This window comes from Erpetoichthys calabaricus, chromosome 11 (genome assembly GCF_900747795.2).
Source record: "Erpetoichthys calabaricus chromosome 11, fErpCal1.3, whole genome shotgun sequence".
Taxonomy (NCBI): domain Eukaryota; kingdom Metazoa; phylum Chordata; class Cladistia; order Polypteriformes; family Polypteridae; genus Erpetoichthys; species Erpetoichthys calabaricus.
This window is the reverse complement of record NC_041404.2, coordinates 136,133,491-136,277,669: the sequence shown is the minus strand read 5'-3', so window position 1 is coordinate 136,277,669 and position 144,179 is coordinate 136,133,491. Positions and strand designations below refer to the sequence as shown.

Genomic DNA, 144,179 nt, shown 5'->3' with positions numbered 1-144,179 from the left:
GACACGAGGCAAAAGGCATTAATAGGAGCTGGCAGAGGGCAACTCGACAAAACTGAAGATTAATCTCAGTACATTAACAGTCATTGGCTAAAGAGGGAGGATTTAAAAGAGAGATTAAAAAATATCAAAACACATTCACCTGGCACAGGTCAACTAGTTTAACAGAGTCATGAACGGCACTGACTGTATGTGTGTGTGCTCATTAGGAGCTGGCACAAGGTGACAGATGGCATTATTGAGCATCTAAATATACTAACAAGTTTGATTAGGAGCTGGCTGAAGGTTGATGATTTAAAATAGTTTAAAAGAATACATCGTATATACTCACGTATAAGTCTTGAAACCCAAAATCAGACACCAACTTATACGCCCATTCAAAAATACGACACTTCATTTTTATTTTCACATCTTCTCGCCTCCTCCAATCTCGCACCAGAATCTCAGACACATTGAATTTTGTTGCAGCAGCGCAGTTACCAATTTAAATTTAGTTTAAAACCAGCTTCATGTTTTCTTCTGATCGACAGATAAGGGATGCTCTTACGATAAAGGTGTATGAGGGTGTGAGACACAAATAACACAAAACAGTGCAAACGTCACTTGGGAATAGTGCGGGTATCACCGTGTGGTCACATAGGCACAATACATAGAGAACAAAAGGCCGTGTGCTCCGTGGTGACTCTCTCAGGTGGGCGGCGTTAGCATATCAGACTCTCTTGGACCAATAGCGCGAGCTTTCCACATTCGACTTATACAACTGACATTATAAAATACCAGAAATTATACGGTCACATCAAGGCCCGACTTCTCTGCGGGAGAACGTAAACACGAGTAGATACGGCATATCAAAATATATTCCCCTCCACTGTGCTCATCAGGAGCTTCCACAAGTCATCTAGGGAGTGAATTTAACATATGAAGAAATTGTATCAAAATGTATTGACTGGGGTGGCACGGTGGCGCAGTGGGTAGCGCTACTGCCTCGCAGTAAGGAGACCCATCTGGGTTCGCTTCCAAGGTCCTCCCTGCGTGGAGTTTGCATGTTCTCCCCGTGTCTGCGTGGGATTCCTCCCACAGTCCAAAGACATGCAGGTGAGGTGGACTGGCGATCCTAAATTGTCCCTAGTGTGTGCTTGGTGTGTGCTTGGTGTGTGTTGGTGTGCGCACGTGCGTGCCCTGCGGTGGGCTGGTGCCCTGCCTGGAGTTTATTTCCTGCCTTGCACCCTGTGTTGGCTGGGATTGGCCCCAGCAGACCCCCGTGACCCTGTAGTTAGGATATAGTGGCTTGGAGAATGGATGGATATATTGACTGTATGTGTGCTCATTGGCACAAGACAATGGGGAAATTGAATTTAAGAGATGAAAATCCATCTAAATATATTGAACTTAATGGAGCTCGTTAGGAGCTGGCTAAAGGTGGATTAATTAAAAGAGGTTTTAAAGTGGCCAATGGAAGCTGGCACAAGGCAATTAAAAGAATTTTAAAAACTTAATTTCAATACATCAACCTTGATGTTGCTTATGAGGAGCTGGCACAAGGCAATCAGGGGCTAAGATAATGCAGTTGTGTCTTTTAACTAAATGTGTTGATCATTACAAGTTGGCACAATGCAAGTAGAACATGGATTATACATTTAAAATCAGTTTTTAACTCTAGTGGTGCTCGTTAGGAGTTGGCACATGTCAACTAGGAAGTGAATTTAACAGAGTTTAAAAAAAAAAATGATACAACTGCATTAACTGTATCAATGCAAATTTTAACAAATGAAAATCCATCTAAATATATTGACCCAGATGGTGCTCATTAGGAGCCGACTAAAGGAGGATCCTTTTAAAGAGATTTAAAAGATTAAAAAATATAACTCAAAATGTGCTCACCTTCACAGTGGTCACTTGTAGCTGGCATAAGACAAATAAAAATGAATTTTAAAAACCTGATCTAAATTTATCAGCCTAAATGTGCCTCATGAGGAGCTGGCACAAGGCAATTAGAAGATAGATTATGCATTTAAAATTAGTCTTTAACTCGCCTCAACCCTAAAGGTGCTCGTTAGGAGGTGGCACAAGTCAACTCAGGTAAAAACTTACCTAAACATATCGACTGTATCTATGCTCATTAGGAACTGGCACAAGACAATACAGAGCATCTCATTTAACAGATGGAAATCCATCTAAATATACTGACGCTGACAGAGCTGATTAGGAGCAGGCCAATGGAGGATCATTTAAAAAAATATCAAAATGTATTCAGGTCCAAAGTGCCCAGTGGGAGCTGGCACATGAGAATTAGAAGATTGATTTTAAAAAACCTGATTTCAAGGCATCAACCCCAGTGATGCTTATGAGGAGCTGGCACTGCCACAAATCTGGGTTGTGGCTTACCTGGATTCTTCTCATTCAATTTTTAAAATTTTTTTCTTCATACATGTATTAGGTATTATTTATTTCACGGTTATAAAACAATGTCTCCTCGACGCCATTTAGTATTTTGTTTTGGGCTGATTGAAGCCATTTTGTCGCCCTTGTACACGGCTGTATGGTCGCTATGCCTGTTGCTGGTCATGTGACAGTGCGAGTCATCTTGTCCCATCTATAAAAGATGGCAGCGCACAGCTTCATATATAAAGTGTTGGATTTTTCTCACAACAAACTTTAATTCACAGGGTTAGTGAGAGACTTTCGTTGTTGTATAACTGTGAGGACTTTAATGTTTATTTGGCCTTATTGTTGGCTCCAGTGATTGGGTCAGCTGCCTTATTTTGGTTTATTTGATGTGGACTTCTCCCTTGACATCTGTCCATCTGTAGGTATCTTCTGCCTATTCCAATGAGGTCTATACAGGCACAGTGCAATTAAGGAGTGTCACAAATATAAAAACGTCTCCAAATGTATCAACCCTATTAATGCTCATTAGGAGCTGGCACAAAGCACTAGGGCACTGAACTAAAAGAGATCAGCAAATTTATCAAAAGTTGCTCATTAGGAACTGGCACAAGACAATTATGGGAAATATAACTTAAAAGAGATAAGAACCCATCTAAATATACTGAGCCTGATGATGCTCATTAGGAGCTGGCTAAAGAGAATCATTTAAAAGAGATTAAAAAAAAACATACTCAGTAGTCACTAGGGGCTGCACTCTCCAAAGTTCCTCAAGACACATTTCAATAAGGCAATGCAGGGTCCAATTTAACCCTGATAAGTGCAGCGGGTAGTGCTGCCACCTCACAGGGACAAGATGAACTTCAACATTGCTCACTAGGAGCAGGAACAACAATCGCTCACTCATCAAAACTCAAGATTAGCCTTCAGTCCAAACCACTCATCATCAGCTTGGGTGAGACAGTTCAGGCACTGATTTCATAGACACCACCATTTTATCTCTATCTATACACCGAGAAGTGCAGTCAGAGTGAAAGGCAAACCTGCTAATGGTAAAACGAAGCAACTTGTTCATTAAGAAATATGTTGGGTTGCTCATTAGGAGCAGGGACATGTTAGCTAATGAGAACTATTGATTGGTAGCCATCATTGCTGATGCACTTTTAAGCTCACTAGGAGCAAGGAATGTGTTGGTTAATGAGTGCCATCACCTAATGGTTATTACTGTACCCATTCCAAAGATGCTCAGATGTGACATCAGCGATATCAGTGATTGATCCAAATATACCCAAAGGCTGCTCATTAGGAGCAGGGGTGACATGATTACAGATCTCATGAAATTCATTGTGCCAAGTTGTTCTTTATGGTCACTTTGGGACTACAGTCAAGTTTAAATATAAAACATTATCTCTGCTTCTAATGAGCTGCTAACTAAGAGTGGGCACAGGGGGAGCAGCAAACCAGTTAACAGGCTTACCTTCGTGCTAATGTCTCATACTTCTCAGAGGCATTCATTTATAAATTTACAGAATTGTTTTGTCAAGAAATTCAGTGGCCAGTAGACCTTAGAGTTGCTCATTAGGAGCAGGAACAGTGAGATTACAGAATTTGTCACCTAACTTGTCTCTTCTCCTTATGGGTTGCTCATTAAGAGCAGGCACACAGTGAATGTCAGTCTTGTTAAACAAGTTATCACCTTGCTGTTTGCGTTACTTACATCCTGCAACCACTCAATAGTAGGAAAAAGGAACTCGTTTATTAAAGAATTTATTGGACAGAAGACCTGAGAGATGCTCATTAGGAGCAGGATAGAGTGTAGGCCGTGTTGGTCAGCCTTTACTTACACACATCTTCACTGCATTCACTCAAAGCTGCTCATTAGGAGCAGGAACAGAGCTGCACATGAAGAGCAAGTACAGAACACATTGTGATATTTATTTCTGCTCCTTATGAGCTGCTCATGAAGAACAGGTGCAGAGTCAATATTAACCTGGTTAGCCCAGTTATTGCCTTAGTAAAATAAAGGGTTAGATTCATTAAAGAAGTTATTGGACAGTAGACCCAAGAGATGCTCATTAGGAGCAGGAACAGTGTATAGAAAGCAGTGGATAAAGAATGTCATTGCTTGATGGCCGTTGCCATATCCACTCCAAAGTTGCTTATGATGAGGTCTGACATTATAACACAGAGTCTCGAGTCCAATGACTCAGTGCTTCATCCAAATGTGTAAACCCTAAAGCTGCTCATTAGGAGCAGAGAAGATGGGATTACAGAGACCATTGCGATTTTGATTCTGCCTCTTATGAGCTGCTCTTTAAGAGCAGGCACAGAGTGAATGTCAGTCCTGTTATTATCTTGCTGTTCACATTACATAAATCTAATGACAACTCTGTTGTAGAATAAAGGAAATCATTCATTATGGAATTCACTGGATGGTAGACAGCAGAGTTGATCATTAGGACATGGTGACAACGGTATTGGTTAGTAACAGTCGTCACTTTGATGGCAACCATCACTGTATCCTCTCAAAATTGCACATTAGGAGTTCTGACAAGATGAGCGAGTCAGAGCTTTATCCAAATGGAGCAGGGACAAGGCAACTCTCGGACATTGTTGAGCATGCAATTTACTTGTGGCTCAAGGGAAGGTGGGCTTTATGACTCTGGCCTATGGATAAACAGGGTGACTTTACTCCTTTACTTGTATGAACTCCCAAAAGCTGCTCATGAGGAGCTGGGACAAGGTAACCAGGGGCCTGAATAAGCAGAGTCACGGGTACCGAGTGTTTCCATTACTTGCTGCCCTGTAAGTCTCCTCTGGTTGATTAAGCCCACCAAGAAACTACTCATTAGGAGCCGACTAAGGCTGTCTGATAGAATTACTGTCCTGGTTACTGGGATCTGACAGCAATGTGGAGATGTGAACATTCATAGAAATTAACGTCTGGAACACAAACAGCTAGCAGCAGTCAGGGTGGTGAGAAGCTGCTTGTTTAAAACTGACCCCCCCCCCAGGCTGACCGCTGGCCATTTACTGTGCGTCCAGCGGTTTCCCAGCCCCCACAGCGCTGCTACAAAGGGCCGCCTTGTTTAAGTCACACAAAGCAGAGGCCTCTTCTTTGAGCCTCACACCAAAACGTAAACCCACCCGCTGGCCGACTGACCAGGCGACGGTGGCAGCAGAGCCACCAGCTCTCAGGTGGTGTGTCATCACATTCCAGCCTCCGGGAGTTCTTTGTGGCTCCTGTAAAAGCGGCTTACGCTGTCACGCGTGTGTCATCTGCTGTCTCCTTCTAAGCCTCGATTAGCCTCGATCTCGTTAGGTCAAACTGCAATGCCGATGTCACCAGCCACTGCTGCTTACTTAACCCAAGAGATACTGTATAGCGCCCCACAGGACTCCCTGACGTCAAGGGGGGCCTCACCTGCGAGTACAATGTAGCGGTCACCCACCTAAATTTCCTGTGATGGGGAGGTAAGAAGTTAATGGAGACCACTGGGGAGCACACGAGGGGCGCTTTACCTACAGACCCCCCGCCTAACTAAGCTGTGGGCAATTCATTTCATGACAGAATTAAAGTGCAACTAAAGGGTGGTCTGTCCATCTACCTGGGCACCCAACGTTGGTTTGTGAGAGACTCTCACGAGAAATCTTCTTATTATAAAGCGCCTTTGACAAGGAATGGCACCGTAAAGCGCGGCACATTTATAGTCAGCTACAGAGGCTGACAAATTCCCCCTGGGGACAAATAAATTTCCATAACCGTTAAATCTTAGGTTACAAGTAAACACCACTCGCAACTTAAGGAATTTCAAGTTTGCCCTTTAAAGTAAGTTTAAAAACTCGATATTATAAAGCGCCTTTTACAGAGAACGTCATCCCAAAGCAAGTTTAGTACTCAGAGTACACCTGTGGAGCGCCATTTTAAAATGTGAAACCAGACAGGTGGCGTACTTTGCCCACGGTTCACACGGGCACTTTATATAGCACCGTTTACAATGAAGATCCGGAGAACCCAGAAAAGAGAGGGGCAAATAGAGGAGTACAGGGAGAGGAGAACAGGGGAGTGTATGAGGGGGCAAAACAGAGGAGTACAGGGAGAGTGTACTCTCTCCCTGTACTCCTCTATTTCCCCTCATACGCTCTCCCTGTACTCCTCTATTTCCCCCCTCATACACTCTCCCTGTACTCCTCTATTTTCACCATCATACGCTCTCCCTGTACTCCTCTATTTCCCCCTCATACGCTCTCCCTGTACTCCTCTATTTTCACCCTCATACGCTCTCCCTGTACTCCTCTATTTCCCCCCTCATACGCTCTCCCTGTACTCCTCTATTTCCCCCTCATACGCTCTCCCTGTACTCCTCTATTTTCACCCTCATACGCTCTCCCTGTACTCCTCTATTTACCCCCTCATACACTCTCCCTGTACTCCTCTATTTTCACCCTCATACGCTCTCCCTGTACTCCTCTATTTCCCCCCTCATACGCTCTCCCTGTACTCCTCTATTTCCCCCCTCATACGCTCTCCCTGTACTCCTCTATTTCCCCCCTCATACGCTCTCCCTGTACTCCTCTATTTCCCCCCTCATACGCTCTCCCTGTACTCCTCTATTTTCACCCTCATACGCTCTCCCTGTACTCCTCTATTTTCACCCTCATACACTCTCCCTGTACTCCTCTATTTTCACCCTCATACGCTCTCCCTGTACTCCTCTATTTTCACCCTCATACGCTCTCCCTGTACTCCTCTATTTCCCCCCTCATACGCTCTCCCTGTACTCCTCTATTTCCCCCCTCATATGCTCTCCCTGTACTCCTCTATTTTCACCATCATACACTCTCCCTGTACTCCTCTATTTTCACCCTCATACGCTCTCCCTGTACTCCTCTATTTCCCCCCTCATATGCTCTCCCTGTACTCCTCTATTTCCCCCTCATACGCTCTCCCTGTACTCCTCTATTTTCACCCTCATACGCTCTCCCTGTACTCCTCTATTTCCCCCCTCATACGCTCTCCCTGTACTCCTCTATTTCCCCCTCATACGCTCTCCCTGTACTCCTCTATTTCCCCCCTCATACGCTCTCCCTGTACTCCTCTATTTTCACCCTCATACGCTCTCCCTGTACTCCTCTATTTACCCCCTCATACACTCTCCCTGTACTCCTCTATTTTCACCCTCATACGCTCTCCCTGTACTCCTCTATTTCCCCCCTCATACGCTCTCCCTGTACTCCTCTATTTCCCCCCTCATATGCTCTCCCTGTACTCCTCTATTTTCACCCTCATACGCTCTCCCTGTACTCCTCTATTTACCCCCTCATACACTCTCCCTGTACTCCTCTATTTACCCCCTCATACGCTCTCCCTGTCATACACTCTCCCTGTACTCCTCTATTTACCCCCTCATACACTCTCCCTGTACTCCTCTATTTACCCCCTCATACACTCTCCCTGTACTCCTCTATTTACCCCCCTCATACACTCTCCCTGTACTCCTCTATTTCCCCCCTCATACGCTCTCCCTGTACTCCTCTATTTCCCCCTCATACGCTCTCCCTGTACTCCTCTATTTCACCCCTCATACACTCTCCCTGTACTCCTCTATTTCACCCCTCATACACTCTCCCTGTACTCCTCTATTTACCCCCTCATACGCTCTCCCTGTACTCCTCTCTTTTCCCTAGAAGGCCCAGTCACACCTACTGTATTTTGCCAGTTTCTCCTCCATCCCAAATCCCATGGTCAGAGTTTTCTCCTGATGGCGCACCCCTCCTGACTAGACAGTGAACTACTGAGGACATTCTCCTTGTCACAATGTCCGTGCCCTTTCAGGTCTCTACGTTTCATGTATGCACGTTGGGCCGCACCCCAGCAAGTGACTGCTGAAAAACAAAAGGCTGTCTGTTAAAGTCAGACACGGGAGCAAGAAAAGCTGGAAGACGCATGCAGTTGTAAACATCGGCGCGACAGGATGGGTGGGGGCGCCACTGCCCAGTGTGACCACGGGGGTCAGGGCGGTGCCCTCAAGGAGGGCCCACTGGAGGACAATGTGGGAAATCAACAAGAATTTTCAGGAAGGGGGGGGGGGGGTGGCGATGTCCCTAAGAGGCAGCAGACTGTGAACCAGATCTGTGGTTCAAATCCCACAGCTGACTGACACAGACTGCCTGACAGTGATAGTCGTGCTTGTAATTCAAGGCGCTATATAGAAACACTTTCATCCAGCCCTGCCCAAGCTGTGCCGTTTCTGGCTAAGATGGCCCCACAGACGCACCTTGTGCTTTTCTGACCGAAGTCACGTCGCTGCTATCAGGGCTCCCTTGTCACTTATCTCCGTAACACAGATGGCGTCGACCCACACACAGAGGGGGCCATCCTGCCAATAGACAGTGGGAGGGGTGCGCCACGTGACCAAGGGCATCAAGGAGGAGGGAGAGAGAAGCGTGCCATGTCACATCCACTGGTGTGCAGAGCGGTGCCTGCAACCCAATTCACCGACCTGTCCATATCACACCAACAAAGACACGAAGTAAAATGAATACATGGAGGGGTTTACAGCTCTACGTGGTGGGGGGGGACAAACACCAGCAATCTGAGAGGTGGTCTGCAGTGGACAACAGACATGGAGCTCATCAGGAAAGGTGCTATATAAGACAAACACGCTTACAGTATATGTGTGTGAAACTGAAGGCTCTGCAGGGTGGAATGGACGAGACCCCCCATTACTACTTAATGTGCCCCCCACAACACACCTGGAGAAAGGCACAACGGCTCATGAATACATTTAGAGAATTAAAGGATGGGTGACAAGACGACTCCCCACCGTCACCCTCTATGCCATGAGGGACGCCGGTCTGAATGGATTCGTTTCTTTTGTCAGCCCCGAGGGCCCAAAGCCCACCATTAGTTTTGTTTGCCAGATGACCCTTAACGGTTTTTTGTTCCCACCTTATGAAGGATTTTCTCATATCTCAATTATGCGGCTTTTAATTTTAGATGCTTTTTTAAGAAAAGACTTGAATTGCCTTCTGCTTGACCCGATTATGTTGTATTGTGTTGGGGCTCACGGTGAAAGGCGCTATATAAAAATGACCCTCACTGTGCTTCTCTTTTCTGTCCAGTGCCGACAGTTGGCTCTCATTGATGCCTTCATTACCCTGCGGTCTTCCTTTATCAAATCGGATTTTTATTCGTAACGATAATACAAATCAATACACCAAAACTCAGATTTGTAGAAATAAATAAATAATAATAATAATAAATCTTATTTATTGGGCACTTTACATTAGCAGTAAACCTCATAAATGCGGATTACTGTATCTGAGCTGCGCTTTCTGTTCTGCCTCATTATCTGCATTTCTTTTTCACGTTAGCCGTCCATCAGTTTCTTGAACCCGATCACTTCAGTTCAGGGCCATCAGGAGCTGCTGCCCATCCTGGCAGCACCAGGTGAAGGGCAGGAACCAAAGCTGGGCAGGATGCCAGTCCTCTGCAGGGCACATTCACTCACATCTGTCTTTGTGATGTAGGAGGACAGCCCAGACAGGACTAAACTCACCCGTGTGCCAGCCTGAATATGCAGTATGTGTACGTGTGAATTCACGATCTCAACAGTGCGAGTGTTCGTTCGCTTTTACGTTGACATAGTTTGCTTTGTGCCTTTCGAAGGAGTGAAAGGCGCTATATGACACACACCGACTCTCCTTAATTTCTCTGGATCTTCTTAGATTATCAGGAATGTAATTTAAGCCCTCAATGGCTTTGAATCATATCCAGTAACCTTGGGGGGGGGATCCCTGTGGGACATCCTGAGACTTCGTGGGACCCCCTCAAGGTTGCTGGATATCCCGGCCAGCCTGTCCTCTGGTACTGGGAGTGCTGGTACACAGAGTGGACGGGGCAGACCCTCTGCGTTTCTCCCGGCTGATTCTGGGGTCCGTCAGCAGCGTGTTCTGCTCCTACTCTGTTTGACGCTTGCATGGACTGGGTGGTGGGCAGGATCAGGGGGTCCAGCAGCTGGGGGGCATCTGTTGGTGAAGAGAGATTCACTGATCTTGACTTTACTGACAATGCTGTGATCTTCAATGGAGGCTCTGATCGGGGGTCTCGAGAGACTGAGTGAGGGGTCCTGATAAAAACCAAAGAGCCAGGCCTTTAGTGACCTCTTGGGCACAGCCATCAGCAGTGTGTCTGTCCGAGTTTCGACCTCTGCAGTGACATCCATGCGACTCTGGTGACTCTTCCTATGGAGTCAGTAGATGGATTGGGGGGTCATGATGTCACTTTAAAGGGGTGTGTGGCACAAAAGGACGAAGGTCCAAGTCTTTAGAGTCCTGGTGCTTCCTGTTTGTGAGACATGGACGCTATCCAGTGACCTGAGACCAAGACTGGACTCCTTCATGTGTGTCACTTCAGAGGGTCCTTGGGTACCACTGGTGTAACTTTGTGTTGCTCATGGGGTCCCAAATGAGGCACATGACCTGCACTGTGCGGGAGTGTCAGTTATGGCATTATGGTTATGTGGCGCGATTACCCGAGGATGATCCAGGTCATTGTTGAGGACACGAGCGGCTGGACCAGGGCAAAGGGACGCCCACGTAACACCTGGCTGCAGCAGATAGAGGGTCATTTCCGGAGGGTGAGACTGGACCACATGTCTGCTTTGGGGGTTTGCCAAACAGGATCCCAAACTGTTTCATTGTGTGGTGGGTGCGGGTGCTGACCTCAGTGGCTTTAAGGTGGTCTGACAGGCTCTTCAGTAAACACTGGCAGCGGGCTTGTTTAAATGCTGACCGGTGGGTAGTGCTCCCTTAGTTCTGTGGGCACTGACCAGCATCATTGCTAGATTGGGTGCCAGTCTATCACAGTTAACATCAGGCACATGGCAAGGAGCAGCCCTGGACAGGGCACCAGCCTCTTTCAGGCAAAACTGGGCACAAAGGAGAGAGCAGCTTGGGGCGAGGATGCCAGTCTGTCACACGGCTCGCTCATGCGCAGATTTAGAATGGCATCATGTAGGTGCAGCACATTAAGCTCTCGGTGTTTGTAAATTTATTTATTTGACTTTCATTAGAATGCACATATTAAAGAGCGGGAGGCTGTGATTGGCTGTGGAGTTGACCTCTGACGGGCAGCCGGAGGACCTTCCACCCCTCCAATCGAACCCCCCCCCCCACTCAAATATGCATTCCATCCTTCTGTGGGGCCCCCCCCCCATGCCACCCTCTAAAAGCCGTGCAAATCCATTGTCACCGATTCGCGCTCCAAGCATTCCAGAGCATCAGACCCCAGGGATGAGGCCAGAACATCTGGAAGTCACTCAGCTGGCACATGTCAAGTCGAGCCGAGCCGCGTCTGCCAATCATGAGAGGCGTCAGGAGGGAGGAAATGTCAAGCACCCTGCCAGATGTGCGACAGGAGGGCGAGTGGACGGACGGACCCACCAGCCCCTGCATGTCATGGTGGCACGCGGCCTGTCGGTGCAAATCACAAGTTTCCAGAAAAATGAATAAAGTGTTAAGAGTGACAGGAGTGAGGAAAAAAAAAAAAAAAACAACTGAAGTAATAATCAGCACAAAAAATAAAATAAACAAATAAATAAATAAATAAAATAAATAAACAAATAAATAAAATTAATAAACAAATAAATAATCCATTCATCAGACCACAAGTTTATATAGCGCCTACTCTCCAGTCTCCTCCACTCTCCTCATTCAGGTCTTTATGGACGAGCCTTTCGCAGTCCCCTTCGATTTCAAGCCCAGCCCAGGGTTGATCTTTGGATTCATACGGCGCCTTTCACCGTGGCCAGGAGTATTATGGAGTATTAAATCTGCTTCATTGATCACCTTTTTTTTTTTTTAGAGTTGTGGATTTTAGAGTCAATTTTCACAAAGTCAGATGTTAATTCATGTTGTGCCTTTCTCTTTCTGTGGCACCTTTACCAGTAGATGCTGGCAGTTGATCTACCACCAAACCGGCTTAGCATGCCCGTGACCGGAGCCCATCATGATGGCATGGGGGCCATTCCAAAATACGGCATACTGATATATCCAAAAAATAAATAAATAAATAAATAAACCGGAGTGCAGCGAGGAGAAGCAAAGCAAACCTCACACTGGCAGCTGGAATTCTCTGGCACTTCATACTGAGCAGAGTTATAGTGCGTCTTCTCCAAGGGCCACTTTATAATAATAATAATAATAATAACAACATGAATACAGCGGGGCCTTTCAGTGTCCCCATCTGCCGTCTTTACTTCACGATGAGTGCACTCCAGTAAGTAAGAGTCCTTATATAGCGCCTTTCATGGTGAGGGCTGAGGGGCTCTACTGCACTCTTACCCTTGTGCCCTTCAAGGGACACTTTGGATTTCCTACACAGCTTTACGAGAGGCCATCCTAAACTTAGATAGGAACTTCATTGCCCAGCGAGCCCATTTTATGACCCACCTTTCCTAGTGAGCTTTTTGTGACCAAAGCAGATAAAGTAGCCAGTGCCAGGCCACTTGCCAGGTGTGAACAGCCTGTCGTGTGGCATTGCCCTTTCATCTGTCCCAAGGTGTCTGTCAGTCACAACCGATGGTCCTCACTTGCAGTTTTCACATAAGGACCTTCACACCCCTTTGAAAAACTGATGCCATTGAGTATGCTTATTGATTAAGCCCTAATGGCACATGATGGGAAACTACATTGGCACTAAGCAACCAATCAGCTGGGTACAACTGGGATGGCCTCACCTCAGAAGCAAAGCAGGGCGCATATAGTCCCATATAGTGCCTCTCTCAGAAAGTGCGGTGTGTTTAATCCTATAGGACCCACACACTTCATCATATTGCAGTCGTGCCACCCGGGCACAGCGCCTTTCCATTCTATCTTTATGGCATGCAGTTTTATATGGCACCTTTTCATGATATGGTCAATTATTTTTTATATGACATCAATCCACCTGGGCAGGGCAAGAAGTCGCTCTCGTCCCTGAACACAACCTAAACCCTACCTGTCCCGTATGGCTAACATAACATAATGGACGACGGCACAGCTGCAGCCAACCTGACCCCTCCAGTGCCAGCAGGATGCTCGCTTGTCCTCTGGACAGAGCATACAGCGACTGGCACCTTTTAGACGCATCCAGAAGTCCGCTGCCGGCACCGGCGTATGGCAGGAGGAACACAAGCAGACAATGGCATGAAACAAGACATTGTGAGCGGCTGAAGAATGCCATGCTTGTCCGACTGCCCGCCATGCCCGAGTCTTTGTCTCCATTCATCACTCTGTTGACGCTGCAGTGAGATGATACAAGCTAGTGGAGCAGGGTGCTGCGGCAGAAGGTGTTGGTTCAGTGGGGCACCTTTAATCAGACTTAGGTGGGAAGGTGCCAAGAGCCGGCATTGAACTCAACAAACGAATCAACACTTTTACCAGCCAGCTGCACTCTGCCACCCGGATTATGACTCGGAGACATGTGGTCAGAGTTTGACCTCTGACGGACACTCAAGCAGCCAGTGCCAAGCCACTTACCAGGTGTGAACAGCCTGTCGTGTGGCATTGCCCTTTCAGCTGTCCTGAGGTGTCTGCCAGTCGCAACTGATGGTCCTCAGTTGCAGGTTTCACTTAAGGACCCCCCATGCCCCTTTGAAAATCTGATGCCACTGAGTATGCTTATTGATTAAGCCCTAATGGCACATGAGGGGAAACTACATTGGCACTAAGCAACCCATCAGCCGGGTACAAGTGGGATGACCTCACCATAGGCCAAGAATAACGTTAAGACCACCAGATAAGAAATCTCCAGCAGCCCAGTGTCCTTGTAGCGCCAGTCACATCAAACAAGGAAACCCACCTGGCCATCTGTCTGGCATCACAAGGGAGGCACGTGCTGCTCCTTTGGCACACCAAGACGAGCATGGGCAAATGAGACCCTTAAACAGAGAGCTCAGAAAATGACCCTCGTGCAGCAACTCCTCGCCCTTGAATCTTTGGTCTAGCTTTTCACCCAGTTTTCCACCTGTTGGCACCATGTATGTTGCCCAAATGACTGTATGCCAATCTCCCAAGGATGGCATCCTCCGGGGTTTCTGTGACCTCCAGACAGAACACACTGTTCAGAACTTTGGCCACTTGGCAGAGATTTATGGACCTGCCAACCCTTTCTGGCACTGAGAGTGCCAGGACCCTTGTGGGCAACTACGCAATGCCACCAACACGGAGGACAGAAACAAAACTGCTGGAGAAAAAGGAGCCGTGGATGGCAGTGTGAAGTGGGGAGGTGCTCGATCAGACTGCACACGCCATGTGCCGCTGGGCAGGCGGAGGGTGGGGGGGGGGCACCTGCTTGTAGTCAGCTGGGGCGCCGGCGGTCTAATTGGGTCCAGATTTTATAGACTTCCTCTTCTGCAATGACCTGCCTTGTAAACGAGGCCCCTTGTAACTGGAAACCCCCGCATGTCGAGGTGATCTGGCGCCCAACAGTAAATCTGGAATCACTCACACCGCAGCGCCGCCCCACCACGGAATGACAATGGGTGAGACGAGGTGTTGGGCGAGAAGGAACAAAGAGGGCAGCATCAGTTTGCCAACCCAAGAGAAAAAATATTGAAGAAAAAAAAAAATGAGTGCCCTCACATCTTCCGAGGACGAGACCCTCCATCCCATACAGTAGATCCCACCAACATTGCAGATTCTACCTCCACTTCTCCTGAGGTCCAGGCCTCCCACTGGACATCAAACCAACCAAAGCCACCCCAAGTTCCTTCTCTTTTGGGATCTCCCATGATCCTCCAGCACTTACCCTCCTGCCATTGTCCAACGTGCTCCTGGGCGACTGCTTATTCATCTCCCCACTGCTCAGCACTGATGGCTGCTTCCAGAAGGTGCCGTTCTCCTTGACGTCCTGCGGACTGGCTGGCACCAGGATACCCGTGTGTGCCATCTCCTCTGTGGCCGTGAGGTGCAGGCTGCGCAGGAATTCATCCGTCTCCTTGTCCACCACTAGGAGGCGCGTTTCAAGTTCCTGGGCTTTGATCTGTTGGACCACCTAGCAGCAGAATTAAATGGGAAATGAGCTTCAGTTACACGTTGGGGTGAAGGGTGGCATTGGAGGGGGGGGGGGGCATCCTGAAAATGGGATGGGTGCCTGTAATTGCTATTTGAAGGTAAGCATGCAGAGGAGCCCCAAAAACACACACACAGAGAGACACAGCTGGCAAGGTCGCTGCGTGAAGTTCCAAATTTCCTGGAAATTCAGATGAACAGACAGACACACCCACATACCGCTGCACCCAGCGGAGAGGTATAAGCATGGCATGTGGGCACACAGGAGTGGGCAGGGGAAATGAAAGGAAAACTTTACAATTGATTTATGGTGTTACCACTACCACACGCCATGCCAACACAGCTGGGCTGCTTGGAGGGGTCACAGACCCGGGGGTTAGCCGTAGTGGTCACATCTACAATCAGAGATGGATGGCAACTGTGCCCTAAAAGTGCCCGACATGCCCACTTTAACATGATAACGAAGGCCAAAGAGTGGCAGCAGATAGGGAAGGGCAGGACTCCTCTCAATGCACACAAAGGTTAAGCTGCATGGCACACCTTCACCACACAGCGCTGGCAGGTTTCAAACATCGGGTTTACAGTGGATGTGACCCAGTTGGGTTTCTGCTATTCATTGTTGTCGTTTCATGTCGGAGGTTGTGGAACACCCTGGCATCTCATCAGGGTCCCACAGATCCAGTAGCACTCGGTGGCAGCGACCTGGCACTTGGGGATCCAAAGACCCCCCCCGGGGCCATCTTGCAGTCCAGTCCAGGACAGGTCATGTCTACCATCAGAGATGTGTGCCAGTCAAGCAGCCCCATATGTCAGACATGCTCACGTTAACATTGGGGACAATGCAGATAGTGAATGAATTCATCAAGGGCACGGTGCGGGCAGGGGGTAAGCAGCATGGCACACCTCTCACAACAGTCTGGACACCCAGTGACGACCCCAAGTCCACGGAGTGCAAGTTACACGGGCGGTGACAACATCTGCTGTCTGTCCGACTCAAATCGAAATGTCCGCCGTGGTCCCCTCGGCCACACACAACCTGGACGTCCCTCAGTAATGTCACACGCTAAACAGCGACACACATTAAGTGTCCCACAAAACGACCCTCCCAACAGTCCATGCCCCCCAGAAGAGTGACACACAGATAAAGACCCCCCAGTTCACCCATTTTGCCACCATTGGATGGGTATTAAAAGATCAGGCAGATCGCAGGAAACGTCAGCTTTACTTTTCACGGAGTCCTAAAACTGTCCCGGCTGCCATCTGCTAACGACACGACCGGCGGGCGCACGCACTCCCTCCCTCCCAGCATTCGCGTCTTCTCTTCCACCTACAAGACGGCGTTTGGGGGCCACGCTCGCTCACCTGGTGATGTGTCTCTCGCTCCACGTTGCGCCCGTTCACCTGCACCAGACGATCTCCTGCTCGCAGTCCCGCCGCCTCGGCCGGTGAGCCGGGCTCTACCTTACGGATGTACTGGCCGCTCTTTCCTTTCTCGCCGTGAAGGTGGAAGCCGTAGCCGTTGTCTCCCTTCACCATGCAGCAGAGCCGCGGTATCAGGTCTTTGGACATGTCTGCCAGTTCCACGCGGCGGGGGGCCGTGGCCCCCAAACACCTTTTGAAAAGATAAAGTCTGGGAACGAGACGCGCGCTTCTGCGGCTCTGTGGAGAAAAGTCTTGAAGCAGTGCGCGCTCTCGCGACTCGGTAAAGTCTTGGAGAAGTGCGCGCTCCCGTGACTCTCAGTTTAAAAAAAAAAAAAAAAAACACTCCGCGAGATAAACGCGTCAGTGGGGCCGAACGCCGCGGGGCATCCCGTCCAGGCCGCCTGTCTGTCTGTCTTTCGTTTTCAGTTCTTCGCTGCCCGACTTTCTCTTTAATCCTTTCAAGACCGCGTAAAGCCAGCAGTGCGAGGATCGGCGCTCCGCTCGGTCAGGAGAAGTGCGACGGAGCGCCGCCCAGGCCGAGGGGCGGAGAAACCTCGAGGGGCGGGGCGGGGCGGGGCGAGTTATTGACACTTGTAGGCTGAAAGAGCGCGTGAGCGAGCAGGCGAAGGGACCAGTTATGCCTGGAGGAGGCCGAGGGACTGACTGGTGCGGCCAAATTCCTGAGCAGCTGAGTACACCGTTACTCAGGAATGTCTTACGATATCAGTATGGCGGCTGGCACGCCTTGACACCCTTCTCCTACTAAGAGTCTGACACCCAGAACTCGCACGAACGGGTACCTCCCGCCTAACATTAGTGGAAATTGAAATACATACCATCGAGAAAAACATCCATTCATCAATGAATTCTCCAAGCTCACTTTATCCTGAGCTGGAGCCTTTCCCAGTCAACACGGGGCGCAAAATGGGAACAATCCAAGGACAAGGCGCCAGGCACAGCCAAACAAAAAACTGAAACACGTAAACAGATAACGAGTCAAAGTATAAGACAATGCAAAACAAACAATAGTAGTTAATTAATACAATGGGAACAAAGAAGTAGCAAACTGAACGTTGCACTGTTTTCCTGTGGCTTCTGGTTGGAGTGAGAGAAGCGCTGAAGTGCATAATGGCGGCAGGCACAAAAGGTCCCCAGAGGTGCACTCGGAGTGAATTCATTCACTGAGGTGTGAGGCTGTGCCAAAGTGTGCTCAAAGACAGCGCCCCCTGGAGGGGATGGGGAGGATTGTTTAGTGCATCCAACTTTCCCCAACAGACCCCGGAGTGTCCAGAGTCGGTCCTGTGAAGGAGCTGACGTTACTGGTACAACCGACTGGTAAAACAACTCCAGCAGCTTGCTGCCCAAATCAGAAGATCTCGATCTCTTCAGGGAGCACAGTCTGCTCTGGTCCTTCTTATACAGCGCCAGTGCCTTTCCAGAGCAGTGCAGTTTGCTGCTCATGTGGACCCCCATGTAGCTGTGCACCAACTTCTCCTCCTCCTGGATGGCGACTGGTCTCTGCGGCTTCTTAATGTGCCAAATGTCCTCCACCAACTCTGTTGTATTGTTCATTATGAGCACCTCATCACTTCTGTGGGCACCATGCTGAGACACTAGCCTTCTACCCTGGCACAGGTTTGGGTGCCGACTGTATCTGCCTGCACTCCGACTCATTGAGGCTCAACATGACTTGTCAGTAGACTCCAGACCTCCTCCATCCATCCACCCATCTTATTAGACTGAGTAGGGTCACAGGGAAACCTTACAGCCTATCCCAACAAGCATGGGGCGCAAGGCAGAAGAAATCCCTGGACGGGGCCAACAGAAAGTGGTGCAGAAAGCCCAAAATTTACTTGCAAAGAGAAGAGCTGAAGCCCAGCAGTCTCGGCTTACCTATCAATGCCTGAGGGACGATGGCATTGAATGCTGAACCGAAGACAATGGACAGCACCCTGACGTAGGTGTGAGACATGGACAGGCGAGGGGTCTTTGGTGGGCCGGCTGCATCAGTAGGCCATCTGCAGGGGGTCCTGTGATGCTGGGTGTCGGATTGCAGTTTACTAGGCTGCTCAGGTGATTCTAAGCCCCATTAGCTAAAAGTGCCCCAGGATTCAGGAGGAGATGCTCTGGGATCATTTAACATCTCTACCAGTTGTGCCAGTACTTCCTTTGGGTGTGCCCATCACATTTGCTGGGTCAGGGAAGGCCAGTCCAGCAGATTATAAAACAGTCAAAGAGAAGGGCAAAGCCAAAGACCCTCACTGCTCTGTAATGCAAAAGTCAACTAATGGGGGCTAATAACCCAAGAGAATGAACAAATGGAAATGTAAGTGTCAGCTACTACTGTATGTGAAAAGCACTTTGAGAGAACACGTCACAAGCTATGGCACAATGGTCACTACCCACTGGCATCTCAAACATCCATCCATCCATCAATTATCCAACCTGCTGTATCCTAACTACGGGGTCACGGGGGTCTGCTGGAGCCAATCCCAGCCAACACAAGGTGCAAGGCAGGAAACAAACCCTGGGCAGGGTGCCAGCCCACCGCAGGGTGTACACACACACACACACACAAACACACACACCAGGGACAATTTAGGATCGCCAATCCACCTAACCTGCATGTCTTCGGACTGCGGGAGGAAACCCACGCAGACACGGGGAGAACATGCAAACTCCACACAGGCAGGACCCGGGAAGAGATACCTGGGTCTCCTAACTGTGCCACCGTGCCACCCCATCTCAAACAGAGTCCTACAAATCCTTCTAGATAATAAAAGTACCACTCGGCACTAGTGCCCGCTGGGTACCACACAAAGCTGCCAGGTTTTAAACATCTCAAAATCTGATACCACCGGGTTTCTGCTGTTCCATTGAAACACTTGCAAGTCGTCATCCCAGGACTGTCGTTCATCCAGTGCACTGCAGGTGCCCGCTTTGAGATGTCCTGCCAATGCCCTCCTTGTAAAGAAATGGACGAGCCGCTCGCCTTGGGTTATTTGCTCTTCTTGTACCCACGTCGAAGTTGTAACTCAGCCAGTGAGCATTTAAGTCGTCCTCTGGCCTCAGCTTGAAGCACAGAGCCCCTGCTTGAAGAAAATCCTGACCCGTCTTGTGTTATCTACGACAACGGGCACACGATGCTTTGACCACATAGGAGACCACATAGGGTTGGCAGATGTGTTGTTATTACTGAACATGAAAAGTCTGCTTTATACAATACAATACAATGCCATTTATTTTTGTATAGTAGCCCAAAATCACACATGAAGTGCCACAGTGGGCTTTAACAGGCCCTGCCTCTTGACAGCCCCCCAGCCTTGACGCTCTAAGAAGACGAGAAAAAACTCCCAAAAAAAACCTAGTAGGGGAAAAATGGAAGAAACCTCCGGAAAGGCAGTTCAAAGCGAGACCTCTCACCAGGTAGGGCACAGGGTGGTCCTGATCTAATTATGCAATTTTCATTACGCTATAACTTATTAAGTTTATTTATTACATAGAGAATTCACAAAAAAATCTTTTTGTTGCCAATAGATGGCAGCACCTGCCCTGCCTTCGTTTATTACAAGATATTTCAAACAATTCTTTGGTTTTGCATTGTTTTCCTGCATTGCATTAAAAGTTGCGTAATTAGATCTGGACCGCCCTATAGATGACATCCCATAATAAGATTTGGATTTGTTCAGAGTCCTGGAGACCTCGGCCATCAAGCTGCCTCCCCCTATTGGCCAATCCACAGCTGATGGGCCAGCCAATCCTCTACCCGACGATTCCTGCGATCCTCCATCAGAGATGGCTTTACCTTAGGCAGGTGGGCAGTGGCACCAAGTGGCACATTTGAGTACCGAGAAGAGAAACAGAACAGGTGAGGGTGGGTAACAAATTATGTAGAACTGTCATGTTACTTCTGTGTCAGTGCTAATGACAGTCTGCACAGTTGATCAGCAGCTCTAGTCAGGGTGTGCTACACTGCAGTTGTGAGTCGTCAGCCGGGATTTGACAGCCGACTGCTTGAAGGTGACCAGCTAACTCTCCTGGAATCCCACCGTTAGAGGAACAACAGACATCTGGCGCTATTGGATCGTCCGCTGGTTTACCATGAGAGCATTGAGAGGGCATCTCAAAGCGGGCATAAGGTGGGAGCCGACTTGGTGCCCCTTGTCTGTGACTCAGTGTTGTAGTTGGCTGTCACCTCGCCTGCTCTCATGTGAAAGACCCTGAGGCCTAAAGAGACAGAACTGGGCAGGCTGAGGACCCAGCTGTCTAAGGTGGGATTTGTCATGAGCCTACAAGAGACCACAAGGGGTCACCCAAGTACACTGAGTGTTGTACGCCACAAAGACAAGACGTCAATGCATAGTTTATTAAACCACAACACTACCTTCTTCTGTATAGCGCCTTACGCCGCCTGTCTCCTGCTCGTTCGTTCTTGTGTCTCCTCTCCTCACCTGTCCTGTTTATCGACAGACATGGGTGAGTGCCAGCGGTGCAAAGTGGAGCAGTCCAAATGTTTACCCACAACCCACCACTCGTGTCTGTGTTTACACATCACAGAATCCGGTGGTGCCACTCATCTCAGGGCACAGATACGTGAATGGCGCCTGTCGCCATGCTCAAGCTTGGGCGTGGGCCTTCTAGGACGCTCTCCACGGGCTTCTCGCTTTCTTTTTCAGGAAAGGAGTTTGAGTGTCAAGGGAGTAACCGGAAAAATTGTAAACGGGACCCTGGGGATAAACCTCCACCCCAGCACACGGTGGTCTGCACTCTCCTTTTTATTAGGCTTCATATCCACATTCTTTAGGCCCCCCCAGCTCTTTATTAATCTCCACCCCAGTGCACTCCTGCACTTCTAGTCTCTGCTTTTCGGCTCCCCCCACACATCTGATATTGTAGGACCCCCAAGATGACCAGCCTGTATATTTAACTGTTTTAAGTTCCAGCCCTACATGTGATTTTTGTAGCCCCCCCATCACTTTATGAAACTCTACAGGACCCCCGTACCCCTACTCTGTACTCTGATTTCCACCCCACCAGACTTTTTATGTCTGTCGATATTTGTAGCTCTATTAAGCCCCCCGCCCCCCCACATGTGATTCATTAGGGTTACACCCCCGTCTGTCCCCGCCTTGTGTTTTTTAGCTCCTCCCACACATCTGGCCGTTAAGGACCCCCCGCACCCTCACTCTTTCATTTTCTTGGGCTCAACACCCCCTTCCATGTGTATCTTTATTAGGCTCCTCCCACGACTGAAGTACCCTGCTATTCTGTTTGCCCCCCAACACTTTTATTCTTTTCTCAAGTGACTCATTAGGACCCCCCCCCCCGCCACCCCCCAACTCTACTCGTGGGCATCACCTGAATTACAAACAGAAATCGGAGCACACGAAGAACGTCGTCTTCTGCAGTTTTCTGATTTTTATGCCTACAGAGGCCGAGTCTGCCCAGTTTACAGAGCGCCCCCGGAGCTGGCACACGACCATCTCTGCTGTCATGACTGGATTTCCTTTGACGTTTCTTTGTCACGTTCCTTATTTTTGTTCCAGCCTGTCTGGATCTCCTTAGGATTTCTTAGAGAGTTGATTCCAAATTATACATTAGATGTTCATTTTTCATTCATCTTGAAGGAATTGAAATATTTCCTCATGCCGCGTTTTTGTTTTTCTGTGGGTGTTGCTAGAAGGTGTGGCACTGAAAGCCACATCACATGACATCATTGGCATGGCCATATTTAGGTTGGCATCATACAAACAGTTTGTCCAAAATTGCGGATACATTCAAACTCTCGAGCGCTCGTCCTTTGTTAATTGGAAAGTTCTGGTTATCGATGCTCTGCTTCGTGTCCTGACTGCGGTTCAGGTTTGGGTCACTTGATTTCTGACTTGCTGGGGACAAGTTTCATGCCCTGGTCCCTTACTTCACACCCACTGCCATTTCCTATCTCAGGCAGCACATTTGTAGTCATTTTGAGTGTACCTCGCTTCTGCCTGGGGGTGCGGACAAGAGATTTGGGGTGGAGCTGGATGCTTGAGAAGGGAGGTGCTGGATATTTGGGGTGTGGCTTGATATTTAGGGCTGGAATCACTTTGAGGCAAGGCTAGATGTTGGGGCGGAGCTGGATTCTGGTGATGTCCGATATCCGTCTCAGCCAGTCTCACAGCTGATGTCACATTCACATGCTGTTGTTCGTCTTATCGTGTGTGTTACTCGCATATCTTGAGCATCGTGACTGCAAAAAATCATCAAAGAGAAACGCCATTGCCTTCAATGTGAAACTTTACACAAGAGCTGATGGAGCAGAAAAAGTCACAAGACAGCTGACAGCAAGAAAAGCTTCCTGCAATCGACATCAAGTACAAAACATCTGTCAGCTGTAAGGGCATCTCACCCTCCCTGTGATCATCCCCTTATTGTGCTCATTGTCTTCTATGACAGACTGAGCCGGAATGTCGAGAAGGCGAAAAATGAAAATGCAGCTTGTAGGCTTGAGATCTGCGTCTGTGCTCATGGCGGTCCTGCCAGTTACACCAATCTGTGAAACTGGGCAATTAAAGGGAGGTGGGAACAGACCAGTGGGCAGTGACAGTCACAAAAGGCAGTGGGACCTGGAAACCAAAAGCCTTTTATAGAGTGTCACCTACACATGACATGAAGGTGGCACATGTGGTTAGGAGATATCTATCTATCTATCTATGTATTATATAGCGCCTTTCACATCTATCTATCTATCTATCTATCTATCTATCTATCTATCTATCTATCTATCTATGCATTATATAGCGCCTTTCACATCTATCTATCTATCTATCTATCATATAGTGCCTTTCATATCTATCTATCTGTGTATTATATAGCACCTTTCACATCTATCTATCTATCTATCTATCTATCTATCTATCTATCTATCTATCTATCTATCTATCTATCTATCATATAGTGCCTTTCATATCTATCTATCTATGTATTATATAGCGCCTTTCACATCTATCTCTCTATCTCTCTGTCTCTCATATGGGGTTTGAATATCATGAATTGTGAGTGTGTCGTCTATTCTCGTGTATTTTGCTTCTCATTTCTTTGCTGTGGTGCCGTTCTGCGTCTCTAATTTCTTTCCTAATTGAATTTTACTTTTTTTATCTCCTAATTAATGATTCTCTTCCTTTGCACTTTGACTTTGATTTTTCAGCTTTGGTTCATTTGGACTTTTCGTGTTGACCTTCCACTCTGCTGAGTCCGTTTACATCCATGGCGCTCGGATCGGTTTAAATGTGTGGCGCTTACTGCCATGAATACACAGACAGATAGCAGGACTCTGATCAGAAGCATCGGCTAAACGCTCACCTCTGTGCCCGACATGGCAGAACACAAAGACGAGCCTCACCTGTAAGATGTGTGGAGCTCAGCCAGGACCCAAGCGCCCCATGAGGTCTGCGGTGACATCGCTTTGCCAGTGGCACTTCTGCCACACACGTGCACAAGGCCTTCTGCCTGCTTATCATGATGGCATGAGCACAAGCTGGCAATGAGGAGAAATAATAAAGTGTTAGCCATCACTGGGGTTCTCCACCCAGAGTCAGCTCCAACAATGCTCTGCTCCTTCTGTCCATCCGTTACTCTGTTAATCTTTTCTTCTCATCCCACCATTTGCATTTACATTTACATCATTTAGCAGACGCTCTTATCCAGAGCGACTTACAACAGTGCTTAGTAGTCTACGACTGTTCTTCAGTCTTTAAGGGTAGGGCTAAGGCCCATCAATGTGTTTTTTTCCTACCCATCTTATTTCCGTTTAGCGACATCCTCCATTGTCAGGGTGGATTGCCCGGGGATGTCTACAGTATATATAATAAGTGCCTAGCACAGGCAGGTGGGTTTGTCTCGGGGGGTTTGGATCTGTGGGGGTCCATCTTCTATTTTCTAAACCTGCTTATTAAATTAAATTAGATCAACCAGAGCTGGGTTACAGAAAAGCCAGAGTCTATCCCAGCAATCACCAGGTGCCATGCAGAACCAATTTCTGGTCAGCCCATGACAGGACCAACGCACCCACGCACACCCATCAGGGCCAGTCTGGCATTGCCAATCCACTTAACCTCTGGACTGTGGGAGGAAACCAGAGAACTCAGAAGGAACCTACACAGCAAACTCACTATAGGGGGCACCCAGGGAGCCAATCCCGAGTTTCCTTGTTGTGAGGTGGCAGCACCACCAGTGTGCCAGTCTCTGCCTCTGTTCCATCTTGAAAACATCCATCCATCCATCCATTATCCAACCAGCTATATCCTAACTACAAGGTCACGGGGGTCTGCTGGAGCCAATCCCAGCCAACACAGGGCGCAAGGCAGGAACAAATCCCTGGGCAGGGCGCCAGCCCACTGCAGGGCACACACACACACACTATTGGGACAATTTAGGATTGCCAATGCACCTAACCTGCATGTCTTTGGACTGTGGGAGGAAACGGGGAGAACATGCAGACTCCACACAGGGACGACCCGGGAAGCAAACCCAGACGGGTCTCCTAACTGTGAGGCAGCAGTACTGCCCACTGTGCCACCATGCCGCCCATCTTGAAAACAATCAGAATGAAATTATAAACAGAGGGACTTCTATGGGCCGATAAGCACATCATCTGAGTTCGTTCATTTTCCACGGCAGGGCTATGAAGAGATGGCAGCGGCGACTGCGCTGCAGGCCGCACGAGGAGCGCCATTCACGTGTATAGAGTGCCATCTAGCGGCCGAGTGCTTCTTCGCACACTTCACTGGGAACGGCAGCGCGACGAGGTGGCAGATGAGAAGGTTAGCAGGTCCCACACTCAGGCGACCTCAAGTCACTGATTTCACATGGAAACTGTGGACAGCAGCCATAATTCAGTAGAAGGACGTTAGTCAAAGATTAACCGCACAAACTCATTTATCTGTTTATGACCAATCAGCTGCTTAGTCCTGTTAGGGGGTCGTTATTAAAACATGAAAAGAAGCACAGACTTGTATGGGACATCAAGAAGAGGAGCAGGGAAGACGACGGGGGAGCTAAGAGAAGCAAAGATGGACTTTAAAAGTGGGGGGCACAGGTGGGACCAGTGGAGTAACCTGGGGGCGGTCCGCCATGGGGGGGGGGGGGGGGCATTTTTATTATTGCCCCACAGGTTCAGCAAGGTTCGTGTGTAAGCAGCAGGGTTCGCAAAAATATCACCCATGAATGAAAAAAGTCAAATTCTCTGATTGTTACCCACAAATGCTTCAAAAATCCTTTTCAGACTGTCCTGTGGCGGCATCAGACACCGCAGATGAAATTTATGAGGAAAATAACAAAAACAAACGTAAACACGACACCGATGAGCATTTAACAACTCATTTCTCATTTCGTGTCGTCATCATCCGCGCCTGTCACGTGTCCATGACGTCACCGCCGCGCTCTTCGTGTCCACTTGGCGCTCATTGGCAGAGCAGACGCGTCTTCACCTGAGCACGAGGAGGAATTGGCGCCCCGATGTTTAGATTTACCTGAGGTTCGCTTCCCGGGTCCTCCCTGCGTGGAGTCTGCATGTTCTCCCCGTGTCTGCGTGGGTTTCCTCCGGGCGCTCCGGTTTCCTCCCACAGTCCACAGACATGCAGGTTAGGTGGATTGGTGATTCTAAATTGGCCCTAGTGTGTGCTTGCTGTGTGGGTGTGTTTGTGTGTGTCCTGCGGTGGGTTGGCACCCTGCCCGGGATTGGTTCCTGCCTTGTGCCCTGTGTTGGCTGGGATTGGCTCCAGCAGACCCCCGGATTCAGCGGGTTGGAAAATGGATGGATGGATGTTTAGATTTATTTAGAATTGCTTTATGTATTTTTAAGTCAGCACAAGAGGAAGTCAGTTAAAGAAGCGCGTAGCGAAGAACAACTGGGTCGGGGACACTGAGTTATGACGGGTTTGAGAAAGTCTGGTAAATTAAACATTCATTTTAAGGCGAAGTTTAGTTCACGACATTCTACTTTACTGACAAAATAAACTACGAGAATAAAGTGGAAATGTCGGCAATAAAGTCAACAGTCTACTTTATTCTAGGCATATAGTTTTTTTTCTTCAGCATGGCCCTAATACGCTTCCGTACACATGAGCTGAATTAGCCCACCGCAGGGCACACACACACACACACCAAGCACACACTATGGACAATTTGGACTGTGGGAGGAAACCTGAGCAGACAAGGGGAGAACATGCAAACTCCACGCAGGGAGGACCCGGGAAGCGAACCCAGTGCTGCCCACTGCGCCACCCTGCCGCCCAGCTCCTAATGTGAGAAAATTAAACAGACAAAAACATAGCACGGCTCTGGAGGGACTGAGTTTATTATATTAAAGCACTACAAACGATAAATGTTGTTTGGCAAAATACTCTGCTGTAGTTTATAAGTGAGCCCCATAGCTAAGACTTAGAATTTTAGAAGGGTGTAGAAGGGGTGTCGGAGAATAGAAAATGTTAGGTGATCGTTCACATTACACTCCTATGTGTTTGTAGATCCAGCTGGCATAAAAAAGTGGGATGTGGAACAGGACATTGGGCACAAGAAATGATGAAGCCATTAAAGTGGCGGCTGCACTGCCTCTCTGCTCAGCGGCCGCCGTCGTCTGTTGGTCCAAAGCAGCGACGCCGATGAAGTGCTGCACTCTGGCGCCCACTGCTGGTTACAATGCAGGGCTGCAGGCACTGGGCGGCGACGCTCGTTCAATGTGATCGCATAAAGCGAAGCCTGGCGCATGAAGTGAAGGGCCGAATGCTGCTGCTGCTGCTGCTGCTGCTCCTTCATGGAGTGGGAGTTCAAATCCCCCAACCGGACACCGTCTCCATTGTGCTGGCCCGTCTCCAAAGGCTCGCTCGTGGAGCCCTCGCACCGTCACCCCTGTGCAGAAAGAGCTCACTAACTGTGGTGTCCGTTACATGGGAGGGATGGGCGACGATGAGATCCACCCACAAATGGCCTAAAGACGGACTTCTACAAACACACACACCCTGGGTGCAGAAAACTTTAAGTATTAAAAATAATAATAAAATAAAAACCACTGTGCCAATCATGTAAAATAATGAAATGTCCTCCAGCCTGAGCTCATCCACCTTTTCATGTAAAACGTAACTTCATCAATAAGAAAAAATACAAGCTGGTCGTCCATTATTTATCAGGCACATCCTCCCTAAATGAACAAACTCAAAGTACAATGTATACTAAACAATAAAATAAAATAAAACGATGATGAATATAAATATAAATAATAATAATAATAATAATTCATTACATTTATATAAATATACACACTGAGAGTAGAGCATCAGCTCAGTGACACCTGTGGGCTGTTGATGAGCTCAGTGAGGTAGCAGAGGGGCTCATCAGCTCATCAGGTTCAGCTGCTGTGGTGAGGGGGGGGGGGGGCAACAATGAGAAGACCCCCAAAACAGGAATGAATGGGTTAACAGGTGGGGGGAGGCCACTGAGATCTCTCCTGTTTTGTCACTTATTTTGCATTTGGTTACAGTCAGCGTCACTACTGGTGGCATGAGGTCATACCTGGACCCTGCAGAGCTGGCACAGGTAGGATGGCACATCAATACCAAGTGGCATTGCCAGGTGGTTTGCTGTGTCTCCCAGCACAGTGTCAAGGGCATGGAGGAGATTCCAGGAGATGGGCAGGCAGTTACTCCAGGAGAGCTGGACGGGGGGGGGGGGGCATTGAAGGTCCTTAACCCATCAGCAGGACCCACCAGTATCTGCAAGGAGGAACAGGATGGGCACTGGCAGAGCCTACAAAATGACCTCCAGCAGGCAGGCCGGGCAGGACACTGGTGTGAAGGTCTTTGACCAAACAATCAGAAACAGACTTCATGAGGGTGGTCTGAGTGGGCACCGTGGAGCTCGATTGGCATTTGGCATAGAATACTAGAATTGGCACCCTGTGCTTTTCACCGGTCACCCTGAGCACACGTGACAGACATCAAAGGGTCCGGAGAAGCTGTGGAGAACGTTATGCTGCCTGTGACATCGTTCAGCTTGACCGGTTTGGTGGTGGGTCAGTGATGGTCAGTCTGGGGGGGGGGGGGCATATCCATGGAGGGACAGACGCACAGACCTCTACAGTTTTTTTCTAGAATTTGCCTGAACATTCCAGTTGATTTTGCGACTTCTCTCATCACAATAAGAATCAGAGTTCGCTTGCAGGAGCGACATATTGGCACTAATCTGAGACAGAGGCTGTGGGCCGAGGGGGGGGGCAGCGTGACGTCAGGGGTGGGCAGTCGGGCAGGACCCTCCTCGCTGTCCTGTTTCACTACTACATGAGCGGAGCCACGGGGGACGGCTAGTTTTAGATAAGGAAGACAGAAAAAGCATCAAGGTAAGGCAGCTGTGCTCACTCATCATGGCACCACCGAGGGATTGGCGCGTGCGTTTGAACCTGTCGTGTCTCTCGATTTGTTTTTCATTTCTGTCGGTTACTGGATGGATTAGCACTAAAACACAAGTAATATGATAGTTAGAATTTGTTACTCACCCTCACCTGTTCTGTTTCTCTTCTCTGTACTTAAATGTGGCACTTGATGCCACTGCCCACCGGCCTGGCACCACTGCCCACCTACCAAGTTGTTCTGCCTGCCTAAGGTAAAGTCATCTCTGATGGAGGATCGCAGGATTTTGTCGGATTGGCTGGTCCAGCTGTGGATTGGCCAATAGGGGGAGGTCTCCAGAACTCTGAACGAGTCCAAATCCTATTATGGGATGTCACCTCCTGGTGGCTGCTCTGCTCTGTCCTTGTCATATTGCATTGTATTGAGGAGTCCTTGTGTTTTTGTTCTGTGTATGGACACCCACTGCACGCCCAGCCTACCTGCTAAGGGGTCTCTCGTTGAACTGCCTTTCCGGAGGTTTCTTCCATTTTTTGGGGGTCTTTTCTTTGTCTTCTTAGAGAGTGAAGGCCTGGGGGGGCTGTCAGAAGGCGGGGCTTGTTAAAGCCCATTGTGGCCCTCCTTGTGTGATTTTGGGCTACACAAATATAAATTGTGTTGTATTGTACTGGATGTAAAGGAGAAGGCAAATTTTCCAGTTACACGTCACTAAGGTAAAAATGTCACCGGACTCTGCAGATGGGACGATAAGAGCGGTCGTCTGTTTCAGTCCACTTTGTTCTTGAGCTCTGCCATCAGCGCACCTCACGTTGTCTCAATTCACGCTTTGGGTATCCAAAAGCTGCCAGCTGCTCACCTGCCATTAGCGGACTGTGCGGACAGGTGGGCTTTACACACATCAGGAGGATCGGTCATTGATGGTCTGATGGCAGTGTGTGTGCCACGTGGGCACACAGCTAATGGATCGCTCATTGATGGTCTGATGGCAGTGTGTGTGCCACGTGGGCACACAGCTAATGGATCGCTCATTGATGGTCTGATTGCAGTGTGTGCCACGCGGGCACACAGCTAATGGATCGGTCATTGATGGTCTGATGGCAGTGTGTGTGCCACGTGGGCACACAGCTAATGGATCGGTCATTGATGGTCTGATTGCAGTGTGTGTGCCACACGGGCACACAGCTAATGGATCGTTCATTGATGGTCTGATTGCAGTGTGTGTGCCACGTGGGCACACAGCTAATGGATCGGTCATTGATGGTCTGATTGCAGTGTGTGTGCCACACGGGCACACAGCTAATGGATCGTTCATTGATGGTCTGATTGCAGTGTGTGTGCCACGCGGGCACACAGCTAATGGATCGGTCATTGATGGTCTGATGGCAGTGTGTGTGCCACGCGGGCACACAGCTAATGGATCGGTCATTGATGGTCTGATGGCAGTGTGTGTGTGCCACGCGGGCACACAGCTAATGGATCGGTCATTGATGGTCTGATGGCAGTGTGTGTGTGCCACGCGGGCACACAGCTAATGGATCGCTCATTGATGGTCTGATGGCAGTGTGTGTGCCACGGGCACACAGCTAATGGATCGCTCATTGATGGTCTGATTGCAGTGTGTGTGCCATGCGGGCACACAGCTAATGGATCGCTCATTGATGGTCTGATGGCAGTGTGTGTGCCATGCGGGCACACAGCTAATGGATCGCTCATTGATGGTCTGATGGCAATGTGTGTGCCATGCGGGCACACAGCTAATGGATCGGTCATTGATGGTCTGATTGCAGTGTGTGTGCCATGCGGGCACACAGCTAATGGATCGTTAATTGATGGTCTGATTGCAGTGTGTGTGCCATGCGGGCACACAGCTAATGGATCGTTAATTGATGGTCTGATTGCAGTGTGTGTGCCACGCGGGCACACAGCTAATCTGTGGGTTGTCGTTGATCAAATCCTCATTTCTCTCAATGACCTGCAGATCAGTTTCTAACGTTGATGTCGGGTGTCTTTTCTTTTCTGCTTGATATTCCGAGTCTCTCCATTAAAACGAAACTACCCTCCAAATGAGAGACGGCTCCTTTTCTTTGTAAGCGAGCAAACGTACAAATTCAGCAGGGGATCAGACCCTTACTATGCCCCCCACTGCACCAGACTGATGATAAATAACGCTATTGTGCCCAAACACAAGCCATTGTCTTCAAAGAGCTGCAGACCCCCAGAGATGAGCACCAAAGTCCCGGTGAGGTTCACTCAGAGACGTCCTCTCCGTCTCGGACACAGTGGACAAAGGCAGATGGGCCGTTGATCTTGAATGCGTTTATTTAGGAATTCATTCAGATTTCTAAATACAAACATCTCCAACTGTAACTAAAGTACAAGAAACATTTAAAAATGAAAGAAAAAAAAAAAAAACCCAAAGCCCCCCTGCTGAGCTAAAAGGCCGTGGGCTTCATTTGGACTTTGGAGTCCGAGCTTCTGAAGAGCGCGTGTGGCTCCCATTTGTAAAAGCTCGACGCACTTGAATGATTATCCCCCCCCCCCCCCCCCCCCCGCCCCATTGTATTCTTGTCCTTGCCAGTTAGTGGCAAACGCATCTGCCAAGCAGGAGCCAAGTGTGTGTGTGGCACGGCTCAAAATGGACAGAGACCACCACACAATGGAAACCAAAAAGTGATGGACAACTGGGTGAGCCGCCGACTGTAAAGGTTCTAAACGGATGGGCTTTGGTCGCACCCCCCGTCCCCCCCCCAGGGTGATACGGACCCTTCAGCGAGAGTCAGTCACAGCCACAGCTATTATTGCTAAAGTACGGGGACGTTTAGCTGACTTGTGTCACGGGCGACCGTCGCCAGTGTCACCAGTAGACACGACTTGCTGGGTTTCTAAAGCCCCCCCATGCAGGTTTACTAGCGCTCCTCCGTGCTGGACACCATGAACTACACCAGCGCTCGTCGGCACCCAATTTCAAAATAAAAAAAAATAAAAAAATGAAAGCCCCCCCCCCCCCAAAACCCCCCCCCCCCCGCTGCTGTGACGCAACACAGAAGTTCAGAATAATTGGCTTTTGTTTTTTTTATTATTAAAATAACGTGTCAGCTCCATGCAGTCCTAATACGCCGCTGCAGTCTCGTTCAGTCGAGCTCGATGGGACTGCTGTCATCCTGCCTGTCGTCAGCTTCCTCCTCGTCACCAGAACCCATCAGACTGTTCAGAAGGTTTCCTGCGATCAGAAAGACAGTTGAGAACCAAACAGACCAAAAACACAGCAGTGTGCCAACCACTGAGAGAAATATGGAGAGTGAAAGAGAAAAGCAATACTGCAAAGACTGAAGAGCTCCGTCGACCACATCGGGTTCTGATGCCATAAAAACGCCTGGCGGACTAAGATTTACACTCAGAGTCATCTTTGTGCCCTCTGTAAACGCCAATGGTGACGCCATTTTTATTGTACCTGCCCCCAAGCAGTGGACTGAAATAGGAGACCTGCTTACCTTCAGTCCTCCATTGCTCCCTGACCGTTACGTGATGATGCCTCACTAGTGTTCCTGGTGCAAGACAACAAACACCTCAGTGACGGAACACGTCAAGAAAAGACACGAGGAGAGTCGAGGCCTGTGGCTCAAGGTAACTCAAAAGTTTGCCCGTTCAAAGCCTGGCAGTGACAGAAGGAATGCCACTCCGTCGGGCCCTTAAGCAAAGCCCTTAACCTGCAACTGTTCCTGCGCTCTGACCCTAAAACTGAGTCAGTAAATAATTTCCATATACAAGAAAGTGTAAAAGGCAAATAAAGTCAATTCTAATAAATTATTATTATTATTAATGCTTTGCATGCTTGCTTCGCTCGTCCATCCATCCACCCCAAAGCCACTTTGTGTGTCTGCCGCTCGTGTTGTGACAGGGGGCTGAACGCACCCTAAGGAGATGCGGTCGGATCAGCTGCTGGCTTGCTGCTCCTGCTTGTCGCGCTGCGTGTCGATCATTTTAAAGCAGCTGTCCTTTTGTCTCACAGGACATTAAAGTGTCTCCGAGAAAATCACATCACGTCTCGTCACGTCTCATCTCCTTCCAAGTCTTCTCAGCATAATGTTAACCAGTAAGCATTCGGATATGGCTACCAGGTAAGCTGGGGATGTGTCGTGGTATAAACTGTGAGGTGCAGTGTCTACAAAAGCGGCTCTCAGGCCAGTGAGCTTATCACTTTCTGTCCTCCATGTCTATAGTGGAACATCTCTGGCAGACGTGCTGCACCGGAGCAAAATTAGATTAAAAAAAAAAACAAACCGCGAGCGCTCCCCGCTAGACCTTCTCGTATACTCAGACATGGCGATGGATATTTGAGGAGTAAACCGCAAGACAAGGATTATATTGTTATATTATGGACATTAAAGTACAGTGGAACCTCGGGTCACGACTGTAATTCATTCCAAAACTCTGGTCACAAGCCGATTTGGTTGTGACCCGAAGTCATTTCCCCCATAGGGTTGTATGTAAATACAATTAATCTGTTCCAGACCGTACAAACTGTATGTAAATATATATATTTTTTAAAGATTTTTAAGCATGATAATACTTAGTTACACCATACAATGCACAGTGTAATAGTAAACTAAATGTTTACTTACTTCTTCTGCTTGGGTTCTCTCGCTCGCTGCACAGGCAGACACTGAACACGTGTGGAAATCACCGACGCGTACGAACTGGAAGGGAAACTGACTTGTTCATCACCCGAGTGTGGGGTCGTGAACAGATGCAAAAGTTTGGCAAACTTTTTGGTCGTAACTCAATTTGTACATGATCTGAGACGTTCGTGACCCGAGGTTCCACTGTACCATCAAAAACAAATTAATAATTTATTGAACAGTTATTATAAAAGTAAAGCTGAATAAATTGGACCCTGCAGCTGTAGGAATAAAAGGTAAAGGACCACTTCTAGTTAACAGAACTAGCCCAACACTTGTATGCAAAATTTGGTTGACCGAAGTGAAAGCGAACTCAAGTTATCGTGTTTACGCACACACACAGAGGCATAATACCAAAACTGGTATCTTCAGACTCAGGGAGGTCTAAAACGCTGAGATTCATCAAAATCTCGACACTGAATCTTCAGACGATTACAATACTTAGTTTACGAGAAAGTAAAAAAAAAAAATCAAGCAGCTCACAACGTATTTCAACAGCTCTGATCAGAGAATCGTCGAAGTTCCAGCTAGGATTGAGCGTCTGTGGCCGTATTACTAAAAAGTGACACACCGATAGGTGGTAGGATTTCAAAATTCAAAAGGATAGACGCATGCACGATGTCACTGAGAACGCGCGCACACGGCAGAGCCGAGCTTCAGGTGGGATGCTCACGCACAGCACGATATCTTCATTTAAACACCTAAGTTTACTGACTCGAGGCCAAGTGAGAATCCTAAAATAAAAAAGCACATCACATTCAGTGAAATCTGCAGAGACTCTTTCCATGGACAGTATGGACTGAATTCCCATTCATTGCTCTAGTGAGACTTTCCCAGTTAGGTTAGATAGATAGATAGATAGATAGATAGATACTTTATTAATCCCAATGGGAAATTCACATTCTTCAGCAGCAGCATACTGATACAATAAATAATATTAAATTAAAGAATGATAATAATACAGGTGAAAAAAAACAGACAATAACTATGTATAATGTTAAATATTAACGTTTACCCCCCCTGGTGGAATTAAAGAGTCGCATAGTTTGGGGGGAGGAACGATCTCCTCAATCTGTCTGTGGAGCAGGACAGTGACAGCAGTCTGTCGCTGAAGCTGCTCTTCTGTCTGGAGATGACATTATTTAATGGATGCAGTGGATTCTCCATAATTGATAGGAGCCTGCTGAGCGCCCTTCGCTCTGCCACAGATGTTAAATTGTCCAGCTCCATGCCAACAATAGAGCCTGCCTTCCTCACCAGTTTGTCCAGGCGTGAGGCGTCTTTCCTCTTAATGCTGCCTCCCCAGCACACCACTGCGTAGAAGAGGGCGCTCGCCACAACTGTTTGATAGAACATCTGCAGCATCTTATTGCAGATGTTGAAGGTTGACCCAGACTGCTACACAGATCATCAAACACAAAACTGCAGAAAGATTATCCTGAGAAAAGGGAAAGATTTGAAGGCGGACTGAAAGGTTTTGAGAGAGACTGCACTGCACGTATGTGCTGGGAGCCCAGAGAGAGTCGATGTCAAGGCCTGGTGACCATACGCCAGTAACTAGGCCTCATCCCAGCTGATCTAGACCAACACCAGTTTGCCTATCGGTCAAACAGATGAACGGAGGATGCCATCTGTGTGGCTCTACATGCTGCCCTCTGGCACCTGGAAAAGCCCAACACCTACTGTATGTTAGGATGCTCTTCACTGACCACAGCTCTGCATTTAATCCCATCACACCTAACCAGCTGATCCAAAAACTCTATGCACTAGGACTTGCTCTGTCCATATGCAACTGGTTACTGGATTTTCTCACCAACCACCCCCAGTCTGTCAGGATGGGCACACACACATCCTCCACCCTTACCCTGAGCACTGGTGTGCCCCAAGGATGTGTATTAAGTCCCCTTCTCTATGCACTCTTCACCCATGACTGTCAACCCCTCCACCAATCAAACATTATTATTAAATTTGCGGCTGACATGACTGTCATCGGGCTTGTAACAGACAACAGTGAAGCTGCATATAGGGAAGAGGTTCAGAATCTGACAGCAAGGTGCAACACCAACAACCTGGTCTTAAATACCAAAAAGACCAAAGAAGCGATTCTGGACTTTAGGACCACTAAAAAGACCAATCACAGTCCGATAACAATCAGTGCAGATGCTGTGGAGTTTCTAGCTTGAAGTTTCTCGGAGTCACCATCTCAGAGGACCTGTCCTGGGCTATAATAGGCAAAGCCCAATAACGCCTCTATTTTCTCAGGAAGCTAAGGAGAGTTGACCTCCCCCAGAAGCTGCTGGTTAATTTCTATCGATGCACTATAGAGAACATCTTAACTAACTGCATGATGGCCTGCAGGTACAACAGTTGCACCAAGGCTGTTAAAGAAGCCCTGCAGCGGGTCGTAAAAACAGCAGAGTCCATTATTAGGACTGAACTGCCATCACTTGAACTCTCGTATAAGACTTGCTGTGTGAGAAGGGCCAAAAACATTGTCAAGGACAAAACTCATCCTGGAAATTCTTTGTTTGAGCTCCTCCTGTCAGGCAGACGTCAGCTTTAGGTCAATCTGTGGACGCACAAACAGACTAAAGAGCTTTTTCCCATCTGCCATAAACTTTCTGAACTCTGAATCTCCTCAGTCTGAGATCATTTTTAATTGAACATGTGCAATAAGCTCTATTGCTAATGTGCAACATACTAATGTAATATAATATAGAATATGGAATGTATTATTCATTAACAGGTGCAATAACAATTTATGCTGCTGTATTTTGAGCAATAATAATTTGCTCTGGTTACTTAACACTGTAAACGACATATTTGGAATTATTTGAATTTTCTTTAAATGCACCTTGGAGCTGTCACAGAAAGTCATTTCGTTGCGTTACACAATGACAATAAAGTGCTTGAACGTGAACTCATTCCGTTTGGTCCCCAAGTTGTCAAAGCTCAGATGTTTAGCTTCTATTCTGCAACATCAACCGTAAGCAATTTCTCTGCAAAGAGGTTCAATAACCTTTAGGAATGTTAATTCAGTCAGAAGTTCATTTCTAAGACGTGAGAGAGGACATGCAGGTGTAACAGAGCAAGATGCAGAGGACAGAAAGATATGGAAGAAGATGATCCACTGTGACAACCCCTAACAGGAGCAGCCGAAAGAAGAAGAAGAAGAAGAAGCATTTCTAAGATGGATTACAAAGATTTTCTTTTTCTTTGATGAAGAGAGTGAGCTACAGCTGATTCCTTGAAGACTACGTCAAAAATTCAGGACTCTGCACCTTTACGAAGTCTTCAGTGTGCTGCAAAGGAGAGGACTCTGAAAAGGGTCCACAACCCTGAGCAACCTTCAAATGGGACCTTGTCAGCTGTAGTCTCAAAACCTCTCAGTTAACCCCCATATTTAGGTTTTGTATGAATGTTATAGGGCGGCACGGTGGCGCAGTGGGTAGCGCTGCTGCCTCGCAGTTGGGAGATCTGGGGACCTGGGTTCGATTCCCGGGTCCTCCCTGCGTGGAGTTTGCATGTTCTCCCCGTGTCTGCGTGGGTTTCCTCCCACAGTCCAAAGATATGCAGGTTAGGTGGATTGGTGCTTGGTGTGTGTCCTGCGGTGGGCTGGCACCCTGCCCGGGATTGGTCCCTGCCTTGTGCCCTGTGTTGGCTGGGATTGGCTCCAGCAGACCCCCGTGACCCTGTGTTAGGATTCAGCAGGTTGGAAAATGGATGGATGGATGAATGTTATACTGTAGTGGCCTGGCGTTGAAGGGCACAACACAAGGTGGTTGGCAGTGAGAGAGCCATTTAACTGCAGGAATAAGGAAGTGCATTACAGGCCTTGACATGTTTAAGGCTCAGATGCGTATTTTTACCAGAAGACCTTAGGCAGCTTAAGAAATGCGTTATTAGCAGAGAAAGTGTTAGGATTGCTTCATTGTTGTGAACAATTCATCAATAGTTCAATGCAAGTTCTTTTAACCATGTTTAAAATAAAACGTTTAACTACACAAAAGACAATAAAACAAAGACAACAATAGCTCATTGTGTTTGTCATATTCACAACTGGACTAATGAAACTCACCTAACAATCCTCCATATGAAGATGGCTGTTTTGGTGGAACTCCAAAGAAAAGCTGTCCTATTCTGTCAAGGTACTGAAAGCATAAAAATAGAGAAATTTCTTTGATTATTTCAGCCATTCAAATACAAATATTTTCCCCAACATGGGCACATTTTCTCATATGAGTTTCAATAATCTAAACTGAAGAAGGAGCACCTACAGAGCACTTGTATAAAACAATTATTACATACAAATATGGACGTCTTCTGGTTCTGAGCTTCTGCATTTAGTGATTTAACTCTTTGAGGGCTGAATATTTTTTCCACAAAACAGTTTCTGGAAAGCAACGGCTTCTCACAGAAATCAACATAAAACGTCTGTTGCTGTATGCGGTGGCTGCCAGCTTGCCAAGAATGTGCGGCAGGCTTGCTGCCAGGCTGTCTCTGCGTGGCTGGGACAACAGCAGCAGCAGTCGGCGTCGCAGTGCATTACAATCTGGTTTCTACCTCTTATCAGTAATGGCAGTGCTCCCTAGTGAACATTGTCAGTACCAGTTAGCTGGGGACCAATCAGCTGAAGCTGGAACCTCACATTCGTTTTCGATCACTTGTATCAAAGTCTGAGTCCGACAAGTCATAGTCCAGTTCAGACATAACAGGCAAAACGTCATCCACCGAGTATTTTGTTTTACACATTCGCTTTGATCTCTCACCAGATGTCAGGGCCATTTTTGCCGTTGTTTGTGCCTTGCTGCTCACGCGAGCGCAGGAAATCTCGGTCAAACCAATTAATCAACGAGAGTCCAACTAAAACAGCTGGTTTTGTCACAGTTTACAGTCGATCACCATCATCAACTCCTCCTTTTGACAAAAGGCGACATCAGCCCTGAAGGAGTTAAAGTGATTGCACTGCTTTTCCTTCACGTACTTCCAGCACATTTATTTTACCCATTTCACCCGAACCATTCAGGCATTCACATCACAAGAATTACGGCCCTTCATCCATTTTGTTAAAGAGCACAGGAAGCTAAAGTCTGCTTCAGTCATCATTAGGCACAATAAAAACAGCCAACCCTGGAGAAGACCACTGCCCGGGTCAGGGCACACACGACCCACGTCAGGCCAAACTGAAGTTATTGATTTCATTATCTTTGCAGTAACCAAGGCAGAGTGTGGAAGAATCAAATGTTTGAAGTAGTGATGCTCTGACCTAAATCGGCTGATCTTCACTACAATAGAACTGATGATCCTGATCAGTAAATCGGCTGATCTCAAAAAAAAAAAAAAAAAAACGGCTTTTATTCCAGCATCTGCTTTTCTAATCTTTACAGTAAAGACCCACAAATATGTTTCATTACAATGAACACAAATGCTACACATGCCATCATGGAGACAAAGATTAAAAGACTCATCACTGTCACTTCAAGCAGAAGCTGCATGAATAAAGATGGCCACACTAAACAATCTTTACTTATGTAATGCCAAAGAGCAACCAACTTTAGCTCTGCACTGCCCAGCACTTAGACTTGTACCAGAGACACGTTACATTCATTTTTGCTGAGACAAAAGCATCACATGTAGCTGCGAAGCAGACAGTCTTCTGGTAAATTTTTTTTAAGACTTTAGTAATGATATTGGCTTGAAAAATTGTAAACACGTGAATGCTAATTCAAGACAAATATGGCATGGCAGGCTACGGAGAAGGTGAACGGTACATTTTGTGTCTCACTCTCTCTCTAAGAGACAGGCCTAACAAGAAAGACTATTCAGAGTCCTATCCATGGTATCTGCCACTCACACCTTTGCCCAGCAGCAGGTTGCAGGGCTCTTTCCCTTTACTCTCGTTCAGCATTTGAGAGTTCACACACATAATAACCAAACCATTGTTTACTTGGCAGCGTTTTTCTATTGTCACCGTGCAGGTCGATTACAGCATATGAGTGCCTGCTCTGAGCTATGAAGAGAAGTAGAAGGTCAATTAATTTTGCACAAATGTCATATAGTGTGTCTTCCCACAAAGAACTAGACACACGGAATAAAATTCCAAGTAGTGAGGTGGACAGTAGGACTTTAGGGACCTGCATCTCTCAACGTGATGGAATTTTAGACAATGTAGTTGAAGAGGATGGCCGAGCTTGATGGGCCAGTTTATCTGTTCTTTCACCATTTTCATTAGGTAATGGTTTAGAAGGTACTAACCTAGGTTCAGATCCACTCCCCAAGACGTCCAAGGAGAGTTCTATCACTTTACAGCATATTTACACACAGTAGAACCCCATTTACCTGCGCCCCAAATAATCGAGGGTCTGCATTATCAGAGGTAAACTCACTGTAACACACTACTTGTCTTATAAGTCATAAAGGCTTTGCCATAAATACTTTACAGGGCAGGGTGGCACGGTGGCGCAGTGGTAGCGCTACTGCCTCACAGTTAGGAGACTCGGGTTCGCTTCCCGGGTCCTCCATGCATGGAGTTTGCATGTTCTCCCTGTGTCTGCATGCAGGTTAGGTGCATTGGCGGTCCTAAATTGTCCCTGTGTGTGTGTGTGCCCTGTGGTGGGCTGGCGCCCTGCCTGGGATCTGTTAGTGTCTTGCACCCTGTGCTGGCTGGGATTGGTTCCAGCACACCCCTGTGACCCTGTGTTAGGATATAGTGGGTTGGGTAATGATGGGCTGACTGACTTTACAGTGCACACAAATACTATATTTTTAACACCTGTTGATTTTTTGATGCCGAGGTGACTGTGGAACATTAAATTCACTAAGGCATGAAAACAGGGCACCCCTAACCCCGTCACCACCTAACTGCTCATGTGTGGCGAGCGTACTGGCGCAGAACGGCTGGATGCTGCACATTAATGGTGGGTGAAACAGCTTCCCACTTACTATGCAAATTGCTCTGAGTAGCAAGAAAAGCACTATATAAGTGTAAAGAATTATTATTATTATTATTACTGCAGGGCGGCACGGTGGCGCAGTGGGTAGCACTGCTGCCTCGCAGTTGGGACACCTGGGGACCTGGGTTCATTTCCCGGGTCCTCCCTGCGTGGAGTTTGCATGTTCTCCCCGTGTCTGTGTGGGTTTCCTTGGGGCGCTCCGGTTTCCTCCCACAGTCCAAAGACATGCAGGTTAGGTGGATTGGCGTTTCTAAATTGGCCCTAGTGTGTGCTTGGTGTGTGGGTGTGTGTCCTGCAGTGGGTTGGCACCCTGCCCGGGATTGGTTCCTGCCTTGTGCCCTGTGTTGGCTGGGATTGGCTCCAGCAGACCCCCGTGACCCTGTGTTCGGATTCAGCGGGTTGGAAAATGGATGGATGGATGGATGGATTATTACTGCACCATAAAAACTGGCAAAATGTATTACATCTGTAATTTTTACCACAAAATGGCCACAGCCATCCATTTTATCCAAGTTTTCAGTTGTCCAAGGTAGCATCAAGTCCATATTATCTTGGACAATTGGGGGGCTTGGTTCTACTGTATTTTTAATTTTAATTGCTATGCCCAGAATGGTTGATCTAATCAAAAATAAAACAAGCATCAACTAACAAAAAGCTAATGTGATAATACATGAAAAATACAAACAAAACGCTAAAGACAGTTAAGTAAGTAAATAATCAGATGGGGAAACAAAGAACTGTCCAAGAAGAGAGTTACAAAAGGAAAGATTATAGCAAATACAGTAAGGTGCCCAAAAACAGGAAAGCATCAATCAATTCAAAAGTTAAGTGAAGGAGGTAAAGTATGGAAGTTAATTGTCATTTGTTTAATAAAGTCTGTGACATGGGACTCCCTTACTTACCTCATTGTACATTGGATCTCTCTTTAATGATAGCTGATACTGTTCACATAACACTGTGAAAACTGTTAATTTACCCCTGTTTGGTACGGAGACAAAAAATAAGCAAATTAAAAATGAATCTCTCTTATTTTTCCAGTACTTCATTTGAAACATTCTGCCTTTGCATGACAGAGAAGGCTTACCCGTCCACTGCCAGCAACAAGAACCAAATAAAGTTTAGTAAAGGCTGAACGAAAGGTGGACCTTTTTCTATTGAAGGATGCTTCTCTGTGTACGTTGTGAAGACTACCGATGCACCCGTCTTATTTTTTAAACAAAGAAGTCTGCAAAAGAAACAGGAAAAATGCATGTGACATGTAATTTGAATACATGAGAGGCCCAGAGAAGAAACTGAACCTCAGTCAATTATTCTGGTAATACTTCACAAGCCACTGTGCACAGGAAAAAGGTCAACGAGGTGCCAGCACTAATGTCTGCCACATAGTGGACCCTCTTCAGAGATGATAATACTGAGACACAGAACAGGCCGCTTTCAAGCTTTGCACTTACTGCCTGACATTACAGATGGCCAGCAAAAATATCACTCAGTTGAGCTCGCCAAGAATTCAGCACATTTGCAGAGATCTGAATACGTACTGTAGGACTGCTTGGGCGACAAACATGTCCACCTCACTGCGGTAACCCCGGGATGTCGAGTATTCTACCAGCATATTCGCACACCCTTCTCCATCTGAGGAGTGCAAGAAGTGGTACCGAGACTCACCATAGTTTTGCTCTAGAAGAAAATTATAATCAAAAGGTCATTTACTTCACATTTAGGGTTTGGTTAACACTTTCTAGGTAGAACATTAATACATTTTCTTCTTATTTGTTAATGTTTAATTACTACAGTATTTATATAGATACTTAAACACTTACATACTGTGTGAAAATAAAAGCACATTTCATGTTGGTATCCCCCTTTTTCCCCAGTGGAGCTGCAAACAGATATTTTTTCTCTAACAATTGCAAAGACACATGAATAAACTAAAAACAAAAGCGGCCGTGTCCAGGTTTCAAATGTTTTCCTGAATCAAAACTGTGTGATTTGTTTAATTTGCCTTTAATAATATTCTGTGCATAATTTAGCTTAAGAGTCCAGAACTGTAGCAAGATCACTTTGGAGTAAAAAATAAATATGCTTATAGTATTATATACGACAAAAATCCATCTGAACATCTGCCTACAATCTCAGGCACCAGGATGTCTCGGGTACAACAGGGCTGATTGTAAATATACGCATATATGTCTTCCACACAAATTTCAGTCTTTGATTGGTGCTCAGTGTTATTACCTTTCCATAACGTAATGGCAAGTAGCTGGTGGAGCTTCGGATGTCCTAACTTTCCTGAACCTTTGGCTGACCATTTCAGCGCTCTGGAAACAAAGGCAACTCTTTCAGGCGAGTTTGGATCCATCAGACTGAACAGTTTTGCCAAGCATTCTGCCAAAAACAAAAAAACACATTTGTGTCAAATTCCACCTGCTTATGTACTAAGAGAACTTGCACTGTAAAAGGAGGCTGCTCTTCATCTTTTAGTGTGAACCCGTTAGGTACAACACTACCCCATTAGCACTGAAGGTGTGAAGTCAAAAATGCTGTTGTTGCTGAATTTAAGAAGAAACCGCACATATTGAGTAAAGGTACAGAACGCCACCTTAAATCATTTGATGTCTCACAGCACTCATGGTTTAAAGTATCATTCCCAGCTGATCACCCACCATTTAAGCTCTCAGACCACTTGCTGGCTATCATTTCCTGCTATATGTAGACAGCTGTTACTGTGCGGTTTGGAGTCGAGCATTGGCTTTGTCTTTTGGAGTCTCTGTGTGACTACCCTACATGAAATCTAAGGAAACGGTCACAAAAAGAACAAATGAATTTAACTGGAAGCATGGAACAGAAACTGGGAATAACTACATAAACAATATGGAATACCTTGAAAAAATAAAGAATTCATTTTTTTTACTTGGCAACAATTGCAACTGACGACTAAAAAATGGTCCCAATGAAATAAATGCTAAAGGTGTAGCCAAGATCACAGGCAACAGCTTCAAAAGATTACAAAGATCAAACCACAAGAAAAAAAATTCTCTTAGGCACCAAAAACACAAAATAAACAAATGGATACATAAATAACCCCATCTGGTTCTGGGACAAAGTGTTTACAAATGTTTAAGAAAGATTGATGGGAAAACGCACTATTTGACTGGTTCAAAGTGGTCAGCGTCATTGCCTGGCTATGCATGACCTTCTCTGGAATTGTTTTGCACACCTAAGGCCATGTCACCTTAGTCCGCTTTTCCAGCCCTAGCCTTAATTTACATAATCTCAGCGAGTCAGACGCAGTCAGCGGCTTGCGCCCAAGGAGGCCAGTCCTGTCAGCTGACATTCCCCACACAAATCGACCCGACAAAATAAAGAGGTTTTGGTCTTTTTTTGGTCTTTGGTCTTGGACCCTGTGGGTGCATGAGAGCGGTCAATCAAAAAGATGCTCATCCTGAAGTACAATGCATATAAAGTAGCAACGAGGAATAAGGAGCAAAGGTGTCTGGGACCTCACAAACAGAAGAGAAGAGGAACTCCGCTGTCTGCTGGGTCAAGTTTTATGTACCACAATAGAATAGGAAAAAAAAGAAAGAAAAAAAGAGCTGAGATCACTGCTGGACTCACCATGCCTGGTGAACCTACGTACCTCACCGACTCTGTTAGACAGCACATCATTAACTGTCACAAAAGAGGGGTTGAGCAAGACTACACAGAAAGACAATGGTGGAAGGTCGGCATGCAGTTGCGATTTTCACTTAAAAACTGATGTCTGGGGATGAAATTAGCAACTGCAGTCAACAAGTCTGATATACTCAATGACTAGAAGTCACATAAATGTGCCATCAGCTTTAGCTTACCTCTGGAGCTGTAAAATGGCTGCAAAAATAAACAAATATCTTGCCAACCTACATAAATAAATGCCACCAATACATACAGCAAAGGCAGCCTAAGAATTCATGAGGGATCCTATGAAATGGAAAGTCTTAGAACAGTCAGGCACCGACCATCACGTGTGGCAGAATTAAGGAAACCCAACTGACAAGGACTACAGCTTAGCCTGAGCAAAAGATCTCAAAATATGGGCATTTGGTGACAGATACAAACAAGACAAAGGTACTGCACACAAAGAATCTGCAGGAAGTATGGGATTGAGATTTCAATTGAAGACAGGGCTCTAGACCAGCGAATGAGGGTGTGTGGGGGGGGGGGGGGGGGGGGGGGGGGTGATGGGGGCGCTTTGTGTCTTCATTTAAAAAGCTTGATCCCATCCTGGTCAGATTTTTTGGAACCGTGTTTACATTTGCATATTGTGACCACATGAATAGATAACGGACAGGTGAGAGTATACAACACGGGAAACCTGAGATTTTTGTCATGAATGTTTTGAACATTGTTGGTCCCCATTGATGCCACTCTATCTGAAACTTTTATATTTCCATTCTCCATAAAACAAACCACATGGGGTAAATAACATAAAAAATATATACTGTATAATCATTTTTGGGTGGTGTATTCCTTTAAGGGAGCAAAATTCACACTAAAAGGTAAATTAATAGGAAAATGACAAAAGAGAGTTAAGAACTTAAAAAATAGAAAATAAGAATATTTCTACATTTCTTATGAATGCATAATGTCACACTGCTGATCTTTTCTACATACAGAGTAAAAAATAGAGACAAGCTAATTAAACAATTAGATCAATCAGAGGGAAAATAATTGAATGATAGGGAAACTGGTGGGAACAAAAATCTGTAGCCAAGAAGGGTCCCCAAAACCTGGGTTGTGGACGCCCATCCCAAAACCCTGAAAACGTTACAACGAAAATGTTCACCGCATAAAATACCTGCTTACAATGGCAGACTTTCAACCCCACTAAAGCCTAAATCAAGAGTTCCCAAACTTTTTTAGGCCGCAGACCCCTTTACCAAAAATTTTTACAACCGTCGACCCCCTAGTCATTTACTTTACTTAAATTAATAAATTTGTACAGTACTCAATAGTAAATATTTCACTAGATATCAAACGTTTCATTTTAATCACTTGTAATTAATGATTGAAAAAGATAAAAGGACTACAGAATATGGCATTATCTTGTGCAACATTTAATATCGAAACCTGCACTAATGAAAATTAAAGCAAAAAAATACGAGCAGAGTTTTTTTGCATTTTTAACTTTTATGAAATAAATATGTAAATTCATAATAAGTACAAATATTGAAATCACTTTATTAAACATAAAAATGAAGTGAAAATATCAACATATTCAGACAGAATTAAACAAAAATAGTCCAAGCTGTACTGTCTGCATTTCTTTTTTGGTTCTGTCATATTATTATCTGAAGAAATAAAAACTTTTGTTAACAAACAATTTCGACAGCACCTGTGATAAAAAAAAATCTTTAATTAGGTACCTATTAGAATCATAGATATTTTGAAGTAACAAACAAACAACAGTAGTACGGGGGTCTATTTTTGCTGTCGTCGATCCCCAAATTTTTTTATTGAAACTATCGACCCCTAGAAAGTTCAAATCGACCCCTGGGGGTCGATATCAACCACTTTGGGAACTCTTGGCCTAAATGAACCGCTTTTGAAATCACTTTCATGTCACCCACTCTCTGCTACTTTTTCTTGAATGGCTGTTAATGAGTCACATTTGGATTTAATGCTCATATCAAAAACTGAAGTCCCATCTCCTGGTAACACTCCACTCCTAAAGATTTCAGACTCCCATTATCTTGAGAGAAGGTTGTACAAGTCACGCTGATGTGGTGTTCTGCTGACATCACTGTTCTGCACAGGTTTCTGAAGAACCATAAGATGCTCCATGTTACTGTTTATCGTAACAGGCAATAGAAAGACTGAAGACTAGTCAACTAACTTTCTGAATGTAACTCAAGAAAGTCCCCCTCATCCAGCATGCCCCTTATTAAACACAATGCTTACACTTACCTAATATGTACTCTGCAATGGCTGAATCCGATTTCTCCAAAGATTCCAACACTAGCATTGACAAGTCTGCAGCACTGTTTTGCTGTGGGACAGAACACAGAGCAGGGGCTGATCACTGCACAACAGACAGAATGGAGTTTGCCTTTGTATTTAATGGATGTAGACGGGCCACATTACCTACGCTGTAAGAGCACAGGGCCCTAACCGCAAGACAGCGGCTACAAAGGCGGATCTGAGGACATACAGTTAGGTCCATAAATATTTGGACAGAGACAACTTTTTTCTAATTTTGGTTCTGTACATTACCACAATGAATTTTAAACGAAACAACTCAGATGCAGTTGAAGTGCAGACTTTCAGTTTTAATTCAGTGGGGTGAACAAAACGATTGCATAAAAATGTGAGGCAACTAAAGCATTTTTTGAACACAATCCCTTCATTTCAGGGGCTCAAAAGTAATTGGACAATTGAATAAAGGCTATTTCATGGGCAGGTGTGGTCAAGTCCGTCGTTATGTCATTATCAATTAAGCAGATAAAAGGCCTGGAGTTGATTTGAGGTGTGGTGCTTGCATGTGGAAGATTTTGCTGTGAACAGACAACATGCGGTCAAAGGAGCTCTCCATGCAGGTGAAAGAAGCCATCCTTAAGCTGCAAAAACAGAAAAAACCTATCAGAGAAATTGCTCCTATATTACGAGTGGCAAAATCTACAGTTTGGTCCATCCTGAGAAAGAAAGCAAGCACTGGTGAACTCAGCAACGCAAAAAGACCTGGACGTCCACGGAAGACAACAGTGGTGGATGATCGCAGAATCATTTCTATGGTGAAGAGAAACCCCTTCACAACAGCCCACCAAGTGAACAACACTCTCCAGGGGGCAGGCGTATCGATATCGAAGTCTACCATAAAGAGAAGACTGCATGAAAGTAAATCCAGAGGGTGCACTGCAAGGTGCAAGCCACTCATAAGCCTCAAGAATAGAAAGGCTAGATTGGACTTTGCTAAAGAACATCTGAAAAAGCCAGCACAGTTCTGGAAAAACATTCTTTGGACAGATGAAACCAAGATCAACCTCAACCAGAATGATGGCAAGAAAAAAGTATAGAGAAGGCGTGGAACAGCTTATTATCCAAAGCATAGCACATCATCTGTAAAACACGGTGGAGGAAGGCAGTGTGATGGCTTGGGCGTGCATGGCTGCCAGTGGCACTGGGTCACTAGTGTTTATTGATGATGTGACACAGGACAGAAGCAGACGAATGAATTCTGAGGTGTTCAGAGACATACTGTCTGCTCAAATCCAGCTAAATACAGCAGTCAAATTGATTCGTGATACAGATGGACAATGACCCAAAACATACAGCCAAAGCAACTCAGGAGTTTATTAAAGCAAAGAAGTGGACAATTCTGGAATGGTTAAGTCAGTCACCTGATCTTAACCCAACTGAGCTCGCATTTCACTTGTTGAAGACTAAACTTCAGACAGAAAGGCCCACAAACAAACAGCAACTGAAAGCCGCTGCAGTAAAGACCTGGCAGCGCATTCAAAAGGAGGAAACCCAACATCTGGTGATGTCCAGGAGTTCACGACTTCAGGCTGTCATTGCCAGCAAAGGGTTTTCAACCAAGTATTAGAAATGAACATTTGATTTCCAGTTATTTAATTTGTCCAATTACTTTTGAGCCCCTGAAATGAAGAAGGGATTGTGTTCAAAAATGCTTTAGTTGCCTCACATTTTTATGCAATCGTTTTGTTCACCCCACTGAATTAAAGCTGAAAGTCTGCACTTCAACTGCATCGGAGTTGTTTCATTTCAACTTCACTGTGGTCATGTACAGAACCAAAATGAGAAAAGAGTGGTCTCTGTCCAAATATTTATGGACTGAACTGTATAAGCAGAACCTTATGAGTCTTCCACTGAATTTTTCAATTCTTACAGTGTTACAAGACCCTGTTACTGCTTAAGCCAAAAAGATGAATACCACCTCACATTAAAATATGAATTTAAAAGAAACCACAGAGAAAAGGCAGCCTGATTTTTGATCCAGTTTTTTTCATAAGCACTGAACTGTTTACCATGAACATTTCAATACATGTATATATATGTTATTAATGCATATGTTTTACATAATAAAAATGAACAAGATAAAAAGACAAAATAGCATAAAATGTTAAAATTTTCCTGCACAGAAAAGCACTGTGATTTTGGGTGGCTCAACTAAAGCGCATCAGACAAAAAGCGCACAGAGAAATACATTCAAAGAATCAGTTTGTCTTTTCTGTCAGGAATTCACAACGCATGCAAAACTGTCTTCCTGGTGGTACAATTAGTGTGTAGCTTTACCATGTCAGACAGTCGCTGTGGAGACAAAAAGCAAAGTATCATTTAGTGGACACGTATGAAGATAAAGAAAATGTTCAAATGTGTGTTAAAACGTTATTAGTTTTAAGCTTTGTGCCTTGTGATGGCGTGCCTGCTGGGGACAGTTAACCTCCAGAGCTAGAGGGGTCCAAATCAAGCTGCTGCCTGCAACAGCCTGGACAAACTGGTGAGGAAGGCAGGCTCTATTGTTGGCATGGAGCTAGACAGTTTAACATCTGTGGCAGAGCGAAGGGCGTTCAGCAGGCTCCTATCAATTATGGAGAATCCACTGCATCCACTTAATAGTATCATCTCCAGACAGAGGAGCAGCTTCAGCGACAGACTGCTGTCACTGTCCTGCTCCACTGACAGACTGAGGAGATCGTTCCTCCCCCAAACTATGCGACTCTTCAATTCCACCCTGGGGGGTAAACGTTAACATTTAACATTATACAAAGTTATTGTCTGTTTTTCACCTGCATTATTATCATTCTTTAATTTAATATTATTTATTGTATCAGTATGCTGCTGCTGGAGAATGTGAATTTCCCACTGGGATTAATAAAGTATCTATCTATCTATCTATCTATCTAGGAGGATGGGGGCTGCTTTAAGACTACAGTATTTGTGAGGGTCTGCAGTGTGGCACTATAAATTACAAAGGGCAGTCACACTTGTATGGTTTGTGTTTGCTCCCCATTTACGTATGTTTTGCCTCATTTTATTTTTATTATTTTTATAAAATACCAGTAACGGCTCACTGCACGAATCTGCTTGACTTGAGCATTCCTAGTTTTCCTCCTCTTTCTTTTTCTGTACGTTTATCATTCGTTTGCTCAGAGGTTGACGCGCTCGATGCTTCCTGAGCAGCTCTTCTTCTCTCCACTCTAGCGGCCCGCTTCTTCTCTTCTTCCGTCAGCATCTTTTCGCGTTAAAACTGATTAAGTCCGTGTTTGTGTTGCAATTACTTAGTACAATTCCCTTAATTTTTCACTTAAGCTGGCACTTAAGTCTTCAATCTGCCTCAAGAATGATTTAAGATATGAAGAGGAAGGGGAAGTGATGGCGAAGGTGGTAGGGATGAGAACGGCACCCGTACACATGTGCCACACGGCTGCCCTGCTGCCGAGAGTTGATTCTACAATAAAACAAGAAAAAAATAAAAAGAGGAATAACCTTGGAGGTCAATCATTAGCCCTAAAGCGGACGGTAGATGTCACGTAGTATGTGTGTACCAAATTTCACGTCAATCGATCAAACGGTTTGTGAGGTACAGGTGATTTAAAATCCTGGATAGACAAACGGACAGCCATGGTAGTGTATTATATAAGAAGATAATCTTTCAGAGTAATTCATTTAGTGGTAAAATAACAATTCATGAGAGACTTGTATGTTATAATTAAAATTATATTTAAAAATGATATATAATAGAGAAATTATTACTGGGGTGGGAGGGGGTTACCTTACTTTAAACTTTAAGGAGCGCATTTGTAGCTTTTTGTATTTTTGCTGTGCAAACTTCTTTGACTCGCTTTTGTCAGTGCACTGCAAATAATGAAATACCATTTACAGACATTCAGTTTGCAGACTCATTGAGCTCAACTCTTCAAATGGCGAGCTCAGTGCCTTTGCTGTGTTGTGTAGGGTGAAGTTCATTTTTCTTCAGTCCATTAAATATGAACTCTCATATTTGTAGGATTGAATACACTGTGGGCATTATTGGATTGAGTTGCTTTCTGTCTCGATTTTCCACTTACATCTCCAAAAATGCGTATGTTAGGTTAACTTGGCACTCTACAATAACCTTAGTCTGTATGCGTGAAGAGGCCCTGCAATGGCCTAGCACCACACACGGTGCTTTACTACCTGTGAACTATATCAGGCAGGTTTGTGGATGTGACTTTGCTATGAAAATGACTTTGGCTTATCCACAGATGGTGACAAATATCCATTAACTCGTGTCATTACTTTCATGTTGCAAGGGTTTTAGAGACTGGGCTGGCTTTCCAGTGTGGTATTGGTGTACATTGGTCAGCTTACCTGATTATAGCTGAAGAAAAGTAATGCACCAGAATACATCAGCTCTCGGGCTTCTGTGTATTTTCCTTGGGACATATACCTGTGTAGAGAATATCTAGTGTTAGCTTTCATCTGCCATATAATATTAAAATGTATCACATTCACACCTTCAAAAAGCAGATCTCAATTGAGAGATAACAATATGAAAATGCAGTGTTGGGCCGGCTCTCACCTTATGCAGAATGCTGCTGGGACAGGCTCCTGATCCCTTCATCTTGAGCTGGATTAAGTGGGTTTAGAAATGATTGGATGCACCAATAAAACAGGGTGCAGACAGCTAACTAAAACACGACAGCCTACACCAGGGGTGGCGAACTCCACGCCTGGAGTGCCGCAGTGGCTACAGGTTTTCATTCTAACCCTTGTCCTAATCAGTGACCCGTTTTCACTGCTAGTTAACTTTTTCCCCATCACTTTAATAGCCCTGTTAGAAGAGTTCAGCCCTCTGAATTGATTCCTTTCTTCATTAAATGACAGCCAAGCAGAAATGAAATGTGAAACAGCTAAACTGGGGCTTCAAACTCCAACCAATTTCACTCCAAACACTTTCTTAATGAGACGCCAATTCTTGCTGTTAATTAAACCCGTTATTTAATTCCATGGCTTGTTGCTGCTCTCATTCTGCCACAGCACACATTTCCAAAACTGTTGTTTTTCTGTTCTTTCTAAGAGCACCGTCAAAATGTTTTGGTGACCTGAGAGATCAATCTTACCGAGACCATCACCTCTCTTTAATTTCAGATAATGTGTGATGGGCACAGGGTAGCTGGTCATGTGGTGGCTTGTTTTGTGTCTCATTATTGTTTGGCTGCTAATTAAAGAAAAAGAAACAACTAAGGGACCTGAGTCAAGTTAATTAAAAGAAGTAATCAGCAGCAAAAACGGGTCACTAATTAAGAAGACAGTAAGAATGAAAACCTGCACCCACTGTGGCACTCGAGGCCTGGAATTCGCCACCCCTGACCTACACCCAACACTGGAAATGAATACTGACGTTTTTTTCTATGAAAGTAAAAGGAGGTATCAAATAGTCAAAGATATTATACAAACTAAAATGAATCTCAGAAACACCAAATACATGTTTTTTAGAGACTGAGTAGTGCCATGCACAACTCGTACGTGTATTGCCTGTTAAGTACACGGAATGCTGGCACACCATCTGAGAAATTCAAGTATAAAGCTATAGCTTCAAGGTCAAAAGCTACGGTGCCTTTTAACAAAAGGGTTTTTTTTTTTTTTGTTTTAATTCTGTTGCCTTTGTCACATCCAATTGTGAAGTAATGTCACCCTGGCACCACATGTCCTATGTCAGTGTCCCTGCCCTCATTTTAAACCAGAAACACCTCAGAACGTCATTTGGGAAGTCTTCATACTGGGACCTTCCAGTACACACACACATACATACATGAACTCAAAGGGACTGATTTAATGACCATATAGAAAAAGCAACTACTTGGATATTTTATTTGAAGCTAAACTACTCAGTGAATTTCTACACTGCAAAGCCACGTGGGAGAGGACTGTCAAACGTGAACAGTATCAGTATCTGAAATAAAAGTTAGAACATTAGAACAATCTAGATAGATGAGAACAGGTCATTCAGCCCACCAACGCTCGCCAGTCCTACCCACGTATTTCTTCCAAAAAAACATCAAGTCAAGCATTGAAAGTCCCTAAAGTCTTACTGTCTGCCACACTACTTGGTCGCTTATTCCAAGTGTCTATCGTTCTTTGTATAAAGAAAAACTTCCTAATGTTTATGCAAAATTTCCTGCTGTGTCCCCGTGTTCTTGATGAACTCATTTTAAAGTCACCGTCTCGATCCACTGGACTAATTCCCTTCATAATTTCAAACACTTCAATCATGTCACCCCTTAATCTTCTTTTGCTTATTAAATGCTCAGCTCTTTGAATCTTTCCTCACAAGTCGTCCCCTATAACCCTGGAATCAGCCTTGTTGCTCTTCTCTGGACCTTCTCTAGTGCTGTTATGTCTTTTTAGAGACCCAAACTGTACCCAGGACTCCAGCTGAGGCCTCACCAGTGTGTTATAAAGCCTGAGCAGAACCTCCTGTGACTTGTACTCCACACATCAAGGCGCTGTATAACCAGTATAAGCCTTCTTAATGGTTTCTGAACACTGTCTGTAAGTCGATAGCTTAGAGTCCACTGTGACTCCTAAGTTCTTCTCATAAGGTGGTCTCTTGATTTTCCGACCCCCCATTGTGTATTCAAACCTCTCATTTTTACTTCCTATGTGTAATTCTTTACATTTACTGACATTAAATTTCATTGTCCACAAATCCGCCCGAGCCTGTCTGCTGTCCAAGTCCTTCTGTGATGATATAACAGATTCTAAATTATCTGCCAGTCCACCTATCTTGGTATCATTATCAAGTTGGACTCAAAAATCGCTGTAACTGCAAATACAAAATGCTTTGGACATCAAAAGGTTAGAACCCCCCCCCCCCCCCCCCCCATTCTAAATCACTAATCATAAGAGTCCGACACTCCAGCATTGTGTCCAAAATGGAACATTAGCACTTTTTTCTTTTTTAAGCCGACACTCCTATGGAGCTCACAGAGCACATTTTTGGCTCTGCTTCTAAAATATAGAGGGGTCCTGCTGACGTAATTAGCCTGCGCTTTGGACTCGGAGAGCACACTCTGTTCTCCATTTCGATTAGGCCATCTGTAGGAATCCAGCCAGGAGGCCTGCTGTTTCAGGATGGACACCAGCTCATTCTGGAATTTCCCCCAAAAACTGCTGGGGAAGGCCCAGAAGAACTGGACTCTCTTATTCTCACAGTACCAGAGTGTACACCACAGAACGTGTAAGTCAGAACCAGTTTGTCAGAGGAGGAAAAAAATAAATAAATTACAACAGTGAACAAACAAGACACGGCGGCAGAGTCATGACGTCACCCTACTTTCAAATGCGGCCGAGTGTTTGTATTTTACTTTGCTCTTTGCCAGCCTCCTGGGCATCACAATAATCCTCCTTTCTTAAGGACTGGAACTTTAAGTTGCATTTACGATAGCAGGTCTATCACTGGTACACTCGGGAACTAAAATCAGAGAAGTAGACCTGAATACCGTGATATCAACAGTTGACCGAAATTACACATTGAGATACCAGTTTATTAGGCACACCTAGCGTTTTTAGCCTTCTTCATCCTTCAGAAAGGCCTAATTCATTTGGCCATAGATTCTCCAAGATGCTGGATGCATTGTTCAGAAATGCTGTACCATGTGAAAATCACTGCACTGTGTGGCTGCTACAAACTGGACGGCTGCTGCCAACAGCCCTTCATACCTCATCCAAACGATATTCAAGAAAGCCACAGAGACTATGCAGGCCACCAAACCAATGACAACTCGTGGTCATGTGTCATGTTCCCAGAACTATTCATCATGTGACCAGGAGTGGATCCACCATCAGGGTGTACTGGGTGTGCGCCTGGGGCCTTTTTACCAGTAACAATTTTGCCCCCTCCCCACTCAATGAAACAATGTAGCTCCGCGAGTTGTAAGGGCTAAGGGGAACCCAACATGCTCATTGAAAAGATGGAGAATCCTCAGGCCGCAATGACCTATGGGAATCCGAAATCAAGAGTGGGAAACGCCGCTCTGCATTAAACAACCCAGTGTTCGCGTGACGCACTATTAACAGTAACATCAACACTCTGTTAAGGAGCCAAGTCACCCAGGGGCCTGTGGGGTCAGAATCCGGCCTTGCTTGTGGCATTGAGCACTCTCTTAAAGAAAGTGTCCACCCAGTTATAGCCATGAAGAAACTAACTTGGTCGGTGATGATGCTCAGACCTTCTTCAGTGGGTATCTGGTGACGTCATCACACTGGCCTGTACTGTTAGCACCAAACATGAGGACTCCATGGACTCAAACTGCTTGTGCCAAAAGCCGATTCTTCATTCCAATCAAACAACACTTTTAAATTCCTTAGAAGTATGTTTTTGATGCTTTTGTGGCCCCTGGAGGCAAATTTTCTTGTTTTCTGCTGACATGGACACCCAGCAAGGTATTCACCTGTTGTGGCCCATTCACACATCAAAAAGCGATCTCTGAGAGGACAACTGATACCCACCATTGAATTATGATGTGATTTGCCCGGTTATGGCCACCCGTCTACTTACTTGTAGGATTCTGTTGTGCCCTGCCAATCCATAAGCTGATTTCATCCATAAGGCTACCAATCATTGATAGTTTTTTGCACCATTCTCCATGAATGCTTAAAATGGTTACATATGAAAAGCATCTCTGAGACAAGCTGGACCCAACACACCTAACTCATGCCACGTTCATCGTCATTTATCTTGAACACTGGTGTGACTGATTAGACCCCACATACACGGTTATTTCATTATATGTCCGAATGTAGAACTGTGTGACGGTATCTAATAAACTGGAAACCCAAATGTGTGTCTTTCTGATTTGTAAATTGTCTTTCCACGGTGAACTCTGTTTAACGCTAACCAGTGCACCATTGTGTCATCCTTGCTATTACTATAGTGATGGCAAATCAAAAATAAAGACTGAACTTTAGAACAATCTGGACAAGAACAGGCCATTTAGCCCAACAAAGCCTGCCAGTCCTGTCCACTTGACTCTCCCAAAATAACCTCAAGTTGAGTTTTGAAGGTCCCTAAAGTCCTACTGTCTACCACACTACTTGGCCACTTATGTTCCTTTGCAGATTCTTTTTCTACTCTATTTAAAAGAAACCTCTGCGGTGTTTTAATTTCCTCTAATACTAGAAGTTGGGATGTACCCGTCCTGCATTATATCCATCCATCCATCCATTTTCCAACCCGCTGAATCCGAACACAGGGTCACGGGGGTCTGCTGGAGCCAATCCCAGCCAACACAGGGCACAAGGCAGGGAACCAATCCTGGGCAGGATGCCAACCCACCGCAGGACACACACAAACACACCCACACACCAAGCACACCCTAGGGCCAATTTAGAATCGCCAATCCACCTAACCTGCATGTCTTTGGACTGTGGGAGGAAACCGGAGCGCCCGGAGGAAACCCACGCAGACACGGGGAGAACATGCAAACTCCACGCAGGGAGGACCCGGGAATCGAACCCAGGTCCCCAGGTCTCCCAACTGCGAGGCAGCAGCGCTACCCACTGCGCCACAGTGCCACCCCCTGCATTATATGTAGAATGTTTTTCAACCTGTTCCACTGCTCCTTGACTGCCTCCACACTTAAAACATTTCATGAATGTCCAGTTGCAGTGACACAGAATTGTATTAAATGACAGATGATAATGGATTGATGGCAATCACTAAAGAATTGGGGACACAGATCGGCCCAGAATATGTCAGTGTGCATGCCTGGACAGAGAAGGGTGGGTTGCTGCTTTACACCCAGTGCTAACAGAACACCCTGTACAACCTTCAGATAAAATGAGTGGCTTTAGATAAACAGATGACATAAAGGTGATAACAGTGGAAAGGTCCAATGTAAAATAATACATGATAGAATAGATAATCGCCATGGATGTCAATGTGTCAAATGGAGCACATGATAAAAGCACGATAATTTGCAAACTGACTGACGGAATAAAAATTACTGTGAAAGATCACCGGATACAATAAAGATGGGATACAACAGTAAGTGCCGTGCAGGAGCTATATGAAACAAAGCTATTTGAACAAATATTTAGGTTCCACGCCCCTGTGGCACTGAAAAATCACTAAAGCTAGTGAAATTGACAGAATGTAAGACAATTGCTGATGATGTCACTGTATAAAACAGATTATTCAAGTGACAATCGCGTCACATTTTATGTAACACAGCCCATGGAGTGCACCTGTGCATATCTGATCTACTTATGAAAGCAAGACTGGCGTCTCAGTTGGGCAGAGGGTGTTAAATTCAGGAAAAAGTCTCCTGCTCCCTTGTCACTGAATAAAACCCCTCCACCTTCGTACCTGTCTCACACCACCACGCAGTGTCTCATTTACACAATCACACTCTTCTTGTCACACATCCACCGCCTGCCTGCTGGTTACATTTTGCTTCTTGAGTGAAAGGAAATTTCATGTCGTAACAGGTCAAATTATGAATTCTCTATACAATTACAATATGGTGGTTTCAAAGCATAAAGAATCACAAAAGCCAAATAACAGTAAAAGCACAACTTTCTGCATTCAAATAAATATAAAATGTATATGAATGGTTAAGAGTAGCTGATGAACCCACATTACTAATAATTTTCTGATTTCTCTTCCATGACATTCACAGCCACTTGGGTTGTGACAGACTGAGATAAACTGGGCAGCTGGTCGTGGTGTCGCCAGCTGCAGCTCCCTCGGACTCTTCCAGGAAGAACACGAGATGGGCAAAAGAAAGAAAAAATGACCGACCGACCTAATCCGGGGCAGGCTGGGGGCTCCAACGGTGTTTGCGAGTGCACACCAGCCGCTTTATTTGAACAATATGTTCTTTCAAATCCTATGATATTCTGTACGTGCCTGTAAAGTTCAAGTTCAAGGATAAACGGGAAGGAGGAGATGAACAGGTCAGTTCCCCCAAACCCCACCCAAAGCCCCCTGCGCCCCTTCATAACTGTCAGCTCGCACCCAAGTGCCAAGTTCACAAGTCTCTCCGTATACTCAGTCACACACCGAGTACTGGGCAGTAAGCAACCTGCCTGTTCACACCTCCTACTCCCCCACCGGTCTCTCTGCATCACCTCACACACAAACTGCCTATATCTGCCACTGGCCAGCACCTTTTTCATCACGGATTATTAAAAAAAAACAAAAAAAAAACAATGTCCGCTTCCTTTATGCCTGACCAAGGTAGCAAGCTGAACAACAACAACTGAGACAAACATGATAAAATTGTTTGGCACGAATATACAAGACGGCCCAACCTTCAGGCGTCGGTGATTGACACGATTCTTACACAATCCCCGGAGCTCCCCGCCCTGCAAGACAGCTGGTTTATCCAATCAATTTCAAGAGGGGGCGGAGCCTACTCGCGATTGTTAGGTTGAAAGGCAGAAAGGTCTGGAAGGCAGGGCCTGGTCTAAAGTAGTCGCTCAATTTTTGGACAGCTCCTTGCTTACCTAAAGAATAAAGTGCGATACATCTGGTGAGCTTCATAATAGTCGCCTTTTTCGACACTCGCTCGGAGTTTCCCTTCAACCCTCTGGACGCCGCCACGGTTGCGAGCGCTGGAGCACTTCCCGGCGTCCTGCTCCGACATCATCGTCTGATCGGGGCCGCTGCGCTCAGCTCCGTCACTTGGGCGCGCGCCGTGGACCCCGCGGCTTTCCGTAGCTCGGCAGACTGACGTGCGTGCTTGCGTAAGTTCGTGCCTATGTGCGTGCTGGTGCTCGAGAGGAGGGGCGGGAGGGTTTCACGGGGCCCGTTAAGCGGTCGAATCTCGTTTGATTTGACGTGCCCGCCTGGCAGATTTCAGAAAGGTTCAGCTTTACTTATGGTGAATAAGGCAAGTCGCCTTTGGTAACTGAGACGATTAAGCGTTATCTGTTAACGCTGCTCCGTGCCAGGCTCAAGATGGAGCTTAGCGGAGTGTCGGGGCTTGAGGGTGAATGAAATTCCGATCGATGAGCATCTCGACTTCCGAGTAAGTCACCGGTTATTATTAGTAGATCTAATGTGGCTGCATCCTTAGTTCTATCGTGTAAATGAGTCCAGCCTTAAATAACGTGTGGGGTGAAATGTTGGGACAGATGAGCCATTCGCTAAATGAACGAGTGACAAATGGGCTGAATGGGCTGCTCTAGTCCGTCTGCTTTCTTCTATTCGTTACAAAATGGTGAAGCATTGCTGGGTTTTCCGGCCACTGGAAACGAAAGAAAAAAGTCTACTGCGTTTGCGAATGCCAGAATAGTCCTCTGTCCTGTATATGGCAGTTTTAGGTGACATGCTGACCTTTAAAGGGCCACTCGCCATTGCCCTACTAGACGGAATTCTGTTTGCCACTTGGCAGGCTTGTTGGTTTTTTTTTTTTAGGCGCCCCCTGCTGCTGGCTCTGAAGCTGCTCACTAAGATCAGGCCTGGTGCTAGAATATTCTGCGCCTTAGACCAAGCTTATTAATAATAATAATAATACATTTTATTCATATAGCGCCTTTCCCATGCTCAAGGCACTTACAGAATATAAGAAAGAATGGCAGAGTATACAGTATATAGCGTTGTACAAACCAGATAAATAAATAAATAAAGAAGACTATGACAGTGAATTCAGAGAACAAGCCTAACAGACAACATAACTGATGGTCTCGCACACACACACAGGTTACATGAGCATCTCGACATGGAGGTAAACTGAGAGAAGGGTAATAAAGTCGAGTGGAGCTAACAGCCTTCCTGAACAGATGAGTTTTGGGTTGGAGTCAGCTGATCTGATTAATTTCGGTCGGTCATTAGAGTCTGGGCGTTATACAGCTAAAGGCCCTGCTGTCACCCATGGAGTGTAGATTAGTGAGGGGCACAACAAGATTACCAGAATCAGAGGACCTTAGTGGGCGGGCAGGCACATAGTGACGGAGAAGGTCACTGATGTAGTTTGACGCAAGGTTGTTTAAGGCTTTATAGGTTATTAGTAGGATTTGATACTCAATTCTGTAGGACACAGGGAGCCAGTGAAGACGGAGCAGGATGGGTGTGATGTGCTCGCTGCTGGTGGTCCGTGTCAGGACTCTTGCCGCCGAGTTTTGAATAAGCTGGAGCTGTGATAGAAGATTAGAAGGGACACCTGCAAGCAGCGAGTTACAGTAATCTATGCGGGATGTGATAAAAGGGACGAGTTTCTCAGCATTAGAAAAGGAGAGGAAGGAGCAAACACAGGATACGTGACGGAGGTGAAAGTAAGAACGTTTCTTAATGTGATTTATGTGTGGAATAAGAGCGGGAGGAATCAAAAATGACACCAAGATTCTTTACAGTAGAAGCGGGTCTGATGAGATCACTGCCAAGATGGACTGGGAAGGAGCTCATTTTATTAAGTTGCACTTTAGTCCCAATTTGCAGGAGTTGAGTTTTGTTGCAGTTTAATTTTAAAGAGTTCTGCTCCATCCAGGTTTTACTTTCACTGAGGCAGGTTGTGAGCTGAGAAAGCTCTGATGAAGTTGCACTTTTAACATTGAAATAGATATGAGTGTCATCTGCATAAAAATGATAACCCAGTCCATAGCGTCGGATAATATGGCCAAGGGGACGCATATAAATACAGAAGAGCAGAGGGCCGAGGACAGAGCCCTGAGGAGCTCCTTGTGTGACTGGCGCTGAGCTCGACCAGCTGTCACCAAGACTAACAAACTCTGGGCTATCAGTCAGATAGGACTTGAACCACTGGAGGGCAGTGCCATAAGCAACCTGTGCTGCAGGGAGCCCCCCTCCTTATGATCTGCACCTTTGGTAAATGCTTAATTCGCCTTAATGGTGGCACCGGCCCTGCTTACATGCTGGAATGCCAAGTCAAACTGTGGTTAATGCAACTTGTCAGCGCTGTTACAAAGCTCTCCCTGCCATGTTACTGGCCCTAGTGACCACTTGCCACACAACTCTTCAAAATGGTGGGATGGTCTTCTGCTGTGGCCACACTTCAGCACAGCTGGTGATGAGGGCACCACAGCAGGGGTCTTGAGGGCTTCGTTGTCAGATGACACTTACAGGGATGTTGAGTGCGGCGGGCGCTGTCATTCAGTCTAACACTGGAGTTCTGTATGGTGATCAGGCGGAGCTGCAGACGTACCCGTGTCTTGGCTCTTTTCCTTCACTGGGCTGGTGCTGCAAGCCCCATTCCAGATGTGGATCTCAGGTTTGAGGTGTTTCCCTCCACAGTTGCTCCGTAGTGTCTCTGTGATCTGCCTCGTCTTTTGCCTGCCCAGATTGTCCCACAGCTTGCCTGGCGTCTGTGGATAATTAATCTGCCACACTTTCTCCAGCACCATTAGCCAGAAGCTTTGCCAGCGTTTGTGCACCCAGGCCAGTGGATGTTAGCTGATGGATAGGCCTTGGTGAAGCTGCAGAGGGAGCAGCCTCAGCTCTGTCGCCCGCCCCCCCCCCCATACCGATTCTGCAAATGGCATTCCCGTTTCCGAATCTCAGCCTCTAGACTCTCCGGCAGCTCCTGAGAAGAGCCAGGCAGGTCCGTTTCTGTCTGCCCAGCACCTACCTGATGGTAGGTCTTCTCTAAGTGCCACTTCCGACACCAACGTAGTGCCAGCGCCAAATGCCAGAATGGATCCTGTGCTCTTCAGGGCTCATGTGCTCCTGCCTTCCTAAAGATATGGGACCATCTCAGTGTGCATACCAGACAAGCAGATCCACAGGCGATGCCATTTCTCAGGGGTCCCACTCCACTCTTTCCCACTTGGCCACTGTTAAAAGGGCAATGCGAGGCTGTTGTGTGTTGACCTTAGCTCAGACTTCAAAACAATTGTCCCCACCAGACTAGTGACAAAGGGACAGAATCTGAGTCTCCGTACCACCCTATGCATGTGGACCCTATTGTTCTGCTCACCCAGCAAAGTGAAGCTACACATCTTGTCCCTTGACGTTCTTTCTGCTGAGGCCGTGTCCTTTCAGACTTGTCCCTTCATCCATTTTTAATGTCACTTGATCAGTTCAGGGGTGTAGGCAGGAGGGGCACATAACTGCAGTGGGCACAAGGTGGGAACCAACTGTGGACGGAGCAGCAGGCCCCTGGAGACCACCTTCAGACGCGTGACTCTCATTCACGGCCTTGGGCCTCACGTGCTGATTGTTGACTTGTGCAGGTTCAGGTGCAGATCTGTCACATTGATTTCTGTCGCACGTTTTCATACTAATGGTGGAGCTCAAAGATGAAGAAAGAAAAATATAAAAATAAGATTCGGGAAATACTATAAATAAAGTGAGCTCCGAACTCCACCCACTTTACTGGGGTCCGCTCTCAGCTGTTTATTGGGAAGGCAGACCCTGTGAGTGGTCAGTGGAGTGCTGATGAGGTGTGAGGGGGGCTGAAGACGAGCTGCCCACTGATGTGAGGGTAAGACGTCATCTCGTATGAGCGCTTTAGGACAGGACCACTCGGGTAAGCGTCCTAATCTGTCAGGTGTGCCAGGTCAGTGCCACAGTGAATTGGTTTGCTAACAGAACCAACTGGGAGAGTGCGTCCATGTCATTGTACTTCTCCTCAGTGGCCACTAGGTGTCGCCAGAAGCACCTTGAAGATGTCCCTGCTGGACTGAGTTTCTTCTTTTTAAATCAGAAGTTAATTTCTGGCTTAAGCGACTTCTTTGTACTTCATTTCAGTCGACTCGTCTGTTAAAATTGATGAGAAGATGCAAAGGTCAAAGAAGCAGCAGGTCACCGTCCACACCCGTGGGTGCTCCTCGTGAAGTGTCCCAGGCCCGGTCTTAGGTATTATGGGGCCCTAGGCGAAAGGGGGGTCCAGGAGCCCCCCCGGAAGCTCTGTGAAATGCGTGAAAATTAGACCAAGGAGTCGATCCGGGGCCCTAGGCGATCGCCTACTTCGCCTATGCCTAAGGCCGGGCCTGATTAGGACAAATAATGCTGTAGTATATTTAAGTATATATGACAATTGCTCACTCGGACAATTTGTTTTGGGGGCCCCCAAGAAGGCGGGGGCCCTAAGCTATAGCTTGTGTAGCTTATACGTAAATCCTGCACTGAAGTGTCCATTAGAATAAAACGCTCATCAAGTTTGACCTTCACTGTTTGTGGCTCTCCCTGTGCGTCTGAAGTCAAAGACGTCGGTGGAAATTAAGGGGAAGGACATTCAGGACTGAAGCCACAAAGCAGAGTTAGACGTGCAGGTGAAGCCGAAGGGTCTTGAGGAGATGATGATGAACCAGGGGGTCTCCAGCTCCGGTCCTGGGGGGGCTGCTCTGGCTGCAGGTTTTCATTCTAACCCGTTTCTTAATTGGTAACCTGTTTTTGCTGCTAATTTACTTCTTGCCCCTTCATTTTAATGGTTTCCTTTTTTTTAACACTCCGTCCTCTGAATTGCTTCATTTTTTATTTCCTTAAATGGCCCCCAAACAGAAATGAGATGTGAAGAGAGTGAGCCCAGCTAAGTCGGGGCCTCGCACTCCTTCTGCTCCAACCAGTATCTTATTCAGAGGCTGCTGCTTGCTGTTAACTACCCTACCCCTGCCCCAAATCCCCCCCGGGGGTCTCATCCTGCCACCGTCCCAATGGCTTGTGGAGCTCATCGACATCACTGAGCCCTTCAGCCGTCCCTGTTCTCAGATATCACGTGGTGGACACGAGTCAGCTGGTCGCTTATTGGCTCGTTACTGTTAGGAGGGGCGGAGTCTTAAATGGCAGGGCCATGAAAATAAAAACAAAGGAAGGGAATTAGCAGCGAAAACGACTTGGAATGAAAACCTGCAGCCGCTGCGGCCCTCCGGACCAGAGCTGGAGACCCCTGAGCTCAATGAGTAACAAAAGGGCAGAGTGCTCTCCAGTCCTTTGTTCTTACGTTCTCTCCTTCTCTCTCTCTTACTTCTTCTTTCTCTCTTGCTGCCCCTTCACTGTCTGTTTCTTCTTTCTTTCTTTCCAGACCTCTTAGTTAAATCAAAATTCCAAACATAAAATGGGGTACAGGAAGCCACAGTGGATTTTAAAACACTCTCGACTTTCCGTTCGCTCGACCCTTCCTGTGACTGATGACAGACGGACTCCTGTTGTTTTCTGCTTTGTTCTTTTTTATCGTTTTTTCAATTTGTATTTATTTGAGTCCGTTTTTAATTTTATTTTTGTGTTTTAGTGAAAGGAAGAGCAGCTGCAGATGATACTTTCAATAAAACGGCGTCAAGCCGTGGGGTTTGGATGAGGGAGGAGTGAGGAGGACCTCTCTGGGGGGTTTTATTTTTTAATTCAAGCTTCTTGCGGTGTTTCTGAAGTGATTGTCGGGCCGCCAACTGTCCTCATTGTTTAACGCGCCATGGACTGTCCGGGAGGAATTTGTAACATTGTGAAAAGGTCCAGAATGTTGGCTCCTACAATTTGAACACCCCCCCAAACCAATCCACGATCCACCCCCCTTATCGTTGGCACCAATTAGCACCGCTGAAGTAAAGCGCGCCGGCAGTAGAAACAAACCGTGAAGTTCTCGGCTTTTGTCCGTCCAGTTGGCCTTTTCGCTTCACCGTTTGAATGATTAGACAGTTCATTCTAAATGTTCTCCCTTTCCTTAGTTATTTGTAATTCACCGTAATTTATTCAAAATCGACAATTACAATTTCACGTTTCTAATTTTCGATTCTTCTTTCAGCAGTTCAGTTAAACAAGAAATGTCATCCGTCCAAGTGCAGTCCGTCGTATTTAAACGCGAGGACGTGCTGCTTGGGAACATTTAATGGAAAATCTTATTAGCGCCCGCTGCTCCAAAATGAAAATATCGAAGCGTAAACGAACAAGTCGACTATTAAAGTTTCAGTTAATTAAAACAAAATCACACATTTATTCTGACATATAAAGGCAATATGGTTTTTGGTTATCAGTTGATCAAGTAATAAGTCCATCCATCCATCCATTTTCCAACATGCTGAATCCAAACACGGGGTCACGGGGGTCTGCTGGAGCCAATCCCAGCCAGCACAGGGCACAAGGCAGGAACCAATCCTGGGCAGGGTGCCAACCCACCATAGGGCACACACAAACACACCAAGCACATATTTAGGATCGCCAATCCACCTCACCTGCATGTCTTTGGACTGTGGGAGGAAACCCACGCAGACACGGGGAGAACATGCAGACTCCACTCAGGGAGGACCCGGGAGGCGAACCTCAGGTCTCCTAACTGCGAGGCAGCAGCGCTACCCACTGCGCCACCGTGCCGCCCAGTAACAAATCTTCTAATAATTAACTAATATTTTCATAATTCTTTTATTTACATAAATTCAGGAATATCCATTATGCCGAAAAGAAAGTGCAAATACACAGACGAGTTGAACAACGATCTCCTTGTCTTATCCGATTTACTGAGAAAAAGAGACTCAGTGGAAAAATATAAAAGAATGAAGATAAATAAAGTAAATTGAAAAGAGTGAAATGATTTTTATTTGACTGGCAGTGAATTTACCGCCTGTGTCACTTTTTACGGGTTTACCTCGACAGTTAAGCCAACCAAATAAGAATGGAAGGAGTGCCGTCTGCTCAATGAACAGGCTCGACGTATTCGAGATATTAGTCGTCGGCCGTCGTGTTGTAATTCTAGAGGTTCAGATCATTTTAAAAAGACCAGAAGACGGCAGAAAGGGCGCATTATGGCGTCAAAGTCCTCGTTTTTCATTCGGTAGCCCCGGAGTGCCGACAGCTGCGCAGATTTCTGTGGGTTGTAGTGATCGCTACTGACTGATGCGTTTCTATTACAATTTTAAAAATAAATCAGTCTTTCCTTTTCTCTGACCCCCGTTTTCCTTTTCTTTCTTTCTCTTTCTGCTTCATTTGCTCCCTCCTTTCTTTCTTGCTCTTTCTCTTTTGTTCTCTTCTTTCTCCCTCATTTCTTTTTTTTCCTCCATCCCTTTCTGTCTTTGTTTCTTCATTCTCTTTAAGATCTTCCTGTCTGCTGGATCTTCTTCTTCGTGTTTCTCCTCTCCTGGCAGAGACCCTCAAACGTTGGAGCGTAAAAGTGGAACCAAACCCCACAAATGTGTAACAACAACAACATTTAAAACGCAAGTAAAGGACCCCCAAGAATCCACACAAGTAGAAACGCCACCCACCCGGAGTGTTGATTGTCACAGCACGTCCTCCACGCTGGCATCGGGTGCAAGAGGGTGGCCCGCTTCCCACAATCCCCAGCGACAGTTCAGTGGTAGGCAGTCAGATGACAGGGAGACTTCTCATTAATTTTTGTTAAAACTTTTATTAAAAAAAAAAATCACAAAGCAAAATAAATAATCAAAAATTAACGATCAAATGGCAGGCAGCAGGTAAAACTCCATCTCCCAGAATCCCTTGCACCGCTCCAGCCTTCCTGACTCGCATTTCCCAGACCTGGGGTCCCCTCCTCTCCCTGTGATCTTCCCTTTTTCCTGCGTTTCGCCCTGGGCAGGCTGTCACAGAGGCGGATGACGGGGGCCAACTTCACAAAAGGCTGTCGGGCGATGGCTGGGCAGACCCCTCTGTATATCATAGCAACCTGAAAGACAAAAAGGGGGGGGGGGGGGGGGGGGGGATGAGGGTGGCTTTCCTGGGCAGTGACACGTGCCTTCTGGGTGCCCCTCAGAGGCCACACACTCAAAAGACGCCACCAGTGACCCCCTGACGCTGGCACATCAGCAAACAAAAAGCAAGCAAAGGTGGGCCTCACCTGTAGGAGATCTGGAAACCCAAGTTCTGGAGGGAGGCATCGCTGTGGAAGACCACCAGGACGCTGGGGCCCGTCGAGGTCAGCGGCGGGGGAGTGGTGTAGCCGCACAGGCGGGGACTGAGGGGCTTGGCCAGCGTGCTGCTCCCGTCGTACACCTGCACGTAGTCGGCCATGCAGTTTGTGGTGAGCTGGATGTTCATCGCGGTGAAGGTCAGCAGAACCTGCCGGGGAGGCAAACGACACAAAATGGTCACTTGGCTGGAGTGAGTGACGCGGCAGGAGGCGGGCACTACAGCAGAGCCAGCCATTCAGCAAAGGCCGTCACAGAGAAGAGCTGCAGAGGTGTATGTAAATGAGGGGGCGGGGCTGAAGAGGTCATATGGAGCAGCTGGACAGTATATAGCGCCTTTCATGAGGCCTTTAATCCTTAAATAAAACATGCCACACAAATGGCGTCTCTGCTCTGGGTGCTGCTGTCCACCTCTCAGCGGCTCGTCCCCTCAGGATGACCGAACAGCTCAATGAGGGGGCCAATTCGGCCAATGAAGTCAGAGGCAGACACACTTTGGGGCTTCTAACTATGACGACGCCACTTGTGTAGTACCAGGCTGAATTTGACCCCCCAAAATTACAGTTTGCATTCTACCCCAAGGGGGGGCGGCACACATTCAGTTTGTACCCCTGCTCAGCTTTCCTTACCTTTGAGTTCCCCAGTATCAGCCACTGGCAGTTTGCGTTGTTCGGATACAGACTTGGGAAGTTGGGCGAGTTGAAGCGCTGAAATGGGGCTGTCAGGACCACGTTGGCACAGCCTGGAAGAAAATGAAAGAGTGAGTGGGTGGGTGGGTGAGACAGCTGGCCCGAATGTTGGGCAGACAAGCAGCTCTCCTCGTTTTTAAAAATGAGCCCAGAAAGAGGAAGAAACAATGGTGGAAGTAGAGGGACGCCAGCATTCCTGCAGCAGCTGTGCCCTCCAACCATGGCGACGCCAGCCACGCTATGGAGAGCCTTCCATGCAAACCGTCTTTGAGCAAAATAAGAGCACAAGGACCCCGCAGGCCAGTCCACGGGGACCCCCTTAGCTCTGCCTGTCCATCTGTCCAGCCTGCAATGTGAGACCACCCTGAGCGTCTGGGCAGCGGCTCAGACCTTTAAGTGAAGTGCAGACTATGCCTTTATACTATAGAGTGCCATCTAGTGGCCAGCTGCACCATTTCACTCGGGGTGTGTGTTTAAATCAAAGTTAATGTGGAAAAGAGAAAACAGTGCCATCTAGTCGGCACAAGCCTGTCCCATATGTCGTTGGTCACACGATGCCCACAACATCCGTCACAAAACACCCTTTGAATCGAAAACCCCTCACACAACAATGGTGCCACTGGGCACGCGATGGGCATTTTGTGACTGATGCCAAGGGTACTGCTGGTTGCAATTTCGCTCTGTTGCCAAAGTGTGAGTGTAGAGGAAGGTAAATGGAGCGCCATCTGGTGGTGACAAGCGTCACTTCACTCAGGGTGTGAGTTTTAAGTCAAAGGTAATGTGAAAAAAGGAAAGCAGAGCGCCATCTAGTGGCCACACGCCTGAAGAGTTCATCTTCATTTCTAACCTGCTTAATCCAGACTGGGGGCAAAGGGGTTGGGTGGGAGGCTGGAGTCTATCCCAGTTAGCACAGGGCACAAGAACATCGCAGGGCACACACACATGCCAGTGCCAAGGTAGCACTGCCAGGTTACCCGAGGTGCCTGTCCTTGGGCTGTGAACTGTGAACTCACTCAGCCGTGGGGAGAACATGCAAACTGTACACAGGACACAAACTCTGCCACTGTGCTGCCAGGCCGCCCGCCACTTCACTGAGGTGCGCAGGTTAAGTCAGGAGACACAAGGGGAACAGAGTGCCATCTAGTGCCCAGAAATGCTCGTCTCGCCAATGAGGGGCACTTCAAATCAATAAAGTGAAAAGTTCAGGCAGAGCACGTGGAGTGTTTCAAAATATCAAAAAAGGCCCAGCGTACCACCAAAAAATATCACCAAGAACTGTGCAACCAGCAGGAATGTGCCCGCGTGTGTGCCTGGCACCCATAAACGAGTCCGCAGCAGAATATCCTCAAAGCTGCTCGTTTCACTGTTACCGGGGCCCAAGCCTGACCTGGCAGCGCTGAGCACAAGGCAGGATTTAGCCCTAGGCAGGGTGCCCATCCGCCACATGGCACACAGACCCCCATAGCTCCCCAGTCAAGTAAGCCCTGGCATATTGGGCATGGGGGAAGTCTGCAAACTGCACACACCCAGCAACCCGGGCAAGGGACCTGTAAAGAGGTGGCACTGTGCCACCGTGCTGCCCACAATTCATAAAAAGGAGGCACAAATGCATTGCGGTAACTCGTTAGTCAATCAGCCAATGAAAAGCCAGCTCATCGATTGGTCAGCTGATGATTTAATTAAAACATCCAAATAAGACGAAGGAGGATGAAACGAGAAAGTGAGGAGGAGGAGGAGAAGAAGGGAGAGCAGGAGGGGACTCACTTGGAGCAGCCTTCGTGGTGGGCTTGGTGGTGGTGGTGCTGTGTGTCGTCGTGGTCGGTGAAGTCTGGACCACCGTCTCCATATTTGAGGAACCTGTGAGAAAAACAGCAAAGAAAAGAACGTGAGGCGCGCTGAGTGGCGGCCGGCCAGCTCACATCTGGTGGGCTTCAGTGGTGTGGACACCTGAACATCTGGACGGGACGTCTGCGATGGCATTGCTATGGCTGTCCAGACGCACCTGATGGACGGGATGGCCTCCCCTCACCGGTGGGATAGCCCCCCTAATAGACTGAGTGCCCAGAGCCAGCCGATGCCAACACCCCTGAGCACAAGCAGATGAGGCTGGTGCTTTGCGGATGCCAGGCTCTCTACTCGGTTATTCTGGGCTGCTGTGTCACCCTCTGCAAAGCCACCCACCTTCTCTGTCCTTGAGGGGGGCCACAGCCAATCCAGGAGTGAGTCTGTAGACCCCTATGGGTACACATTTAGTATCAACTCTGAAAACCCACTATAAAGTGTGGCGCCCCCTGCTGGCGACCCCCTGGTGCACACCACGCATGCTGTCACCAAGTGAATGGAGAAGGCACACCACTACGAGGACAGTTTGTCAATGGTGGGCTCACTGTGTGCCCACCCTACAGTGTCCCTGCCATGCCTACCGCCACAGCCGTAGAGCCGGTTGATCTTCAGGATGTCGGTGGCACTCATGTCGCTCAGCTGGCCCATTCTGACAGAAGGGTCTGGAATGGGCTCCAAGGTGGGTATCGACGGGTTGACAGCAAAGTCATACCTGTGGTAGAAAGCAATAGAGATGAGGCGCCACGTTCACTTTGGGCACAGGTGCCCGCTCTGGGAGGAGGGGTGGGACTCACCTGCCGTAGTGCATGATGGAGCCGTAGTCGTACTTGGTGTTCAGGTTGTTCGTCGGCAGGATGCTGAACTGGTCCTCCTCCCCTGTGGTGTGACAAGGGGGTGCAGGTTAGCAACTTCTGGGGTCTCCCAGGCTGAATGCCTCCCCCCCCCCCAACCCTTCAGGTGACCACTGACCTGGCTGCACGTTGCTCCAGATGACCTTCACGTATTTGTCGCGGTCGCTGCGGTTGTGCTCGTGGTAAAAGCCGAGGGCGTGAATGATCTCGTGAATGACGACCCCCTTAAGTAGGCAGGTGGGCGACTGCAGGGACACCGCCTGCTCCCCGCCGGTCTTGCCGAAGTAGGACCAGCACCTGCAAAGAGACACACAGGCAGTGGCGGTGAGGGCTGCGGCCGGGGGACAACGCGGCGCCACCGACGAGGCTGCCCGGCTGGCGAGATGCCACCTACCCGTCGAGGCTCTGGAAGCTCAGGTAGTCGACCTCCGTGGTGCGCGGCACGAGCCGAACGCAGGTGCTGTTGGCGACGTCCGCTATGGCGCGCTGGATGGCTCGGACCTCGGACGGGGCTGCGGGGGACACGTTAACTGTCAGGACCGGGAGGGGCGCCACGCGACCGGCGACGCCACCTCCCCGCCCTGCCACGAGAGCGCAGAACACAACTCACAGTAGACGGGCGACACCGTGAACGGCATGTAGACGAAGCCATCGCTCGCCTTGGGCCAGAAGCAGCCGTCGCCGGGACAGATCATGGCGTTCCTCATCAGCGACTCGGCGATGTCTCCGTAGCGAATGAAGCGGCCGCCGGAGATCTGCGGAGCTGTGGAGACACGAAGGGTTAGGAGGAGCGCCCCCTGCAGGCCGGGCTGTGCACGGGCGCGCGCTTTTACACACACGTGTATGCTCCATTTCACCAAGTGAACGCACGCACACACACACACTCAACAACAACATTTATTTCTATAGCACATTTTCATACAAAAAGTAGCTCAAAGTGCTTTACATAATGAAGAAAAGAAAAATAAAAGGCAAAATAAGAAATTAAAATAAGACAACATTAGTTAACATAGAAAAAGAGTAAGGTCCGATGGCCAGGGGGGACAGAAAAAACAAAAAAAAACTCCAGAAGGCTGGAGAAAAAAATAAAATCTGTAGGGGTCCCAGGCCACGAGACCACCTAGTCCCCCCTGGGACTCACTCACACACAGACACACTCAGACACACTCACTCAGACACACAGACACACACACACACGGCCCCCCATTCATCCTGCACAGTTCACCGCAGACTCACCGTAAGCCGAGTTGATTTGCAGAATTTTGTCCATGATGGTTGTGATGCCTGTGGGGGGCGAATGAGAAAAATGAGTTCAGACAAAAGTGAAGCCACAGGGGGACACATTGAAATTCAGAAAAGGCGCTATAAAGACAAATGAGCAGGCTGAAGAGACCCCTCAGCGTGTGCGTACAGACGGTGACTGGAGGACTGAAGGTGTGCAGCTGAGGTGGACACTGCGGAGACCCCCCCCCCCAGACCCAAATGTGAGTGCATAGTCACCCTACAACCCCCCCAAACTCCAGCAGTGGTCTGCTCGTCTCCAACTCTGTCAGACACAATCCCACCGCTGCCACCTTCTGCTCTCCCAGCTCTTATTTAACAGGACGTGGACCTGCAGTACCCCACTGGCCAGCCAGGTGCCTGTGTGCTCGGTCCATGTGGGACCCCCCCCTTCACCCCCCCCAATACAAACCTGTCTCATTACTGGGGTCCGTCCCATTGCCATCTGTCACAGCCGTCTGCAAGTTTGCATCCCGCTTCTGTACAACAACAACAACATTTTTATTTTTATCGCAGACCTTCAAGGAGCTCAAAGCGCTTAACAAAATGTCAAAGAAACAAAAGCAAACAAAAATGAGACAAATAAATAATTAAATAACATGCACAGAATAAATGAAGCCACTTATCCAGCATGTGACAGACACAAGGTTACCACAGAAGCCCACTTAGACAGCCACTCTAGAAGCCCCTCCAAGAAACCCCCAAATCGGGCTCACCTCAATCGGCAGGGCGTGAAGGTGCAGGGGGTCACCGAGGATGACGACGATGACAACGAAGAGGCTTCTGGACATCATGTTGACCCTCGGGAGGCTTCTGCTCTTCTGTGGAGCACCACAGGCTGGCCCTTTTATTATCCCGTCCCCCCGGGTGTGTCTGCTGCTGCTCAGCTGGCCCCCTTTGTTCTGTAACAGCCCACCTGAAGCTCACCTGAGATTTACTGGAAACCCTCAGAATGGAGTGAGGGTGGGAGTAAAGGTGGGGTGGGGGGGCTTTTTTCTCCCGGTCAGGTAGGCAGGGGCTCAGGTGAGATTTGCTGGAAGAAGGGGGGGGGGGGGCTCAAATGCCTGCAGAGGTGAGGCCAGCTGTTCATTATGGGGTGGTGTCACCTCCTGAAAGGCGCTATATGAAGTCAAGATGGAGTGATTTGTGTTATGAGGCACCCCCAGGACATGTAAACGCCTACCTACTCAGCGCGGCCCCCCCGATGTGGCACATGAACGTGGCCCACAGTTGAGGGTCTCACATTTCAGAATTGGATTTTATTGAACTTTTAAATAAGAAATCGGTAAAATGCGTTCATTTGAAATTTATTTGCACTTCTCACCTTTAATACTTGGTATATACTTTGGAGGTGGGGGGGCTCCACAATTCATATAATTTTTAGGGTCTCACCGAGTAGAAGTCAGACACGGGGTTCATGTATGACACTTATATAGCACCTTTAAGGGGAGCCATGTGCCAGAACTCCCCAGTGGTCCTGGTGGTCTCTCACTGATGAGCCCCCCACATTTTATTTTATTCTCCACATTTGCTGTATCTTCACCAAGTCAATGGCATCACGTAGGCTGGTTGTCCTCCATGTGCTCCTCCATTAGCATCCCTGGTGAGCCCCCCCCCCCTCCCCCTGTAAAGCTGCTGTAGAGTTGCTGCTGCTCTTAATGGATGCCCGGTGTGGTCACTCGTGGTCACCCACCTGTTTAATAACAGCACACAGGTTAGGGTGGCCCTTAGTGGAAGGCAGAGACCCCACTGCCCTTGCTGTGAGTGCCCATCCCAGGTATGGCGGTGACCGACGTGACGTGTCATTTTCACTGCCCTCATGCAGGATGGCTGCCCAGGGGGCACAGGTCAGCTGGCCACTGACTTGGAGGAGTGAGTTGAGGTCACAAGCTGCTCACCTTGAGTGCCCGTCAGCGAGTCATTTCACCCACTTTTATTATTATTAATTATTATTATTAATTTATTTAGTGGACACCTTCATCCAAGGTGCCTTACAACACAAGTTATAACACACAAGTAGAAGCCCCACAAAGCAAACACGAGGACAGTGACCTGAAAGGCGCTATATAAGCTGAAGCCTGAGGTGGTCCTCCCTCTGCGCGGACCATCAGTGGTTTCAATCGAGAGCACAGCCACTGAAGACAAAGGGCGGCGTTAGCATCTGAAGAGGACCAACTTCCAGGAAAGGCCTAACGATTCAGAGCCGCACCCCCCATTGTGGGCTAAATGAGTCATTTGAATGGGGGGCATCTGACCAATCAACAATAGAATGACAATGGAAAGTGGCCCAGAGGGGGACCTTCTAGTGTTGTGCTCTGTGCTCCCAGAGTGCACTGCAGGGGAATCATTTGAGAGCAAAACCTCATATAGCGCCTTTAGTGGAACGTTTGATAGAAATGACCCAGAGGGTCCTGAGCTTACAAGGTGGGACCCAAACCAAGCAGACGGCCGACCAGTCTGGTGTCCAGTGCAGGTCAGCTGACTTTTGACCTATGATCACCCCACTCATTCCTGATGGACTTCGAGTCATGCGACAGGTTGGCACCAAGCAGTGGGACAGATGACCAATCACTGCAGACCACCTCCAGCAGCTGTTGGTGCACCTGACCATCCACATCCACTTCCACCTCCACGGGTCCGAGCCGCCTCCTTACTGTCCAGCAGCTTCGGCCCCCAAGCTGTAATCAGGCCCACCAGCCGGGGAGTGAATTTGCCCACTCTGCCCTTCACCAGGCCCACCGGGCAGGGGATCTAACTGGCTGACCACTGGGGAGGAGACATTTCAGTGTGAGGACATGGGGGTCACGTCAGGGACTGATGATGTCCCACTTAAAGGAGTGAGGAAGGTGAGGGCCCATGAAGATCCACATATGAGTGGGCTTAAGGGCCAGAGGGGTCACCATGGACTTAAGTGAAGTGGTCAAGTCATCTTGGTGTCTTGTTATGCAGGATGTCCAACTTTTTGGGGTCCCCACCCCTCTTCCAGAACTCATTTTTCCGTCACTTTTGAACCATTTTTTTGTGCAGGAAATGACATCTCTTATGATAAAAACCCATTAGGTGGTCTTCAGCGGGGACTTGAAGTTGTGCATCAGCCGAGCACAGAGGCTGACCCCCGTATGGGACATGAGGGGTCACAAAACTTCAGTAAGATGAGGATCAGTGGTGTCAGGCCGTGGTGCGTCATTTCCTGCTATTTGGAGGTTGCTGGTCACAAATGCGCTCATAGCTTTGATATTTGACTCTTTATCGGTGGTCCTGGCCCCCTGACAGCTGCTCGCAGAAGGTTCCAAATGACAAACCTAAGCATGTGTGGTGATCCTTTAGCAGCTGCCTATGGACCTTCATCAGATGGTGACGCTACATTTCTGTTACAGTTGACGATATTTAGACTTTGAAACATTTCAAGTGCAGCTCTTCTCGTTGCGGACGTCCTTCTACCTCCCGCCGTCACTGCAATCGGGGGGCCGACGCTCAATTTTAAGACTTTCAAAGACCTTTCTACTCACGTCAAAGGCTTACTGAGTGTCAGCTGATGGGCACCAAAGGCAAATCTCTCCATGGAGAAGTAAATCTACAAGACAAAGAAGAGTGCAGATGACGAGGGGGTCTTCAGAGTTCACCGCATGTGACAGAGCAGCTGGGGGGGGGGCTGCTTTTGTTTCGGCTTCCAGGTAGCTGAACTTTCGGGTGAAACCAAAGCAGCACCTAACGAGCTCAGCAGGCCTCCTGGAGAAGATGAGCGCCGTTAGTAGGTGAGGAGGAGGAAGAGGAGCCCTCGACAGTGGGGGTGGCAGTCAGTCAGTTTCTATAGGGAGCTGCTGCTGGATCAAAGAAATAATAAAATAATAATAAAAATAACGTAACAAATAGGATCTGGGACTTCAAAAGGAATACAAATGAAAAGAAAACTTGATCCTCACCAAAGAGAAAGAGAAAAAAAAGAAAGACGCGGGCAGAACAAAGAAGAGCACAAGAGCGCCCACCACTGGCCGTTGAGCTTGGGATCTGAAGCCACACTGCCCGCCTAATGACACCACGTGACCACGAGCAGGTCACTTCACCTGCCTGAGCTCTACTCGGAAAAGGAAAGGAAAAGAAAGCAGCTGTGTGTCCTGCGTCGTCAGTCCAATAAACACACGGAAAGACATCCAAGTCTTGGTTTTTTTTTTTTTTATTAGTTTTAGCTGATTACCTTCCATAATTACAATCGTTTGGCGGTACACAAATCCTTATTATCAACACAAATGTCCATCAAAGGCACTTCAGTCCAAAGGTCCCCCAGTTTGAACGTCGTCATGTGACTCAGTCCACCACCAGGTCCTCCTCACCACCCCCGTGGACTACCATCAGGTGGTCCGAGTCTCACCGCATGTCCTGGCCTGTCAAGACGTCAGGGGTGCCCCAAAGGTGGGTGTTGAGCCCATTCCTCTCCTCCCTAAGCATTGTTGTCCTCTTCAGACTCCCCACATTACCCAAAGGCACCTTTCATGCCAGACCTAGGAGTACCGCTGGTGTCACAACAAAGCATGAAGGAAGCACTCACAGGTCTGGCAGAAGCCCCTCACAGTTGGGATGGCCACTCCCTGCAGCTCCACCTGGTGGCACCCACAGAAACTAGCAGGGCTGCCCTAAAGGACTTTAGTCCATAGTATGTTCTGCAGGCGCTGCCAGGCCAGGAACACTGCCACTTAGTGTATCGGGAAAGTATACAGTCCTGGAAGGCAGTCTGCATCTGCACCTCCATTTTACTGTTCCATCTGAGAAGGGGAACATCCAGGCTGTCCAGGACATTGAGCCAGTGTCACCTCCCATTGCCATAAACCTCGGAGTAAATTGGTTTGATCAACGAGGGGAGTTGTGGCCAATCTCTTCAACTTTGATGCCAACATCCTCAAGCTGAGCCGTCTGCGTTTCCCAAACTCCTGCCAGAAATGCGACAACAATCCATCTTCAAAAAACAAAACACAAAAAACCCCAACCATGAAGAACAGGATCTGCTCAGCACTTCTCAAAAGACACGACTCTGTGCACGATGGATGTTAAGGATCTCAAGGACTTGGTGAATGTCTACTTTAATAAAAATGTTACTCTTATTAATTTGTTCAAATAACTCGCGGCTGTATACAGACTGACTATTACAGCATGTTGTGGGGCTATTTACACATTAATTAGCCTAAAGTACACAGTCACAGAAAATACACCAGGCATGTGTTCAAATGTTATCTCAGAAAAAGAGAATGAAGTGCGCCTTAGCAGGTCACAACAGAGCCTAAACAAAGGCACACACATTAGAAGTACACCAGATAACTGGACACTCAGCGGCAGCACATCCACTTAGCATGACGCTCTGACCAGGGAGAGACTGCTGAGTTGGCGTCTCTTGCCCCATTTCAGACTACAGCACCCTTTAGGAGAGTCTTAAGGTACTTTACATACTGGTGTCGTCATTCGTCCCCCAAAAGCTTTGCACTTATAAATGCCCTGAAGCACGACACGGGGCGATGCCTGTCCCTACATACGGTCACACACACCTGCGGACTCTCGTTTCAACACTAAACGTCCTCGTCTTTCGCTTTACTTGCCTCACTAATGCATTAAAAACAAGTCTCGACGCACAGGAAGACAAACGTTTCCGGTTACTTGTATAATTCACAAGAGAAAATTACAATGAACACAATGAATCCAAAATAAAACCTCTTTATTACTTTGTTCCAAATCACCACATGCACAGATAAAAAAAATTAACTCTTTATTTCAACATTTGATATTTGCTTGTGAAACATTTGGTACAAGCAAGATGAATAAAATACAGACAAATTAGTGAAAAGCATTATAAAATGCACACGATTGCACAAGTTTCTATTTAGTTCTTTAATAAATAGCTATAAACAAAAATTTCCCTCTCTGGCCTGCCTTATCCCACCTCCCCCCCCCCACTATTTTTTAAGCAACATTCCAAATATTTTTTTGATATTTAGCAGATAATGCATATTCATTTTTACTTGACAGGTTTTATGGAAACAGATGTACGATTTAGACTTTTTTTTACAAAAAATTCCAGAGAAGCATTGTGCAATGTATATTAAAACCAAACACTGTCCTCCTCCGCAGTCTTACTTACATAGCTATGTACACGGGAAGATCAAACAAACTAATATAAAACAATGCAGAACACTGACTCGACAAAAATCTGCAAGATATGCTTTTTATGGGAAGGCTGTAAAAATGTCTATTATGAGATTTGGCAACCTGCTCACTCCCTGGTCTGCTGCAGCGTTAAACGTTTATACGGATTAAGGAGTACCACACCGAAAAAACGTCTTCCATTTAAAGCTCATCTCCCACCTAGGACATAAAGTGGACTCTAACAGACCAACTTCAGTCAGTTGTTTAACATCAACTACTGCAGCACATTCTCAGGGTTTATCAGTCACCATTGATATGTCAGAATGAGAAAACATCGGGTTATGAGCATAGCTTAATAATGAGACACACAGGCGAGTGCACAGGCTGGACTAGTGGTATGAAGTGCTATTTGCAGGTTAATAACGAGAAAGTCATTTACACAACTGCAGACAGCCTTGTCAACATGGAGTCCAATTTGTAGATATCTGGTCGCAGCTTCAGCCCATCTTCAGTGAGACAGACTAAGGGTGCAACCTCAGTGCTGAAGTTAAGTGCCATGGACACCAGTATTGATTAAAGCAAACTTTAAACTTACAAAATATATTCTTCCCCTTTAGTCCTAAAAGCTGGTTTTACATTCTTATACAAATTAACTTTCTGTATTCCCAAATGCAGCTTCATATCTTCCAGTATTTACAGTGGAGAAAATATACAAAACCTAAAGAAAAGTCCGTGTTTCATGTTCGATTTGGTGTTCCATGAACTCGTACCCGATATAAGCATGTGTACTCTGGATGGCCCCAGTTGGAAGTAACTCTTATTTCTATTATTTGATAGATGTTCTGATTTTCACCCTATGAAAAAGAAAACAAACAGGTGCCAATGAGCAACACGGTGTAGGTGAGATGTCTAGAAATTCTTGATTTTCATTAAACATGGACTTTGGATACAGTGTGAAAAATGTAGTGATTAATAGGACTCAGTTATTTGTGCAGGGAAAATTTAGAGGGCACATTGGAAGAAACCTCGTAACTAATGAGCTGAAAAAAAAACAATCATTAATTATACTCATAACTGAAAATGTGGATTATTTCACAGGCTAAAACTCCCTTTTTCAATGCTGGGTGGATGTCCCTTAGTCAACAATCACTGATGCATCTATTTACAGACAATGGACATTAACATTCCTTAGCTTTCCTACTTATCACAGTGGACAGGTAATAGTTGAAATCCAGATTTTGTTAATTGATCATTTATCATCTGGTTTACCATGAACTGTTAACTATTGAAGGATAAGACAACTTTGTCCGTGTTGTATACCAGGAGAGTACAATTTTCACCCCATTATTCTAAATATATTTGTCAAACTTTTCAAGTTGGCAGAAGGTCATTATTGGACAGTAGCTTTACTTGTGCATGACATTTTTATTAGTTTTACCTCAAATGAACACATAACTATAGTTTGCAAGGCATACACATCTAAGTTCACAGCTTCACATTAAACACAATTAGTTAAGTAAATATTGAGCTTTAGGTTGTCTCCGTTCTTTCAGGAAACAATGTATCTGAAGTCACGTGAAAGGACAACAAAATATTATTGTAAATCTGGACTGTCATACAGTAAAGATGATACAATAGCTAAGACTGCACATACAACACAAACGCTCTCTGAAACACAACAAATAGTTACAGCCATTTTAAGCAGGTATTATACAGACAAAAAGCAGATACAGTAACTGGCACATGATCACCAGTGATTGCCTTTGAGTGACAGAAGATGAATTGTTTTGAATATAATGTTAAACTGCATCAATCTGCCACTTGAGAACAAAAGTTAGCAATAAATTGTACTGAACAGAAACATACTGTAACTGGAAAGGTCTGCAGAGGTGCTCCATTTTCATCATAAGTAAAATGCGCAAGCAGAGTACCCTCTTCTTGATTTTCATCCTCCAGACCCTTTACATAAAAAAAGCCACATTAAGGACATTGATTGACATTGCATAGATGTGTCTTTTTACATTTGTATAAGTAAATTAAAGAACAGAAACAACGAGGCTCATCTGCAGCTACCTGCTTGTAAAATAAGCATCAAGGATAGGTTAAGTGCAGCAAACAATGGCTTACAAACCTGGACAGACATTTTAACAAATTAAGGTTAGTCAAAGATGAAACTTGACATATTTTATATTAAAAAAGGTTATTCTGTCTGTACACTCATGACTCATTGTATTTTTAGCAAGTTAGCATCTACAAAAACTACCGAGATTCCTTTATACCCACAACAATACACAAGAATTACAAAAAAGAAGTTTGAGGCTTTATAAAAGTGTATGTTAGAGAAGCTCAAGAATTATAAATAGCTGCCCTCAAACAGCTGAGGTTCTCCGAGAGAGCAATAAACTACTGTCAATCTATTCAGAAACATGCAACTAACTGCAGTAAAATGAATTTTTCCTGATATATTATCTGGCAACTGTATATTATATTATATATATAACACGTGGCCCCTAAAGCATTTTCCGTGCCCTCCACGCAGTAAGAAAAGTATATGAATCATTTTCAGAATTGAAATCCCTGCTCAAAACATCTACATTCAGTTTTCCCTCAAAAGGGGGCGCACCAGCGTTTTAGACGTCTTTTCAGTTCAAGTGATGTTGCTTTCTGTATCACAACGCGAAGCAGACAACATGGTCATAAAACCATTGGTGAAAACAACAAGAAAATGGCAAAATGCAAACGAGCACAGAACATTTAGTAAAGCACTGGAAGAAGAATTTGCATCTACTGAAATAAACAATAACCTCTATGTCTGCTTTGTCAGAGAAGTATAGCGGTACCAAAACGCACAAATACCCGGCGTCATCACGAAATCGGTCACGCTGACTCTAGAAAACAATGTCCCTCCTCAGAGCTTAAGAAAATCCACTTACTTCTAAGATAGCCTACATGGCCTGAAAAATCTGTTGCGATGTAAAATAAGAGGGATTCTATCTCAGCACAAAAAATAAAATGGCATGGAACAGCCGCAGGCCTTTTACTGAAGGTGGACTTATTAAGAAATGTTTCTTGGAGTGTAATCAATTTCTTTTCACCCATTTTAAAAACAAAGATGATATCAATGATCAGATAACAACATTGCAATTACTAAAAATTCTACAGCAGCCCAAGGACCTGAAACAATTTCCGATAATCTTTTTGAAAAACTTGTAAAAGACCTAAAGTAACGCAGCACATTTTAATTTCGCCATCAACGAGTCAGCTTTATAGATCTCAGACATTGCACAGGTCATGGTGTGGGTGCGCCTCGTTTATCGGCACGATCTTGAGAAAATGATCACTCGTCTCCCACTTAAAGGCCAAACAAGAGGAGAGGATATTTGTTTGGCTCCGTTGGATTTTTTTTTTTTTTTTTTAAAGGACCAGGACCAGGAAATAATACCGACCTGAGTAAATTGGTATCCGTTACCACCGACGGTACTTTATCAATGGTCGGGAAGGAGAAAGGTCTTATATGTTGCATTACTGAAAATAAGCAGATATACCCACATTTTTTGCACTGCAATCTGAACAGGACAATGGAAAAGATAGAATTGTAAATTACATCCGAGGACAATCGCTAAAGCACTGACAATTTCGGTCTTTAGTGGAGGAATATGAAACGCACTACCACAACTTCACCCTACACGCCTGAGCCCAACGATTAAGCCGAGGTAGCGTTTTATTAAAGTACTAGTCATTTAGCCCGTTACAATAACGGGCGCTAGAACAGTAGTGCATAAACATTAGTAGGAACAGTCTCTATTAAATGGCAAGGGACTTTGACTTCATTCTTTTTGTTGGTCGTATTTTTCTTTCTTTCAGCCTTTCTTTTGTTGATGTTTACTTGCTGAGCTGACCGTTCTTTGTGGGCTGCCACCGTGTATTGTGTGTCTTTAATTTTCTGCGACAGTAATACTGTCTTGTACGTCCGTAATATGCCTTTAATCTCCTCTGACAGTAATAGTGGCTTGTATGTGGCTGTAATATGAGTCACTGTATTGTGTACCTTTAATTTCCTCTCGCAGTAATACTGGTTTGTATTTCCATAAAACGTCTAACTTTCTCTGACAGTAATATCGCGCATCGCACCGTGCCCCACGCATGCGCACTTCACCACAAGACACACACACGGACACCTGGACGCACACAGGGATTTTATTAAAGAGGATATTGATTTGCTCTCAATAATTCAGTTTATTCGGCAGAGGGAGCACACTGATCTGGTGTATGTCGATGATAAATTCATACTGAATGTTGCTTTTCTCACTAACATGACAGGGCACTTAAACACACTAAATCTGAAGTTACAAGGAAACAAGACAATTCTCCCGGTTCTTGTTAGAAATGTTTTGGCTGTTCAGGACAAGCTTCTCCTCTATCAAGAACAGCTCCAAGAAAGCAATTTTACTCATTTTCCATCCCTGAATGCTTGAACAGATCAGCTGCGAGCGCTGCTTTCCAGCTAGCAGAGTTCATACAATTAAGTTTTTGAACTTTCAATAAAATTTAACGGTCGTTTCAATGACCTAAAGCCACGGATCCCAATGATTCGTGCAGTTAACATCCCTTTAGTACTGAAGTAAAATCTACTTTGGAGCTCATAAAGAAGTGTTTCAACAGCCAGATTTAAAAATGAGCTCACTGATTACCAGATTAACTGTATTTTACAACTAAGCATAAAGAGGAACCAGTTTCTGGATATGGATACGTTATGTATCAGCAGGAGTCTATGGTGCTGTCCTAACTTGCGGAAAAGAAAGACAAGTTTTGCATCCAGTTACTCACGAAAAAGTGCATTTTCAGCAATGGAGATTATCAAGTGTAAATAGCACAATGCTCTCACTGACAGATAAGCACCTCACAGACTGTCTGGAGGCTGTAACAACTGGATATCAACTGGGCATCAAGAAACTGGGCAGCAAAATGCAAACCCATTTTTCACATTAGATAAGTTTACAGTATGTGTTTTGTATATAGTGTTATATTAAATGTATTTTAATGTACATATGAGTTATCGTTGGAAGTAACTACAGAGCACATTTTTCAAGAACGAACCAGATGCTGTGCATCTGAATTTACTGAGTACTGAATCTTCTTCAAGTTTAATATTTTTATTTGACATGTTTTTAGATTTACAGTTGTATAAATTGTTTAAGACAGACATGAGGAAATGTTGTAAGCATCCGATTGTATTATTTGTATTTATGGTGGAGCAAGGCAGTATTCAAATACATATTTGTCTTAAATGAAGGCATCTAAAGGAGCAAAAGTAGATTGGATAATAAAATGTTAGAAGATCTAAATTACAGTATTTTTTCACATAAATTTCATAATTCTTTGAAGATGTATTTTAACATTACTTCATTTTCAGATGTTAACTAAAACTGTTATCTAGTGATATGTTATGATTATAACAAGTCTTATGTTAGCACTTTAAAGTTGAGTTAAATGCTACATTTACTCTTTTGCAGTTGGGATTGTTTGTTAAACTTAACCCCAAACAAAGAAGAGCAAAGAAAATTTGTTAAGCAGATTTGCTAGTTTTAAAACATTCTAACTTAAATCAAATTTAGGAAATGACACCAAAAATATCAGAAAATGTTAACTTTTGCACTGCAGCCCTTCTGTCAGGGCAATTCCCAGCTTTTGGACCCCAAGGGTACATGAAGTTGAATAGCCCTGCTCTAGTTGTAAAATCAGCAACACTCATGGCCCGCATATTATGAGAGCTGTAAAACCTTATGCAATGACCTGTTTCAGCAACCTTTTTAATAGCTAAACACACTGGAAATAGAAGTAAACCGCCACAATCAGATAGTGGATTTTGGGGAAAGTCATTTGGGTTGACGTCCAATTGTTCCAACTTCAGTTCCAAGAAAGTACTATGAGCAGTTCATGTGACCAATCTTTAGACCAAACCAGTATACCTAATAATGAGCAAGAGGCACAGAATAAAGTGTTAATCATGCTAGAACATCTTTGAACAGTTGGAGCAAGCCTAATTTCAGTCACAATTTTAAAAATAGATTTTTAGCAGTGATTTGAATGCTATTCATCTACATTTGCTAAGAAGACAAGCAACAGAATTTGGGGATAACTCTGACTGTAAAAAAGTTCTTCCAGATCTCTGCACATGATGAATGTAACTATTGTTACGAATATGATTATTCCACTGGGTTTATGGGGAATCATTTATTGTGAACACAGGAAAGGGATGTGGCTGGAACAGGAAGAGTAATGTGCTCGTTTCCTTCACAGTCTGATGGTCATTGACCTTGAAGAACTTTGAGACTCCACCTGAATATCACCACCAGTTCACCCATTTATAAGCCGGCAGAAAGCCCAGCTGTGTCAAAGTCTGACTAGCAACAAGACACCTTATTTCATATTCTTGAAACTGCACTCTAGTCACCACTGGGGTGTTCGCACACCATCTATCCACTTCTTCAATAAATTGGGAGCTGCCATTGCGTCGCGCGCCCCCCCCCCCCCCAAAAAAAAACATTGGAACATCCTCTTATTTTCTGTCTTTTTCAACTATGATATCTTTAAATCTATGAACATTGGCATCTACAAAAATAAAAGTGTTTTTTAAATGCCAAAGTCTCATCCCAAGGAGGTTTTAAAAATGAAGCATCCAATTTTCTTAAATTGATATTGGGATAATTTAGGGTAGTTATTAAAGAAAGGAAAGAATGCAGTAGTCTCACCTGCTGAAATAAACAGAATTACATCCTGCAAATCTTCAGGTATCCGGGGTAGATAAACAGAGTTATTTCAAAAGTGCCCAACTACAGTTAAGTCATTTAATAACGGCTGTACAGCAAGCAGAATGCCCAAGTGTCAGTTGCTGCACTTTTAAGAATGTTCAGTTTTGAAGAGGATCCCATTATTAAGTATATTATTGAGAGAAGAAACAAAAGAATTCTATATAAATAAAAATCAATATACTGTATTACATGGAAATAAATTAGCATACAGAGGGATGACCGACTAACTGGTGCCTTGCCTTATAACAAAAAAGGGAATACAATCACTTAAAACAAAATATACTGTAGAAAATCGAGACTGGTTTTATCTTACAGTATACATCTCTGTTCAGTTGTTTTCTTATCATAAAATTGCAGCACACAATCAATTAAATTACCCTTTAGAGGTAAAATTTAACCATTATGCCAACAATGCAGTTTAACAAAGACTTCTGCCATCACATTAAAGCAACAGTGAAGTAATGGGAAGAAAAGGTGACAAAAGGTTATTCCTAAACTTTACAGTGAAATTGAAAGACCTCAGGTTGATAAATGTTTGCAGTTTTGGTCTCCGTATTACAAAAAGAACACCACAAGTGAAAGATCAGAGAACAACTACTACTGTGATTGACAATCAAAATTGTCTCTGCCAGGCTGAACATGTGCAATGCAATAATGCAGACTTACATAGGCAGTGAAATCTTTTGGAGCACTGCTTATATTGCCAGTGGGAGAGAGAGACTTGGGGATGTGCTCAACTGAAAAGGCTGTTGGGTAGATTGCCAGTGAGAGACGAACGACAAGGTAACCTTGAGATCCTTTGAAAGCCCAGCAGTTACCCGGATAAACATCAGGCTGTAGTGAAAGAAGAATGTATAGGTGTCATTAAAATAAGTTGGATGTTGTAGTTTCTAACACAACACACTCTGGCTTTAATAATTGCTCCTCTTTTTATTTTTAACCTATTCCAAAAGACTAATCTAATAAGCACCTGCTACATCAAAGATTTATGCTGTTACACCGTTTATACTTTCTGTACAGAAACATTATAAATTTAATTTTTTAAAACACACCTGAATCACTACTCTTGGAGACTGAGAAAAATACCAAAGAGGAAAACCAAACAGACTCATTAGAGCAGTTTTGGTTTCATAGGTTTCAGAACAACGAGTACTTAGGATGCTGCCACCTGAAATCAAAACAAAAGAATAGTTAAACACTATGTTCCTTTTGCAAGACAAACAGAATGGTCAAAAATGCATAATGGAATTTAAAACATTCATTCAGTGTTACAAATTATATCAAGCAAAACTGTTAAAAGTAATTATACTGCTAAACATGTCAAAATATTAATTCAGTAGTTTTTAATAAAACATTAATGAATTTATTGAGATAAACTGGGTGGTCTTGAATAAATGTCTCCATTCTGCCCAACTCTTTAATAAAGAAACATGACCTCTCAACTAACATGTTACTTTAGCCCTTCCTTGAATGATACCACGCCATCAAAAGTCACACATGATCTTCAGAATCTCCCATAACCAATGGTGTTTGTGTGCACTTAGGAAAGCTGTTGCAAGTTCACATATGGCAATACCAAAAATATTTACAATTAGAATTAGCTGCTTTTTTCTGGCTAAAATGAAAACAGATGAAGAAGCAACGATGGCCACTTGCTTCTTTTGTTCTACCTCTACAATCTTTTGGAATATTTCATTTTTTTTGCACGATGGGCTTAAAGTCAATTCAAGACAAAAATTGTCTAAACACATCTGTTTTCACAGTTTTTACTGTTCCAAAAAGAGGCATCAAGTCCAGTTTCCTTGTTATAGGACAGTGGATTGTTTGCTGCACTGACGTACACTACTACCAGCATACACTGCTACCTTTGGGGAGGGGGGGGGGGGGGGAAGGGTGGGAATACTTCAATTTACTAACACAAACTAGCAATAAAGTAAACTCCATATAGTCATGTCCAGTGGTAACCAGACTTAAATTTCAGCCTCTGCTCAGATGAACAGTTTTCTTATTTTCAAGTTGGAATTTGACACTCTTCAAATATTTATCCTTACAAAATTACAATCTAGTTAAAGACGTGAGCATCTCATCATTCAATTCTCTGAAAATTGCACCATGTATATAAGAGAGGTTGCATGACAGGAGTTTGTCAAGTTTATGGCTCTTCACAAATACTGTACGTACAGGCAATATATTACAGGAAATGAAATAAAGACTTAAACTAGTCAGGGGTGTCGAACTCTGGGCCTGGAGGGCCAAAGTGACTGCACGGTTTTTATTCTAACCCTTTTCCTAATCAGTGAAGAGTTTCAATGCTAATTAACTTCTTTTCCCTTCATTTTAATATCCCTGTTTTTAAGGATTCAGTCATTTGAATTGATTCTTTTCTTCATTAAAATGATTGCCAAACACAAATGAGATGTGAAACATGCTAACAGATCACCTGCTAAATAGGGGCTTTAAACTCAAGCTGATTTCACTCCATCCAGTTTCTTAATGAGAAGCCGATTCTTGCTGTTAATTAAACACGTTATTTAATTCCATGCCTTGTTGCTGCTCTTATTCTGCAACAGCAGACACTTCCAAACTGTTGATTTTCTGTTTTTTCTTAGAACACCGTCAGAATGTATTGGTGGCCCAAGAGATCAACCTTTCTGAGACCTTCACCTTTCTTTATTTTCAGATATTGTGTGATGGGTACAGGCGAGCTGGTCACGAGGTGGCTTGTTTTGTGTCTCATTATTGTTTGGCTGCTAATTAAGGAAACTACTAAAGGGGCTTGAGTCAAGTCAATTAAAACTAAGGCAAAAGAAGTTAATTAGCAGCAAAAACTGGTCACTAATTAAGAAGATGGTAAAAATAAAAACCTTTAGTCTTACCAGCCATCTAGGGCCAGAGTTCGACACCCCTGATCTAAGGAATTCCTTGGAAACTAACACACTCACAAACTAGTAAATGACAAGTTTAGTGTATTTTAATGATCACCGGTCTTAAACAGCCTCATATTAATAGGCTGGTTGCATAGAAAAATCATATACCCTCTGTGACATTCTATGAGGAGGACAGAGCACTTATGCTCTACACATACAGGCTAAGCATTATAAGCAAATGTTACAGTAACTAAGCGTTTGGTTTTCACACTTTGGAAGTGTGGAAACCAAGTTTACATCTGTCACAAATGTGAAAATCAGTAGTCTCCAAGTAGTACTGCAAATAAGACAAGAATGAGAGGACGTTTTAGACAAAACAGAACAGATAAATATCACAGTGATTTGACAGAGCATACAATTCTGCAAAAAAGTTTTTTTTTTCTTTCAGCCTTCCTTCATTACTAGAAACTTGACAGTGAATGTTTTCAGGTTGTCACCAACAAAATCTAACCATAGACGAAAGATTACAGAGTGAATAAACGCTTAACTTATTTATCTAATGAACAAAATTATTCAACACCAGCTGGCACGGGTTAAAAAAGTAATTGCCTGCTAGTTAAAAATTGACAAAATTAAAAAGAATTTGAGTTAACTGACTGAACAGAGCCAGGGCTGATTACAGCCAGCCCTGCTTAATATAAACTGGTGATGGGAGATGCTGCGGATTTTTCTTTTTGATTTAATACTGTCAATACTAGTACTGATGCAGCCAGAGTGTTGTCTTGCAAGAATGGTCAATCTTCTGTAAAAATGTAAGAGTATGTGTGGACATCAAAAATTTACATTTTAAACACTTTGCATTAATAGACTATTACATGCAGTGGCAAATATCAGACTTCTTTGCTTAATATTAACAGAAATGATTAAACATTCAGTTCTTGCAAACAATCCGTAGAACAACAAGCACCATTGGCACTACATTTTTTCTCAAAAAACACCTAAACAGTGTTGCATTCTTTGGCTCAAAAAATGGCATTTTTATTTTTTTTATAGTAAAACGTGCTAAAAGTACGCACTCAGAAGTGTAAAAGGTATAATGAGGATGTAAATACCAAGCTTGCGTCACTTCTGGATTTGTCGGAGTCACTTTCGGTTTTACTGTCTGAATTAATTTAGCTGCCTGAATACAGATTCACTTAGTCTGAGGAGAGGCTCCTCAACATCACTGCTCTTATCACTGTCAAGAGTGTGCAACACATGGACTGCCAAAAACGTTTTACAAGACGCCATTATTACTAGGTATATCAACAAGTGAGAGAAGGCGCGGCTATGACGTTGCCTGGGTAATGCTCGGGACTACCACTTTTAGTATTTTTTTTTTTTACAGCCCGAGTAAAATAAAGCTAATATTAAGATTTTTTTTGTTTGTTTTTAACAAAATGGACATAATATAGGAAGTTTGAAAATGTGTTCTAAGTATGTCAATTTATCAAGCTATAAATGTAATATACTCCTTACTAAAAACAGACATGGATTATTTTCTGTTCAAACAATTACAACAACCTTACATCAGATTACAATGTTAATGTTCCCTGGGTACTGCCTGCCTTTCTGGAAGGTTTCTTTAAGATTAGACTACAGACCTTTGGCAAATGTGTCATGGCATTTTAGCCTGACGGCTCTCTTCTGATCACCTCTGTTGTAACTCCTCATCGTGACCGACCGTGTTTTACAAGGTTCATGGTGTTATCGCAATAACATACGGTCTTCTGACACATATTACATTTTGCTTCATTATTGTTCACTCAGTAGAGTAAAATAACTCCAAAACAACGCTTCACTTTCTTTCTGTCATTGCCTCACATATACGGTGCCACTGCTTTGGCTGGTATTTTAGGAATCTGGGACTCCACAAAAGGCATAGTGAAATTCACAATCTCCAAATGAAAAACGTCATAGAAGAGTACAAAGGCAAAGTTCACTTAGATCCACCTTAATCATGGCGCTTTTAGTGTAATGGTGTAGGGATGTGCTGCAGCCTTAAGACCTAGGTGACTTCTGACAATTTAAAGTACCATAAATTAAGCTCTGCACAGAAAAGTCTTAAGGAGCATATCTGGTCATCTGTTCATTAACATAAGCAAGGTTGGACCATGCAACAAAACAATGACCCAAAACACAAAGCAAGTCCTGATCAAAAAGTCTGACATGAAGCAAAACTGAAACCTATGGACTGGACTAGACAAAGTCAAGACGTAAAGTAAAACCAGAGATGTGATGGAACCTGAAATTAGTAGGTTTTCAGGCATAAACTGCTCTTATTTCTGAAATCAGCCAGTTCTGCAAGAAGAGTTGGCTAAAATTCACCCAACAGTAATGTGAAAAATAATGAATTACTGGAAAGGTGCAAACAACTAACTTCTTATATAGAGGATGAAAAGTTTAATTCCATATAACATTACACACATTTTTCAGCGATTTTCAGTCAAAACCTTCATTTACCCAATCTTGTCAAGTCAGTGGCAGTTGGCAGCAAGGTCCTGTGAATTAATCATTTAATGTGACATGCCCAGTGACTAACTCCAACTAATCTGCAACTCACAGACAAAATCAAGTCAGTTTGATTTAGTCTTTAGCCATAGTGTTGGGCCATATGTGCACAGAATAAAAAATGGAATGGAATGTGCGTGTGCATTGGACCTCATAACCAGAACAGCAGCTTGTCTTTCTGAAGTCTCATGTTTTTGTACCATGACACAATTTTAAAATTAAAAAGGACAGAGATTGTAACTGAACTCACTGTAGCTGTTAACTTTGTGTACAATGCTGGCTCCATCACGCAGCATGCTATTGGCTGTCACAAAAAGGGGCAATCCAGATTGTACTGGAATTTTGGTAAGTAGTTGGTAAAAGTGACATGTAAAAGAAAGAAAATTGCTGCCCATCAATGTGATCCAGCAACAACTTCAGCAACTGCAATCTGCAAGTATGACATGTCCCATGACTAAAAGCCACAAAATGAGACATCAGTTTTGCATGCAATGAAGTCAGTCTGTCATTGTCTAACCAGCTTAGTCCTGAACAGGGTCACGGGGTCTGCTGGAGCCTATCCCAGGACTATTAAAGGGGAACTAAAGTAAAGGAGAAGTGTTTATAGGATTAAAAAGGATGAAATCAAAATACTGTACATTGGGACCAACTAATATTTAACTAAGTACTCTGAGGTAGTAATCCTATATATAAGCCTTTCGTAAGTATTTGTGTTTTATTGAAAATTCTTAAAGATGAGAAACTTACAAATGTCTAATTACACAAAAACATGGGACTAGTCTGGTCAGAGACCAGTAAACAATATGCATTATGGGCACGTTAAGGAGGCAATTCCTGGGGCAGATAATGTATGGATGGTGATACTTATTCTGAATAACACTTAGAAAAGTGTTATATAGAAATATCAAATAAAACCATGCTCAAATCATGTTTGAAACTTGAAAATACACCTTATGAGTGGAATAAAATAGCTGTAATGGACTTATCACTGTTCACAACCACACAGTTTACAAAAGTAATTAAGTAGGCTAACAGGATACTGTGTTACATAGCACAACACTTTTGTCTATTATACTTAATCTATCCTAGACCAAGTAAGGCATTATCTGGATACACAAGTTCAGTTTTTGCCTCCAAATTACAAAGGAAAATGACAGTGCTAGAGAAAGCTCAGAGAAGATGTGCTAGACTTATTTGAGGACAAAGGGATAGGGGTGAAGAATAAAGATGGATGGATATTTGAATGTCATTGCTTATTGTTTAACTGTTTATAATAACTATTGAATTTTTTGATTTTAATGTAACCTTGTGCTTGATTACTGAACAAATTCTCCTCCCAAAAGCACCTGCTATGACATCATGATCTACTTTGACTATTTTATAAAACACCACACACAACCCACTTCAGTTTCACATTACAGCCAAGACTGACAATTTATGAATTTTTCACTAAAAAAAAGCACTTCTTAAAAAATACATCAAGATTCAATTCTGAAACAAATTTGTTAATAAGGCATTAATGTTAATACAAAAAGAGCCAGGCTATTGGGGAATGGGACTTACCTCCAGATTCCAAAGCATAATCTACTAAGCCAGTCTTGTCTTCTGAATACAATTTCAGTGCATTATTTACAATCACACGCACTTGCTGTTAACAGAAACAGATAAGTATTATAAGAAATACCTGCCATCCTCAAGTCATAGGAATGTAAAAGTGGTTTTAAATAACCCACCTCCTCAGATACACCAGCAACACCGGCATCATCAACAACATGTTTTACATAGTCAACTGATGGCACTTCTTTAGTTTCACTCACGAAAACAGTAATATTTTTCAGTATCTTTATTTCCAATGCAGCCAGCTGCTCCTGAAGATCATCTTTTCTTACAAACTGTGTTGACAGCCACTGCAGGAAAGAGTCTGGCATCTCTTCTTCTTTGGCACCATAAAGGAGTACTTTAAGAGAATCCTTAACTTGAGCATCCACCTTCATAAACCAAAGAGCAACAATCATTGACAAGCCAGGGGAAAAGAAATTCAAACTAAAAGTTCATCATCTATTACACACAAACCCCTTATTTACATCACTAAATTCTATTAAAAAACCACCCAAACATTGAGTCATATAATGTGTGATTTAAATAGAATGTAGTTGCCCATTTAAAAGTTGGAGACAATGAACTTACCAAATGTTTCATAAAAAGTCTAATTGTATTAGTATTGTATTACTGTTTTAATGTCAATCGTCCATTCTCAGGAAAAAAAGACTAAGTCATTTGAGACAAAGACCCAGCTCTCTCTGAAAACCATGCAATTTCCCCAAACTCTACAGAACTGAAAAACCATAAAGGATGATCCAATATCAACTTTAACAGAGGATTTGATCTTCAGGAAAAAATCTCAACATTACACCATTTGGTTTACCCCCATTTTATGTACCTAATCTTGATTGGATAGCTATAGGGTATAATCACTTTTGTAGGCGAAAGAAAAGTAAATTACATTGTTCAGCTATCTAGTCTCTAGAGTGAACCTCTTCATTACGAGACAGGAGTTCTTCCCTCTACATCAGCCAAGCAAATGTGTTAACTTCTTATCAATTGATATTTGGGCTTCAGTTTTTACAAATTGACCGCAACATATAAATTGAACCATTTTTTTTCTTCGGTTATATTCTTGAATAAAAGTGCACTTATTTTGTTATACCTTTTGTGAAAGTATTTCAATTCAGCATTTTGTCATTATTACTAAAACGCGAAAAACGTTTGTTTTAGTTATGTGTTCAACATTTCTTGCCTTGCATTTCCTGTCATCCTACATTTAAACAGATTGTTGTAGACATGGAACACACATGAAATGTATGCATTCCATATAACAATATAACATTTTCCCTATACAATTCCAGACACCTAACTCCTACATAAAGAGACTTCAGAAAGAAGTAAGAATTTTGTGACTTCAGCTGCCTCAGTGAGGGATGGGATAGCAGACTGCTTACTACTTGTGCAGATTGACACATTTGCAGAAGACAGACACTGATGAGGAGATGCAAGGGAATTTAAGGTGGCCTGGCATCACAAATATTTTTGTAGGCTTCAGGGATTCTAGTGTTAATCATATGTAGGTACAAAAGTTAAAATAGCAATAACCTAGCCTGTAAATGATTAACTGATCATTTGATTCATAAATAACTTGTATTGTAACTATATGTAATAAAGGACGTATGGTTTATGTAAGAAAGTCCTCAGAAACAAAACCACCTTTTCACATGCTGGTTGAACATTCTTCACAATATTCAAATCAACTTTTAGCTGGCTTATCTCCATCTCCAATCTCTTTATTTCAGACATAAGGCTGCCATCATCCTTAATTCTTTCACTGAAAGACATGTTGAAATAAAGCAACATTAGGTGGGGTGGGGGAACTGTAGGGCATGCTTAACTGCACAAGTTATTATTCATTAACAATGCAGCCAAACATTTATAGAGGATACACAATACATAAACAAACCCTCTGCAGAGAAAACCGCAACAATTCTGACTGTTGCTTACATAATAATGAGATAGCATTTTATTTGTAACCTTCCATTATTACTTGGACACTGTAAAATAAATTTGCTTTACTGGTTCTTCACTTGCTTGCTAAATCTTAATACAACCTTAATAGAAAATAGTAAATTTACACACCATACCTCTTTCTTGGTGCATCTCTTCACCCATTCATCCTTTGCCTTTCGCTCCAAAATTCACAAACCACCTTAGTCTATTTCTCCTCAGCACAACTACTATCCCCATCCACAAAGCTCTCTCCTAACTCTGTATTCTTTTTCACCCCACTGTACCCATCATACCCACCTCATCATTCTCAGCCTCTCTTTCCATGCCTGCTTTCTGTTTTGCTTTCATCCTGCACATCTCACTGCATACTTCTCTGCACACAGCTTTCGCAGACTTTTCCCCAAGCAATTTTTCATATGCCTGTCACACTAGCTATCACTGATGTACCTGAACTTCCATATGCACCCAACAGGTCGCCTTAGTAGCAAAGCATCCCTATTTTCAACAAAATAATGATTAAATTTAAATTTACACTTACAACAGCAGCATTCTGCACCACTCCAATACAATATCTACAAATAAATGCTGCATTCCCAGTGTGCAGACTACTCTTCACACCACTACATATTTTACACATCCACTTTTGACAAATCATGCATCAAAACACGTTTCTCCCAACACCTTTAACAAACATGCCCATAGCCATGCATCTACCTCTGTCCTTCCTTCCTGCCCCTTCTTGCATTTAGCTTAACGTTTGTTCTCAAAAAAAAAAAAAAAAAAAAAAAAGCTGCTTTCTAAGAGCTCCATCTGCTGGCAGCAAAGTAGAACTATAACCTTGAGATTTAACAAAAAAAAAAAAAAAACAAAAACAAACAAACAACAACAACACACACACACACACACACACACAGAACAAGTTTCCCCCAATGGTTTCCTAAATAAAGTTGATCACAGTATCAGTAGAGATGCAAAAAATAAAAGCAAACACAGAAATTGCAACAAAACAAAAATACTTTTAATGACCTTTATCTCTGATTGGATATGTCTTCTTGTGTTGTCATATGTAAAAATGCTGCCAAGGACAGAATAAAAAACCTTCTAAATATGTCTTTTAAGATACTGGCAGGTGGAGCTTATGCATTTATAACTGTATTACAAAAAGTTAGGGGCCTACTGGGGAAATGGAACCAAGACACTGACACTGGACAGAAAAACCTCATGATGACACTACAAGGAACACTTAGCTGAAATGAAAATCCTATACCCCTCCCTAAAATTGGAAATCTCAGAAAATCAGCCCCAAGAGACCGAATACTACAATTTAAGCAAAGTAGTACTGGGAAAGACAAACAAACACAAACACACACACACACAAACACATTTGTATTCAGAAAAACAGGATTGTTTAACAAACGTTTGTTAATTTCATGCTTTCTGAGGTGCATACCTGCCACCATCCTGGTTCAAATACAAAGTTTCCTGCTGCCTTTGAATCTAAATGCCAGAAACAAAAAAGGAATATTTTTTTAAGCTGCATAAACTGTTTCAGGATTTAACCAAGCTGACAAACAAATGTTAATGAAGGAAAAATGTCATGACATCACTTGAACTTAAATAAAATACTAAAGTACCATCTTTATGCCGAATACAATTGGATTAAGTAGTTACAAAAATTATTTTACTGGCAAGGACCAGGAAACTTAACTTTGGAATACCAGAATTACCCACCCAGGATAGCACATACCTCTGCAACTGCCTTTAAAAGTTTCTCCAGTTTAGTAATGCGTAACTCATGGTCCTGGTGCAAAGACAAAAAGTCACCCTGTACAGGTGGAAAAAACATCCTTGATTAAGGCTATACAATTAAAACTGTTAAAATAGCATTTAATAGGTTAGCAAGTTGTCTAAAATCATAGCTGATCTTGTAGGAACCTACAACTTGTTAGAACCCTAAAGCATTGTAAGGCATAGTAAAAGTGGGCAATTAGGAATGTTGATTCTTGAAAGTTAAATTGAAAGTACAGGGGTGGGGACAAAAAACAAACACCTGACATATCCATGAGAATAGTCTGCCTTTATGGCTAAAAAAATAAGAAAAAAAAAAAAAAAAACAAAACAAAAAAAAAAAACTTACATTTACACACACATACACACAATTCTTTGAAAGTACATCTCCAACATTTCTGCATGATATAAAAGGGCTGATGGGGGGGGGGGGGTTAGAAATACTTCAGATGCGCTGCAAAACAGGCAGTACTAGGTCCTTAAGCATAGTGTTATTACATGCATATTTTCTGCTTGAGATTTTGTCTGTGAAATTACTCTGATCAGCAAAACATACATTGAAAGAATGTACTTTCAGTTTAACCTGAGGAAATCTAGAAGACATCTTAAAATATAGGAAATGGCACCTTTTTTTGACACAGGAATTGGAACAACATACCTGTGAACGTAAAGAGTCATCATTTTTAAGTTCTTCCTTTATACTGGTCATTTGTTCATTAAAAAGGCTCGTTATCCAAAGGGACATAGCTTGCTTGTCACTCATTTGTTCCAACTTCCCCTGCAGTTTATTATACAGAGCCACTACAGTGTTATGCTGTTCTTCACTTAGTTGAGTGGTTTTCTGGCATCTCTCAGAGATTAAAGCCAACTGCTTTTCCAGATATGTTATGCGTCCAGCATCAGATACTGTCCAAAGACTCTAAGAACAGACAGACTTGTAATTAGCTTATGCATTTAAAATATTTACTTGCATTCTTCTCTTCATGCAGCTTTTCTATTTGTTATTGTTGTACATTTAAAACTGGTGTCAAAGTAAAAGTAGACAAACACACAAACTCACATACATACACAAAAATCTTTTGCAGAAACAAAGCAATTCACAAATGTTACTATATCAGAGGGAACCATCACAGTACAATTACCATTCTAGCAGAACTCTACGCACAATGTTAAATTAATAGTTTAAAAAAACTGCCATGTCTCCATTATGAGGTAAGTGGCAGAGAATACACCTGTTACCGGACAATACAGCCACCTATGTCTATTTGCACCAGTATCTGCAGCCTGCACTCCCATGGGCATCTTTGGTAGTCTCTCCTGGGCTGAAATTATATTTTTTACAACTGAAGTGTATTACTGATCACCATACAAATCTTGACCTTTAGGTAAATTCTGACCTCTTCCACGTTTGTCATTCTCCAAGTAGCTTCCTCTCTCCAAGCTCAATGAGTTGTAACATTGTTGGCCACTCCTCACATTAAGGACAGAAGGAAAAGTAATTTATTTCTCCATGAAAAGTCACCAATTAGAGGCTTCTGGCTCATCATTTGCCAGAATGGACGCTACACTAATTGCAGAAAATGTTTGACAGTCCTATTTTTTTTTTTTTTTAAAATTGTTTGTGCCTTTGTTAAAGCCTTCTCTGCACTACGTAAGTAAGGCTGCATAGCAGCCATTCGGAGTATGGCAGTTTATTCATATCTGTACATTCAGTCACAAAAGTATATATAAACTGAGAAGGCTCCTTTGGCTTCTAGAGTGTACTGTAGACTAGCCTGATGAACAATGTATTGTTCAATCAGAAAATAGCCTAACCACAGCAGCTTTTTCAGAACAAGCAATTACAGAAATGGGGAAAAACAGATCACTGGACAGCAAGACCTGTATGCAAGAATAAGACACTAGTCTATAACCATAAACTCATGTCCAAAATCTTATGTCAGAGTACAAGGACGTTTTACTGGTGAGCAATGTGTTTTTTTTTTTTTTTTTTATAAAGTGAGAAGATGCAGGACTCTCTTCCTGAACACACCACATTCTTAAACTCATACAAGTAATCACTGAAGCCTCTTAGTCATTCAATATAACTGCCATCAGAAATCTTGAAATTTTATAGTCTTAGGGAAAACAAATGCATTTGGAATTAAATTCCACTCTGACCAGCAGTTATACTGGAGCCAGAGCAACCTGCGCTTTTGGTTGGATAGTAATCTATGTAAATGAGAATCTGAACATCCTCTCTCCTACTGCTCTGGCATTTCATTTTGGTTTGGTTTGCACCAACATTACATACTATGACTGAGACAACAGAAAAACAGTCCACTACCTTTAATAAAATATTAATCAGAGTTTAACACTAGAATTACCAAAGCCTATGAAAAAACTCGCAATCCTGGCCCACCTTAAATCCCTTCGCACCTCTCCATCAGCGTCTTTTGTGTTGAAAATGCTTTGATCCTAACTCGGATGAGGACCAGGGTTCTACATTGGAGGAGGAGAACAGAAGCCCTCCCCACAAGAAATGTTCACTAAAATATAAGAACGCAGCTGCACCAGGTGTAAAGGTAAAAGATGGCACCGTTTAGATGCAGCAACAGGTCAGGCCTCATCATGCCAGTCAGTCGGCATGAAAACACTGGCGAGCTCTCTTTCTGAAGGACAGGTGTGGGGCAAAGTCCTGTTTGTGATTATGTTTTGTGATGGTCTTTATATAAAAAAATCATTTATATGTTACTTATATAAAAGCTAGATCGAATGATATTTACCTTGATTCATTTACTTATCTTCCTACAGCATAAAGTCACAAGTAGACTGCAGAGCTTCCTGTGTTTGATCGACATGGGCATGCTCACAAAGTACATGTGCACTGTTATGGTTCTGCCTATGTCCAGAAACTGTTTCATAAGCTTTATGGCCTTAATCTTGGAAAGTCTTTCTCCTGTGGGGCGACTGCAATCTTTTCCTGAACAAGATCAAACACAGTTTTGCATAGGGTGCGACAGGAGCTTCCACCTGCAGCTAAAGTCACTTCAGTACACATGTACTGTGATAGCACAAAAGACACTGACGGAGAGGTGTGAAGGGATTTAAAGTGGGCTGGGATTAAGAGTTTTTTCGTAGGCTTTGGTAATTCTAGTGTTAATCAAATAAGGCCGTCTAGTAAAATTATATTGATGCACAAGAGTAATGTGATGATGCTATAATTACCACATAATGCTTGAATAGTAGTGTGAGAGGAACATGACATTATATGCATTTTTAAAGTTAATAAAAAAAAAACCCTAACCTGAGTGGACACAAGAAACAAAAGACAGGTTAAAGATTACTTTCACAGTGGGGTAAAAATAAATAAAGGCATGAGAAAAAACAATTTTGGGTGCATGGAAATTTCCCCTCTATGGTACAGGTACACACTGACACAGTCCTTCACTAACTGCAGCCATACAGACACACACACTATGTACAGTATATGTAGACATGTACTGATTATTTTGTGATGAATATCACCTCAAACTGGGCTTCACTGCAAACCTTTACCAAGTTGAACACTATTTAGCACTGCCAAGCTCACAAAGTGAGAGCAATTTTGTGAGAGAAAATAATCTGCTTTAAATATATGTTTGGATGCAATTTTACCTCTGAAGGAGGATGAGGAGTCCCATCACCAGTTTTTTTCTGAGAGATGAACAAAGACTCATCTGCTTGTGGTGTGGAAGGTGTTGGAACCCCTTTAGTCTGCATTTCAGGCTTTAAGAGAGGAAACATGGATAGTAGACTAGAAGGACTCCAGGACAGCAAGCCTATAAAAGAGGTATAATGGAAGGTTGGACATATTTAGTGAGGATTATAGTACACCTATAAAAATCTTCCTGGACTTTTGCTAGTGTAAAAATGACAATACTGAAAGAGTTCAATGTAAAAAATAAATGTACAATTTTAAGTCTTGCATTTTAAAATTTACTACAAACATGAATTAAACACATCATCTTGATGGTCTTCACAATTATATTAGTTGTATGAAAAATGCAAGTACACTTCAAAGGCTCTCTTTTATTTTTGACAAAACGAGATTTCAATTTCTACCATGCTGATAAAAGTAATCTCTCTCTGTCTCCGTCTCTCTCATACATATGAGTCAGAAAAGGCATTTACCCCTACTTTTAACAATAAATGAAATAAGTAAAAATTACAATAAATGTGTTAGTCTAAGCAAATGAGATGTATGGTTATATCATGCCAAGATCTAAAAAAGCTCTGTATAGCCCAGAGAAGAAATATTTATTGATGCCTACAAGTCTAGGAAGAGGTAGCAATGTAATTTCCAGCCAGTCTGTCTGTACAAGCATTAACAAATGGAGACAAATTTCAAACCACTGGCAGTCTTTCTAGGCCAGGTGATTGTACCAAGAGTTGACCAAAAGATGCTGCAGGAACCCTAGGATAATATTAAGAGGTCGACAGGCAAGTCATACATAGTCAATTTCAAAGTGCATGAATCAGCCTTCCAAAAGGGACAGCACAATTGTGCCATACATGCGAAATGAAGGAGAAAGAAGCCTCTCCTCAAAAAATAGTTGAATAGCTAAAGTTTGCCAGACAGCACCTAGGTCAGGAACTGGACGTATGGAACAGCATGCCCTGGACAAATGAGACAAATTTAGAGGCGTTTGACCATCGTGCCAAACATATTTGGCAAAAAAACAAAAAAGCCTTTGATCTCAAGAACCTAATACCATCTGTAAAACATGGTGGGCTGGGCTTCTTTTCTTGCAACAAAACAATGACCCAAACTACTCAAGCAAATCAAAAAAAATGAATGGCTTAAATAGAAGAAAAAGAAGGTTATGGAATTCCAAAGTCAAAGCCAAGATTTTAAACTTTAGAAATGTTAGTGGGGACTTCAAAAAGACCATATATGCAAGAAAGTCCTCAAATATCATACAACCGAATTAGTTCTGTAAAAAGGAGTGGGTAAAAACATCTCCAAGTTGATACAGGAGATTGATGGACAATTCCAAGTAATACATACCGTACAAAGTTATCTCTACCAAAGTGGGCAAAGCCAGCTATTGAATCTAGAAGTTTACTTATTTTTAAATGAGCAACTTTCCTTAAGGTCTACTATATGTCAAATCAGGAAGCATATTGGGTAGGTTGTGTACAGTTTGGTTCAATCGATTTTTTTTTCCCCCAATCAAAAAGTACCACTTGCAGGTTTCAGAGGAGCACAGTATTTCATTAAGCAGCCTAAGATGAAGCAGTAAGACTTAATCAGGGAGGACAAGGATGCCGATCAGATTTTAGCAGCATTTAGTCCACCAGCTTTAGCATACGGATACCAAAGTAATGAAAACACTGATAATGTCTTCTGAAGGGGTTAATTAGAGTAATCAGCTCTTAAATATTACTAATTTAGAACATGAAAAAGATTGGTTAAATGTTGCATAATTTATTATATCCCATGATTTACTTCACCATGAAAATAAAATGGTACATTATGCAGTACGTAATACATGCCTATTGAGATATACCTACTGTAGTACCTTTGTAATAATTAATTGTAATTAATTGTATTAATTGTAATAATTAATACTGACCCAGCAGTAGAAGAAGTGGTATCAGCAGCAGAAGGAATCTGAATAATTTGGGAAGGCATCTGTTAAAATGACAGGAAGATAACACAAATATACATGAATTAAGTTGTCTAGGCTAAATGGGGTAGTACATTTAAAGACAGCTTTATCTAAATGTCCCAATCATACATCAACATTTTTCAAACATAAAATGAATAATCTGTACATTTCATAAATGACATTAAAAGAACCAATGCCTGAACCTGAAAGCAGACTTTAGTGACAAACCACTCAGCACACTAAAACAGATCATTCTTTAAAAAAATGTTGTGATAATTACACTGGAATTAATCTTCATGGTAATTGTAAATTAAAGTATACAAGTAGTGTGTTACCTTTGGAATTAAATGTGCTAAAAAAAAGATCCACAGTATATTTCATAATACAGTGCCATTACTTATTACGAGTGGATGTGCTCTGTATCTTGGCATTTAACCTGAAAAAATCCGTATTTGAATTCACACTGATATTTAAAATTAATCTATGAAGTGAAGAGTTATATACCTTGTCAGGATGAATACATTCAGAAGAGACATTAATGTAGCCAGTTGGTACCATCCAGTGCCAAGCCACCAAAATGCACCAGATACAGCCTTCCCTGTTTAAAAAAAATTAAACACACCATAAGCAAATTGATGCATATGGAAAATTTCTATTCGAGTATGGGCATCCAGCTTAGATCAAACCAAGCACAGACAGCTACAGAGCATGCAAATAGTCAGTGTACTCAAGTTTCCAAAGAAAGGTTTTAGGATTAGTCAAAGGAGCATAAGCATGGACTGAAAGTAAACCACACACTTCTTATCCTAGAGATGCAGGTTTAAAAAGCAAGGATTTGCTGGCAAAGTTATTTCTTCTAAATAGTCTTAAATGCATGAGGATATAGTTGCCAAAGCAGTAAAGTCATACATTTGCAAGCAATTTCACATGGACAGCAGTAAAAGCAAATTTTCTCACCTGAATGATTCATTAAGAGAATAAGATTAAGTTTATCATTGCCAAAATATTAAAAAGGACATGCAAAAATAATTTATAATTGAAAGGTTGAATGACCTGGAGATACAATAGCCAACCACATGACAGAAATGACCTTTCTGGTTACAAACCAGCCAGCAGAAGCAAGTGTCCTCACTGCCTGGAGTAAACAGTGCCCTAAAAATAACAGGGTAAAGAAAAGGGAGAAGTAACAGACATATGTAAGAAGTCATGTTTAGTTCTAAATGTGTAACGTGCAAATAGGAAAGTCAAAATACTAGACTAGCTCTGAAATGACTGTGTGAAAGGAGTTTTTTCCAGTGTTGACTGAAAGTCAAGTGTATTATATCTGCAGAGCTATTAATACCACCCCCACACAGCAGTTATCTATGATCATAACTTAAAAGTAACAAATCTCCCACCAAAATAAAAAAATACAAACAAAAACACACACACCCTATAGAATATGCACGCAGAAAATGACCCTGTCTTAAAGGGAAGTAGATCAACAAGAAGTGAATAGCAACCTGTGTAAGATATGATGTGCCATAAAGTCCGCGTGATGCGATTATATCTTGAAGACTGCATTTGGGACGTTTGTGTTTCGTAGTGCTTCTTCCCTTTACAGTCATCACCTGTTGGTTGCATTGATATTGAACAATAAACTAAAAAAGCCAAGTATATATGAAAGTCAAAAAGAAGGTGAATTATATTTTTCATACACTAGTATTCAAAGCAACGATGGCCAATGTATCAATGTGACAGGTTTACAAGCAAAGTGAAGAACTCTTAAAAGGTCATTTAAAATGTTATAAATAGTAAAGCAACACAAAAAATGCCATGTTCTGGGTTACTAGAAATGTCAAACAAGTGATTAAGAAAGCTTTTAATAGTTAATACAAAAAAAATAAAAATAAATCACAATGACTCTTCTGTCTTCTACTCCTCCTGGAATACTTAACAAACATTAATTACAATCTAAAAGAATCACAGCCTCAAGGTTACAACATGTTTTAAGTTGAATTATTAAAAAAAAAAAAAAAAATTGTATAATATCATCTCTCAACAGGTCACTTCTTACAAAAAATGAACCTGCAACACACAATTTAAATATTTCCAATACAGGCAGGCCTAGGGTCATGAGCAAGTCCTGTTCCTGCAGTCATTTAACCCAATCTTGTATACAAGTTGGAAAGAGCACTGAAAATGTCAGTTAATACACAAAAAGAAACTGGCAAAATTGCATGCTTAATTACTTATTTTACAGGAAAAACATTTCACACTGAATAAAATGACACTGAAGCAATATTGCTGCACTTCAAAATAACAAAAGACAAAAAAATCTAACTAAATTACAAAAGAGTATGTCGACCCAATGTTTAAACTTGAAAAAGTTTGATATTAAACAGTACCTAAAGAGTTGGAAATGTTATAATGATAACATGAAAACTCACTATTAAGTAATCCCTTAGCAATCAAACATCTGTTAAGAGTGTTGTGACTGCCCCTTACTAGCAGCTATACCCCCAAGATTACATGGCTGAAAGGTGTATTCAGGATCCTGGCAGCTACAAGCAGCAGCTTCTACTGATCAGCTAATAAGCTGCTGCCAATCTAGCTATTTATCTGTGATGTTGCATATTTTTGCAGATGAACAAACAGCTGGTTATATTCAATAACCCACATGTAAAAAAACAAATCGACTGATAATCGTGACAAAAGTGCAGGATGTACAGTGCTGTACTATGGTGTAGTGATAACTGCTATTCAACCATGTCAACTCTGGATCAATGTGTAAGTAAAAAATGGAAGTCACTAGAAGAAAATGAATTGAAATTCAACTGCATAGAAACATTAGGGTTTTTTTATGTGCTCGTTTGTATCTGCAGAATTACTTAAAATTGAGACTGGAATAACCCTAGACCCACCCGTAGATATCAAACGTCTCAGCCAGCTATCAAAAGAAGTTTCTTTAAATATATTTTTAGGAAAACTTTTAAATCCCTAAAAAGTACTTTTGGCTAAGACTTAAAGCTTTGGTAAATAAAAATATGGAAATTACTTAATTTATTATAAATTAGGTCTAATTATATATTCTTTAGACACAAAGAAAAAAAGGGCTACTTACATAATGAACCATTTAAACCGAGATGTTCGCCTCCAGTTATCAAGTCCTTGACATTCATACTACCACAAAAACATGAATGAGCTGTAAAGGAATCACAGGTGTTAATATTAAGAGGTGTCCACATGTGTAAAATGTACAGAAATGCTCAGCAAAGAAAGCCAAACTAGCAAAGAGTCAAAGCATAGTCATATTTGCATGTAGTCAGAGCAACAGAAGAAGACTGATCTGATTTGTTTGCCAGGAAAACAAGGATATATTTGTTTACACTGAGATTTAGAAGATTCAGTTGCCATATGCAAAAATAATGAATTGTCAGCAACAGTCAAACAGGTGCTTACACAAAGTATCGGATAGTGAAGGTGTAAAATAAAGAACATTTTCTGGGGATCATAAGCATTTTACGGATGTATTTTCTCAATTCTGAATAATTTCTGTTCCAGTGTATTTTAGATGTGTTGCATCTTCTCTTTTAAAGTTAAAACATTTCTGACTTGGGTGAGCAGCAAACTTGAAACTTTCCACATATATAACATCGCTATCACGGGGAGCTACTTAAGCATCACATGACACATGCTGATTTGCCTACCATTACTGTCTTGGCATGCGCTGACTTTGGCTCCTGTCATTTCTAGATTTAAAAAAAAAAAAAAAAAAGGCAGAAGGTGGGAGGAACTACTTTACTAAAAACAAATCTGTCTCTCTTAGTATCCTGAAGTGGGGACTCAATCAAATGTACTGTATTACAGTAGATCATAAATGTAGTTATCCAAGTTCAGCCCTTAGGATATCTATGGCTGCAAGATTTTGTCCCAATCAACTTCTGCTTTTAAATTGTACTCTTACCTTAATCAAATATACTGTTAATTTCCTCCCTTTTTTATTTTGATGTCAACACCAAAACTATAAAAGTCAGCTTTCTAAATTTTGAATTGCGGAAAGTGTTTCTGTATGTTACATGGAGGGAAAAAAAAAATTGTCTTCACCTCTTCACTTTTCAGAATAGTTACAATGATTTATATTCCACTTTTTCAGCTGTTCTGGATATCGAAGGTATAACTTAATAGGTATGTTGGATTCTAAAACTTGGGGAGCTGCCACCTTTCAATTTTGTGCCCTTTGTCCGTGTACTTGCTCGACTTGATACGACTAAGGGGGCAGAAAATGTGAATAGGAAAAAGAGGAGAGTTAAATCATAAGTGTTAATCTGACAACACTGCAGATTAAGAAAATAATGCTAATTAAATAATTACATCAATTTAGAAAAAAAAAAATGCACACTACTCCCCAGACTGTGGGACTAGTTGGAACTTTAAGCTTTACGGGTATACAAACAGTGGACTGGGGGAGAAAAAAAAAAAGTTACCTGGTTGGGTGAATTTCATTTTCTGCCGATTTTGGCTAATGGGAGGTCCACAAAATGTCACAAAGCCCTTGGATCCATGGGTTTGAATGTTGCAGGATTTTTGACAATTTTTGCTGATCACAAAAATGTCCTCAGAGCAGTAGCATACTTAACTACAAATATGCTCAGTTCCATGGGACTAGTCCCCATCCTTCCCCCTCATTAGTATTAAATGAAATCATAATTACAGTGGTCTTCCCAACTATATGTGAGCTAGGCACATTACTTGCTAAAGATATGAGACACAGAGTTGGTGTGTTGGCATTTCCAGGACTTCAGAATGTACTGCGATAAGGGGATGTCTTATCCAAGTGTACTCAGTTACATAAAGTTTTTTCTGTACAGCACGATAAAAATGTTGTATGTGCTTAAGGAATGTCTGTTTAGGAGGTAATTTTACAGTACGGAAGTTAACATTCATGATCAAAAAGACATCTGAACCAGCATCAAATCTCTAATAGAAGCCCTTGTCCAAAGCAAGTGATTTTCAAGCAAGAAGAAAATCATTACTTAAAATGGAAGATATACTGAACCCATGTGCTCAGAGCATGGAAAATGACAGAAAGCAAGAGGTGCACAGAGCAAGAAGTGTATTAGGTGCTATCCAATACCTTTTGCTTCATACCCCATCTTCAGCATTACATGATGTAAAATCTGCATCACCAGTGACGTAAGTGATGCAGCAGCATACTTGCTGGTGCGTAGAAAAGAGTCACCAAGTAAATGGATGTTGCCTATTAAGAAAGATTGCACATCACTAACTGGTTATAACCAATAAATACCATAAATGCTGGAAATCATCCCAACAAAATTAAGAGCAATTCACATTTTTTTTCTTCCTTTACTGGAATCTTTACTGGTTAAAGGAAATAAAATTACATTTGCATTCATTGTGCAATAAAGGACCTTCCACAAACAAATTTATGTAACACACTCGTTTTTTTTTTTTTTTTTTTTGAGTATTATTCCTGAAAACCCCACTTGCTGAATTAGTTCAGCTATAGTAGAATATACTCTGGAAAGAATGTCTAACAAGTGTGTAAATCCTTTGCTGTACCACAACATAAAAACGTACATACAAGCACAAATCAGTTTTTGACAAGACCTTATGCAAAGTTAAGAATGGATTTTTCAGGCAAATGTAAATCAAATTCTATAGTACATCCATTCACACAGTAATAGTCAAATCTTGCATAATCTTTTGTTGTACATTTTTGACAAATAACAGAAAAGCACATCTTGAATTCACCATGCATTACCAAGATATACTCAAAAAAAGAGCAAATGACTAGGACTAAATAAAATAGTCAACAGTTATTTATTTTATATATTATATATATGAATTTGTACTAGCAAATGGCCATATGCTTAATGCTATATTTATTGTAAACCATAGATGGACCACATAGTGGCCATATGCTTAATGCTATCACTTTACGTCTCCAGTATCCTTTGTTTGAATTCTACAGCTGGCCACTGTGCTTTAAGCCCTCACAGGTTGCTTTTCAGGTACTCAGATTTTCTTTCCAGACTCCAGAGATATGTATTTTAGATTAACCAGCAACTATAGATTGGTCCTATAGGAGCATTTATGCATGTATGGTTCCCAATACACAACCAGAAGTTGGAATTCAGCTGGTATGAAAGTGTTAAAGTGTAAACGCATACCAGATTTCCATATTTAATCACTTAGACTAATAATTAGTGTAGTATATGGACCATTTCCATTCTTAAATTGGTGCAAATGTAAATCGATAATTTTACATTCAAAATTAAAACAAATTGATAAAACATTACAAGAAGTCAAAACTAGTTGAGCTTAAATGAGCGTGAACCTGAAATCATCAGGCTGAGCTTATTTTGTGTTGCTTTCGGTTTGCATACTGAAAAGTAGTTTCATTTGCCTGAATGACATATGCTAATGGAAGCATACTATTGTACGAATTCTATTGTAAAACTTACATTTTACAAATCTTTTAAAGAAATCCTTATAATTCCAGTGATTTTGACATTGACCTAGAAAGAATGGCAATGGATGTGTGCATTGGCCAATGACTCACCCTTATCCTTGACCATGGATATCTTAATATTCAAAGCAATCAAAACAGTGAAAATGTTCGACATAATGTAGCACTTCAGTAAACTTGAGAATGAATGCCTTCCTATTGAGCTGCATTTTTAATTATGTTGGAGCAGAAAACATTCAATTCCCTATAGTTGCTCACGTTCAAGACTGCCACACTAGGCTGGCCACAGCAGAAATAGCTGTTTATTATTGACTTATGATTGAGTTGCTCTCAATAGGTGTCCTTAGATTGATTTGGTTAGTATTGAGGAATTGTACAAATGTCCCTTTATTTATATAGCGCCTTTTCCATGCTCAAAGTGTTCCATAGTCTCAGAAAGAAACAGCAGGTATATGTAACTTTGGACACAAACGTTTCCTGAATAGAACACTAAAACAGATAGATACAGGATACACAAAGATTTAAATTGAATAAAAGACAATAAACCAGAGTAAAATACTAAATTCAATAATAAAAGTAAAGCCTAGCTGATAACATCATTTGTGATATAACACACTCACAGATTATACTGAGGATCTAGACAGAGAGGAAGACTGAAAGAGGGGGCAAAATGTCAGGTTAAGTTAAACGCCTTCCTGAACAGATGAGTTGTATGTTTTGTTTTGTTTTTTTTTTTTAAAGAATGAATTGAGTCAACTGATCTAATTAATTTCGGGAGGTTATTCCAAAGTCTGGGTGGTATACAGCCAAATGCCCTGTCACACACAGAGTGCTGGTTAGTGTGGGGCACAACAAAATTGCCAGAATCAGAGGACCTTAGTGGGTGAAGACGAGCATAGCAATGGAGAAGGCCACTGATGTAGTCTAATGTGAGGCCACTTAAAGCCTTGTAGGCTAATAACAGAATTTTATATTCAATCCTGCAAGACACAGGGAGCTAGTCAAGGCAAAGCAGGATGGGTGTTATGTGTTCACGGTCTGCTGGTTCATGTTAAGACTCTTGCAAGCACAGCTTTGAATCAACTGGAGCTGTGATATAAGATTAGAAGCGGCACCTGCCAGGAGGGAGTTACAATAATTGACACAGGATGTGATAATGGACAATTTTCTCAGTATTAGAAAAAGGAGAGGAATGAGCAAAACATAGGATATGTTGCAGGGGTGAAAAAAGTTTCCTAATGTGGTTTACGTGGGCAGAATAAGAAAGGGAGGAATCAAAAATGACACCAAGATTCCTCGCAAGTCTGATGAGATCACCATCAAGAGTGACTGAAGGAGCTCGTTTTCTTGAGTTGCACTATACGTGAGGGACATCTACATGTGCCTGGGGGGGAGCAGGGAAGGGGAGAGAAAAAACACACCACCACACAGCATTTTCTTGTTGGCCAATATAAATTTTATTAGTTCTCCAAGAGACTACACTGGTGCTTTCACCATGATCCTTGCTGGATCTTTTAATGGCCATCAATTGTTTATTTATTTGCCCCATCAATCATGCAAGGGGTGTTCTAGTATATAGTGTTCTGCTGTTTGCATTCCCATAACTCTGAAATGTTCACTTTTACACCATGGCAGTCCCTTGTCAGAATTACTCTAGATAAAAAAGCAGAATTAGAATATCTATTGTAGGTCACATTAAAATCAGTCCTTTTCACATCACACAGGCATCCGTGGTTTAAGGAAAATGGTAAAAGGAACCAAACACTTAAAATTCTGATATAACTGCAGCACAGAGTACGAAAGTAAATACTCTGAGCTACGATTAGCTTTGTCATGAATATACCAGCAGTGTTACCCAGCTTCACCTGGGAAATTTCCCAGGACAATGGGCCTCTGTTATAGTGCCAAGGGTTACTCGGATGGATCAGAAGTACTATGTATGTACTTTTTTGTATACATTAACTGCCCATAATCCCCCTCAGGCTACATACAATTGTACATGAGAAAAAAACAATCCTGCCTTAAATCAATTCTTGCTTTTTTTGTGACTTAGCTTATTAGGCAAAACACAATTTTAGAGGAAACTATATCCTTTTGAATTTAAATAGGTAATTTATATCGAAAATTCCCATCATTCCTACTAATTACTGGATTTGCTACAGAGTGAAAAAGTGGTAGCTTCAGCAAAATTTTAATACAACTCTTTGATCTATAATCGTGTACCATTACAAAGTTTGAGGACTTATATAAAAGGCAATACACACTGAGTCAACGTTTCCTTTAACTTATTACATCATACAGCATCAAAATTCACAGGCTGCACATTTACTGTATATGCCACATGGAATGAACTCAATGTTTAAAGAAATTTAATGAGAACAGGTGAAGAAAAAAATATTGTGAACTATGTACAATGTCTCCTCCTCTATGTTCTGTCCATGGGGGACCCCTTTAGTGAACTGGGCATGCATTTAAACTAACCAAGGAATTCCATCACTCTTGGCTTGTGTTGTACATAGGGTCTGAAGTGGATTTAACCTCCAAGGGGACATCATAGCCGTACACAATATTGCATGTATTTTATCCATCTTTCTTTGAAGTTTATGTAAACAAGAACACAATCCAATCTGGCTTGAATTTGTATGTATTATATACCACATCATGAGGAGAACGCTAACAGAATAGGGAGTACTGTGTGTACTCAAGGCAGACACTTGCTAACTACTTCTTCGAGTTTCACCTAAGTTTATTCATCCACTTCACAACTAATTTTCCATTCAGCTTGCCACATCAACCCCATTTTCCTGCTCAAGGCAGTTGCCTTTGTAGATTCACCGGTAGTCTAATTTCTCTGCATGATTACAGCTTCAGCTTGTATACTGGTGCTGTTCTGTTTGCAGCATTCATTTGGATGAACTGCACACCCCCATTTCTACATACTACCACAGTTAAAGTGAAAAAAGAACTTGCTGCCTAAGAATACCTCAATCACTACAGCTTTAATACTGACAAATATGAAGACAAACACAGGTCAGCTAATAAATCAAAGTGTTTGAGATTTTGGGGTATTGTTTACCTCTAAATATCACAGCACTAAATCATGTTAGATGAAGCCTCTATATTAAAAAAAATGAACTTGAGAACATTTATGTTAGTCAGAATGCCCAGTGGGGCCTGGTGGTCTTTTGACACTGGAAACTTTGCATGTTTTCTCTCCCCCCCCCCCCCCCCCCCCCCCCCCCCCCCCCCCACTCTGGCTTAGTTTTTTTTCTCCTCTGTCCTCACTGGCCATGTGACTTTATTATTGAATTTACATTCAGAGACTTAAAAACCCAGTGAATATTTAAGAACTCTGCTTCTCTGTTAATTATATATCTATCTTATGTAAGTATGCATTATTTTTGTATACCATGTATTCATTATTCCAATCTAATGATTTTTCCTTGCTTGTATCTATTTCTTTGACATCTTGTAAAGTACTTGGACCGACAACCTTTGCATGAAATTTGCGTGGTAGAAATTGTTTTTGTTGTGAGTAATGCAGACTACTCAACACAGCCTAGTGCCATGTGCCTTAACATAAATTAGCTTGTATCAGTATTAACACCTCACTGCCATATAGTTACCAAAGGGAAGAAATGGGGAGAAAAAAAAATGTATATATATATATATCTTACTCAGCTTTTGTGTTTGGCTCTTATTCCTGCTGTACACAGTTGTAGCAGCCATTTGGGAGGCGTGATGCGTTGTAAGCACATCTTTCCTTTCAGACAGTATGCTGCAGTCATTGCAGATGTAACCATTGAGCATGGTAGTCTGAGTTCCTGCAGACAGCAGATCACCATTTGCCTGGAACAAGGTAGCATCTGCACCTAATGAGAAGAAGAAAAGAAAAGAAAAAATAAGAGACAGCTGCTAGAAGAAAGCTGACAAACAAGGACAAGAATTTACCTTTCAGATCTTGGTCCTCATCCAGTCCTAGAAAGAAAATTACAGCTTTAGAAGTCAAGATGGATTAATGACATAAACCAACTAGCAGAAATTCTTAACTATCAGTTCTCAAGTTCAGTCTGAGAGGATCTCATAGCTACAAGTTTTATAATCTTTTTAAATAAACTTATTGTTAAAATAGTTGGCCTTTATCCTTCAGCCAATTCTTAAAATGAAATGAAAAAATAGTGTATAACTCATTCTTGTATTGCACAAAAATGCTAACCATATTACGATAAAATTTAGCAAAGCAAGTTTGTAATTCCTGGAATGACACAAAGATGGCAGAAATTATGAAATAAAAGCAAGTGTAATTTAAGTACAAATCCAGTTAAAAGCAGAAACTGGTTGGAACAAATCTCTAAGACAGAATTTGAGGACAACTGCTTAGAATGTTTGGATCTAACTGTGGATACCAGAAATGGCTGAAATTTAACTTGGGGAAAAATAAGAACAGAAAAACAGGACAGCAGGACCAACTGCTTAAACATTTTATCTGCCACAAGTAGCTTGATAAACCCTAAGACTTGATGTGATCGATTAAATATCACTGCCTGTTTAAGTAACTTTCAAACTAATTAGAGATACCACCAACAAAATTTCATGCTGTCTGATAGGGTCCATTTAAAAAAAACACAAAACACCACACTTACCCCATATACTGCCCACCAGTGTCTTTTCTTGTATCGATGACTCATCTAGCATAGTTAAAGATAAGTCACTGGCACACACATGACTTTCACTGTTAAGTGATAAGTTATTGGACTGAGATCTTCTTGAGGTCTGTTGTAAACTTGTAGAAGAATAGTGTTTGGTTGTGCTTTTGCTCTCTCTCGAAGACCTGAAAATGTTTCAAGCAGAAGACTGATCAGGAGTTGGGACATCTATAAGCCTACAAAGTGGCCTGCAAAGCAGCTAGTGTTCCTGCTCCATAGCTCAGAGCGCTCCAGCTCGATTCCTAGCTAAATCAAAGTGTGAATAAATTTTGTTTTTCGTTTACTCAATGTTAGAGTAAAAATTAACCACCAGTAAAAACTTTCAATGAAATAAAAGAACTCAATATAAAAAAAAAAAACGTAATACCTGTGTTCTCTTTGCTTTTTCACACTTCCACTTGTAGAAATGAAGGAGTGATTTGCCACTGGAGACCCATCTTTATGGTGCAAGCGTAAACTACGTCGGGACATTTTTGGAGAATCAAACACAGGGTCTAAATTATGCTTGATCTCAAAATCTAAAGCATCTGAAGAGTAGCTGGAACTACAAGAAAATAGAGTGTAAGAGGCATCTAAAGACAAGCTTCACTACGTGAGTGCCATTACAGAAAAAAAAAAAATATTATATATATAAAAAACACCATACATACATACATACATACATACATACATACATACATACATACATACATACAACTACACAAAAATAATTAGCTTCTACAAGAAAGAAACAAAATACCGTATAAGCCAAGGGAAAAAAAAAATCAAGATGTACAAGAATACTTTCAAAGTTTCACAACCTCAAGGTATAACCCATGTATAACAGTATTTGGAAAAGATTTGAATAATCTTCCTAGGGTGTAAATCAGAAAGCTACATACCAGTGTGAAAAGCATCACTGTGCTGGACAATAATGAAGCTAAAAAGCCTACAATGTTTTTCATAAAGTACTTAAGTGCTTCACTTTCAACTTTTCCCCTAACTCGGCTTGTGTAAGGAAAAAACTTAGGCAGGGAGAAGGAAATCATGTAGCAAGGAAAAACTAGAGCAAAAACCGAGAAGTTGAAAGCCAAGTTACCCTCCTCTACGTCTGACCTTCCTGGACTCAAATTCTAACCCTGCAGAATCCAAATCCACTCCTGCCAGCGCTTCCAGGGTATACTTTAACACTGGAGTGATCAACTGTATGCTCACCCAAGAGGCAGAGTGTGATCCCTTTGGGAGGAGTGTGTGGAATACCAACCCACACAGTTGTGCTAAGGACTGGGCCTTTAACATGGGGAATGCAACTGCAGACAAACAAGTGAGCGAACAACAAGTTTTCACTCTTGAAAATGTTTAAGCAGAACAAATGAGTGCCTTCTAACAGGTTTATAATTTTTCATGCTTTTAAAAGATCACTCGCTCAGTTGCTTTAGTGAAAAATATAAAATACCTTAATTTACATGTAAACAATTTCTGTTTGGAAAAAATATCTATGCAGTGATTACCACATTAGTCAACTATTGTACATGAACACTGGCACACTGGTTTCTAAACAATATGAGCAAATATTCTGATATTATTGCATTACAAATATCACATTTATTCTTCTATCCATTTGACGGAATCTAAAAGATACATGGAGTCTGATGTATTAAATAGCATTAGTCATCTCATACCTTGATGCTTGAAAGCTCGTGTTGTGTATGAGGCACCATGTAAGAAATCTTACGTGCACACACAGGGTTTTTTTTTTTTTTTTTGGAAAAAATGTTTTAATATATAAAAAGGATTCTTTCATAACATTAACTATTCTCAAATTAAAAACAAGTTAAAACTAGACAAAGTGTAAATCTTCTAAAGGAAAAATTTTACTAAATACATCGACAAGACCGATAAGCTTGTACTACCCAACCCTCTGGGTTATTCTGGATTATGTCTTGACAAAACAGACAGGGGAACACCAAATATTATGACAGAATTCATTTTGTTTCACCTGTATAAAGGTTATTTGCTATTTATGTTCTGTTTCTTCTAATTATACAAAAAAAATGCACAAACCTAAAATTTCCATTTCAACTACTGTTTCATTCCTGGAAGTTAATTTGGTTGGGGAAGCTGTGAACTGAATTTCATGACATGATTGTCAACTTGGAGCACTTAAAATGTAATTTGCCGACTTCCAGAAGGATACACCTTCATACAGCTTACTTTTGTTATTCTGAAAGCCAACAAAATGAAAACAACCTATCATCCTACAATCACATTGAAAAAAACAAATATTAAATGCATTCTTTTCACGAGGACTACTAAGCCATTAAATGCAGTTTACTCAAATAAATGGTAAAATCACCATTCTTTTCCTAGTAGACAACAGATGCTGTCCATGAGACATACACAATCATGTGCAGAGGCAGTTAGGAATAAAGTGACCCACAGGGATTTATTACAGTTCTTAAAACCACTTGAGACATTGTCTTGTAATCTGGCTCTATTCATGCGACACCCAATACATAAAGGTACAAAAGGTTTTTGCAAGCGGTCATTAAAACGGAGCCACAACAAAAATCTCAGGGGTGTCTATGAGCTGCAGGTTGCCCACACCAAAGCTTTTGTTCTGCATGTTTTAGATGGGATAATTCTTAGAATGTTATTATCTTAATGGGCTGTTATCAGCATCCAATGCATGTTATTTTGTGATACCTACAATTGGGTATAAAATCCATAAAGATTTTCTATACCCCATCTGGTATGGTAATGAATCTACACTTTCACCAATCTTTAAAAACAATTCAATCAATACTCTATTTGCTACCTTTTGGACAGTTTACAATTCAAAAGGACTGTTAGCATTTCAACTGCATGCATACCAGTAACATATCCAACCTCTACTAGCTCAAAAACAACAACTTTTTTGTTATCTCCTTTTCCTTGAAAACCTAAGTAAAAGCACAATCTTTATATGAAACATACATGCATAGTCTAAAATGAGACTTTTTCCACTTTTTAAAAAATTGAACAACTATGAAAAATCCAAAAATGTGAAGAACTGCGTTTAACAAACAGTCTAGATGATTATAAAGACAAAGAAACTGTCAAAGAGGCTATTGAAAAAGCAAAAATTTCCCAAATCTTAGTGCCCATCTCACCAGAATATATTGTAGGATTAGTTTTTCATACTTGCTAAGCCATATACCTGTATAAGACTATCAAAAGCTCCTCTACAAAAACACTGTTCCTAACTATTATCTTGCACACACAAGACTCCGGGTATAATGATGAGCACTGATGGATTCATATCTAATCTGGGACAATTAACAGAACCTTCCTCAGATGAGAAGCCAAAAAAAAAAAAAAAAATAGCATGACAGTATTTATTGTACTGACAGTATCTTCTTCAGTGTTTAAGACCCTATGGATAAAGTATTATGCAAAGGAGTCTTTTTGGGCATAAAGATGTTTGTTTAGCAGTTGTATTCTGGATTTGGGGTACAGGACACACTATACAGGCCATTAGAGGGACAATTTTATTCCTCTGGATCTCCGTCTTCATATTTTAAGCAAGTTTTAGTAAGTCTGACACTCTTCCTTTAGTGGAGGTAAAACTCAATCGTTTTACACTTCTTCATAAATCAAGACATATGAAATAAATTGTGTGAGGAACTGCAAACTGCTTTAACAAGAGGATAATTTAAAAACAGAATACAGGACATGTGTGGTACTAATGTTGCGTAACAAGTTTTAAAATTGTATCCCAAAGCAATCAGGCATCATCTTTTAATTGCTGAAACTGAAATATGGTTGCCATTTGTAACATTAAATGAAAACAAAACTTAGACAAGCAGCAAATCAACTACCAGAGTTGGCTTCATTAAGCCATCCCCAAACTCAGCAAAATAAGTTTTTCATTTGGCATAAATTCCCAGAGCACAACACCACAGGGTTTCCTTACTAATTTCAGCTGTTTGCAATAAACAACTCAAACATGAACAATTTAAACAGCTCAACACAACTAATATTACAAGTCATTAGCCCACATTCAGCACAAAAACACCACTATTAAGGACTACTGCAGTCACAAAATTATTCAACCCCTTTATGACAAGCGTCTTTAGTACTTAGTAGAGCACATTTTGCTGTTATGATCTGGTGTAAAACCATGATGCATAGCCAGACACCAGCTTCTGGCAGAGCTACTGAGGAATCTTAGCCAATTTCTTATGGGCAAGGACCTCCAGATCATTAATATTCATGGGTCTGCTTGCTGCAATTGCCTTCTTCAAATCCCACCAGATATTTTCTATGGTGTTCAAGTCAGGCAAGTGACAGCCACAATACAGTTTTCCAGGACTTTTTCTGAAACCAACCCTTAGTGGACTTTGAGGTATGCTTGGGATCATTGTCCTGTTGGAAGGTCTAGTGAAGCCCAAGCTTCATCGTCCTCACAGACAGTATGACATTTTCTCCTAACAATAATTCTTTGCATTTATATAGCACTTCTCACTACTCAAAGCGCTCAGCAATTGCAGGTTAAGGGCCTTGCTCAACAGCGCAGAGTCCCTTTTTGGCATTTGCAGGATTCGAACCGGCAACCTTCCGATTGCCAGTGCAGATCCCTAGCCTCAGAGCCACCAATCCGCCCAAGATTTCTTGACACTTGATTGAATCTGTTTTGCCCTCCACATGCTGTAGGTTTCCAGTGCCAGAAGAACCAAAGCAGCCCCAGTGTATCACCAAGCTGCCACCACCATGATTCACTGTAGGCAGGGTGTTCTTTTCAGCATACTTCCTCCTCCAGATTTACAGCTGATCCACAGTCCTAATAAGTTCTAGTTTGTTTCACCACTCCACAGAACAGAATCTCAGAACTTCTGTGGCTTATTTATATGGTTTTGACAATATTGGAGCAGACTTTTCTTGTGCTTTTGGGTCAGTAGTGGCGTACATCTTGGAGTTTGTGCGTGGAGAAATTCAGTGTTTAGTTTACACCTTACTATAGAAGCTGAAACTTCAGTGTCTGCTGCCATCAAGTCTTGCTGCAGGTCTTTTGCAGTCACTCAAGGGTTTTTGGTCACCTGCCACCACAGAAATCTGGTGACAGCAGTTGATAGCTTTCTCTTTCTGCCACGTCAAGTAGTTTAGTCAGTGGTCCTTTAAACTTGTGAACTATGCTTCCAAGGATATCTCTATGAACATTCAGTGCCTTTGGTATCTTTTTGTATCCTTTTCCCTGTTTGTGCAAAGCAATGATCTCTACCTCTTCTTTTTAACTTTTTGGACAATTGTCTTGACTTACCCCTAGCCAGTCCCGGTATTTGATCTCAAGCACACCTGATGTAACTAATGAGGCCTCAAGCATCAGTTGTGCTTGAGACAACACCAGATTTGCAAATTCTATGGGGGGATTCTATTCAGGGGGCTGAATAATTTTGATACTGCAGTAGACATTAAAAGTAGCTGTTTGTGTTGAATGTGGAGAAACCACTTGTAACAATTATGTCGAGCTGCTAATTGTTCTTGTTTGATTTGTTTATTGCAAACAGCTTAAAGTTTGTAAATTTTGACAATAAAGCGAATTTGCAATAGGAGTTGAATATTTTGTGTGCAACTGTACATACATACACATTCTGTATAGCAAATGCCATGTACAGTTAGGTCCATAAATATTTGGACAGAGACAACTTTTTTCTAATTTTGGTTCTGTACATTATCACAATGAATTTTAAATGAAACAACTCAGAATCATTTGAAGTGCAGACTTTCAGCTTTAATTCAGTGGGGTGAACAAAACGATTGCATAAAAATGTGAGGCAACTAAATCATTTTTTTTTTCCCTTCTTAAAAAAAAAACATAAAACCACACTCCCTTCATTTCAGGGGCTCAAAAGTAACTGGAGAATTGACTCAAAGGCTATTTCATGGGCAGGTGTGGGCAAGTCCGTCGTTATGTCATTATCAATTAAGCAGATAAAAGGCCTGGAGTTGATTTGAGGTGTGATGCTTGCATGTGGAAGATTTTGCTGTGAACAGACAACATGCGGTCAAAGGAGCTCTCCATGCAGGTAAAAGAAGCCATCCTTAAGCTGCAAAAACAGAAAAAACCCATCCAAGAAATTGCTACAATATTACGAGTGGCAAAAATGTACAGTTTGGTACATCCTGAGAAAGAAAGCAAGCACTGGTGAACTCAGCAACGCAAAAAGACCTGGACGTACACGAAAGACAACAGTGGTGGACGATCGCAGAATCATTTCCACGGTGAAGAGAAACCCCTTCACAACAGCCAACCAAGTGAACAACACTCTCCAGGGGGCAGGCGTATCGATATCCAAGTCTACCATAAAGAGAAGACTGCATGAAAGTAAATCCAGAGGGTGCACTGCAAGGTGCAAGCCACTCATAAGCCTCAAGAATAGAAAGGCTAGATTGGACTTTGCTAAAGAACATCTAAAAAAGCCAGCACAGTTCTGGAAAAACATTCTTTGGACAGATGAAACCAAGATCAACCTCAACCAGAATGACAGCAAGAAAAAAGTATGGAGAAGGTGTGGAACAGCTTATTATCCAAAGCATACCACATCATCTGTAAAACACGGTGGAGGCAGTGTGATGGCTTGGGCATGCATGGCTGCCAGTGGCACTGGGACACTAGTGTTTATCGATGATGTGACACAGGACAGAAGCAGCCGAATGAATTCTGAGGTGTTCAGAGACATACTGTCTGCTCAAATCCAGCTAAAAGCACTCAAATTGATTCATGATACAGATGGACAATGACCCAAAACATACAGCCAAAGCAACTCAGGAGTTTATTAAAGCAAAGAAGTGGAAAATTCTTAAATGACCAAGTCAGTCACCTGATCTTAACCCAATTGAGCATGCATTTCACTTGTTGAAGACTAAACTTCGGACAGAAAGGCCCACAAACAAACAGCAACTGAAAGCTGCTGCAGTAAAGGCCTGGCAGAGCATTAAAAAGGAGGAAACCCAACATCTGGTGATGTCCGTGAGTTCAAGACTTCAGGCTGTCATTGCCAGCAAAGGGTTTTCAACCAAGTATTAGAAATGAACATTTGATTTCCAGTTATTTAATTTGTCCAATTACTTTTGAGCCCCTGAAATGAAGGGATTGTGTTCAAAAAATGCTTTAGTTGCCTCACATTTTTATGCAATCGTTTTGTTCACCCCACTGAATTAAAGCTGAAAGTCTGCACTTCAAATGCATCCGAGTTGTTTCATTTCAAATTCATTGTGGTAATGTACAGAACCAAAATGAGAAAAAAGTTGTCTCTGTCCAAATATTTATGGACCTAACTGTAAATGACAATTCTCCACATATTGTAATGCCACTTTATTCTGCATCATGTCTGCATGCTTACCTTCTGTTTAACATCCTCTAAGAATAGTCAGTCACACTTCTCGTTACTTTAATGGATTTCTAAACTATCCATCATTGTACCTCTTATTCAAATAAAATTATTCCTAATTAAAAATATTGGGATTTATGGAATAAAATTAGTTCTTTTGAAGAGAATCAAAATGTAAAAAAATAAAAATAAATAATGTGTCAAGAGTGCTGTTTCAGTTGTTTAAAATCTGCATATTCTGCTGTGTGACGCAATATTAAAATGTCTTTTCAAATTTGTAGCAGCAAACACCTTTTCTTTAGTTCCATCATGGTAGACTATTTTCTTGTACATGTTGCAGTGAGCAGGTTTTTCACCTTGACACTTTTTAACGTACTTACAAAGAGTAGACATATTGTAGCAGCCATGGGTTCTGTGGGATTTCCCCCCCCAACATTCACATTTGCCTAAGCTGAACAGAAACTGAACATTCCTGTTATGTGCACAGCACATCCAGCTCACACATACTTGCATGGCATTTGGCGAGTATGATATTCTTAAACTTGCTTGAACCAAACTAACAAACGGCCAGGAAGTGCAGTGCAAAGGAGTGCAGCTCACATTTCATCTTAATCGCAAAACCAACTAGTGACTAGAAGTTATGTTCCGATCTGCTGATTAACCATAATGAGCAAAAACTGGTCATTTATGATCCACTACAGAAAAATCAGTGCATCACTAAAGTGGCTGACATTCTTGGCATCCACTTTTTTGCCCAGGTTGCCAACTGTCTCAAATGCTGGCAACCGTTAATGTTAATCTCTGGCTAATTTACACACTACCTGGCCATATTCATTGTTCATTAATACATTTGCCATTTTGTTTACCTGTTTTGGTCATAAATTCTGATCAGATTTTTGATGGGTGATTAAAATTGACAAAAATTTTCACATAGGTTTTGGCAGATTATTAAAATGGACCAATTAATTGTCAAAAATCATACACTGGATCAAACCATTATTTACACAGTGGTGATTTAGAATGAGAAAATTTCATTTTTGGATCAATACTAACTGTTCCTACCCTTACTAATACAGTTCCACATCATTATTTCATAAATTCAAACCTAATTATGGAGAATATAGTCCAACTGATATAATGGAGTCTTTGAAAGAAGTTTTCAATGCAGTGTTCCACCTCAAAACAAAAAAGTGCAGAAGCACATAGAAACTCCCCCCGATTTAAGGAGTGTATCTGCACTTTTAAATTACAATGCTGAAAACTATAGCATATTGTTAATGAAGAGCAACAAAGTTCCTTTAGAATTGCATCGAAAGACAGCACAACAATACTTAAAAAAGGCAGATAAAGTCACTACTAGGAGACTTAGGCTTCCTCGGTTAGGCAAATGAAATAACTTCAACAGTCAAAAGTGAGTCAACTACTGTCCAGGAAAATGCAGGTTTGTCACCAAGCAGTAATTTTAAATTCAGTTTATTTTAGGACTAACAACTATTTTGCAAATTGATTAATCAGTTAAATCAGGATTGGAAAAAAAATGCAGCATCTGTAAAATAAAGGGCAAGAATATTTAACAATGAGGGAAAAAAAAAAAGTTTGTTCATTGCTTAACGCAATCAATCATAACAAGGGTACAAGTATGATCTAAAACTTATTTGCCAAAACAAGTGCACAGCAGCAAGTCTTGTTACTATCAGCTGCTGTTGACAGTGGAGTGGGCCTTCTGTCTCCTTGATGTCAAGCATCAACAACATGTCCATAGTCAAAGTACTCTGCAGAAGTTTTGCAAACTGATGAGAATGACAACTTGGATTCTGCATTGCTGGATGGGGATTTTGAACTCCCAGAAAGTGTCATTCAGAGTGCTTCCAAATAAGCTCATGTTTATAACTCCTGCAAGACATGTCTTTGACCCACTACTCTATATTCTCCATCACCATACCTCAAAATATGGTTAACATTACTCTTACGCAATGAACCGATGTGTATGTAATAGTGGTCATGAAATATTTGACTGAGATTCTGATGAATCACCAGGTTTCATGTGCTCCTGAACATGTTTTGACTACGTTTGCAATTATGTGTGTGTGTGTGTGTGTGTGTGTACGAAAACGCGATAACTTGAGAATGCTTTCAGCTAGATAAATGAAATTTGGCATATGGGCGTTATATCAAAATGTTAGGTTATCAACTTTTGGGCAACATACGTCAACCAGAAGTGGTACTTTATTTGAAATTTTTTTTTAAATCTCTTCAGTTAAACTGGTACATAGTTTTAATTGAAATTTTGTATAGTAGGTTTACATTTTATATTGTCATTAGTTAAGGCAAGAAACACATAGATATAGAATTTCACCTTAATCTGATAACCGGAAATGGTATCTTAACAGGTATCAGCATTATTACATATGCATTACTACCATTATATAAATGGAAATAAATAAATTTAAAATTTTGTATGATTGTCACTTATTGTTAGATACAAAATTTGACTTTGATCAGGTGACTGGGAGTGGTATATTACTGACCACAACAAACAATCAGATTTGAAATTTAAATTTTCATTGGATTAACGGAAGTAGTTGTTTGACATATAATACAAAGATATGTAGTTTCATTATAATAGGACAACCAGAATTTTAACTGAACAGGTATAAGGGAAATTGAGTGGAGAACAATCTAGATTTTGTATGCGTTACGTCTGCTACTTTACAAAGACTGGCAAATTGGCACTCAATGCCCTTAAGAAAATAACTATAGTTAGTATATGGAAGTATATTTCCGACATTTGGTATGGATCACTGCGACACATCTAGTTTAATAAAAAAAAAGTTTATTGCCTAGTAGGATTGACGCTCTTATGGGCATCAAATTTGTGTCTACCTACAGATTTGAGACTTTACTCCACCGCTTTGATTGACTGACAACATTTCAATGTTTTCTTGACAGTCGATTCTGTGATATTGTTGAAGCAGGTTTATCTGTTAAACAAAATCATATTTCAAAATTTAGGAACTTGTTACAGTCTTTAAGACAAATTGTGTTCCACAATTGTTTTGAGCTGTGGTTTTATTAAATTTGCTATTTTTGGTTTTGTTCTTAAAATACAGTACTTCTAGTGATTTATTAGTGTTGGTGAAAATTTCTTCATTGTGCTGGTTCTGAACTTCCACAAAAGGTTAATTCATTGGTGAAATTACACAACTTAGTGTTAGTAAGTATTTGTGTTCAATACTTATCACATATGATTGGCTACGTATGAACACTAACAGTTGGTAAGTTTGTTTTTCATTGTTACATGTTATTTGGTCAACAAAAGAAATTTTTTATCTGTAATTACAGTGGATGTTTGAACTAATTTAATAAATTATGATCAGTGAAATCATTGTTTTATATTTTTTCCGGTAAGAGATCATTAAAGTACTGATATCTTTAAAATTTACATACCATACCTTTCTGATTTGTGCTATGCATTTACTTTTGTCCTTACATTTAACTCGAATTTAATTTCATTTATATTTTGAGCTTTCATTAATTTTACACTGTGAATTAATTGACATTTCTGCTAGTTTTCTGTATTTTTTGGATTGCCTGAACTTTTTTTAATTACCTACATTTAAAATTTATTATTTGAAAATGAGAGTTAAAAAGCAAACATCACCACAAAGGCAGAAAAAAAATAATCAATTTTGGGAATATCTAATTATTCACCTTATTCAGTCTTATTAAACTAATTTGCAAATATTATTTTTAACTGTTATTTAACTTAATGTAAAGAAATTACATGGTACAAGCACAAAATAACACAGTAATTGGAAATGATCTAATCAGGTAAAAACTATCAAATAAACTTGAAATTTGAATAGGTACACGTTTCATTTCACAACTTGACATATTATATGATTTACAATTATTATACGTATATGAGAAAGTCGAGTGGAGAACACTCCAGACTTTTTTTTATTCTGTGAAACATTCCCAAAAAAAATAAAAACTGTTCATAAAAATATTTGTTTTTAATAAATCATGTTGATGTGTCTGGAATAGGGACTTGATGGTCATACACCTCCCACTGGGACACCGATAGTACAATCTACAGATTACTGAAAAACACTACAGTATTCAGAAGAACTAACAAATAGTCTCATTTAGTAAACTGCCACATTCATTTCAATTAGAATTTTTATTCACTCCTATGTTTTGCAACTATCCAATAGTTTTACAGACTACTTTAGTACAGAATGAATTACCAAAACTGCTACTTAAACATACCATATCTCTCAAAGAAGTCTGGATGTCTTTTGGATTTTACTTGACATACAAATAAGAACCTGTTTCTCCAATCTGACCATCATGTTGTTGGAATGAACAGTTGTTTAATGGATGTGCCAGAACGACAAACTAAATTCTACAATTCAAGCTTCACAGCAGAGGCAACATGAAGTCTACAACTGCCTCTCTCATGCAGCTGTAACACAGGCTTTCCAGAAAATAGAGTACTGTCAGTTAACCTTTTGTAGAGAAAGACCCCACCCCATAATTGACACCACATGTTGAACTGATTTTTTTTTTTACACCACAATTTTATTTCTTGCTAATCTGGAAGGTACTCTGACTCACGCTGGCAAAGTTTACTGGTTACTAAGGAGGCAAAAACCACGGAACATACAAGCAGGCACACAGTGAATTTCCTTTATTACTCACAAGTGGTTTCCTTTCTGCAGGCAGCTACTACAGCCAGTATGGCACAATATAAAATGCAGCTCTTACACCTTCATGCTTAGACACAAGATAAACTCAAAGGCAATCAGAGCAAAAATCAAGACTTACTAGGAATTCCTCTTTTGTAGGGAACAATTGCAGGCCCCAGTCCTCATCACAAATGGGACTCAACGGCTTACCCACACCTCTCGGTGCTAGGTAGACACTTGTTTGTACATTCTATGTAGGGCACATGTAATTCCACAAATCTAAACCCCTGTTATTACTCAAACTCATGTGTGGGCTGCTGTGTGATAGGCCTCTCAGAATTTTTTTCTACTCTGCATGGCTGCAAATAAGCAGAATTAAAACCATAGCTACCATAAAATGGGCTTAAAGATAAGCAAATTTGTGGAAAAAGAATCCACACATAGTAAGGATTTGCGGTATTTCCAACTTTTACCAACTAAGCTCAGAAAGTAGGACTTCGCCAAAGAGAAAGGCTACAAGTGATTCCAAGATGCACTATATCTGGCTAATACTTTTCCATCCTTTCCAATATCTGCCCGTGAAGAGAGAGATGCCAAATTTCCAAACTAAGTTTTCACTCTGGTCAAATTCTACCTGCTTTCCCCTATTAACCAAAGGACACCATACCCAAGTATGGAACACCCACAATGCAGTTTCATTAACTAATGCACTTTGCGTCTGGTTCCAACAGCAAGGTTTTGGCTCCAAAAAAAAAAACAAAAAAAAAAAACTGCAACACCAGGCTCTAGTGCAGCCAAATGATAGCTGCACAAAAACACAGTATGTTTTCTAGGTACTAGGTCTGGCTCTCAAAATTTAAGTCCTACTGTACATACATGGCAATAAGATTGCCATAAAAATAACGTTCTCTACAAAGCAGTAAAAATATGTCAGCAAAAAAAGGATAGTTTATGGATGGGCCATAATCTTTGAAATTTATCTTAAATTTTACTCCGCTGTGCCAACTGATTTCTGCACAATAGGAGTGTGTGTGTGTGTGTGTGTGTGTGTGTGTGTGTGCGCGTGCTATGTATAGCTAATTTACTTATAACATGCTATATATATATATATATACTTCAGATAAAATCTCAGAAAAACACTTTGAAATCTTCATTCGGCAGGGTTGCTCAGGTGGCAAGGGCAACATGCACACTGCAATAGGCAGAGAAAGGCCCACATAAGATGGAGTTTCCCACACTGGCAAGGGGAAAACCGATTTTTAAAATTTGACAACAGCCAAGGCAGATTTTTAAAATGTAATTAACAAAAACTCAGCAATGAATCGTAAACACTTTTAGAAGTATATCTGCTATATATGTATACAGGAGCATACTCAAAAACACCACAAGTATAGAAAAAAAAAAAAAAAAAAAAAAACGTTTACAAACAGCACATTCAAGGATTATTTGGCTGTGCAGTGGTAAGCACTGTTGCCTCATGGGAGAAGTGCTCTGGATTTGAACCCCACACCTCATCTGTGTGGAATCTGCATCTCCTCATTATTGCATGGGTGCTCCTCCTGAATTTATGAAGATATGCATGTTTGGTTAATTAACTGTTCTGCATAGGTGCCATTTCCATACACATGTGACCAATAAACTGGTGCCCTGCCTCACAATCTATGCTGCTAGGATAGGCTCAGGCTCCAGACTACAATCTTGGGCTAAACAGATTTGAGGTTATGTATGCGCTTATGAAATATTTCAACTCTTAGAAATCAGAATTATATGCTGTGGTATCTCAAAGTTTCTGCTTCAATATGAAATTCCCATAATGAGAACATAATTACTTCAAGATTTGGTTTCTGCCTGTGCACCACTGAGCTCGGGGTAAACAAAATGATTAAAATGCAAAGAGGAGAAGCAGAACTTTATGCTTAAGGTTTTTGGACCTCCTGTCAAGCACTACTGGTTTAATAATCAAGAAACAGAAGCTGCCTCGTAACACCTAGACACCAACAAGGAAAGGACTTGCATATCAGAAGTAAATATGTGCAGGAAGCCACTGAGAGGCTAACAATTACATCAAATGACCTAAACAGTTCATTGGCTGAAGAGTGGAGTCAATTATATCATTAATAGATATGAGGGTCTGTCACAGAGGAAACTACTACCATCTGCAATTGAGTGATGCCTGAATAACAAAGGCTCCGATTACTCCTAAAATCACTGCATTAACATTAAACTGTCACACATTAGCCACGATAGTATGCAAGCCAGTAAAATCAAATGTTTGCTTTTAATTACATTCAAATGGCAACATTCCTTTGGATGAGATGTAAAACCAAAAGGTCCTGGTTCTCTGTAGTCAAAAAAAAAATCATCACTGTGCATCATTCAAAAAGGAGTAGGGATTAGCCTGATGCCCTGGCTAAACTGCCCATCACAGCCTTGTCCAATCACCCCCTGTCTCCATTTGGCTCTCTCTCTCTCTCTCTCTCACCCGCTCACCACCTAAAATATAATGTGTGGTGAGCATACTAGTACAATAATGGCTACCATTACATTATCCAGATGGGTGCTACACATTGATGGCGGTTGAAGTTGTTCCCCTCTGTCTAATTTACATGGAGCTTTTCTTGCTACTCAAAGTGCTTTACTTAATAATTATTATTGTTTTAAGCCCCATTCTCCTCTCCTTCACTTCTTATTTAAATAGTTGAGCGTGATGAAGATACTATCTTAAACCTGGTCACCAACAATGACAAGGACAGCTAAAAGTGTCACATTACAAGACACTAAGTAGATCAGACATGCCAATTGCACTTGCCGATCTTGTCATCTGACCAGGTCAATTTCAAAGACAAAGGGGTGATTGCTGGTCACGTCCATTTTACCAACTGTGCAGACCTTCCAGCACAGTCCATGTTTCCTGACAGAGCCGGCACAGAACAAAGGATTAAAAAAGTATGGCGATTTCAGTTGCAGCCTCTGTGCTCTCCCCCTGTCCTTTTCCTTTCTGTCATGGCCCAATCCAGGTCGTTTGGTGTGTGCGGCAATGTGCTATCAGCTCTTGCTTCCAACATAATCCATATAACACGAGACATCAGACAGATGTTTGTTTTATGAAATCCAAACCACCCATTTTTCTGGATTCTTGTCACTGAATGACTTGTACTTATGGATTAGCATTCATTGGTTGTGAAAACTCACACACACACAGCCCACCCCTACAACTAAAGGCAGTGAGCGCATCACAGAGCACGTCACAGAACATGACTGACTTCATGGATGAGTGAGGCCAACTGCCTTCAGCTTACCAAGATTCTGTAAACAAAGGCTATTACTGGAAAACGCTGGAATTGTTGCATAATGTGACAAATCCTTTATAGAGAAGCAGGCTTACCTGACAGAGGTGCCAGGACAACAATCTCATATTTAACGTCAGCAAAACGAAGAAGCCAATGAGTTACTTTAAGAAGCAGGAGGCAGACCACACTGCCATCTGCATTGGAGGGGATGCTGTGGAAGAATGACTAGCTTTACATTTCTTGTAGAGACAACCACCAATTAACTTAAGGGAGCAAAACACACTTTGGCTGTTGTCAAGAAAAACAATTACTAACCCCTCTATTTTCTCAAGCATCTGAGGAAGGTGCACATTTCTCCATTTGTCTTCCACAATTTCTACAGGTGTACAGTGGAGTCTATCCTCACTGACTCCATAACATCATGGCACGTCACCTGCTCAGCTCAAGATCACAAAGTACTGCAGAAGGTGGCCCAGAATATTAGTGACACAAAGCTGCCTTCTGCTCAAGGAATTTACAACAGTCGCTACCTTAGAAAGGCAAAGGGTATAATTAAGGGCTGAACACAACCTGCAAGGTCACATTTCTCATTACTTCCTTCTGGCAAACAATGCAAGATCACTGGTATTTACACCAGCACATTCAGAATAATGTCTGTCTACAGGACATGAGGTCACTGAATGGTCAATTATAACAAATATTAAAATAAACACGGTGCTTATATATATGCAAACACACACATACACAAAAACATTTGCAAATACAGGTTTATAATTTCAGCCAGGTCATAAAAATTACATTTAGAACACGGGACTACTTACACATGGGTGCCTCACAAACTTACCAAAGAAGAAACACAGGTGACGGTCTGAACAATCAAAAACTAGTATGTGGACATCTCAGAATTTCTCAGTTTGTGACTGATCATAAAATGTTACACACAGCTATGAACGTGTGCTATTAGGAGACTAGCACCTAACAGGCCAGTGTCTTTGATATTAACGGAGGTACTACAAGTCTGTGTGTGGTTCACTGTAACTGAAAGTACTAAACAGTCTCCACGTAGAGAGTTAGCCACAATGTAAAGGGCTATAAAAAAAAGCATGTGCTACTGTACTTTCAGTTTGTCCAGCTGACAGGGAAGTTGGTTCCATGCTTCAACTTTTCCTTAATTGATAAATTATTCAACTTCAAAACACAAGCAGTATGCAGCAGTGATGTGGAAAAACAGACAAGCTAAACAGCGCAGTAAAAACAGTTGCAGAGCAACACCAAGAGATCTGAAACTTTCAATTCAAAATTAACATTAAAATGTTCAAAACAAAAATGGATATAAATTAGGATACAGTATAAATAAAACTTTCCTAGACCAGTAGCATTCCATTTCAATACAACTGTGTAAGCATATCTAAAGAAATTGGTTTTCCCAGACCATGCTATCATCTTGTAGCTTTCACCTGCTTGATCACTCCTTCCTGCCAAAAGGTAAAAGCAAAGTAAAAGCAAAGGATGAAATGGCTCTGTAGAATTAAGAAGTACATTTTACAGCTGGCCATAAAAGCAGCACACAATAAATAATCTCCCCCCCCCCCCCCCATGTGGTTAGGCCTAACCATCACTTTTTTTATACATGCGTCCTACTTATCCAGTTCAGCATCACAGGGAGCAAAAGTCTATCTGGGTGCAATGGGCACAAAGAACACCCCAGCCTACCACTACTCACAATCATGTTCACACCAGGTAAATTCAGAGTTGGCAACTGACCAAACGCATGCAGTACATCTCAGTGATTTAAGGGGAGTCTCACAGATATGAGAAGAAAAACACAAACTCCATACAGACCGTGCCCAGACAGGAACGCCCTTTAAATACTGGTATTTATATCCATGCTGCCTTTTTCTTTCAAAGCTTAAACCTACAATGTAGAGGGGAAGGAAAAAAGTGCCATGGACATGTGAATTAAAACTTGAACTGTCTAGGTGTATTGATTTTTAAAAAAATAATTATGGCACAGTATCAGTGAACTAGTATTATAATTTGCAAAACAGATACCAAACTGTTACAAAATTCAACACATTCCAAGCCAGGATTATCCAAATTACTGTTCTGATGAAAACAATTTTTGCATTTTTAAAAATCCCCTAACACCTAAAAGCAGTCCATTGTTGTGTGCATTTGAGCGACAAGATTGGACGATGATCACTTGTTTAGCCAATGGGACTTGACAGCTGCCCAATCAGTCACCATTAGGTAAAATCCTTCTGAAGTGAGGCAATAAAAGTAAGCTGCTTAATGTCTCAGAACAGGCTGCAAGTCACTGTGAAGCTGCAACCTCAGACATTCACCACGGACTCTCATAACCTTCAGTTCAACTCATTTCATAAAATTTAAAATAATGAATCAGGTCCTGATATGACTTTAACAGTGTCCTTCACCTAAATACCTAAAACTAGTGTCGCATTACACAATGTCAAACTTGACAACTCTGTGTTGACTTACCAGCACAGTTTCACATTTCCAAAGTATCCCATAGTCACCCCCTTTTTTCTAGCAGTCAGTAGCATGCTATCTGACAGCTCTGGTGCTATACAAGTATTTTTTGGGTATGGCAACTTCATTCGTACTGTCAGTACCCCACCTTCTGCCATGTTTAAAAAAAACTGGGCAGGCAAGCCTCTTTTCTGGGTGCAATGTCTAAAACACACACTCCCCAGTTTTGTTGTTACTGCTGCATTGCATGCTCTGCATGTTCAGTTAAGCGCTTATTGGATGTCAGCTCATACCTGTGCAGAGCCTGTCCCCACAACTTAAGATGTTGTCAGGGTGGACGACAAAAGGGTTGGATCGAGTTGCTGAAGATGTCAAACTACATGACTTTGATGAAGGAGTATCGCATGACTGTCCCCAACATGTCAAGATTATGAAAATGAAGTCAGCAACTGGGGGAAGGGGAAAAAAAAAAAAAAAAAACCTGGTGAAATGGATTGTGAAGTGTGACAGAGCCCTAAGGATCATAGGTGGATCATTCACTCACTTCCTCAACATGAGCCAATCAGAAATTGTTTGTGCACAATCTGGATAATTTTAATGCATCCATCTAACTTATGTTTACAGTGTATTAAGCCCCTCCCCCTTTTATTAACAATAACCAGGCTCAGACATACAATCATATATTCTTGTAAAAAGGTGAAAAGACAACTACAAGGCTGCAAAACAACTTTGTCCAGCAGCTTGCCAAATGTGAACACCATAAAAGACAAGGAAGTTACAAGTACACACACACACACACAAAAAAAATAAAAATGGAACAATACTTTAAATAATGTCAACCTTTGTAGTTCCATTTGTATGACTTTTGCCAAGAGCACAGCTTCAGGAAAAGAAGCCTTAAAAAGAACACTGATAGATCAGGCAGAGATGATTGCATTTTTGTGGTTGCATTACATTTCGAGTGATCCCATTTAACCTTAAATGAGTTTAATTTGCCTTTTAGTTGTATGGGGGGAAAATTTAAAAAATATATAGCTATTCCTTAATGGCTTCACGAGCAAACCAAACAGCAAATTGACAACAACTCTGCATTTCTCCCAAAACACAGACTCTACATTAGACTCCCTGTCATTTTATGCAATCAAAATGAAGGACCAGTATAGGAAATAGTGATGTACAGTATATGACTTTTGTATACCACACCATAGGAACTAACACCATGCTGCACAAATTATGCACAATTCATCACTTTGTACGTAGAATCTCAATTACACATTTAAGCAGTTTTCAAAAATAAAGTAAATAAAGCATCACATCATTCCAAGAGGCTCACAGCAGCATAAAGACATGCTTGAAGATCTCACAAATCACCTCCACTTCACTCCACCCACCAATGGTGTTGTGGTTAGGTGGTTTTGAACAGACATGCAACAAGAAGCATGGTCTAAAAGAAGGTCTCCTTTATTAGTTCGCATCAGAGAAGTAGGTAACAGTGCTCACATCTCATCTGTTAAGTAGTAACATAATGAACTAACAACACAATAAAACTCCAGACTCTCTCACAGAAGAACAAGCAGATGGCAGTCACTGCAGGATAGGAATTGAATGCAGATTTCACTGTCTTTTCATGATGTTCTTTAGCACTTTCCTTTTTTGCATATTTATAGCAGAACACCACATTAACAAGTAAAAACTATTAAAACTGTGCAATGCATTAGACCGTGATAAAGAGAATTCTATCAGTGCAGCATTGTTTCACAAGCCCAGTTCATCACTCAACAAAGACATTCACTCCTCTTCAAGTAACATTTAACACTCGGAAACAGGAAAAAATGCAGAATTTGACAAAATTTGACATGGACTTCTTTCCAAATACAGAAATTCCCATAGAAGACGTTTATGGATTTTGTCAAATTAAAAGAAAAAGCACACCACAGTACTTGTTCTTGAATACTTCAAGAAGATTATTAAAAATGTCTATACCTACAAAATTAGTACATGAGAGTTCAAGCAATAGACAGAGATAGGACTGCAGAACGATGAATTAAACAAAAATAAAGTTATGTAACATACTTAAAAACCCTGAACACAACTGTTTGATTGGACAACTTTGTATATAAACAAAAATATAAAATAATGGATAAAAATGCACCCAAGAGTCCCATGTGCTGCAGGCATACAGTACATTTAAAGGTGCTTCCTAAATCAGGTACAGAGTAGGGACAAGACCAAATGAATATGCACATGTGCACGCACACACACACGCACGCACACACACCATCTGGCATGCAATAGGAGAACGAGAAAAATCAACCAGAAACACACCCACAACACAAAGTATTTACCAAATGCCTGTTTAAAAACAATGGAATAAAACTATGCTCTCACCTGAGGGAATATGTATAGCCAGTGTTTTCTGGCAGACATTGTGGAGGAGTGTATGTGTGTAGATGAGAAAAATCCATGGTCATTCCCTTATTTCATGCTGCAAAAATGAAACACAATGTAAGAAAGTAGCTTTCCATCTTTAGTTTTGCTCCTTTGCACATACACCCTTCCTCTACAAGCTGACAGATGACGCATTGTTTAGCCCGTCTCCTGCTGGCAGCTGAAAACACAGCATACCAAAATTATGTGCCAACACCCATACCACACCCCACAGACAAGAGCCGCCTCCTTTCTAAAGCAGTGCTTAAATTTAAAGGGGCAACAGGAATGAAGTTCCTACTACTATACCAAACTTTGTTTGCTATGTTTCACAACATACTTTCAGGATTAAAGTTTCATTATAGCTGCATTTAATTAGAACTTCAATAAAACATGATGCACAAACTAAAAACACCTAATGGTCAAAAGTTAAAGTGTTAAAGAAGACTGTAAACTTTTTTTTTTATATATTATATATATATACACACACACACACTCAGGAACTTGTGTAATTCCTGGTACTTTTATTATTATTTTAGCTCCTCCTCCAGATTATGTACTTTTTATTCAACTGGGAACTATTGTGGGCGGGGTTCAGAAGATGGATTGTGCTGATTGGCTGAACACAAGCACTGATGCCATGTTACAAATCCAAATCTGTTAATAGTTTGGATTTGAGCCATCGGTGAAGATGGAGCACCACACTTCACACCGTATCACTCTTCACTGCTGCCTCCCTGTGTACGCCACAACAAGCAAACCATCGAAGCAGTGGTGTGGGGTTCCTCTGTTAACTCCTGAACATGCCTCATGGCACAGCACATCAATCTTCTTTGCATATCACATATTTTGCATGATGATTACAGTTCCTGTTGTGTGGTAGGAACACAACACATAAAAGTAGCCGGGGACAGCAAGTTGCCCAGGGCCTACACAATACAGAAGCTCATTGGGTCCTAAAAGTAAAAAGTTCCTATGGGGGGGGGGGGGGGGTGGGGAGTGAGTGCCTATTGTGGCAGTTCCTTTTAAACTATCTTGCTTCCACTTAACCACCACCAAGTGTATGACTACATTAAAACCTTAAAGAGACTAGCAAGAAAATTTGGGAACAAATGAATGTAGAACTGCAATGCACTTTTATCAACTGCAGTTTAAACATTTACCGATGGTGGAAAACATCTCCATTGTTGGTCTATCTAGTGTGTATGCAAAAGTACTGCTTCCAACGAAAGAGTGGGAGGCTGGGGTTTGAATGTCAACCACCTCATATAAACTCCTTAACGAAAACCTCCCTAATGCCATCCGAGACCTAGGGCCTGCAACAAGACTCCAGAGAAGCCAACATTCTTCTTTGACAGTCTATTGTAAATCACACACCTGGTCTTATCTGAGCATGTTCTGTAAAGAATGTAGCCACATAAATTCCAAACTCTGGGCTACTTACAGATACTGACCTGGGGCTGTAAATTGGGTGGGTTCACTTACACATTGCTGGACGATACAACACACAACCTGTCTCAGCATACAAACCGATTCACTTTGCTCAGTAACAATTATTTCACATTGTATCGATACAAACACCATTGAGCAATTTTGCATTTCTGAAAGCTGTAATAGAAATGGAGCACCCATCAGGATATTAAATCGTGAAACAAATCGGAATAACTTAATTTTACGACACCGCTTTCAAAAAGCCAGTGCAGAATGTCAAATGGCTAACGGGCACCTGTACAAAAATGGACTCGACTCGGGGGGTTGGATTCAAGATTTCAAAATATGCCAACTAGTGGAGACTGGCTGAACAAATGGTACTGTGGACTCGAAAATATTCGGACCTCCTTTCCCTTGCGCACGTATACTTATTCTTCATCCTACACACCTGAGTCACACACCCACTCCACCCCAAATCTCGAATTAAGTTTTAGGAGCATGGATTGTCGTGAATTCTTCCCCTCTCCCTATAACTCGACTTTGCTGCCCATGCTGCGATTGGGTTAATCGGCACACATACGATGCCCGTTCTGAACTGCCTGGTACCTCTCAAAAATAATCCCCCAATCGACTGAAGACACTGCTAGCCCCAATCTATGAAGCGTACGGCGCTCGTTACTTGTTTTCCCACGTACGGTGAATTAGAAAACTGGCGCAGGCACGAATTTCTGGCCTCTGATTGGTTCACAGTCGTGAGAGCAGGACGAGTTTAAAACGTGCACCACAAGCTGCGTCTCTGAGCTAAACTGTATGTTTCATAAACTCACGCCCAGTTTAGTTTACACAGTATATCCGTAAAAAAAAAAAAAAAAAGCTACCACCTGGACCTCCCAGCAACCAGCTTGCTTTTCTACTACAAGATCGGGCATCTTTAAGGGCCCCTTTACTGAGAACTGCTAGGGAAAAGACCCCCCACTCGCGAGATCACGTCACTTGCCTGTTCCGCGGCCAGTCCATGTGCCTAGTGATGGTGGATGCTCTATCAAGTGCCTTGCTGACTGAACCTTTGTTAGCCACACTCTTAAACGACACGATCAACTGAAACAACAACTCGAAATCAACGAGCGCAAGCAATGAATCCCAAAATGGCTCCCAAATCCAACAAAGCCTGGGGATCGTTGGTATCAAGGTGCCCCGCCTACCGCTTGACAGTCACCGCATATTGTGACGCTATTGGCCGCCTAGCCGTGGCGCCCGTAGGAAGACCGTCGAATCCAGGATTACAGGCGATGCGAGAAATGATCGACCTGCCCTAATGTCGAGACACAAACAAGTTCATCTGTAAACCGTCCTAATCTGTTTGTTTACACACAAATACTCGATTACATATCCATCAAAGGCGCACTACTGCACGCTCTGCCATTAACCATACGTGATTGCCTGGCAAAGCCGACTACGCACTTCAGGGTAGGCACATCTGCGTGTGTAGTAATACAATTTTAAATTTAGTTAAAACGGATGGTGCTGCAAAATATCCTGAATTTGGCCGGCATCTTAACAGATTCATCAAGGTAGATCTTTGGAGAAGTTTGAAAAATGAAAAAAAAAAAAAAAACATAACGATCCATTATGCCTCTCGGAGTCGCACCGGGGTCTTCCGGCCGATGCACCACCACAGATTTATCTTCATGCAATTTTTACATTTGAAGATCCCTTCTTCTTTCGGCTGCTCCCGTTAGTGGCTGCCACAGCCTATTATCTTTTCCCATATCTTCCTGTCCTCTGCACCTTGCTCTGTTACACCCATCACCTGCATGTCCTCTCTGACCACAAACCTTGTCGGACAGCTCCATCCTTAGCATCCTTTTCCCAATATACCCAGCATCTCTCCTCTGCTCAAGTCCAAACCAACGCAATTTCGCCTTTGACTGTCTCCAGATTGTCCAACTTGAGCTGACCCTATAATGTACTGCAGTAATTAAACATACAGTGCGAATCAAGGCGTTAGCAAAGAAATGCTAATTTCACGGGAATTTGTTGATTTGTCTCAATAGTAATTATGTCTTTAAATGCTTATTATAAATGGGTTATTTTAAAGGCACTGAAATAGACTGACTAGCTAAAATCACATTTTCAGTAAATAAAAATTAACCGAACCTGTCCATATTCTGAAGTTGTCTTACTTATCCTAAGTTACAGCAGTTCAGAGTCTACCCCATATGACGTGTACAGATTTGATGTTTCAAACCATGATGGTTAGCAAGTTAATGGAAAAAGGTATTTTCTGGAGATCTACTGCAAAAATGAAGGGCAACTGCTGTGTATAACACGAATTTTCATGAAAATCAATTGGCCACTCCTTTTGTGTGGCTTTGCCCCAAATGCTTTGCTGGATATAGTGTCTAAACATGTACAGCAGTGCCAAATAATACAGCCTACATGTTCTTAACACAGGGCCGTTATAAAGAGGCAGGTTAGACTCTCAATATACAGAAGTCCCAGTTTACTTCAGGAAAGGAGTCAATGTAACCAATTAGATTTGCCAGGCACAGACAGATAATACAGGTTATTCTGTTCTTAAGAATGTTCAAGTACTAGCACAACTTGTATGACAAGCTGTTAAATGCAGCAACACTATTTACTTCTGTCTTCAGTTACTTCCTTGCAGTTACTAGTTGTGTGCTATTTTAAAAGGTATTTGGAGTCTTTTATACCTCAAATTTTTTTTAATTTTTTTTTTAACTGTTTAGCACTAGAGCTGTAGGGTCTGGAGGCAGTTGCAAGATCTGCTGGCAAATAAGACAGTTCCATTATCTAATTCATATTCAAAAACAAGATGCTTCTCACATTAGCAATAAAGAGCATCAGCCAAAAGTAAAGGCAATTAGCTGATCTACAAAAGGTAAGAGAGAAATTGGCATTACTAGTAGACGTATCATAGGGAAATCCTCACCAATATGCCAACTAAATAGAGAAACCATGGAGCAGAACAGGAAGTAAGGTAAAACAACAAGCTGAAGTGTACCATCCTTCCTAATTTAGAAATTTATTAAACATTTCTTGGCGTTAACACTTCATGCCAGACATGAAAAATAGCATTTCCTGCATAAAATAAAGAAATCTTTCAAGTGTACCCTTGGATGAATGACTCAGTACAAGATTTAATTTACAGATTGGTTATCTGTTCCGTGCAGAAGTTTCCTAAAATGTAGCTCATATAAAATGTGATTGCAGGAAATACTGGTACAGTAAAACTGATCACTGTCTTTACAATGTATAATCCTACCTACATTTGAATGTTATTACTCTTTAATCATAATTTAATCAGAAATCATACATCACATACTACATTGAAATCAAATAAAAACAAGGCAGATATTCCTCCAAAAAGATTTTTAATAGACAAGGAAAGCTTGAATAATATATGATTATTATTAATACACACATTTTATATATATATATATATATATATATATATATATATATATATATATATATATATATATATATATATATATATATATTACACACACACAGACACACACACACCCCCCCCACATACACATATATACACAGTATATACACACACAAACATATATATACACCCACATCATATTGGCAATTTTCTGGCCTGTGTACACAGTTAACAACAAATGTGATGGGGCAACTTAAATGTTTAAAGCATTTTTTGCACATGATAAAAGAACAGCTACACAATAAATATGATATCATGTCCAATGCCATTTAGATCAAGTATTCATTAATCTAACATCCAAATTAGTTTTCATCATTATATAGCACAATAATCATCTTTCTTCAGCTTTTTTGCAGTATCCCTCACAGTCCTAACACATTATTTTGACATCACATAATCCCATTGAGAATTGAGAGATAGCTGGAGTTTGTCTTGGCACCCCTGCTTTGGTAGAGATAAAGTCTCTCTGAAAGGGATGCCAGTCTACCAACCAGTCTATGACTGAGCATGCACAATCACAGAGAAAAAAAAAAGTTTTTTCAATAAAAACTTTATATGTCAATAAAAAGTTTCCAGTCATCCGATTAGCATCTCTCCACACAGAACACCTTAGTCTTGTTTGAAAGGGGCCAAAGCAGAACTACAAAACTGAAATCAACTTTGTGCTATCATCAGTGAAGCATATACCCACTTGCCATCTCTCACAAATCAATTACAGTGTTGCAAGGAAGTTAAAAGGTGTCCAAGGAACACCAATAAGAAAGGAAACTGAAGAGAAAAAAAAGTTAAGAACTAAAGATTACTCATCAGTTTCAGATCATTTGGATGATAGTATTAGGAGAAAAAACAGAACTATTTAAGATCTGTTATTGGCAAGGATGGCTTGCTAATTAAGCAACTGGGTTGGAAAAGTAGGCAGCAGAACTTCTGGTCCAGGCTTTGGTCTTGTCACGTCTGGACAACTGCAACTCACTTCTGGCAGGAGAACCCACATGTGCTATCAAGACACTGCAGACGATCCAGAATACAGCAGTCCATCTTGTATTTATCCAGTCAAAACAGGCAAATGTCACTTCTCTCTTTAGGTCGCTACATTGGCTCCCTGTAGCTGCACGCATTAAGATCAAATCCCTGATGCTTCCCTACAAAGTACTCAGTGGGTCAGCATCCGAGTATATGGAGACACCGGTGAAATGCTGTGCTCCTTCTCGCCCACTCAGGTCTGCCAGGGAAAAGCATCTGGCGATGCCACCTCTATGTGGAATCAAGTCTCAATCCAGACTACTTTTGTGCAAAGAATGAGCTGCCCACCTCCCTCCGTACTGCTGACTCCCTCAATGTATTTAAGAAGCAATTGAAGACCCATCTGTTCTGTGAATATCTGTCTAATTGAAAAGAAGAAAAAAAAAAACCTTTGTGCTGCAATACTTTACATTCTTTTTTATTTAAGTGTAATTGCTTTAGTGAATGTAAACGTACAGTACGAGTTATCACATCTTTTCACTTGTGGCAATCAACTAGTGGTACCTGTCCTATTACACTAGCTGAACAAACAGGCGCTGGCCCAACGTTACTCGAATAAGTTTACGTCTTTCAGAAGTCGCTTTGGATAAAAGGTTCTGCTAAGCAAATAAATGTAAATGAACAAAAACCTGCAGCTACTGCAGCCCACCAGGACTGACACTGATCACCCTTCACTTATAAGATGATAGGTACACTAAACAACTTTTTTTTTTTTTTTTTTTTTTTTTTTTAAATTCTTTTATTTCTGCTTGCTTCTTTAGGAAAGGAAATGTTACATAATCCAACAAAAACAGAAAAAAAAAAGTTTTCATTTTATATCCAGTAAGAAATGCCAGACTACATTCCTAAATTAAATTCTGTGGCAATAATGCAAACTTGTTTTATAGTAAGATTAACCTTGTTGCAATGTGCATTTTTAAAACAGTTGTATGTATTTAAAAAAATAAATAAATAAAAAAAAGCAAAAATCAAAGCTTCAAGGGGGTCCGTTTTCCTATATATCACTTTCTTTAAGGGGGCCTCACCACTAGTAAGTGGCTTGTGGTATTCTACACTATCATGTCACCACTAACTTTGAAAAAAAAAAAAAAAAAAATTTAAGGACAATGGAGAAGCATAATTTAAGTAACTGGTTTCAAAACTTCTCTCCCAACACCCCCCCCCCCCCCCCCCCCTTATCTTGTTTAGCTACTTCTTAATCCTCTAGGGAGTAGAAAATCACTACCCAGAGACTGACAGCAGTTATTTAAATTGGGACTTACATTAACTAAGAATCAACAGCCACTTTCAAAGATAGAGAGAGAGGTTAGGCGCACTTACTGCGCAATGTCACATTCACCACACGCCAACCCACCTGGATTGGGACCAGATTGACACCTCAGCACCACACTGAAACAGTGCGATTTTTTATAAATTAAAAAAAAAAAAAAATGGTGGCTGGAATGCCAATCGTGCTACCAACACCCAAGTTTTCCCTACAAGTTGAAGCCCCTGCTTTCAGGGCTGGATGCACATTAACGTCATAACCTGTAATTGCTTTGCTCAAGAGCCCAACGGAGTAGAGTCACTTCTGCAGTTTACAGGATTCAAACCAGCAACCTTTTGATTGCCAGCACAGATCCTTAGCCTCACAGCCACCACTCCTCCCCCTTTAAAATTTCATACAATTCTACCTAAATGCCATCCTGATGGAAAGTGCACATCCCCTTCAGTACAATACAGTTAAGCTTACTCCCAAAGTCTCAATAACGGACAATCATAGATCTGTCTAGGTTACTAAAAACAGTCCCGTTGTGTTACCATCCAATTGCCTCAACCTTTATTATCCAGATTATAATGCAACAGATTTTAGACCAAAGTCTGGTGGATAACGATCACACCTGACACCAGGACTATATACAACTGAGAAGAAAGAGATAGTGTTTTAACAAAAAAAATGTACAATCAAGAGTGATTTCTCTTTCCATACCAGATATGAGCAACATATCTATCTATCTATTAGTGCAAGTCTTTCTCCTTAAGTTTCAAAATAATCAGCAAAGATTTACTGAAATTTAAGACTCATAGAAGGTTTCACATACAGTAATCAATTAAACTTTTATCTTGGCAATCTATACATTGTCAAGGTTTTAAGGTGCCAGAACCCATGATAATATTAAAAGCCTAGTTTATGAGTTCTTCACAGGATACCAACAAACACAGCCATGTATCCAGCAAAAAGAAGACTTACTAAATGACACAGTGGCATGTGTTGTGAATCACAGAGGATGAAATGTATGCAGACCTTGGAGAACATACAACGCATCTCAAACAAAAGAGCCCAAATGTCTTACTGTTTGGTACTATTGCCAGCTATTCTAATTAACAGGTTTTCTTCTAATTTAACAGGTTCTGAATAGTATTAACAACCCTAAATAAATTACCATTCTGTCTGCTGGAATGTTTTCACACTTGGGCAAATGTAGAAATGCATTCATAAATTTTAGTGAGCATTATGTAAATTTACTAAAGCTTACAATATTTACCATATTGCTTTAGGGGCAGTACTGTGGTATAGAAACTAACACCTCCACATATTCCTGAATGGAGTACAGTCTGTATGGAACTTTGCTTTAAACTACCTGGAATTAATTCGTTAAAGTTTTGACAGATCTGATGATTATGTTCTCAGCATTTCTAAAGCTATTCCCATTTCTAGTCTCACTGGAGGGAAATTGAGATTTACATTTAATTTGGTCATATTTACACAAGATAATATTAAATTTATACTCGTATGCATCCACAAAACATAGAACAAGTTATAAACCTCTCAAAATTCAGAAACATTTCCATCACTTAAAAACAGTGCTTTGGCAACCACTTCTAAATTACTGTCAATGGTCTGCATAGAAAAGCACATTCTTACAGAAACATTCTCTATACTTAACATACTTTGGTATCTGCAGTTTTTGGGGGGGGGGGTAAAAAGTCATGAGATGAAAAACATTTCTGTGATTCTGGCCTATTTTCTGGACAGTGCAGCTGCATGTAACTGGTGACCATCGTCAGCAGTGATGATTTGTGGGATCTTTACCATTGTCCTGTAGCACATATTTATCAAATCATCCAGATCACCACCAAAAATTCTGGCTGCCATTCTAGAAACCTGTTTGGATTTGGAAGGCCACTAAATCAGGCTATGGAGGCGAAACAGGATGGCAAACTGGATCATAATGCAATACAAGAACAGCATTAGGTTCCTGATCACTTTGGACAATGTGTTATGGCAATTGGCAGCCCCAAACTGGCAGAAGTGCTGCATGTTAGAGAGTGTGTCACTGCAAATCACTGCTGCATTCAGGACTGGATACAGCCAACATACTTAGGAGCTCACCATGGCTCAAAACCTTGTCAAGGAATGAACTGCTTGTTTTATTTCAAACATGAAAACCAGACAAAAAATAAGACTTGAATACAGTACTGCAATACAAAGAACTACAAATTGAAAATGTTATTTAAATTGCATCCATATGAATGTCACTCTCCAAACTAGTGCAAGCCAGCAATAAACTTTGTAAAAAATGACAGGCTATGAGAAGTGTAGGAAAAAAAAAAGTTCTGGAAGGATAAGTCAGCCGCTCAACCCTAATGAGAGTGATCTCAAGATTGTTTAAGGTGTTAAACCTAATGGTGAAATTGTGGTTATTTAAAATGCAAAACAATCAACTTAAAACTTAAAAAATTACTATTAGGACTGACTACAAGTTAACACAAAAGAAATGAATAAATGTTTATAATCTTCAACGTAGTCTTCATGATCCATTCATCCCAGACAGAATGACATTTTAGTTAAATTCATGCCATTCAGCCCAACATAGCTTGCCAAGCCCATCCATCCACCTAATGCCTCCAAAATAACAGCAAGTCAAGTTTTCAATGGCCCTCAAATTGAGATAATTACTGTTGATTAAGTGTTAATAAGCTCTTCAAAAAAAAATCACCCCCCCACAGTGCACTCCTCTCTTGCCACAAGTAAATGCTTTGCTTCTTGTTATGCATTTTGCTCTTAACCACAATGTCTAAAAAATGATATTCACCAAGCTATGCAGGCATCTTATCAGAATATCAATTGAAATGTTACCCCCAAAGAGAAAATGGTATGTCAGAAGGCATATCAAAAGCAGAATCACATACGACAGACTAAACACAATGATCAAAATTACTGTTGTACATAATTAACCTAATTTTAGGAAACGTGTATTCGTAAATAAATAAAAGACTTGTGCGAGTAAAATTTTAAATTATCAAACCATTGACTGCCAAAAAAACACAGATATGCAGCAATCACATGCTAAGCCTGTAGCTGTCAATTAAAATAGACCACATTATGAACTTTAACAGCAATCAGAACAAAGTTCATTTTTATCCTTAATGACATGAACCCCCAGACCTGAAGACATTCAGCTGGAATTTTGAATGCTATGGGTCAGCTGTATGATGAGCCACTTCTGCTTTCAGGAATACATCCCAAACAGTTTTGACACATCTGATGATTGGGATTTCCCCCCTCATTTCACAAAGTAATTTTAATTGCTAACATTTAAGATTTATAACAATGCAAAATCCAGATACTAGCATGCTATCTGTGGATAGCTATAACTGCTTAACAATTTTTTTGTTTCATAGAAAAGAAAAACAGACGGCTGCAATGAATCCAATTTAAAACACAGAACCATCTGCATCAGTTTTGAAACTCATGCATCCATCCATTATTCAACCCGCTATATCCTAACTACTGGGTCACGGGGGTCTGCTGGAGCCAATCCCAGCCAACACAGGGCGCTAACTGCGAGGCAGCAGCGCTACCACTGCACCACCCTGCCGCCCATGTTTTGAAAGCCATCCCCTCCAAATCACTTCGAAACAGTGATACAGCGCCACCTGGCGTAAAGACAGGGAGTAAACATTACGAGGCTCTGTTGCTAATTATGTTGAAGGCGTGACCGCAGGACACCGCCCACGAGCGTGCGCAGCAACGCCCAGCCAATGTCTGCGCGCAAAGCTTTTACTTGGAAGAAGAAAATAAAATAAAAAATAAAATAAAGTACTGAAAAACTGCGCAGGATTCTAAAATCTACCTGCAACATTGAACATCTGGGTATTTATCACTACAATGTTTAACCCATGACACGCCTCTCCAAGGCGTTTTGATACCTTCCAGTTCATCCACGGTCCAGAATTAGGGAAGTCAATCCCCGGCGTGGCCAGCTACAACATAACGAACGCGATGTATTGATACAATAAACGGGCTTATCAGTTTTCTGTCAAGACAACTTCGTTTTTATTTTATTCTGTATGTCATCAAAGTGACATCAAGGTGCGGCAGCCACATGATTTAAAAATATACATGACGTCAAAACAGCAAATCTTAAATTAACGGTGCACGTGAAAGCAAAACTGCCCCAATTTCATTAAAATGCCACAAGCCTCGACTTCTTCGTGAAATTATTTCGACGCCGTGTACAGTAGAAGTCGCTTGTATCACCGCAGGACACCCACAACTTTAATGTGTTAGTCTCGTTTATCGCAGGATTTAATTTATGAAACAAACCAACGCTAAAGGCAGAACAAGCAAACGAGTACCTTAACACAACATAAGCCAAATCAAAACGCCATTACTTACTTACTCGCTCGTTCGTTTGCAGAGTCGGGTCGGGTCAGCTCGGCTCCTCTTCCACACGCCACACTCTTCAAATTCCCGCTCACGAGAGCCCGCCCGATTTATCCCGAGACGCCAACTGGACGCCACACAGTCAGGCGCGCGACCGGCAGAGCTTGTCCGTGCACGCGCAGCGGTGCCTGTGAGTCGGACAGTGATTAGCCGGGCGCAGATTGATGACGCACACTGCTGATGCCTGTCGATATCCTTGGCAGCGGGTCGCCTCTGACGGCTTTATTAACTAACTCAGTAGTAAACCGTATACTAAGATTGATGTTATGTGTGTATTCGTTCACGTAACGCTTTAAGGAAATGATCTCCAGTGAGTTTCTTTATGTCTTTGTTTTTATAGTTTTCTACTGCAGCGTGTTGTTTCCTAACTGGAGCACAAAGGTGAGACAGTAAGTAGGTGGGCAGAGTTCATTTTATAAAGGTGGGGTTCAGTTAATAAGGAAGCTGATTTAAAA

At 42.4% G+C, this 144,179-nt stretch overlaps 4 protein-coding genes across 7 annotated transcripts in view; all 4 read right to left on the bottom strand.

Moving 5' to 3' along the window:
- The window catches only part of LOC114660971 (Na(+)/H(+) exchange regulatory cofactor NHE-RF2), a 51,587-nt gene extending 34,205 nt beyond the window's left edge, over positions 1 to 17,382 (bottom strand). The window contains exons 1-2 of the mRNA XM_028814016.2: positions 16,801 to 17,382; positions 15,176 to 15,421 (exon numbers count right to left, since the gene is read on the bottom strand). Coding sequence (XP_028669849.1) covers positions 15,176 to 15,421; positions 16,801 to 17,007 — 453 coding nt within the window. The 5' untranslated portion in view covers positions 17,008 to 17,382. The remainder of the gene's footprint in view (positions 1 to 15,175; positions 15,422 to 16,800) is intronic.
- A 14,912-nt stretch (positions 17,383 to 32,294) lies between these two features.
- On the bottom strand, positions 32,295 to 58,580 carry get4 (guided entry of tail-anchored proteins factor 4). The gene is made up of 9 exons (XM_028814015.2): positions 58,360 to 58,580; positions 51,217 to 51,295; positions 46,813 to 46,894; positions 43,105 to 43,254; positions 42,408 to 42,546; positions 41,954 to 42,094; positions 41,772 to 41,847; positions 37,995 to 38,067; positions 32,295 to 32,457 (listed from the first exon to the last, which is right to left on the bottom strand). The coding sequence occupies exons 1-9, from the start codon at positions 58,500 to 58,502 to the stop codon at positions 32,369 to 32,371; spliced, it is 972 nt and encodes a 323-aa protein (XP_028669848.1). The 5' UTR covers positions 58,503 to 58,580; the 3' UTR covers positions 32,295 to 32,368.
- Positions 58,581 to 66,338: 7,758 nt separating this feature from the next.
- Positions 66,339 to 71,321, bottom strand: LOC114660081 (hatching enzyme 1.2-like). Its single transcript, XM_028812585.2, has 10 exons — positions 71,279 to 71,321; positions 70,653 to 70,805; positions 70,437 to 70,554; positions 70,161 to 70,339; positions 69,986 to 70,067; positions 69,773 to 69,903; positions 69,114 to 69,206; positions 67,290 to 67,402; positions 66,591 to 66,811; positions 66,339 to 66,419 (listed from the first exon to the last, which is right to left on the bottom strand). The coding sequence occupies exons 1-10, from the start codon at positions 71,310 to 71,312 to the stop codon at positions 66,410 to 66,412; spliced, it is 1,134 nt and encodes a 377-aa protein (XP_028668418.2). The 5' UTR covers positions 71,313 to 71,321; the 3' UTR covers positions 66,339 to 66,409.
- Positions 71,322 to 77,007: 5,686 nt separating this feature from the next.
- On the bottom strand, positions 77,008 to 143,800 carry LOC114660969 (SUN domain-containing protein 1-like). Of its 4 annotated transcripts, none has more exons than XM_051934109.1 (23): positions 143,677 to 143,800; positions 132,047 to 132,143; positions 112,206 to 112,382; positions 111,776 to 111,963; positions 111,084 to 111,110; positions 110,810 to 111,004; positions 105,777 to 105,899; positions 103,764 to 103,844; positions 102,163 to 102,270; positions 101,714 to 101,812; positions 101,165 to 101,258; positions 100,625 to 100,683; positions 98,664 to 98,827; positions 95,686 to 95,946; positions 94,987 to 95,064; positions 94,690 to 94,736; positions 92,943 to 93,060; positions 91,415 to 91,669; positions 91,245 to 91,329; positions 85,317 to 85,432; positions 84,931 to 85,098; positions 79,319 to 79,411; positions 77,008 to 78,306 (listed from the first exon to the last, which is right to left on the bottom strand). In XM_051934109.1, exons 2-23 carry the CDS (start codon positions 132,127 to 132,129, stop codon positions 78,190 to 78,192), a joined length of 2,736 nt encoding a protein of 911 aa, XP_051790069.1. In that variant the 5' UTR covers positions 132,130 to 132,143; positions 143,677 to 143,800; the 3' UTR covers positions 77,008 to 78,189. The 4 variants fall into 4 exon arrangements, with proteins under 4 accessions (XP_051790069.1, XP_051790068.1, XP_051790070.1 ...); XM_051934108.1 differs by lacking the exon at positions 143,677 to 143,800 and adding an exon at positions 134,514 to 134,706; XM_051934110.1 differs by lacking the exons at positions 101,714 to 101,812; positions 143,677 to 143,800 and adding an exon at positions 134,514 to 134,706.
- Positions 143,801 to 144,179: the final 379 nt, after the last annotated feature.

Bases quoted from the DNA above. Each gene is read 5' to 3' on its own strand.
- LOC114660969 (XM_051934109.1), bottom strand. From the start codon at position 132,129: ATGACCATGGATTTTTCTCATCTACACACATACACTCCTCCACAATGT. The intron at 94,737-94,986 runs GTATGTGCTATC...TCTGGCATTTAG, and splicing joins TTTTAAAGGCAGTTGCAGAG to ATTCAAAGGCAGCAGGAAAC. The intron at 91,670-92,942 runs GTGGTTTTGTTT...TGGTTTATGAAG, and splicing joins TTCAACCAGCATGTGAAAAG to GTGGATGCTCAAGTTAAGGA.
- get4 (XM_028814015.2), bottom strand. From the start codon at position 58,502: ATGATGTCGGAGCAGGACGCCGGGAAGTGCTCCAGCGCTCGCAACCGT. The intron at 43,255-46,812 runs GTAAGTGTAAGC...TGTTTTTGGCAG, and splicing joins CATTGCAGAGTACATATTAG to AATGCTTGGCAAAACTGTTC. The intron at 32,458-37,994 runs GTGAGTTTCATT...TTCTGATCGCAG, and splicing joins TTCATATGGAGGATTGTTAG to GAAACCTTCTGAACAGTCTG.
- LOC114660081 (XM_028812585.2), bottom strand. From the start codon at position 71,312: ATGGACAAAATTCTGCAAATCAACTCGGCTTACG. The intron at 70,806-71,278 runs GTGAGTCTGCGG...GTGTCTCCACAG, and splicing joins GCAAATCAACTCGGCTTACG to CTCCGCAGATCTCCGGCGGC. The intron at 70,340-70,436 runs GTAGGTGGCATC...GTCTCTTTGCAG, and splicing joins AGCTTCCAGAGCCTCGACGG to GTGCTGGTCCTACTTCGGCA.